Source organism: Brachycentrus maculatus, unplaced genomic scaffold (genome assembly GCF_059751285.1).
Source record: "Brachycentrus maculatus isolate JH-2025_06_01 unplaced genomic scaffold, ASM5975128v1 h1tg000400l, whole genome shotgun sequence".
Lineage (NCBI taxonomy): Eukaryota > Metazoa > Arthropoda > Insecta > Trichoptera > Brachycentridae > Brachycentrus > Brachycentrus maculatus.
In genome coordinates, this window is record NW_028281149.1 from 1 (window position 1) to 113,380 (window position 113,380).

General features: G+C 37.6%; 3 protein-coding genes across 9 annotated transcripts; 2 read left to right on the plus strand and 1 right to left on the minus strand.

Annotated features, from left to right (window-relative positions):
* Positions 1-1,770: 1,770 nt before the first annotated feature.
* LOC148302880 (protein unc-79 homolog) lies at positions 1,771-36,008 on the plus strand (the record flags this gene model as incomplete). Its single annotated transcript, XM_088270899.1, has 20 exons — positions 1,771-1,927; positions 2,268-2,450; positions 4,930-5,109; positions 6,082-6,260; positions 10,308-10,381; positions 10,459-10,638; positions 11,380-11,628; positions 12,189-12,285; positions 12,737-12,870; positions 15,148-15,342; positions 16,568-16,706; positions 17,727-17,881; positions 21,980-22,320; positions 24,868-25,096; positions 25,269-25,432; positions 26,350-26,525; positions 27,157-27,367; positions 33,153-33,377; positions 34,468-34,590; positions 35,432-36,008. Coding segments are annotated over 20 exons (3,613 nt in total), but the record flags the coding sequence as incomplete, so codon positions are not given.
* Positions 36,009-38,549: 2,541 nt separating this feature from the next.
* Positions 38,550-67,071, plus strand: LOC148302881 (tyrosyl-DNA phosphodiesterase 1-like). 4 transcript variants are annotated; one of them, XM_088270877.1, is made up of 19 exons: positions 38,550-39,077; positions 42,599-42,706; positions 44,451-44,714; positions 45,319-45,492; positions 46,248-46,316; positions 47,877-48,176; positions 49,136-49,237; positions 49,568-49,771; positions 51,503-51,634; positions 52,211-52,402; positions 53,671-54,009; positions 55,653-55,755; positions 58,840-58,962; positions 59,791-59,886; positions 64,364-64,534; positions 64,839-65,004; positions 65,269-65,468; positions 66,156-66,363; positions 66,634-67,071. In XM_088270877.1, the coding sequence occupies exons 2-19, from the start codon at positions 42,607-42,609 to the stop codon at positions 66,760-66,762; spliced, it is 3,072 nt and encodes a 1,023-aa protein (XP_088127003.1). In that variant the 5' UTR covers positions 38,550-39,077; positions 42,599-42,606; the 3' UTR covers positions 66,763-67,071. The 4 variants fall into 4 exon arrangements, with proteins under 4 accessions (XP_088127003.1, XP_088127004.1, XP_088127005.1 ...); XM_088270878.1 differs by lacking the exon at positions 51,503-51,634 and having other exon boundaries at positions 66,634-67,070; XM_088270879.1 differs by lacking the exon at positions 42,599-42,706 and having other exon boundaries at positions 66,634-67,070.
* An 18,484-nt stretch (positions 67,072-85,555) lies between these two features.
* LOC148302882 (uncharacterized) lies at positions 85,556-110,914 on the minus strand. 4 transcript variants are annotated; one of them, XM_088270873.1, is made up of 20 exons: positions 110,495-110,914; positions 108,782-108,877; positions 106,538-108,133; positions 104,824-104,889; positions 103,325-103,411; positions 101,541-101,744; positions 99,241-99,327; positions 98,051-98,281; positions 97,483-97,575; positions 96,423-96,686; positions 94,680-95,609; positions 94,086-94,256; positions 93,434-93,536; positions 93,023-93,139; positions 92,611-92,706; positions 91,420-91,590; positions 90,410-90,569; positions 88,037-88,218; positions 86,821-87,010; positions 85,556-86,050 (listed from the first exon to the last, which is right to left on the minus strand). In XM_088270873.1, exons 2-20 carry the CDS (start codon positions 108,870-108,872, stop codon positions 85,901-85,903), a joined length of 4,989 nt encoding a protein of 1,662 aa, XP_088126999.1. In that variant the 5' UTR covers positions 108,873-108,877; positions 110,495-110,914; the 3' UTR covers positions 85,556-85,900. The 4 variants fall into 4 exon arrangements, with proteins under 4 accessions (XP_088126999.1, XP_088126996.1, XP_088127000.1 ...); XM_088270870.1 differs by having other exon boundaries at positions 104,725-104,889; XM_088270874.1 differs by having other exon boundaries at positions 110,499-110,619.
* Between the last annotated feature and the right edge of the window lie 2,466 nt (positions 110,915-113,380).

The window sequence follows — 113,380 nt, forward strand, 5'->3', positions numbered from 1 at the left end:
TCCCTGCCATGTTAGTAGGGCCACGAGGGCGTTAGCTCCTCGCCCACCCGGAGATGATCGACTCATAAGGACAAAGTCTTCTTCTATAAAAATGTGTCCAGATTCACATAAGAAATAATTAATTAAATAATTAAGTCTCCAGGCTTTTCTGCCGGCTGCCAGCTCCCTTGCATCCTCCCAAGTCAGATCTGCGTCCCGAAGTTCTGACGAGAACTGCCGACGAACCTAGTGCCTTGCCCATGTACTCCGCATGCCTCCCGAGGCATGCGGAGTACATGGCCAAGCCAACTGAATCGCCTTTTCTTGACGACAGTTGTAACCAAGATTTGCTGGGTCCTACGCCTTATCTCTTCACCCCCACAAAGTCAAACCACCGCACGCCTAAAATTCTCCGCAGACACCTATTCTCGGCGCTCAGTACACGGCTGCTCTGGGCCCTTGTAAGATGCCATGTTTCACAGCCGTATAAGAGAACATGTAAGAAATACGTTGAGATAAAATGCAGTTACACCAAGAACCGCCGGTAAAACACTAACCTAAGACAGCGTCGGCATAGATTGTTACACATTCTATATAAAGAATTATACTATATAAAGAACCAACCTGCCGATGGTTATGCCTGTACGATGAGCTACCGCTATGTTGAACAATTTCACATTGGATATTCATTTGTTTTATGTGTCTGAAGGGGCATTCCGTAGCGGGATTCTTCTACATCTTTAACAAGAGTATTTTTGCTAATTTTCGATTTTTTGTTAATGTATACGCCTTAAATTTTAGTTTGTAATGTGTATGTTAATTATAAATAAATAAATTTGATTGAAAAAAAAATACTGGAATGTGGTCAGGTTAGGGGTCGAAATAATAGTTGAGTGTGTATGAGGAGATGCAAGAATGTGGAACAGTGTTTGCAATGACAGAGTGGTGTAGCGTTCTATTCTCTCTTCCTACCCCTGCAAGGAATCGGCATGATGGTCTGTTAGCTTATTAGTTTTTTTAGCCTTGCAGTCACATTTTATACTGATTCAATTTGATATTAAAAGCATCGATAACTTTGGTATGGTAATATAACACTCTCCTTATCATTCATCGTTCACTTTGTGTAATAACAAGTAAAAAATGAAAGTGATATTACACAAAGTGAACGATGAATGATAAGGAGAGTGTTGATTTTATTTTGTCTGGTACACCCATATATCTGTGGTGAAATGGAAGAGGGGGACAAGTCTGTAACACATATCATAGGACATTTCTCTTCTGTGTTACCACAGATATATAGCGTTACAAAAAACGACTCTGTCATGGTGGGTACTGACCAGAGCATTTTCATTTTCATTCGACTTCGGATGGAGCACTCGGAACACTGTGCTGACTATACGAATGCTCGCATCGTAACGTGTCACGTTACGAAAAAATGACTCTGGTCAGCCCCCACCTTCAAATAAACGAAGATGTTATATAAACTCTCTCTAATAAATAAAATATTTGGGTTTTCAAACTATTTGCAAGGTATAGAAATTGCGAATGAAAAAGATATAAAAAAGAGAGATGAAATATTTGAAAGCGATCAGGTTTGGAGTCGAAACAATCGGCGGGTATGTATGAGGAGATGCATGAACGTGGAAGAGGCGAAGAATGTTTGCAAAGACAGAGTGGCGTGGCGTTCTTTTCTCTCTGCCTACCCCTTTGGAGAAGCAGCGTGATGGTTAGTTCTTGTTAATTTTTCTTCAAGATTAGGTTCTTCTTAAGTCTAGTTTTCCTGTTCTGTAGGGCTCCGCACCTGCCCACCATGGACACGCACTGGGAGGAGAAGCCGCGCAAGTACCAGCACTGGAGCCTGGACCAGGAGAGCACGGAGTCGGAGCTCGTGGCCATCCCGGAGACCAGCGACAAGTCCGAGAGCACGGTGCACGGCAGCACGGCGCAGGTCTTAGATCCACATAATAACCCGCAATGCCTCTATTAGACTCTTGTCTGCAGATGGGATAATAAGGATCTTCAAACCCTTATACGCACCCCAATGGTGCATAGGGCACTGCATCATATAAATGCAGTGTTATCTTGATCGTTAACACGTGAAGGAAAGGTGATCAGCCCTCTGCTTCAGCCGGTTCCAGGGTGATATTGAACAAGTATTAGAGTGACCTCCCCTGGGAATGGAACCTCTAGAACGGTAGCCGAGCGTGCTGACTATTACACTATGGATGCGGACATCTACACGTCCTTGTGATCTCGGTACACCATCCTAACATCCGAGGGGATTGCAGGGCTCCTTCGACGAGACGACCCACTACGAGGACCCGGTGACCAAGGACAACACGCGGAGCAAGACCCTGACGCAGGCGGCCGCCATCCTGGACACCTCTCGCCCCGCCAAGGACAAGAAGCACTCCGACAAGTTCATGGGCATGAAGCCTCTGTGGTTTATGGCCAGTGATGATGACTCCTCGGTATGTAATTACTGTATGAACGTGAATCCTCCCTCATTATACTATTTTGAATGACTTTAAAGTTTTACAACATTTAAAGTGTGAATTGTAGGAGTTATTTTTCATATTATTTTTTGACATCTCAACATAGATGAAGAAGAATATGGAAATCTGGGCATTTATGTTTCGAAATTGAACCATGTACATATATAAATACAGTGGGTGGCCAAATTATTAGGGACACTTGTCCTTTTTTGTAATTTTCAAGGTTAGATGAATTTTGTGATCAAATAAATTCGTTCTAACTAATTTTTCTTTTGCATTTTTGTTGCTGGTATCATAATTATTGTTTTTAAGATGTGACAATGCTGTAAAATATCAAAAAAGTAAGGTTTTTGGGTGTTAATTAGTGAAAAATGGTATTTGTGTGAGTTCAGGTAATATTTTTTCAAACCATTTTTTTTGTAAGTACTAAAAAATTGTCTCCAGCCGAGGCTCAAGAATGGTTCCCTGGTGAAAAACCTTTGGGAGCTAACGAAACGGGAGTTTGCTAAAAAAGTCATCACCACCAACCTGTTACTCATAGAAACTCTTGGTTAAAAAAATTTATGAGGCGAATGTAGTTGGAAAAAGAAGCAGAGGAGTCCGAGAAAAACTTGGCACAATCAGGTATGTCAAATACTTGAAAGCGGCCGGGTCAGGAGTCGTAATAATCGTCGAGTATGTATAAGGAGATGCGTGAATGTAGAAGAGGTGAAGAATGTTTGCCAAAACAGAGTGGTGTGGTGTTCGAGTCCCTCTGCCTACCCCTGCGGAGAAGCGTGATGGTAAGAGTGATGGTTACTTAGTTAGTTAGAACCTCCAAGAATTTGAATAGTGTGGTTGTCAATCATGGGTAGAATTGGTGAATGTTACACGTGTGTAAAGTAGTCACTTAAACCAGCCTATGACGGTCGTCAGCCCCGTAAATGCCCAGACTTCCATATTCTTCTTCATCTTTGATGAGATGTCAAGAAATAATATGAAAATAACTCCTGTAATTGGAGATAATCCAGTATTTGGACACACTCAAAATGTTGTAAATATTTTTGTTGATGTTAATTATTAGATTACATATATACATTACGTACAATAGATACAATAACCATTTACAGTATAAAGGTTTTACAATAAATAGACTAAGTCCAAAGTTAAGGGATTCTTACACATTTAGTACAGTGCTTTCAAAGACACATTATGTGGGAAAAAAAGTATAGCCGCTCCACTCCACCATACTTTGCCTCCATAAATACTGGTAACAGTTGTTTCGCATTAGTTATTCAGATTTTTATTTTACTCTCAACAAAGATGAAGAAGTCTATCAATTCAATTTATTTATAAAAAAGTAACTAACTAACTCAGGCCGCTTCCCTGCAGGGGTAGGCAGAGAGAATAGAACGCCACACCACTCTGTCTTTGCAAGCATTCTTCGCCTCTTCCACGTTCATGCACCGCCTCATACATACCCGCCGATTATTACGACTCCTAACCTGACCACTTTCAAGTATTTGGAATACCTGATGGTGCCATGTTTTTCGCGGTCTTCCTCTGCTTCTTTTCCCAATTACATTCGCCTCAGAAATTTGTTTTACCGTTCTTTCCTCACTCATTCGTTCTACATGTCCAAAATATCTCAACACACCTTTCTTAATTTTATCGATAACGCTTATCTCAGCTTTGCATTCCTTCCTTATTTCACTATTCGAACATCTATCATACATCGTTTTGTCGCACATTCTTCTGAGAGATCGCATTTCGACTGTTTTTTTTATTTATTTATAGTTAATATACACATTACAAACTTAAATTTAAATAGTATACATTAACAAAAATAGAAAATAAGCAAGAACACTATTGCTAAAGGTGTAGAAGAATCCCGCTTTGGAAAACTCCTTCAGACACATGGAACAGATCAATATCCAATGAGATATTGTTCAACATAGCAGTAGCTCTTCTTACAGGCATAACCATCGGCAGGTTGGTCCTGTGTATAGGAATGTGAAACAATCTATGTTGACGACGTCTTAGGTAACTATCGGGAACATACAGACCAATGTTCCGGATAATTTCAGGATTATCGATCATACCGCGCAACAATGGATAAAAATGCGTAATCAAATACACATTCCTTCTAGTTTCTAAACTATTGTAGCCAAGCATACCCTGGAGAAACTCGGTCGGGTAAAGCCAAGGATAATAGCCGTACTCTCTCATGTAGAGAAACTTCTTTTGGACTTTCTCTACCATAAGAGAGTACTTAAGCTCTTGTGGCCCCCAAATCATGGAGCCACTCTCGAGTCTACTTCGCACCAAGGAGTTATAAAGAGTTCTCAGCACGCTGGTATTTTCATTACATATCAATATTGGAATAATGGAGGTCTGGACAGATTTCCAGACCCCGTGAATACAGGCCTGAGTAGGGCGGTAGAATGACCGACAGGTCTGGGTTGGCTGTTTGCAGAGCGACAGTCCCAAGTGGGGAGTGAAGGAGGGGGTGCGCATGATGGTCACCTCCAGCCTGATGTCGGCCACGGACCAGCAGCAGCTCAAGCACCTGGCCGCCGCGCAGCTGCAGGCGCAGGCGCCCCCCACGCCTCACACGCCTCACACGCCTCACAACCACACCAAGCTGCCCAACCAGGTACTCTTCGGGACAACTGTCAACCGTTTTAGTGCGTAATAATAATAATAATTACTCTTTATTCCAGCTTGACTAAGTGGTGGGTGCAATACTTCTTCTCCGTCTTATTCCTCATTGCTGAGGGTTGTGACCCTTGCAGAAGCAATGACTCTTCTCCAGTTATCCCTTGACTGCGCTGCACGTAGCGCTCAAACCACTGAGGTGCCTGCTGCTGCCTTAATTTGATCGGTCCATCGTGTGGGGGATCTTCCTCTCCCTCTCTTTCCCTCCAGGCTACCGATCACAACTAGTCGTTCCAGGCTATCCTCGTTGCCATGCGCAACGTGTCCAAAGAACTGGAGAATCCGTCGGGTACAGATATTGGCCAGAGTCAAGCCATCCAAGCGTAGTTCCTGGCGAATGGACTCATTGTCCATGTCCATGTTTCCATGGCTCCTGACAAGCTTCATCTTGGTGTTGTTACTCACAGCCCGGTCTTTCCAGATCTTGTCTAGCTTAGACATGGCACTTTTGGCGATGGCGATACAACGTCTAATCTCTCCTTCACATGATGCGCATGTGCAGTACTTAGTCAGCCATATATGTTTTACAACATTTTTTTTTATAAAATGAAATTAAAATTACAATAATAAAGAAATAAAAAAAGAAAAGAAACCGCAAAAGAAAAACAATTAAAAATTAAGTAATTTTTTTTTGGAGAGATGTAGTAGATGAAGATCAATCACATCGCTGGCAAACGCAGCACTGTGCTCCAAGTATGTCAATGCATAAGTATGTTAAAATTGCTGAAAACTTGCAAATATAGCCCTTATTATTAGGTGTGTGTACAAAATCAACAATATTTTTCTCAAATATTGACCGATTTTAGTATTTCTTTCTGGTATCGATCAGTATTTCTGTATTGATTAGCATTTCTTTCCGTTCATCACCCGACATAGGATAGCCCGTGTAACGGAGTTTTTCCTCAAACAGGTGGCCAAGTTGATACCGGGCAAGTCTCTGGAGTCGGAGACTGCCAAGGCGTCCGCAGCGAAGATGTCCCCCAAGTCGGCTCACTCCATCCAGGTCATCGGAGGAAGCGCTTCTGCTCAGACGCACTGCGCCCAGGTCACCATACGCCAGGGGGGCAACTCCAAGGAGTCCGCCAACAAGTGAGCTTGGGTTTATTATTTCTTGCGCCTGAATTGCGCCTAGACAGTTACTGAACCGGTTGACCATAGTGAAGTCTGTACTACGCCCGAAACTATTAGGTTAGGTAAGCGAAGTTGTCCAACTCCGTAGAGTAGCGGTTCCAGGTTGAGTAAAAATAAGTGTCAATTTCCTATTTAGGGTTGGTAGGGCAAAAAATTAAACACTTTCCCATCTCCGAATTCAACCGGCAGTTGAAGGAAAGAGCGGGAGAATTGTTTCTACTCCCTCCATCGCAGACAGTACATTTGATTATGTGAGATTTTCTTCAATTCAATTTCGCATAAACATTTTTTTATCCTGAAATAATAAAATGGTCAGTAAATGTAAAGAGAGCAATGCATAAAAACAACTGTTTCTAGAAACAGTTTTACCTCAATCTAGAACCAAACATGTTTCGCTAACTTCATTAGTAACACGCGAGAGCCTTATCCATATTTTTCGTTGTTGTTGTTGCTGGATTTAACTCACGAGGGCCATTATTTGTAAGATATGCCTCCATACAGAAGCACCTTATTACAAAGAAAAATATGAAAATCTAGGGATTCACACGGTTTACGATTTGCCTATGATAATTTTTTGCCCTGTGCAGCGTTCAAAGTCCATTACTGAACAATTTTATTGCCTCGATTCTTTTTCAACATAAAGTAGAAAGTATATATATATATATATATATATATATATATATATATATATATATATATATATATATATATATATATATATATATATATATATATATATATATATATATATATATATATATATATATATATATATATATATATATATATATATATATATATATATATATATATATATATATATATATATATATATATATATATATATATATATATATATATATATATATATATATATATATATATATATATATATATATATATATATATATATATATATATATATATATATATATATATATATATATATATATATATATATATATATATATATATATATATATATATATATATATATATATATATATATATATATATATATATATATATATATATATATATATATATATATATATATATATATATATATATATATATATATATATATATATATATATATATATATATATATATATATATATATATATATATATATATATATATATATATATATATATATATATATATATATATATATATATATATATATATATATATATATATATATATATATATATATATATATATATATATATATATATATATATATATATATATATATATATATATATATATATATATATATATATATATATATATATATATATATATATATATATATATATATATATATATATATATATATATATATATATATATATATATATATATATATATATATATATATATATATATATATATATATATATATATATATATATATATATATATATATATATATATATATATATATATATATATATATATATATATATATATATATATATATATATATATATATATATATATATATATATATATATATATATATATATATATATATATATATATATATATATATATATATATATATATATATATATATATATATATATATATATATATATATATATATATATATATATATATATATATATATATATATATATATATATATATATATATATATATATATATATATATATATATATATATATATATATATATATATATATATATATATATATATATATATATATATATATATATATATATATATATATATATATATATATATATATATATATATATATATATATATATATATATATATATATATATATATATATATATATATATATATATATATATATATATATATATATATATATATATATATATATATATATATATATATATATATATATATATATATATATATATATATATATATATATATATATATATATATATATATATATATATATATATATATATATATATATATATATATATATATATATATATATATATATATATATATATATATATATTTCCAAATTCATGTCATATATATATATATATATATATGACATGAATTTGGAAAGTTACTGCGGATAAAACACTTGTTTTATGCGCAGTATCTTTCTACAACTCTCTGTCGAGGAATCCGGATAATCGAGATGCATGCAATGCTGGTGGATTCCTTTTGCATGTTAGTTCTTATTTTATAGAATATCGATAGCCATACGAAAAGTAAAGTAAGTAATGATGAGATACCAATTAATATGTACATAGATTTATTTATTTGTTTTCTATTACATTTTACTATACATACAATGTTTTGTAGGCAGGCAGAACCCGCAGCGAGATGTTCATTTACACCAAACTATAAATATTACAAAATAAAACATAAAATAAAGTTAACACTTTCCTTATCATTCATTGTATACTTCGTAAACACCGGTGTCGGAATAATCCTTCAATCATCAGGTTAGATGTAGACTAAAGTGAAATTGTTACGGTCTGACATTTAAACAAAATTATATTTAGTATTTTCTAACCTTTCCCTCCCGGTGATATGTATATATTTACTACAACTCGACTTTTAAAATGAAAATATCGGTATAAGATATAATAGATACGGGTTCAAAATTTTTTTAATCCTCCGTAATATAATTATGTATTACATGAAAGTATTAAAATATAAAGTTATTATTTTATTTATTGTCTCGGCTTATTATTAACTTTGTGGTAGGACATGTTACAATGATTAAAGAAAACACTTGTTTTATACCACTTGAGTTTTATTATAGACTACATGTTTCAGAAGTTAAACTTCCATCATGTTATTATAATATAACAATAACATGTTATTATACAGACCTGAATGATGGAAGTTTAACTTCCGAAACATGTAGTCTTTAATAAAACTCAAGTGGTATAAAACAAGTGTTTTCTTTAATCATTATAAAGTTATTCATTTGCAGTGACGGAAATTAATAATTTGTGAAATAATCGGGGATAAAATCACCAATACACAAATGTTTTTAAATATTTGAGTGCTTTGTGTATACGCGCATGTCTTAGTGTGTTTACTGCGCCAGTAGTGCGCAGATCGTCTTACGCGGCGGTCGTGTCACTACGCTAGCTATTTCGGCTACTTGCGATGTATTTTTTTCTCGTTTTTAGATACTTACCAGAGCTATCATTCCAAAATTGTTACATTTAAACTTCAACTATGGTCCATAAAAGTAACATTTAGGAATATTATTTTTTAACATCCCATCAAAGATGAAGAAGAATATGGGAGTCTGGGCATTTACGGGGCTGACGACCGTCATAGGCTGGTTTAAGTGATCACTTTATACACATAACATTCACCAATTCTACCCATTGTTGACAACCACACTACTCAAATTCTTGGAAGTTCTATATATATGAACCAATTTAGAAACCTTGTTCTTGAATCACTAGAACTTCACTAGAGACATGTATTGGTGAGATGTAAAGAAGCTTTTTACTAAGCAGAAACTCTTTGTGAGGTCCGAATCCTGGATTATAATATTCACATTATAGGAATATTCACATTTTCATATGGTGTAGGAAACACATATTACCAGTGTTTGAACCGTAAGGGAAAGGTTAAAGGGGTATTGTACAATGTGAAGGATAAATGAAACACCGATATCCGGAGCATGTGTAAGACGGAGGGTATCGTGAGGTGGGGACGACAACCAAGGCGATACTGGAATGAACGTATTAAACAGAATGTCAGAAGACAGACTTCCACGTATCCCCCTTCAAGGAAACGAACCTTCGAAAAGATGGAACGACAGCTGGGAGTCAACATCCCGAGAGCGACATGCGGAGGCGCAAACAGATCCCTAGGATCTACCAAAAGAAAAACAAGAAGGATGTATGATAAGGAGAGAGTTATATTACCATAAAACACAAAGTTGACAATGCTTTTAATATACAAAATATAAAGTAAAGTTATTGTAAATTTGAATTTGTTACATGCAGCAAATCTAAAGTAGAGAAGACGGATAACTCGCGCGGATCTCCCAAAGCTCTCGGGAGACAGAAGCGCCTCACAGGTCTGTAGTTGTTGGATACGCTAGATTCCACTCACGCATGACGGTTCGGACTGATCCCCCACTCTGTTGGTGCGCAGATACGCCTCGCTGCCTGCCCGGCTACCAGTCCGCCTCGGCCAGCTGCTCCTCGCCGGACACGGCGCCCCCGTCCAACGGGGAGGGGCCCTGCAGCCCGCGCAGCCCCTGGGCCCCGCCGCGCCCCCTGCCGCCGCCCAACGTGGAGCGCCTGCTGCCCATCGGTTCCTCCACCAGGATGTGTGAGACAGGCTTCTTCCATGTCGTATTGGACTATTTTACAATATTGTAATGGTTTACCCATTGGATAAGACAAATTATTGAGCCATGTGACAAATCTGTCCGCCTCCGTGGTAAATGGTTAGCGTGTTTAGCTACCATGCTGGAGGTCCCGGGTTCGATTCCCAGGGGGGGTGAAAATAAATATTAGTGATTTTACACTGTAATATTTATTTAATTTTACCCTGGATTCGTACCTGAAGCGGAGGGCTGATCACCTTTCCTTCATGTGTTAACGATCAAGATAACGCCGCCTTTATAGTAGATGCAGTGCCCTATGCACCAATGGGTGCGGATGAGGGTATAAAAATAAAAAAAGTAGAGAGGTGTAATATGGTTAAGTTAATATCAGGATAGAAGAGTGTGGCGTTCCATCCGCTCTGCCTATCCCTGCAGGGAAACATCATGGTTTTTTATTATTATTTTTTCTATACATATTACATACATAAGTCATATCTTACAATGTAACACTGCTATATTTGTGTTTTTATTATTCACACAAATATATCAATTTCATACTATTTCTGTGAGCCTAAGCGGCTCATTATTAGAAAATAGATATCAAATTGTGGTAGAGTGGGTTCGAACCCAGAAACTGTGACTTAAGAGTAACACTAACCACGGGACCACAACCCGACATATTTTTTGCTAATTAAAAAGCTACCCATGTGATTTGCTAATGCGGGGCGTTGTGCGGTGTGCAGCGGCGTACGCATCGCCCGAGTCCCCGCTGTCCAAGATGGAGGTGCTCTCGTGCGGGTCCAGCGAGCCGCCCTCCAGCGACGGGGGCGAGGCCACGTCGCCTCAGCCCGCCGCGGGCCCCCCGGGCCGCTTCAGCATCCCCGCGCCCGAGCGCCTGCTGCACATCGGCCAGCACTGCGCGCCCACTGGGGGGCCCGCCTTCACGCAGCTCGTGGACCGCGTGAGGGAGGCGCTCTGCATGCCGCCACCTGGTAATGTCTCACTTCGTGTGCCCACTAGGTATTATCACACTTGGCAATGACCCACCAATTTGATATTATCCTACTTAAGAGCGATCCACCCACTTGGGATCATCACACTTGGCAGTGACCCACCAACTTGGCATTATCACGCATAGTAGTAGACCCACCCACTAAGTATTATCACACTTGACAGTGACCCACCAATTTGGCATTATCCTACTTAAGAGTGATCTACCCACTTGGGATTTTCACACTTGGCAGTGACCCACTAGCTTAGCATCACGCTTGGTAGTGGACCAACCCACTTGGTGATATTATATTTGATGATTTTTATTTGGTGATTTATATATTGATATTGCCAAGTGTGATATTACCCACCCAATGGGTAATATCACACTTGGCAATGACTCACACACTGGGCATTATCACACTTAGCAGTGACCCACTAACTTAGCATTGTCACACTTGGCAATGACCCACCCTCTGCGGAATATCACATGTGGCAGTGACCCGCATACTGGGCAATATCACTCACTGACCGACCCTCAGTTAATAAAAATGAATTTCAGATCCTGTTAGCAAGAAAGATCGCTCTCGTTCAGAATTGGGAGTCGCTGGTAAACAAGACACTCTGGCCAGGCAGTCTTCCGGTGAAGGCTCTTATAGGTAAAAATCCATGTTCAGCATTGATTAGGTGGAACACTCACTGTCTGTGTTTTTTTTCTTTTGAATGGAATTGCATTTATTATTTACCTTGCTTATTATGTACAAGCTTTATAGAACATCAAATGATTTTTAGTTTCTTCTAGCTAAAACAAAGATGTTTTATTTTAAGCTGTGTTGGGAGCAGGAGGGATAATCTACTGTGGGCAAATCGTGAAATTCTCAGCATTTGCTCATTGCTGGGGGGTAACAATATAAAACTCCTCCGGAGAAGCCGAATACAACAGACCTTCTGTTGCACTAAAAGAGGGGTCGGTATTTTGTGTCCTATTTTGGTTTATGGTTCCAATGTCAATGGTTTATGATACCACCTCTCGTGACAGTTCCTTATGAACTACCAGAGATCCGATGTCGTATAGGTCCTCATCCAGGCTCCTGTGTGTTGTGTGCGCAGGTCGAGGGGCTCCAGTCCGCGGAGGCTGACCAAGCAGGTGGCCCTGCTGGAGTCTCCGCCCACAGCGGGCCACCCCGACTCTGCCGACAGCGTGAAGACCCCCATCTCCGCCCCGCCACTCTCTGCGACCACGGGTAAGGATCTCTCGCTTCATCTTCTCTAGCCTTCTGTCCTCCACAGCTAGATATAGGCCTCTTCCGTATCTTTCCATTTTGTCGCTGCTTGCAGCCAGTTTCTACCCCCCACAGCGGCGATTTTTCTTCTTCTTTATTTTAAATTCTTTTGCATTTCACAATATATTACAATTACAAGTACCAAAAAATATAAAATGTTAATACAAAAAAAGATCCCACAAAGGTATGGCCTGTGTGTGGGTATACATTATATTTAGGTTATAATAAAGGGCACTGTCAAGAATACAATAGATATTATCAGAAATAAAATTAGATTAAAAGTACTAATATAAACTACAAATATTTGATTTTTACAGAAAACAAAAAATCAAAACGATGAAAATGAAAAAAGTTAGCAAATATGTTCTATATGAGTTATATTTATGTATGTTTAAAAGAAGAAGGTACTTAGATCTGTTTTTTTTTTTAATAAATAATTTAAGCAAAATTTAAAATCGAAACAAACTTAGGTAATTAATGTCTAACATATAGTCTTCGTCTAATGTTTAGCATGGAAGATGAAGGAGAGTATGGTCATGCCCAGACTTTATTTATACCATAAAATCTTATTTGATTGCATGTCGTAAATAATTTACTTTTTGTATAAGTATGGTAAGATGTACTGTCGGCACGGTGAGGGCACATCATCGTAATTTGTAATTATGTGTAGGATGAAAAATGAATCTTCTTCTTGCTGGCTATATCCCGACTTATCGTCTTTGTAGACCGCTGGGGTCAGCTCTCCTCATCCTCAGGTTGTAGGTCCTTCTGTCACGGGTAGCTTTACCTAGGGCAGTACCTAGGAAATCTAAGATATTGACCCTGTTAAAAAGAAACTCATAATTCTGAAAGGTATTAAAGAAAACCTAAAAACTAAGAGCAAAAGACACAGTCAAAAACAGAAAACTAACAGATCAAGACAGTATTCGGAATCAACCTCTGAATGTTCTTCGTCATCGGTGGAAAGTAGTCCCAAATACAAGATGGATGCCAACACATCTCGAAGATCTAATCGAGGTAACCTTTGACTTATACGTGTAATATATCGGTGTTGCTATGTTTTTATTTTTGTTGTCATGATTTGCGATGTTTTATTGTCGCCAGCATTCATCCTATCGATCCTCTAGTGCATGGGTCGGCAACCTTTTGTTGTAAAAGGGCCAAATATTTTTCATGGGGATCAGTGCGGGCCGCACTTGCAGTAGGTATACGTACAATATTTATGTACAAATATTTTAATTTTAAAAATAAAACGCTAAGTGTATATTTTAACGACATTTATTGTATTTAATAAAATCAATGAGATTCCCTTCGCTCCCTTTCTCGCTTCCTTTCACTCGATTGTGTATAATATCGTCCGTCATGTGCGTTGCGGCGAGAATCTCGCGGGCCGCACCAAGATGTCTCGCGGGCCGCATGCGGCCCGCGGGCCGCAGGTTGCCGACCCATGCTCTAGTGCATTGTTCCGCCGCGTGTGTGCCGCGGCACACCGGTGTACCGTGGTGATTAGTTGGTGTGCCGCGGAAAAAGTCTACTTTTGTGATAATAACACTATTGCTCTAAATTTTAATTGCCTGTGCTCAGTTGAGTAGGCTCACATTTGGCATTAAACATAAAATGTTAAATATGTTACCATAATATGGTAAATATGCGCCTCTGAAGTTTCTTAATTGGTAGGTGTACAGGAAATATTAGAAAATTGAAAAGAAAAAGTTTGCGGAACACTGGTATAGAGTATTCAACGTCCACTATTTTCGCGATAAAAATTCCCTCAAAAACTATTATTTGTGGAAACATTAAACTTTTGGTTTCCACAAATTGTGATTTTTAAGTGCATTTTTATCACCAAAATATTTCTATTTTTAAAAATTATGCTATTAATTTAATTTTTTACCGCCAAAATAGTTTCTACAAATAATCGTTTTGAATGCGTTGTTATCACGGAAATATAAAAAAATATAAAAGTCCATAAATTTGTAGTTCATTTTTTATCACCATAATACTTCATTTTTCCTTTTCTTGTAAGGCTATTGTTCTTCTAACCCTTATTCGCACCTAATGGTGCATAGGGCACTGCACCAGGGTTATCTTGATCTTGAAAGTTTGCGGAACACTGACCTAGGCCATGCCTTCGAATCGTGTTATCTTTCTGCAGGATCCATGAATTTTTTGGTCCTCCTCTAGTTTTGTGGTCTTTCGATGAAAAATGAATTAAATGTGAAATGTGGTTGATGGCAGGGCCGTACCGGGAGGACGGCAACATGTGGCAGCGCCACCGCAGCCGCGTGTCCGCGGGCGCGCCGAGCGGGGCGGCGTGGCAGGGGGCGCCGGGCGCGCGCCCGCTGGACGCGGCGGCGCAGAGGGCGTGCCACGCGCAGCCCGACATCCGCCAGTCCGCGCGCCGCATCGGCGACGACTGCTCCGTGGAGAGATGTCAGTATGCTTTACTCATCAACAGCGCCCAATATGGCAATATATTATAGATGTTACGATGGTGATTATAAGGAAATAATTTTCAATTATTTAGAATACTCAAACAGATCAGGAATCAGAATAATCGGCAGGTATGTATTTGTCCGCCTCAGTGGTGTAATGGTTAGTGTGCTTAGCAAACGTCCTTGAGGTCCCGGGTTCGATTCCCAGAGGGACTGAAAATAACTGTTTTTTACACTCTATTTACTTACTTTTAACTGGTCCCTGAAGCGCAGGAGTGGTGATCACTCCTGCGCATCAATGCTACAATGCATCAATATATGATATAGTGCCCTATGCACCATTGGGTGTGGACAAGGGTGAGTAGTATGCAGGACATATAAACTCAAAGAACTCACTAATTATTTAAATTCAATTATCATTTAAATATTCATTACAATAACACATTTTATGATTTTGACGGATTATATAAATGCGATCCCTCAGACTAATGTGTGGCAAAACGATGTTTGATAGATGTTTGAATGATGAAATAAGGAAAGAATGCAAGGCTAAGCTAAAGCATTATCGATAAAATTAAGAAAGGTGTGTTGAGATGGTTTGGACATGTGGAACATATGAGTGAGGAAAAAATGGTTAAAAAATTTATGAGTCGAATGTAGTTGGAAAAAGAAGCAGAAGAGTCCGAGAAAAACTTGGCACAATCAGGTATGTCAAATATATGAAAGCGGCCGGGTCAGGAGTTGTAATAATCGTCGGGTATTTATGAGGAGATGCATGAATGTGGAGATGCATGAATGTGGAGGAGGCGAAGAATGTTTGCAAAGACAGAGTGGTGTGGCGTTCGATTCTCTCTCCCTCCAGGGGAAGGTAACCATCACGCCGCTTCCCCGCCCCTGCGGGTGATGGTTAGTTATAAATACAGATTGTAATTACGTAAGCAAAAACACTGTTTCATCTAATTGGTTTTGAAAATATGTATATATATATATCTGTGAAAAAAAGTGGCGGAATGCCGTGCATCGCGTTACATGGAAAAAAAATCCCTGGTAGTATGATGTACGAGTATAAGGAGATGCAAGAGTGCGGATGTGGAAGAGGCAATTGTTTGCAAAGACATTCTATTATCTCTGCCGATCCCTCCGGAGAGCGCGATCAATTTAGGTCACGAGATCTGAAATACCGGAGCGATCTGCGGCGAGGTACAGTGGCGGTCCCGTTGCAGGCGCCGAGTGCGGCACGGTGATGGAGGAGTACAGCGACGAGGAGCTGGGGCTGTGCATCATCGTGCTGGCCACCTTCGTGCACCGGGAGCCGGCGGCCGCCGCGCCCCTGCTGCCCGAGATCCTCACCCAAGTGTCCAAGTGAGCGCACATTGAAAGCTGTCCCATCCCATTCCCAGATCCGATACAGAAGCATCCAGGCTTCCTGACAGACCTTCTCTTGCAAAGCAATTAGGAAAATGATCATGGGGTATTGAAAGCTGTCCCACCCCATTCCCAGATCCGATACAGAAGCATCCAGGCTTCCTGACAGACCTTCACTTGCGAAGCAATATTTTATTTTTGTTTTATCAACTACGTTTCGAAATTTATATAAAATGTGAAACAAAATTGTATTCTGATTTTACTGTGAATAAACATTTAAAAGCTTACAATATCCCTGTCATGTCACTGCCAATCTAAATAAATACAAGTTTGTAAATCCACCACCTAATTTTCTAGAAGTACCCCGGTGTGGGCAGTGAAAGGGATCAGTATTTAGTTAGATCAGTTAGTCAGCTAGATCCGATTCCTACCCGACGTTGGCCGCTACAAGATGCCTCCAAACCCCGGCCAGCACAGCAGACAGACACGGAACAGTGCAAAGACATTTACAGAAAATACTTAGTCATCGCATTTCCCACTCAACCATTATTCATTGACACTATTACGGATCCCTTTCACAAGTAACAATATATATATATATAATTTTTTACTTGACTCAAGCTTATCACAATCCTCGCAAATGATGGACAGAAAAAAAACAACCCTATCTCACAACCTGGCACAAAGTCATAACCACGACACAACACATGTGCAACAACAACACACCACAATGCAATACCTTACACAAAGATAACACCCTTATGATGCATTACTTTAGATCAAACATCATCATTTAGAAGTAACAAATACAAAGTCCGCTCAATCAATCTCACTGCTGAGAGCCGAGGAACAACGTGCCGCCAGACGCGGAACGGTACCGGATCTAGCTCTACAAGTTAGTAAGGCTATAATTCCTTTAGTGGAAATGGAATTGCAAACACAAGTAACGTCTTGTGTTTGCGTATGCATATCCCACACTGCACCGCCAGCACTAGTGACACGCAACTCTGGGTGCAGGATCGCCCAGCTGCCCATGTACCCGTGGCAGAGCGAGGCCAACGTGCACCTGCCCGGGGGCGCCGTGAGTGTGGCGCACCAGTTCCTGCGCTGCGTGCTGCATCAGCTCGCCCCCAACGCCGTCTTCGTGCAGATCTTCCAGACCCAAGCTCCAGGTGCGCCACCTGACCTAACCTGATGTCCTTCTAGCTCCAACTTAGCCCTAACCTAACCTAACCTTATATCCTTCTAGCCCTTACCTAACCTAATATCCTTCTAGCCCTAACCTAACTTACCTAACCTAACCTATTATCCTAACCTAACCTAACCTAACCTAACCTAATATCCTTCTAGCTCGAGTAAGGTTAGCAGAATAGCTAAAGATAATACCACCTTGATCAAAAAATTCACAGAATAATTCCGTGTGGCGCTCTCAGTCACCCGATTTGAGTTTTCTTTTTTTACTTAGGTTGCCACATCTGTCATTGACATTCTGTGAAATTTTCAGCTTGATAGCTTGACATTTGTAAAAGTGACGCCGTATTGAGTACATCTGCGATTGTGAGTGTTTTCGATTTTTCACAATTTAACAAATGGAATGGAATTTGCAACAACAAGTTTGTATTAAATTTTGCGTTAAAAACGGTTTCAGTGGTGCGACAACATTGGAAAATCCAGAAAAGTGTTTTGGCAAAAATTCTCTGAAGAAAACAGTCGTTTACCAGTGGCAGTTTTTATTATTCTTTATTTTACTTTTTCATTGAATACTCATTTCATTGAAACACGCTGGTTTTTCATCTAGTATTTCTAGCCCGTAACTCCATTATAATCTACTACTACCGCCGTTACTACGGTAAAATCATATTATTTTCTGACATCTCATCAAAGATGCACAAGAATATGGAAGTCTGGGCATTTACGGGGCTGACGACCGTCATAGGCTGGTTTAAGTGATCACTTTACACATGTGTAACATTCACCAATTCTACCCATTATTGACAACCACACTACTCAAATTCTTGGAAGTTCTGTATATATGAACCAATTTAGAAACCTTGTTCTTGAATCACTAGAACTTCACTAGAGACATCTTTTGGTGAGATGTAAAGAAGCTTTTTATTGAGCAGAAACTCTTATATTAGTATGTGAGATCCGAATCCTGGATTATAATCACACACATGAGAAACGCCAAAAAATACCATTTTCATTTTTATTATTTAAACTTGACCAGTTTTGTCCGCCTCCGTAGTGTAATGGTCAGCACGCTCGGCTACCGTTCTGGAGGTCCCGGGTTCGATTCCCAAGGGGGGTAAAAATAAATATAAGTGATTTTTTCACTGTAATATTTATTCAATATTACCATGGACTGGTACCTGAAGCGGAGGGCTGATCACCTTTCCTTCATAAGTAAAACGATCATGATAACACTGCGTTTATATGACACAGTGCCCTATGCACCATTGGGGTGCGGATAAGGGTTAAAAAAAAAAAAAAAAACTTGACCAGATACAACATTTTGAGTGTGTCCAAATACTTGTTCACAAAATCTGGATTATCTCCAATTACAGGAGTTGTTTTCATATTATTTTTTCAAATAATATATAAATATTAAAAAAATAACTCCTGTAATTGGAGATAATCCAGATTTTGTGAACAAGTATTTGGACACACTCAAAATACGGTAAAATCAGTTTGAGCTATTTATTAGCCGGGGTTCGTAGGTCGTAAGAATGCAATATTTTATAAATAAACTTTTCATAATTGGATAATTTAGGTGAGTAAGTATTGAATAATTGGCTTAATTTCTTTTCCCTCCCGATAATATGTATTTACTACTAATCCACTTTATAAATGAGGATATCAATATAAAATATAAAGGGTTCTGAATTTTGTATTCCTCCGTAGTATAATTGTCGGGTTGTTGTCCCGTGGTTAGTGTCGCGGATTCTCGAGTCAGAGTTTCTCGGTCAGAACCCACTCTACCACAATTTGATACCTATTTCTAATAATGAGCCCCTTAGGCTCACAGAAATAGTATGAAATTGAAGTATTTTCGTAAATAATAAAAACACAAATATCTCCCATTTTTAAAAAAAAAAAAAAATAATAAATTATTATGCTTAGTAAAAAGCTTCTTTACATCTCACCAATAGATGTCTCTAGTGAAGTTTTAGTGATTCATGAACAAGGTTTCTAAATTGGTTCATATATATAGAACTTCCAAGAATTTGAGTAGTGTGGTTGTCAATAATGGGTAGAATTGGTGAATGTTACACGTGTGTAAAGTGATCACTCAAACCAGCCTATGACGGTCGTAAGCCCCGTAAATGCCCAGACTTCCATATTCTTCTTCATCTTTGATAAGATGTCAAAAAATAATATGAAAATAACTCCTGTAATTGGAGATAATCCAGATTTTGTGAACAAGTATTTGGACACACTCAAAATGTTGTAAATAAATTATGTGTTACATAAAAGTATTGATATAAAGTTATTCGTTTGTAGTCACGGAAATAAATAATTTGTGGAAAAATTGGGGATAAAATCACCAATACACAAACATTTCCCAGTGTGTGCGTGAGTGCCATGCTTTGCGTACACGCGCACACGGTTCGATACTGTTTCTGCCACTCTCTTTTTGGTATAGGGTTATCCAATAAGAGATTTCATTTTGGTATTTTAAAAAAACTGGTATATTTTAAGATAAATTAATGAATATTTATTGCATTATTAAGAGAAAAGTATGCAAAAAAACAATGGAAAACGATATCAGCCAAATGGCCGCCACTGTACGGCTGCAGCACCATATCCTTTTCATGAAATTTTCCATGACCAATTCGCACATTTGCGGCTGTATGTCCTCGATAACTTCACGAATTCCATCTTTAAGGTCTTTAATCGATTGTAGAGCATTGGCATAGACCTTATCTTTCACGTGGCCCCAAGGAAATAAGTCTCAAGGTTTTAATCTCAAAATCTCGGGGGCCAACTGTGATCACCTCTTCGAGAAATAACACGGCCAGGAAATTTTGCATTTTGAAAATTGTTTCGTTGCTTGTGTGGCACGTGGCGCCGTCTTGTTGAAAACAAACGTCGTTCACATCAATATCTTCCGATTCCGGCCATAAAAAATCATTAATCATAGCTCGATAGCGCAATCCATTCACCGTAACAGTTGCACCAGCTTCATTTTCGAATAAGTAAGGTCCAATCACACCGCCAGCCCAAAAACCGCACCAAACGATTCTTCACATCACCAAGTTGTCACAACAGCTCAATTTTTTTTAACAAGTTTTACTATTGCTGGCCGAGAAGGCGCTTCACGATGACCAAAAAGCGCTTTAGTTTCGCGAACTGTGAAATTTTCACCATTTCTGTAGTGAATTTTTACAATTTCAATGCGTTGTTGAAGCGTGTATCGTTGCATTTTTATTAATCGCATAGTTTTTTTTGTCAAAAGATGACAGCTTCAATAGTGACAGCTGCCCAGATAGCGGGCTATTCAAAATGAAACCTCTTATTGGAAAACCCTATAGCATGGAGGTCGTCTTCCGCCACAGTCGTGTTGCTACACCAACCGTTGCAACTGCTTGCGATGTATTTTTATTCTCGTTTTTAATTCAATTCAATTTTATTTTGTAAAAATTAACATATCACAAACTAAAATTTGATGCGTATATATTAACACAAAAATTATGAAGTAAACAAGAACACTCTTGTTTAAGATGTAGAAGAATCCCGCTTCAGAATACACCCTCAGACACATGAAACAGATCAATATCCGGAGTGATATTATTCAGCATAGCGGTACCTCTTGCCACAGGTATAACTATCGGCAGGTTGGTCCTGAATATAGGAATGTGAAACAATCTATGCCGACGCTGTCTTAGGTAACTTTCGGGAACACACAGACTAATGCTCCGAATAATTTAAAGATTATCGATCATACCGCGCAATTGATAAAAATGCACATTCCTTCTAGTCTCTAAAATATTGTAGTCAAGCACACCCTGGAGACATTCGGTCTGGTAGAGCCAAGGATACCTGTACTCTCAGAAGCTTACCAGAGGTAACAGTACAAAATTGTTAGATTTCAACTTCAACTATGGTCAATAAAAACAACATTTAGGAATATTCTCATTTTTCAGTTTAATCTAATTTTCATATGGTGTACAAAATACATATCAGCGTTGCTTGCGGTAGTTTTAAGCACCATTTATTTGTAAAATGCGGTTGGAAAGTTGTCGGAAAGAAGGTGGGTGACGTGTTTGCAGAGAAGCAGAAGATGGTGTTCTTCAAGAGCATAGCGCAGGCGCTGATGGACTTCAACGAGCTGAACCCGACGGGGCCGCTGCAGCTGCTGACGGAGTTCCTGAACTCGCGCAAGACGCTGCCCACGGCGCAGCTGGGCGTGCTGGTGCACAACATGGCCTGCTACATGGACTGCCTGCCCCTGGAGGCGCTGGGGCCCGGCGCCGCCTCGGGCGCGCTGCTGCAGCAGCTGGACGCGCTCTTCCGGCGCCTGCTACTCGTACTGCCGCTGCTGGACGACGTGGCGCCGCTGCTGCGCATCATGGTCTCCATCCTCAAGGTGCCGGCCATCAGCCAGTTCAAGGTCAGACCCCTTCCGCACACGTTCGCATAGTACACAGAATACTTGTTGTATACTGTTATATACTGTTTTCAGTATGTCCAGCAAGACAAGAGAGTCTTAATGATTTCGAGCAACACCCTGCTGAATCGTCTCATTTGTCAAGTTCTAAGAACACAATAGCAAAGTAGTTATAAGCCGGCCAAAGAAAAGGCGGATCTAATGTAGAGCAAATAATAAAAAACTAGGCCTTAGAACACATTGTTGTTGAGGGGTTTTTTCATCAACGTCAACCCTAATTATACTCGGACAGTCTGCCGCTCGACCCTCAGTATACTAATCACAAGTAACCGCAACATCCAATTTTGACCTGTACAATGTTTTTTGGGATCTCGCGCGCAAAAGTAAGCAAATAGAACGCTTGTAAGCGTCTCCTGCATTCTACCTCTTCTTCTCCGTCTTATTCCTCATTGCTCGCCTTGCAGAAGCAATGACTCTTCTCCAGTTATCCCTTGACTGTGCTGCACATAGCGCTCCAACTACAGAGGTGCCTGCTGCTGCCTTAATTTGATCGGTCCATCGTGTGGGATCTTCCTCTCCCTCTCTTTCCCTCCAGGCTACCGATCACAACTAGTTGTTCCAGGCTATACTCGTTGCCGCGCACAACGTGACCAAAGAACTGGAGAATCCGTCGGGTACAGACATTGGCCAGAGTCAAGCCATCCAAGCGTAGTTCCTGGCGAATGGACTCATTGGTGCGTCTAGTTGTCCATGGAATTCGGAGCATGCGCCTCCAACACCACATTTCGAAGGCATCAATTTTTCTCCTTTCTGTTGCTTTTGTAGTCCATGTTTCAGCAGCATAGAGAAAAAATGGAGTGGACCAAGCTCCTGACAAGCTTCATCTTGGTGTTGTTACTCACACCCCGGTCTTTCCAGATTTTGTCTAGCTTAGACATGGCACTTTTGGCGATGGCGATACGACGTTTAACCAGCAGTGTGTAAAAGGCGCTTTTAAGCGTTTCCCGTAAACAATGTGTTCATTTCTTTAAACCTTTCCGGTCTGGAATAAAAAGGAAACAATCCGCGGGTTCCGAAGGGGGTACTGGCAATACCCCAAGTAAAATGCTATAAATACAGTTTTTTTACAAATTCGACTTATGTCAAAATGTTTATCATGCTATTGTAATTCTATTTTTTTCATTATAATTTGAATTTTCTGCAATAAACATAATAATTTTCAAAAAAAACATAGCTGCGAAGAAGTTCTCTGCGGAAATGACATTCAATTCCACCCGAAGTTCAAACATCACTGGCCACTAGTCGCGCTTCGGCCGGAAACGATGCGTGCGAGAGGGGGTGAGAAGAGAGAGAGAGAGAGAGAAGCATACTACACTGCGGGTTTTTAATTTGTCGTTATATTTTGGTGAAAAAAAAAGAATGTTAAAAAAATTCAGACAGAGAGAAACAATACAAAAATGACATTACGTTGTATGAACAGTTTGTACAGTGAAACTTGGGTTTGGGAATATTTGTCCATCTGTAGCCTGATTTGGAAGTGAACAAATTTTCTTCTTCATTTCTACTGTTGTCTTCCATATCTACGACTCCATGCTGTTAGAGTAAAAATCATCAAGTTCTTCGATTAAATAGTTATCTGCGTCGGAAGCATCATCTTTATTTTCTAACCCTTAATCACTTTCATCATCACTTAAAGATACATCAATGTCCGTATTGCTCAGAAGTTGCTCAATCACATCATCTGTCAGTTGTTTTCCACTCATTGTTAGGGTAAAGTAAATATTAAAATTATGACAATTTAATTACAGTGTAAAAAGGCAGATACATATTCATTAAATAAATGTAAAAATGCAATTGATTATAATTCTTATTAGAAACGAGAAAAAACACTCTGTATTTGTCAAATAACGCTTGCGTATCGGGAACACGATGCACACGCGTGCAAATTTGACGATGTACCACCGATGACTAATCTGTGGAGATAGATACAGCGCTAGTAAAGAAATTGATACCCCCTTCGGAACGGACAGTTAAAGAAGTAATAGTGTAAAATTGTGGAGTCGCCCATTGACCACCGAACAAAGTAGGTTAGTGAACGAATGCGGGAAAATGTCTGTCAATGGCAACCCAGTTGGCGCAAAGAAGAGGATAGCGCATGAATGTAGGATTGCGGCGTGAATATAAGAGGACGTATGGATGGAAAAATGAATGAAGTGTGTTGTGTGATGAATCAGCAGGTGAGGAGCATATGAGGAGCATACCCTGGAGAAACTCAGTCGGGCGGAGCCAAGGATAATAGCTGTACTCTCAGAAACCAGATCTAATATTACGGTCAACAGAGCTATGGCCTATAAAAGCAACATTAAGGAATATTCACAATTTTCCGTTGCACGCAGTAATTTTTAGTAAAATGCTTAGTAAGATGCATGAACATGGAAGAGGCGAAGAATGTTTGCACAAAGACAGAGTGGTGTGGCATTCTATTCTCTCTGCCAGCGGTGTGATGGTTAGTTTTTATAAAAAAATATCTAAATTTGTGTGTTTTTCCAGGGCTTGCTTGATCCATTCTCCAAGATAGTCAGTTACGCCATCCAGAAGCACGTGATGCAGTACAAATACTTGCTGGAGCTGAGCTTCCTGTGTAACCGCAGCTTCTCCAAGGAGAGAGACAAGCTCATGATGTGCCGCATGATCACCTACGAGCTGGTGCAAGCCCTCAAGTTCAAGACGACCATTCCTGACGAGAACTTTCTCATGCTCATCAGCTTTGTGCTCCAGGGTATAGTCATCCATCAATGCACTTCCAGATAGTCTTGAGAGTTTGGTAGTTAGATATAAAGTCACGCTTGACAGTTTGGTAGTTGGAGATAAAGTAACGCTTGACAGTTTGGTAGTTGGAGATAAAGTAACGCTTGACAGTTTGGTGTTGAAGATAAAGTATTTGTTTGAAGATGCGGGCGGCTCGTTGCCCCTCACGTCTGCCCTGGAGGACTGCCTGAAGGTGAACGGCCCCTACAACCGGGAGTACAGCACGGGAGCCTCGGACTGCATGCGCCAGTACATCGGGGACGTGCTGGACTTCCTGGCAGACTTCCACACTCTCACCAAGATCAAGGTGAGGATGCGCCGCAACCCACCAAACTCTAATTAACACACCTAGAACGGGAAAGGTATTTCTACCCGTCTGGTCGATTGATGCTTAAGACGAAGAAGACGGCAAGGATATTTTACCTTCTGCGCCGGCCTCATTTCAAAGTCCTGTCCATTGTTTTTTACATGAATATTATGTACCAATCTCTTTGTTAAGGTCTAAATTTCTTCTTCTTCTTCCTGGCTACATCCCGACCTATCGTCTTTGTAGACTGCTGGGGTCAGTTCTTCTCGTCCTTAGGTTGTAGGTCCTTCTGTCATGGAAACTGTCACCTAGGCCATGTCGTCGAACCATGTTTTCTCTTTGCAGCATTTATGAATTTTTTTGTTCTTCCTCTAGATATCTTTCGAGGAAGATCCATTTCTATTGCCTGGTTTACGACATGCTCGGGTTCCCTACGTCCTTTACGCCCATACCATCTCAATTGAACTCTTCATTTTATTTATTGTAACTGCAGACAGTTGGTAGAATTCCATATTGAATTTTTGGCTAATATGGGTGTTTGATAATGTCTTAATACGACGAAACGCATCACGTATTAACATATACATGAATAAATGTGGAATTCAAATTCAATAAACCTTGTTTAATTTTGGATATATTACCCAACTCTTTATTTTGTCTCAAAGGGACACTCCCGCTGACCATCTAAGCATTCGCATTTCGGCATTGTTTAGGTCTAAACTATATGTACACAATTATCGAATTCCTTCGCCAGCGGTCCGCAGGCCTAAAAAACAGCTGTCCGAAATGTGTTAACCAAAAAATTATCACGATGCCAGTGTTGGCAGTGCATCAGTATTGATAAAAAGGTCCGGAGAAATTGAGGTTGGAATTTAGGGTCCAGAGAGTTTGTTAGAGATGAAGTTTGGGGTTTGCAGAGCTACAGCAAGGGGTCCTCGGTGGGCCTGAACGAGGACACCCTGGGCGGGGTCCTGAAGAGCGGCATGGCGCAGTTTGTGGCACTGGAGATCACCCGCGGCAACAACCGGGACAACCGAGCCATCGCGCGCTACATGCCGTGGCTCTACAACGCGCCCTCCGCCCTGCAGCAGGGGTAAACCAAACTATATTCAATTAACATAAGACAAATACCCGGATGTGCTACAAGGCTTAACCATTTTAAATGTTCAGTACTATCTACCCTCTGATTGCAAACAGCTATATTGCTCACTCCTTTCAACAACGTCATATATCAAAAATCGTCAATTTTCAGTTGTGCATGTTTTCGGAATGCCCAAAAAATGTACTACATCCCAGCAAAAGCGGTATATTTTTAACTTAACATTTGCCCGCTACAGGGCAGAAAGTGTTGTTTTTGCATTTTGAAGAAAAGGTATTGTTTTTTTTTTTTTTAAATATCCAATACATTTTTCAAATGGAGAAAAAACCTTCAGGTTTTACCTAAAAAGATCTGTTGCACAGTAAAAAGTTTAATAAGTGGCTTGATATTAATTTTTAAACATTTCCTTATATTCTTAAACTTTAAAAACGATCTCCTGTAAAATCAAGTTTTTTGATATGTGACGTTGTTGAAAGGAGTGAGCGATATATGGTATAAAACTTTTGACCAATATCACTAGTCTGTTTTTGGTTGGTCGGAAGATATTGCTTTTTAGCAATAATCCCGCCAATGTACTCATTTCCTTTCTGTACATGAAGTTTAAATAAATAAATAAATTCCCCAGGCCCCGGGAGTTCACCGAGTGCGTATCCCACATCCGCATGCTGTCCTGGCTGCTGGTGGGCGCGCTGACGCACCACGCGCTGCACGGGGGCGCGGGGGCTGCTAGCGGGCCGGGGGCGCCGGGCGCCACGGGCGCACCGGGGGCGCAGGGGGCGCAGGGCGCGCAACCCGTGCCGCAGGAGGCCAGCTGCCACATCGCCGACCACATACAGGTGCGTGTCCGCACATACCACACAATCTTCTATTCACTTTATATTTTACCTCAAATTAAAGAGTTTTACCCTTAATTTATTTTAATGCTAGGGTTTTTTAATGTTTTAGTCAAAGTTTATCCACTTTAAAGGCATATTTAATTTTCAATTATGTCTTCAAATATTTTGTACTAATTCATCGTCCAAAAAGTTGAAATGCATTTAGCGCGTTAAACCATATCCGCTCCCTAGGTGGAGCATATGGAGTCCACCAACTGTCTCCAGGCTTTTCTGTCGGCTGCCAGCTCCCTCGCATCCCCCCAAGTCAGATCTGCGTCCCGAAGTTTGACGAGAACTGCCGACGAATTGTCAGCAGTGGTCGTCCTGGGCGGCACAAACCTGGTGCATTGTAAAATAGGCAAGCTTGCGGCTCTCGGGAGGCATGCGGAGTACATGGCCGAGCCGACTGAATCGCCTTTTCTTGACGACAGTTGTGACCAAGATTTGCTGCGTCCTACGCCTTATCTCTTCATTCCTCACAAAGTCAAAGCACCGCATGCCTAAAATTTTCCGCAGACACCTATTCTCAAAGCTAGTACACGGCATTTAAAAACCCTAAATCAAGAATCGAAATATTTCAACCTTTTTTTTTAAATGGTCCATTTTTAGTAGTACTTTCTGGCATTGGTGGATAACATATCGAACTACTTTAATAAAACAGCATTTTGTAGTAAACATATCGCTCACTCTTTTCAACAACGTCGTATATTAAAAAGGAAAATTTTTCAGGAGATTGTTTTTAACTCTTTCTCCGCGCTTGGCATCTAGAGGTGATTTGCCGAACAAGGCCCATACGCGGCTGGCACCTCTAGGTGACGCTGAGTTTTGGCCCTTATATCTTTACCATTTCATACAATTTTTGGTCGAAAATTGCTTGAACACAAGCTCTCAGCATATTTTAAGTGACATCTTACGAGATATCTCCTAAACATTTATAAATTAGTTTTAAAAAATCAGATCTCCGATGAACTGTGAGATTGCCCAATAGTTCAACTTTTGGCCGCTACGTGGCGCGCCAAAATTTCCGAGTTTTGAAGTGGATTATGCGTCAGTAAGGATATATGCATAATTTTTCTGTTACTGTATACTAAATCTCGGTTCGCGGTGTACGTTTTTTCGGGAATACTCAACTTTATTTGTTTTTATTTTCTCGGAGACTTTTGCTAAATATCTGTGAGGAGTGTTTTGTCGTTTTTGCATTAGCTTTTATTGCAAAATATTATAAATCGCATCACATAACTTTAAAAAATAATAGTATTTTTTTGTTTTTATTTGTAAAAAATCCGATTTAAGAAACTCGCAATACTGTGTAGTGTTTTTAAAAACGTAAATACAAATATAAATATATAATTATATTCCGATTGTGTTTTTTATAGTTTGAAAATTTAGTGCCTTGTGATTAATATTTTTTTAAAGTTTATATTATTAAAAATGGAGAGCCGTAACCTGTCACAAAAAGAAATAGAGGATATAATGATGTTGGATTCAGATTACGAAATGAGTAGTGATGATGAATGTGAAGCAGTGTGTGAAGCCAGAGTCTCCGAGTCGGAGTCGGAGACTGCAACTTGTCCCCGTGCAGGAACTTCAGCTGCTTCTGCTGAAGGAAGCCAACCAACCGGAAGACAAGAAAATGTAGAAATCATCCCGGCATCTTGGACATCTGGTGATTTTGTTCCAATAGTTTATGAATTTGATGATTTCACATCGGGGATAAATCCATCCACGGGCTTAACCGAAAATTCCTCCGAGTTGGACTACTTCTTACATTTTTTGAATTTGGTTTTAATTGCAAAAATTGCTAAATTTACGAACCAATATTACGATTACCTAATGAGAACGGAAGAGTTCAAAGAAAAATCCCGCATTCACAAATGGCGTAATACCGTTCCGGAGGAAATGTATATATTTTATGCAGTTTGTTTATTGATGACCAGGAACCGTCACCTTACGATTGAGGAGCATTGGAGCACGGATCCTTTACTGAAGAGTCCAATTTTTGGAAAAACGATGAGTAGAGATCGCTTTGAAATTATCCTGCAAATGCTACATTACTGTGACGTGGAGAATGTTACGTACGGTGACAGGTTACATAAAATAAGACTATTAATTGATCATTGTCGTGATTTATTTAAAAATACCATGAAGCCGTACCGCAATATATGTATAGACGAAAGCGTTATTGTTTTTAAGGGACGATTGCATTTTAAGCAATATATACCTTCAAAAAGACATAGATTCGGGATTAAAATGTTTGTGATGTGTGACGTAGCTTCAGGTTATATTTTAGATTTTATCATTTACTGCGGTGATGGTACAGATATAACAGACAGTGAATCGTTAGGTGTATCCGGGGCTGTTGTAACGACGCTCATGAAAGATTATTTTGAAAAGGGACACACTCTGTGGTGCGATAATTGGTACACGAGCCCTTCTTTGTTTCAATTTTTGCACGAAAAAAATACGAATGCTTGTGGAACGGTAAGGAGCAACCGAAAAAATATGCCGATATTTAAAAAAACAAAAAAAGGAGATTCGCAAGCTTTCCATAAAGGACCACTTCTAGCCATAAAATGGCACGATAGACGTGAAGTTCATATTTTAACTACTCTCCATTCTGACACGATGGCAGCAACAAGAAAGGTAAACAGGATAACCGGTGAACCCATTTGCAAACCATCAGCAGTTCTCGAATACAACAAGAATATGGGTTCTGTGGATAAAACTGATATGATGCTGAGTAGCCTTTCTTGTATGCGTAAGTCCACCAAGTGGTACAAGAAAGTTGGACTTCATGTAATCGATTTGTTTTTATTAAATGGATACACGTTATTTAAATCTGTCACTTCAAAAAATATTGGCTTGGCCGAATTCCAACTAAATGTTATCCGCCAAATTATTAATAAATATTCACAATTTACAAAAAGTATACCCTCAACTTCACGCGCGTCATATGATACGGAAAGCAGAGTGACATTCAAAAGTGAATTATTGAAACACATGCCCCGACCAATTCCATCTACAGAAAAAAAAATCACTCCATTTCGTAGATGTAAAATCTGCTCCGAGTTAGGGCAACGTAAAATGACTAGAGTTATGTGTTTCGAGTGTGATGTGTCCCTTTGTCACCTAACGTGCTTCTATACGCATCATGAAAGAATAAACTATTAGTTAATAATTGATGACTTTCCTAGTGCTTAGCTTATCTTAGTGTAATAAATCGTAAAATCATAAGTGGAGCTAGTGTTTCCGCGAGGCGAGTTTCTCAAGTGCGAGAAATACGATCGACGCAGTGGCCGACAGATTGATGACAGAAAATGGCGCCGGCTGAGAGGTATGTTTTTTAGTATGGAGGGTTATTATTTATTTATTTCTCAGAAAATAAACAGAATAAAGATGGTTTCATGATTTCAAAAAATACTTTGGGTGTCGGTTGACATATTTATTCAACGTCATAAATTTGAAAGACAGCGTACAATTAAAAAAAAATGTTTTCGTTTCCCTAAAAACAGTGCCGCGTATGAGTGTTGCTCGCATACATTGAAGACGCGGAGAAAAGGTTAAAGCTAAAAAATGTATTAACCGTTTCCGGTCTTATGTTGAATGCCATTCGACATGGACTTTATTCCGGTGAGTCCAACGTCGAATGTCATTCTACATATTTTTCTTCATCAGTTTAGTGTTAAAATACAAGCAAACATATTTTTTTCTCACTCGTATTTAGTGTAAAATGTAATAATAAGAGACAAGATTGTATACATTCAAAATAAAATTAAATTTTTAACACAAGTGTAGTTTTATTTTTAAAAAAATGGATGTATTGTTTAACCCTGTAATGCTGTAAATCTATTGTAGACCTGGTGGAATTTAAAAAAAATAATTATGGACCGGAAAGGGTTAAAAATAAATATCAAGCCACTTATTGAACTTTTTACCGTGCAACAGATCTTTTTAGGTAAAACCTGAATGTTTTTTCTCCATTTGAAAAATATTTAGTATCTTTAAAAAAATAATTAAGCACTACCTTTTTTTTTTTAAATGCAAAAACAACACTTTCTGCTCTGTAGCGGGTAAATATTAAGTTTAAAATATGCTGCTTTTGCTGGGATATAGTACATTTTCTGGGCATTACGAAAACATGGCAATTGAAAATTGTCAATTTTTGATATATGACGTTGTTGAAAGGAGAGAGCGATATGTAATAAATATATATTTAAAAATAAATGCAATTTGAGAAAAACTCAATTTTCATTCACAAGAATGTGTCAAGATCGTGTGAAATTGGCTCATTCTCAGAGTTTCACTATCAATGCCACATCCTCCTATTTAGGAATTTAATATATTTAAATAAAAAAAAATTTAATTTCGCTATCACTACTTTAAATATCACTAGGAAGAATCCGATATTGTAAAGGCGAAAATAATACATTATTATAAAAATGTATTTATATTTTTTGCTAAATATTAAAATAAGTTAAATTGATTTATTTGCAAATATAATTGATAAATCAGAACTTTATGGTGGGGACTGACCGGAGCATTTTGTCATAATGTAACGTCGTAACATCGCTCGCGGTGAGCATCAGCGAGCATCCGAAACTATGGAGCGCTCGGTTCGCTGTTCTGACTATACGAATGCTCGCATCGTAACGTGTTACGTTACGACCGAATGGTCGGTCAGTCCCCCTACCATTAGAAATAAGTAAGCTGTGACATTACCTCACAGCTCGACTGTTGAAATACACTAACGTCATCGTCATTTTATTGTCGGTCACGCTTTTGATGAAGTATATCCAGAGTATATGGATTCTCCGCACTCTAAATCGTTAACCTTTTTGAATGCCAGTATGTAGGAGTGTAGCTGTGCACAGCAGGCCATGAATTTTTTATCAAAATAAATAATTTTTAAATTATATTTTTTTAAATTAAAAACATTACACCTTGAAAGGATATTTCAATGACTTACCGAATTTATTCCATGTGCGATGTATTTGCTTCCCTTTACTTAGATAAACATATTTTAATTTTTCAGAAAATTTGGAAAAAATGTCAGGGTTGTCACAACTTGTCACATATGACACATATGTATTAAGATCGATTGTTTTTTTTAAACTGTAAACTAATTTTTTTTTTTTTTGTTGAAAAAATGGAGGTTCACCCTCCATTGTCAGCAGTCACAATAATTTACGTAAGTCAAAAACACAGAAAACACACAGAGCAGAGTTGAAACACGAAAAACACATTAAATAAATGTACAAACAACACAGAAAACACACAAACAAGTTAAAAATTGATAATTGTTCCGCACAAGTATCAAAAACTAACAAAAATCAATAAATCAAAATAAAATTATTGACGCGGGATAGATATCTGCAATATACGCGCGAAAATTGACAACCGTATTTTAGTGACTCTGCTGTCTGTCAAACGAAGCTAGTGGGTGGATCTCTGTAAAATCGATAATATCAGAAACCTGTAATTTCGTCTGTTTAGTCAAGTACTACAAAATCATCCCAATAGATGTCTCTGTGTGTTCCATATTTTAAATAAATGAAAAAACGGGACATATGTATGATACAGAGGCTCAAAGAATAGCGAGTAAACTCGCTATTTTTCTATGGCCGGCCTGCTGGGCACGGCCAAGAATGCGAGAAATCTCGCTCTTGGCATAGAAGCGGTTAAACGTTTGAACGCAGTCGTCTGGAGTGTGAGGTCACAAATATAGATACGGCGGTGTCTCTCACAGGTGATCATGGCGGGCTTCGCGGAGCAGTCCAAGGCCTCGGTGCTGCACATGTCTTCCCTGTTCCACGCCTTCATCCTGTGCCAGCTGTGGACCGTGTACCTGGAGCACGGCTGCGGCGCGCACGCGCCCTCCTCCGAGGCCTACCACCTCACCATGAGCATCCTGTTCGACTTCTGGGGCAAGGTCACCCCCTGCATCCTGCAGCTGGTCTCCCACTCCAAGGTGGTGAGTCTGCCCTCCGGCTCCACTAAGAACCTATACTATTGCACAGTGCACGGAGAGCATGGACCAATATAATGTATCGCATTATCTTTCCCCAGATACACTATGGTGGAGACTGACCAGAGTCATTTTGTGGTGCAAGCATTCGTATAGTCAGTACAGGGAGCTAAGCTCCTTCCGAGTACTCTTTCCGATGTTCGGATGCTCGCCGCGAATGTTACGTTACGACAAAATGCTCCGGTCAGTCCCCACTTTATACTGCTCAGAACATAGAGATGGGGCCGTTGACTACTTTCAAAAGCTGGTTTTAGATGACAGATCTCTACTTCTTCTTCGTGTTAGGTTAGGTTAGGTTAGGTTAGTCTGCTGACGACAGTCGGTGGACTTTTACGTAGTTTTCTCCCAGTAATGAGCAAATGCTGAGAAGTTCCTGATTGGCCCACACTAGATTATCCCTCCTGTTCCCAACACAGATTAAAAATAAAACATCTTTTAAAAAAAGTTAAAATAAACAATAATCCAATAAATGATCTATAAACCTCTTGTACATAATAAGCAAGGTAAAAAATTAATGCAACTCCAATCTAAAAAAACAAAATTGAACCATAGCATTGTCTTCTTCTTCTTGGAGTGCCTTGTTGGGTCCCTCCAACGTTGGCGATCACTATGGCTAAAGCTTCACGGTCCAGCGCCGTCCGGAACAACTCCCCCACTCCTCTCATCCCGGTCCAGGCGCGAATGTGAAGTCACGATGTTTGCTTCCTGCCAGGTCCTCACAGTCCTTCTATCTTGCGGAATTGATTTGATTTTTTGATTTCAACTTTTCTAGGTAGAAAAGAAGCAATGTAGGAAAGATCCGAGAGTGTGAGCGTGTCTAAATATTAGGAGTAAATGAGTGTAATTAAATTAAATAAATTCGAGCGTTTCCCAGTACAGAAAATTTGGAAAATAATCTCACATTTCTTTGTGAATGAATCTGCCGACTTGAATGATTAATTCGGTAGATATCCTCGAAATTATCCGAGCGTAGATTCCGCCTCTGTCGCGAGATGGCGAACGATTGGGTCTGTGTGCTGATGTCGGCTCTTTCCAGCTGGCCGAGACTGTCAACCTACACTTCCTGAGCCTACTGGAAGCCTTGCTGGAGTGTAACTCCATGGCCCTGAGCAAGCTGCTGCCCCTCTGGAGCCCGGTACTCTACTCTCACCACATCCAGGTGAGTCGCGTGATATATAAAAAAATAAAAAAGAGCTTTTTTTTCTCAATCTGTTTATATAATAATTACTCATCGTGGGATAATAATTACCCCTATAGTTCATAAATGTATGTAGGAAGCTGTCCCACCGCATGCTCAGATCTGATACAGAAGCATCTAGGCTTCCTGACAGATCTGCTCTTGCTAAGCAATTTTTTTTTTAACTAAGTTGCGAAATTTATTGAAAATGTGAAACAATACAAAATTGTATCCCGATTTTACTGTGAATTTACATTTAAAAGCTTTCAATATACCTGTCACTGCCAATCTAAATAAATACAAGATTTTAAGTCCATCACCAAATTTTCTAGAAGTACCCCAGTGTAGGCAGTGAAAGGGATTAGTGTTTAGTTCAATTAGTTAGATCCGATTCCGACTCGACGTTGGCCGGTACACAGACGCCCACAACCCCGGCCAGCACAGCAGACAGACACGGAACAGTGCAAAGACATTTACAGAAAATGGTCAGTCATCGCATTTCCACTCAACCATTATTCATCGACACTATTTCGGATCCCTTTCACAAGTAACGACACATATATATACGTATATACACACACACACATGTATTTTTTCTTGATACACGCCTATCACAATCCTAACAAATGATGGACATAAAAAAAAATTATAATAAAGAACAACCCTATCTCACAACCTGGCACAAAGTCCTAACCACGCCACTGAAAGACAATAAAAACATAACGCAGTACTTTGCACAAAGATAACTCCCTTACGATGCAGCACTTTAGATCAAATAAAATGTATGTAGAATAACGACGGGTAATGTGGGGGTGGTTTTCAGCTGCCGGGGCACCTCCAGATGCGCCTGCAGACCTGCCGCAACTTCCCGCCTGCGCCGCCGCCGGCCCCCTGCGCGCCGGGGGGTTCCGGGGGGCAGGGGGGCAGCGCGCCGGGCGCCGGGGGGCAGCTCGCCCTGCTGCTGCGCTGGCTGCAGCGGCTGCAGTTCAAGATGGCGCAGATCGAGCTGCAGAGCTCCAACGTGACGCAGTTCTACTTTGTGTAGCCGACACTACTATCTACTTGTATTTAGAGCAAATAAAATAGAGTCGTGTAGTGAATCCTCGTCTTTTATTACATGTCTATAGTGAATAAAAACATACACACTCACACGTGCACACATGCACACACATACGCCAAGTATAAAAGCTCAATAAAAATTGATGATGTATTGATAGCTGTTAATCCATTTTAGGAAACTTCCCGTTATTCCTATCGCACAGTGATTCGCCTAGAACAAGCCAGGTGGACAAAAGTCATTTCAAAGAATCGACTAATTGGTGATTCCATGACAATAACACCCCTGTAAATATTCCTGAGTGATGATATAAGCGGTCAAAATGAAGTTGTAAGGTAATTCCTTTTATGTAAACAATTTTTAATTGCAATCTTGCAGGGCTTTCACTAGCATCTGAAAAAAATTGATATTACGATGTTGTGATGAATTTCCGTTTAAAATTTGATTCAAATAAAAGACAATATGGGTTAAAGTTTTTTATTTATTTAAAAAAAAGAGAAATATTTGTGTTTTTATTATTTACACAAATATATCAATTTCATACTATTTCTGCGAGTGTATATATGTATATGTATATAACGTGGTAATATTCTTCTTTGTAATTAAAGTGGGTGTATAATAATAAAATAAACTATGTGTTGCTTTTTAATTAAAGAAACGACAATAAAAGTTTAATCTTAATAAATCTTTTTTAAATTACATATATTATATGACAGTTCACAATAGAATATTTTTCTATCTATCTGATTCTCTTGTTTATTCAGTGCGACGTCTGGCGACATCTGGTGGTAGATTTTCACAATCTGCTTTATGTAGGTACTTAATAAAATCTTTAGGTAGGTACCTAAGTATTTTATTTCATTTATATATATATATACATATATATATATATATATATATATATATATATATATATATATATATATATATATATATATATATATATATATATATATATATATATATATATATATATATATATATATATATATATATATGTGGCGTAGTTGGGTAGACGCTGTACTACGAAACTGGTGTTGTGGGTTTGATTCTCGCCAATTGCAAAATGAACTCAAGATTTTTTTTTTTTGAAATAAAGAGAAAATTTTGTGCTTTTATTATTTACAAAAATACTTAAATTTCATACTATTTCTACTACACTAACCACGGGACCACAACCCAACCCATATTCATGAAATATTTGTCTGGAAATATTAATTTTCAATTGGTCTGGGTGTTTGTAATGTATTTTTCACATAAACCTTCTCTTGCCTAACCTGCAGACAAGCTTCCAAAATAGAAGCTTTGCAGGTTATTCCTAAAAAAAAATAATCTTTGAGTGTATGAAGAATTATGAAAAGAAATGAACTTTGCTAATCATTTTTGGTCAACAATATTATATATTTAAGGAATTTTTAGATAAAGTGGAATTATTACATCAAATGACTCATTTACTTTTTATCTCTAAGGCCACAACTCTAGGTCTCCATTCAAACTAAGCTATAATCAAAAATGTCACGAATAAAAAATAAAGCAATTTTTTATTGCAAAGAATCTTTAATCGAAAAAAGAAAAAAAAAATATGTCTATCGTACTGGAGGTCCCGGGTTTGGTTCTCAGGGTGCTCAAAATAAATATAAGCGCTATTTTACTCTAATATTTATTTAATATTACCCTAGGCCAGGGGTAGCTCTTTAAGCAATTTGTGTAGCTCTGCAGCGGCCAATAAATCGCTAACATTAGTAAATTCTCAGAATGCAATCACTGCAACTATGCAGAACAAAAGAGGCAGTGACCGGGAACAATGGATTGCACACGTCCCATTACAATTTGTTTTGACTAACATGTCAACGGACTTTGATCATCAACCGAGACAAAGGAACAAAGAGTTCCCAAACGATATAAAAGGGGTACAGCCCTTGCCTCAAAATCTCATTCCTCCGCCGGGAGCGCGACTACGAAGTTCCACATCTCATTCCTCCGCCAGGAACGCGGCTACGACGATCGACATCTCATTTCTCCACCGGGAGCGCGACTACGAAGATCGACAACTCACTCCTACACTGGGAACGTAGCCAGTACCATCATACAGTCGACACCCATCTACCGACGTCGTCACGAGAACACCGCATCAAGACCTAGCTACGATCTCCAGTCCAGCACCCTCGTCAACATCACGAAGATACTCCGGTCAGCCCGACAGTCCATCTACGCCGCTACAACACCCCTACGACGCAGCCACGTCATCGCTACACTGCACCGCCTCGTGTAGCCTCTTTCGACCAATAAATACATATTCAATACGACCGTCTTCCTCCTCTTCACCACATCCCCAAAGCTCTTTATGAAATCTAAAATGATATTTTTAAAGAATTTATTATTATTATTATTTTTAATTATTCTGTGCGTGAAATATTCTGCGTGATTAATTAGAATTTCACTAGAGACATCTATTGGTGAGATAAAAGAAGCTTTTTATTGAGCAGAAATTCTTTCATTTGTATGTGAGGTCCGATTCCTATTCACTTAATGAATACTTGAAAAAAGCTAGAAAATATCATTTTTTTTACTTTAGCTTATTTTAATTTACTGTTACAGTTTACAATATTTTGAGTGTGTCCAAATATTTGTTTATAAATCTGGATTATCTCCAATTTATATTTATCCAAATAACTCCAAATTGGAGATTATCCAGATTTGTGTACACTAAAAAAATTCCATTACTTTTCTCAAATGGCAATTTCTGAGGCTTCAATTACTATGAATAAAATGTTTTTCTTCCATCGCTCTTGGTATTATTAGATTGTTAAAAAGCTCCTGTTTTTTTATGTCACCCCATATATGTATAATTATTTTTTATAATCTGTGGACATTGTTAAAAAAAAGTATTATAGCCGAGTTTGGAATTGAGTCCCACAATTATTTGATAAGCTTACCTTCCTGTCCTTCTCTATCGGATAGAAAAGTTAGTGAGATAAAAGGAGACGGAGCCAACTACTGCTGATAATATTAAATTTAAAATTTGAGTACTCTCACTTGGACGTTAAATGTACATGTGAGAGTGCTAAAAACCATTTTGGATGAAACATGAAACAAATGTTAGGATGAGTGGCCTCCCATGCTTGATTTTGCATTTTAGCAGGTTTTAAGATGTTAGCTGCTCAACAGCACAGCTCCTTCAATACTTGGTTTTATTTTTTTTATACATTTGATGATTTGAAGTTTCGGTGAAAGATAAGATAATAAACAATCATTCTCCGAACTGTTTTATTTCTTGAAATTGGTGTTTATCTCATCCTTTTATCTAATCAGTGCAAATTCTTAATCTGTCGTGGATTTCTTCAAATTGACGTGGTTATTTTTCATCTTTACTGCTGTGTGTTACATGTGAGTGGATTCCGGATAATTGCAGGTAAATGTTTTCACTTTTGTACGCTTTCGTTCTGTGCATCCGGTGGGAGAAGTCACGTCGCGTCACAAATTGAGCGGGCACCGTCTGCATAAAAAACGCACTTAAGAGTGTCAGAAATGAAGCCTCTAAGAAGCATATCAGGAAAGAGTCTTCGAGATAGAATAAAAAACGCCAGGATAAGGGAAATATGCGAGATGGAAAATGTCGTTAGATGGGGAAGGCAACGAAGGAGACAATAGTATGTGGGGAGAATGGAACCGTCCAGACTCCCCCACATCGCACTGTACGGCCAACCCTGTGGTAGACCACCAAAAAGATCTAATCGCAAGAGTCTAATCTTTCTTAAAAAAAAGCCATAAGGCCTACATCAAGATTCTTCTTGTGTCTTCTAGAAGACAATTTGGTTCCGGGTAGCTCCTTCTCGCATCACCAAAATAAGTGAAATTAGGGTAGGCAGAGAGAATAGAACGCCACACCACCTTGCATTAAACATAACAAGTATAAGTAGAAGTACTTGGATAACCAACATCTCGATATAATTATCTTCTCTGAATGCAGAATGAACTTATGTGTTACGTTTTAACATGAACAAAACGTTACGTTTCCATTATAAGTTATCAGGAATTCTAGATTTAATCTTAATTCTAATTTCAAATTGGTTCAACACGAGATTGGTCCCGTTTTGTCGCAACTTTAATTAAGATTTCGATAGAATACAGCGAACGGAACAGATTTGCATTTCGAGGATTTTTTTGTGCAATTTTGGAAATGTAACTTTTGGCGAGGACTTGCACAAGTGGATAATGAATGTGGACAGATCTGAAATAGATCGCATCATTCTGACAATGTAATTGTTAAATGGATTTTGTAAAAAAAATGTTCTAATTTGTTATTTTTATTTATGTACATGATGAAACAATTTCGATTGGCTATGCCACGATTTGCAAAATACAACAGCAAAAATTGACATAGCTCCTTATCTATGTACTTGCCTGATGGGGTGTATGTCTTTTTTGGGATGGTACCCGCTGCTGTTTCTTAGTTTTTATTCCTTTTCAGTTTTTGACATTGGATATATACTAGCCAGAAATACATAATACAGGTCAAATCTCGGTATTACGAACTTTACATTACCAAACAAAAAAATTTCACCGTAATACAAATTCGTTACACTGGATGTATAGGATATGACACATTTTAAATTTATTTTATCGCTATATTATACCTACTCTTATTAGAAAATAAAAAAAGATTATTACACTACACCCGATCAATACAATATAGGTACCTACATACTTCAGGACACAACAGAAATAAAACCATGATTTTCAAACTGTGAGACTTTATTGGAAAAAATAAATTTATTAGCAATGAAAGAAAAGTCAATTAAAAAGCAAGTTCAAACAGATTTTAATTTTTGAAAAAAAAAATCGGGAATTTTCTTTTGGACTTCTTAATGTTTTAAAACGAATTGTAACATCATTTTAAAGTTAAAAAAAACCGTTATCTTATGATCGGCTTTGCTACATTGAATTTTGGTTGAGTACATTTTATATGGAAGTTTTCCGGGGACGAATTGCAGATTCGTTATGCTGGAAATTTCGTTAATCCGTATTCGCTACAAAGATATTTGACCTGTACGCAAGTAACGTTATATGTACAATGTCACACCGCAAATGTAGTGTTGTGAAAGTATTGACACTGATGAATGAGTGCAGGTATGTATCGGATTTATATTGCAGAATTGCACCCAGTGATCTTATTTTAAATCAGAATTAGGTTCTCATCAAGGAGTCATTCAATAGCTAACCCAACATTACTTATCACATTTTAATTTAATTTCCTAATTGGAGATAATTCAGATTCGGAAACACTCAAAATGTTGTAAATAAATTAACTGGTCAAATTATTAGCTAAATATAAAAATGAAATGTATATATTCTAGCGTTTCTCGAGTATGTGAATATAATCCAGGATTCTGACCGCACGTACAAATGAAAGAGTTTCTGCTTAATAAAAAGCTTCTCTCATCTCATCATAGATGTTTCCAGTGAAATTCTTGTGAATTCAATTAGTTTGTTTGAAATTAATCAATATAATTAGGAGTTTCATGAATTTGAGTAGTGTGGTTGTCAATCATAGGTAGAATTGGTGAATTTACACGTGTAAAGTGATCACTTAAACCAGCCTAAATACCCAAACTTCCGTATTCTTCTTCTTCTATGTTGACTTTACTTATTTATTGCGTTTACTTATAGTTTGTATAAAAATGGCAAATGTCGGGCAAGTCCGAGAGATAAAAATCAGATGCCGAACTAAAATTGTCGATATAATGGATCGCGTTGCATAGTGGATCGCCACATGACCTGCCCATTGGGGCATGACCTGCCCATTGGCATGTGGCTAGGTAGGGAACTGAAGATGGGCCGATCACACAATTCCTGTGTGAGCGGCCCGAGAAGGAGAAGCGTGAACAAATAGAAGAGGAATGGAAGAGGCCCACATCCAGCAGTGGAGATGAGATGACAAGAGAAGAAGAAGAAGAAGTCGCTTGTGTTGTGGGAGGGAGTTCTTAATTTAATATAATATTGAATGGATCTGCTGAAATCTAATTGATTTATGAAATTTGTAGATCTTTTGATGCATGATCTATATCCCAATTTCTATCTGTGTCCAAGAGGGAATGTTGGATGGAATAGAGACGACATAAGCGAAGGAGCGTAAGATTTGACCGCTATATGGAAATTAAAATGGAGGAGGAATAGTTGATAGGAAAATGAGGAGAGCGTTAAAAATTACGAATAAATTACATAGATATGTTGAGTATGTATGGCGAATGTGAGCCGGAGAACAGAACGAGGACAGCCGAAAAAAGAACCCAAAATCTTGTGGTGTCAAAAGTCTGCGTAATCGGAGGGCATGTATGACTAGATGTATGGATGTGAAGTTTTTGTCCGCAATCTCAATTTGGAAATTAGTCTCTTTGGTTCGTACTTTTAATTGGCTGATACAATAAAACGGATGCGTAAGAGAAAGTTTCTAGAAACAACGATTGATAAAATGTACTGATAATAAATGATAAGTCAAATAACTCCTTATCGATGGATTCCGAGTATTGGCATTTATAGAATATGATAACAAGTATCATTATACTTTGTAAAACAAAGCCACAAATTCGCATACCAATTTAAGTTTAATTATAAGTGTAATATGTCATTACTAAAGTTTTAATGTTCCCTTATACTAAAAGTTGTCTCCATAGTGTAGTGGTTAGCACATTTAGCTACCATACTGGACGTTCCATTCTTAAGGGGGTCAAAATAAAAAAGTGTGTTTTTCCACTCTAATATATATTTATCTGGACTGATACCTGATGCGAGGACTGACCATCTTGCCTTCGTATAATTAATAAACGATCAAATTAACATTGCACCAATCTGATACAGTGTCCTACGCACCGTTAAATCACTCTGTAAAAGCCATTTGTAGACAACTTTGTGTACATTTTTGCTGTATTTCAGGTGAATAAATGAACGCGATGAGTTCAAAAAATAAGCCGGCCTGCGAATACGGTTCACTCTGCTATAGGTTGAACCAGGACCACTTGGAGCAATTCAGTCACCAACACTGTAAGATATCCATCATATATGCGGCGTTAGCTCGATGGTTCGCTGTACGGAGGGTGCGCAAGGCGGCGTGGAAAGGTTGGGAAACCGACCACATTCCCGGCTCCAGAGCCATCAGAAGCATCGAAGCTTCCTGACAGACCTCTCGTGCGAAGCGATCTTATTTTATGAACTAAGTTGCAAAAAATATTTGAAAACGTGAAACAAAATTGCATCCCAATTTTACTGTGAATTTACATTTAAAAGCTTCCAATGTCCCTGTCACTGTCAATCTTAACCCTTTCTGGTCCCCCAAAATTAAAAACAAAATCTAGGTAGACAGTTACATTCCACTACGGATCCCTTTCACAAGTTTAGTTCTAACGATGGAACTCACAAAGTCCTAACTACCACACAGAAAGACAACACAATGCAGTACCTTACATAAAGAACCGCAGAAGCACCTCCAACATCACCAAACGCGACTTAATGCTTCAACTACTAACTTTAACATTATGTCTGACTGAAATATATTTCCGCCTCCGTGGTGATTGCACCATTGGTTAGCGTGTTGAGCTACCGTGCTGGAGGTCCCGGGTTCAATTCCCAGGGGGGGGTCCCTTATTATCCTGGTCCCTGAAGCGCAGGAGTGATCACCTTGCCTTCATATAAGTAACAATCAAGATAATGCAGTGCCCTATGCACCATTGGGTGCGGATAAGGGTTAGAAGAAGTATATTTTAACTAGCGCAATGGCTAGAGCATTTGGCTACCGCTCTAGGGGTCCCAGCTTCGATTCCCACAGGGTTAAATTAAATATAAGTGATTTTTTTACACTAAAATTTATTTATTATCATCCTGGACTGGCACCTGAAGCGCAGGACTGGTCACCTTGCATTTGTGTAATCAACGACGAAATGCGATTCACTATTGGGAAAAAGAAGAAGAAATACATTTTATTATTTTCAGAAATATAAATTTACCAAAACAAAATATTCCGAGCCATATCCCATGATCTATTTATCCAACACTGCATAGGACACTACATCAGATTGATGCGATGTTTGGCTGATTGTTAATTTTATAAAAGGAAGTGGTTAATTCAGCATATTAAATTAATATATTAGTGGAAAATCAATGATATGTTTTTTACCCACTCTGGGAGTCGACCCCGTGGGACGTGTCTGAACGCTCTAACTAGTACTGCGGTGCTGGATCAACAAATAATTTATTCAAAAAATTTCGAGTGTGTCCTAACACTTGTTCACAAATCTGGGTTATCTCTGCTTAGGAGTTTTTTTTTAGATTCTCAAAATAGATGAAAAAAAAATGGAAGTCCGGGCATGACCATACTCTTCTTCATCTTCCATATTCTTCTTCATCTATGTTGAGATATCATAAAATGATATGAAATAAGGTGTCAACCGCATAAACATACAAGAGATGAAGAACGCTCCAGTGTTTGTTGGAGGTTCTAGTTAGAGATGTGCCTGACTCTGTTTCCGTCGCCCGATTGGGATGGTATTTGTTACTTTTTCTCGGTTTATATTTCTTTCCAGTTTATTTTATTTAAGTGGAATTATCAAATATGTTAGGAGCTAGAAATACGCAACACGCAACCATATTTACAAACTGATTGGCATGATTAACTCCAAGTGATTCAATCTAATAATTTAATCAAATTGTTTAAAAACAGTTGTTATTTAATTTGATAGCTCATGTCTTGTTCTAATGTAATTATTTGTTTGTATATATTATATTATTTTAGTAGAAGAATTCTTCAAAGAATTGTGCGATTCGGACGATTTTGAAGAGGAAATCCGAGATTTTGACCCCGTTCAAAAGAAACAACTCACAATACTGAAAGGTATAAAAAAAAACCTAAAAACTAAGGGCAAAAGACACAGTCAAAAACAGAAAACTAACAGATCAAGACAGTATTCGGAATCAACCTCTGAATGTTCTTCGTCAACGGTGGAAAGTAGTCCCAAATACAAGATGGATGCCAACACATCTCGAAGATCTAATCGAGGTAACCTTTGACTTATACGTGTAATATATCGGTGTTGCTATGTTTTTATTTTTGTTGTCATGATTTGCGATGTTTTATTGTCGCCAGCATTCATCCTATTGATCCTCTAGTGCATTATTCCGCCGCACGTGTGTCGTGGCACACTGGTGTACCTTGGTGATTAGTTAAAAAAGTCTAGTTTTGTGAAAATAACACAATTGCTCCAAATTTTGATTACCTGTGCTCAGTTAAGTAGGCTCACATTTCGCATTAAACATAATATGTTAAATATATATCCATAATATGGTAAAAATGCACCTCTGAAATTTCTTAATTTGTTGCGAGGGATGATCGATAATCCTGAAATTATTCGGAGCATTGGTCTGTATGTTCCCGATAGTTACCTAAGACAGCGTCGGCATAGATTGTTTCACATTCGTATACACAGGACCAACCAATACGCTTTAAATTTAATGTTTGTAATGTGTATGTTAATTATAAATAAATAAATTAAAATAGAAATTGAAATTGAACTCATATTTTGAAAATAATGGAGAAACATTGGAATCTGATGAGGCTGCTTTTTAATTGTAAAAGTAATCCACATGAAAATATGGAATTTTAGGTTTATCGAGCGAATCGGACGATGAATCCGTTCAATCTATGAAAAATTTGTCAGGACGTCGACACAAGCCATCTAAGACAGAAGCAGCAACTGATTCAAACTCCGATCCATCATCCCGAAGGAGTTGCAGAGGAGAGAGAGGCAAAGGGCAAATGTCCCAAATGGCAAATAACAGTAGGTTTCTCTATCCCAACAATACACGCCACATTTATTCCACTATGTAAAGATGAGAAGCCCCTACTCTCTACCAGGGTTGCTACTCTCAGCCACACAATTTCACACAACTGTCAGTTTATAATGGGTTACTTGTTTACTTTAAATACACATGCTTTTACAACATTTTCTTTACCCGAATGGCACATCCGTATCTTGTTTATTTCAAATGTCCAAAATTAGATGTTAGGTTTTTAAAAAAAGGTATGAACAGAGCTTGTTCCAGGCAAGACTTTGAAAGCACAGGGAATTGAAGCATGGAGTTGGTAAAAGAAGGACGAAAGTAGACTGAATGCAGACAAAATGCAATCTCTTAGACGAATGTGCGGCAAAACGATTTTTGATAGATGTTCTAATTGATTAATGAAATAAGGAAGGAATGCAAGGCTGAGATAAGCATTTTCTATAAAATTAAGATGGGTGTGTTGGCATGGTTTAAACATTTGGAACGAATGAATGAGGAAAGAACGGTAAAACAAATTTACGAGGCGAATGTAGTCGGAAAAAGAAGCAGAGGAGGACCGGGAAAACTTGAAAGCGGCCTAGTCGGGAGTCAGAATAATCGGCGGTCGGAGGAGATGCATGCACGTGAATGAAGAATGTTTGCAAATATAGAGTGGTGTGGCGTTCTATTCTCTCTGCCTACCCTGAGATGGTGATGTGTGGTACTGCATAAGTTGTTCAGATATAATGGTTTACTTAATATTTGGTTACAGTTTGTTCATACGGCGAGAACTGCTACAGCCTGAGCTCCAAGCATTTCAAAGAGCTGAAACATCCGCATTGTAAGCGTATTTTATTAGACTCCTCCACTTCATGACACCCCGCCACACCATCTTCGCCTCTTCCACATTCATACATCTTCTCATACATGCACGCTGATTATTCCTGACCACACCCAAGTACTTAAATTACTTCATCATGCTAAGTTTTCCTCCATCTTCCTCTGCTTCTCTATTACCAACCACATTCACCTAATAAATTTGTCTTACCATTAAAGAATGTGGTTTGGACATGTGGAATGAATGAGTGAGGAAAGCCTCACTCATTCATTCCACATGTCCAAACCATCTCAACACAGCTTTCTTAATTTTATTGATAATTTACATTTAAGAGAAATTTTCAGCCTTTTTTTGCTCATTAAATTCACCTGCCCAAACCGTCTCAACACAGCTTTCTTAATTTTATTGATAATTTACATTTAAGAGAAATTTCAGCCTTTTTTTGCTCATTAAATTCACCTGCCCAAACCGTCTCAAAACAGCTTTCTTAATTTTATTGATAATTTACATTTAAGAGAAATTTTCAGCCTTTTTTTGCTCATTAAATTCACCTGCCCAAACCGTCTCAAAACAGCTTTCTTAATTTTATTGATAATTTACATTTAAGAGAAATTTTCAGCCTTTTTTTGCTCATTAAATTCACCTTCCCAAACCGTCTCAAAACAGCTTTCTTAATTTTATTGATAATTTACATTTAAGAGAAATTTTCAGCCTTTTTTTGCTCATTAAATTCACCTGCCCAAACCGTCTCAACACAGCTAACTTAATTTTATTGATAATCCTCATATCAGCCTTGCATTCCTTTGTAATTTTACCATTCGAACATCTATCATACATCATTTTTCCGCACGCTCATCTGATGAACGCATTCCAACTGTATTTATTCTCCAATCATCCTTCCTTTGCAAACTCCACGCTTCTTTTCCATACATTAGTGTTGGAACCATCTCAACACATCTCAACATATTTTACGTGGCTTAAAAAAGACAACAATGAGTCAAACGGATTAAAAGTAAAACCTAATTGAGAGTATACCCTTACAGTTTTTAGGCAGTTTTTCCCGCCTCCGTAGTGTAATGGTCGGCACGCTCGGCTACCGTTCTCTCCGGGACCTCTCCCGGGTTCGATTCCCAGGGGGGGGTCAAATAAATATTGAAAAAAGTGATTTTTCACTCTAATATTTGTTCAATATTACCCAAAGTTATTACCCGAGATAACACTGCTTCTATATGATGCAGTGCCCTATGCACCATCAGATGTGGATAAGGCCTAGAAGATTTTATGTCAGCGTGTCATAAGATTCATTAGTAATAAAATACAAAATACATGTTCAAGTATGAATGAATAACTTATGGGGAGATTATGTTTGAACTTGGTTTGAGACAATGCTACACACAAAGAGAGTGTGTATTAATATTTAAAAAATTAATTTCATAATTTTTGTATAGTTTAAGCATTTTGAAAATGTCTATTTTTTCGGCAAGTCTTGAAATTGCATATAATGCAGTGAACATGTTAAACGGATAAAGTACAATGTCGCGGTGTGGCGGTTTTTGTTTTCAGTGGAAAAGATCTTATTGCGGAGTAAAGATGGCTCCTACAACATTCCCAGGGACTTGAAACGAGATAATGAGAATATCGAAGAACAATTGGAAATATTAAGGAAAATGTTTTCCCAGTCACGAGTAACGTCTTCCAGGCCGCAAAGAGCTCAGCGAGATAGCTCTCCATCAGACTCCGAGAGCCAACAGTCCTCTGACGAGGAGCCTCCTCCGCCGACAGGCAAGCCGTGGCCCAGCCAACCGCGCCAAGGCCTGGCGGGGCTCATCCAACAGCTCCGGCCCAGCAAGGACTCCGAGTCTCGTGAGCGCAGTCTTCTCTTTCACCTTCCCGCGTCTACTCTTTCACTCCTGCCATTCTAGCGCTATTGTGTGCCCGTAACAGTTTAGGCAAAACACAGACCATTGCCTCCGTCTCCTGCACTTGTATCCTATTGAATATGGTCCTAGACCCGAGGAACGGGAGACTGATCACCTTGAGTCTTAGACCCGAGGTGATCAGTCCTGAAGAAGCTATCTAGCCAAATTGACAATGTGAATGGATGCCTCCAAAGATGTTATTAAGTTATAAAACCATTCAAACAGTCTTTATGATAAAGTATTTATTGTAACTGCAGACAGTTGGTAGAATTCCATTTTAAATTTTTGGGTATAGGATTTTATTAAAACATTATCAAACACTGAAAAGTGTTTTGTAATGTCTTAACTTATTAAGAACTTATTAAGAACTTATTATTTCGTCTTAACGAAACGCCTCACAAATTATCATAGCAAATAAAAGTAGAATTCAATCCAATAACCTTATAAAATTGATGATAGATTCAATCGATATCTCAAAGACAAAGTCTGGGTATTTACAAAGCTTACGACCTTATCTGTGGCTGGTTTGAGCGATCATTTTACGGACTGTGTAACATGTTATTACTGCATCGCAATTACTTCAAATTGATTCTAAAAACCAACGTTTATGAATGTAGATGTGGATGCACTTATGGTGTTGTGTGTGGGCGTTATTCGGAGACCCCTTGAAATTATACACGGATTTGGAGATAAGAGTATGTTTTGCAAAATTATTCCACATTTATTAAGCAGAGGGTATTTATTTTGTATAATAAGGAAAAATTTATCATTAATTTTAAAACAGGAATCAAGATATGGTAGAATAAGGTTTTACTCGATCCGAGGGGTTGCCTTTTCAGATTTATATCATGTTGAATCCCAAATTCTGTATTGTTTTTCATATTTTAATATTTGTGATTTCAGAATTCAATAACAGCCAAAGTTCAGAAAAAAATATTTGCATGTACAATACAAGATGTTACCGGACCACTGTCCAACATTTGGAAGAATATTCACATCCTCATCGTAAGTTTGACATTATAGTAATTGTATCACAAGGTATATATACCTATGTATATAGGTATCATCGGAAAATAGTAACCTCCTCTCCCTTCAATTACAAATGTATTCCACTATTAATTTTCACATCAGTACATAGCAGTATAATTTTGACAGTAGCTAACCTAAAAAAAAAAAGATTTTTCTGAGTCAGAAAGTAAAACCTTAGCGAGATCAGAGGCACAAAGCGCAGAGAGCATAAAACATTCGAACCCTTTTAAACACAGCTTTTTTCCCCCTGCCGTTCATTTATGTAACATTCAGTGACAGTATTCAAATTAAAGATTTCTTTTTTAGTGGAAAAGATACTTGCGAGGTATTCAGGAAGGGGATCATTCCCGATTCCGCCGGATTCGTCCAATCCGGACATCATAGAGAAACAACTGAAAGCCTTGTTGGATGTGCAACATGGAAGCCCGAGCACCAGTCACAAGCAGACCCCGGGCAGAAGTGGACTGAATTATCGACAGAGTTTCAAAAAGAAAATTCCCATCCTAAAAGGTTTAAATTCCACAATTCCCAAGTATGTAACTCGACCGAATGGGACACTCGGCCCATCCGGTGGCATGTCATAATGATGCATAGGCACTGCTTTAAGAGATCCAACCTATATTGATCTGCTGCAGTGCCCTATGCATCCTGTCCTTGGTTTGCACCATTAGGTGCGAATGAAGGTCAGGAGAAGAAGAAATACAAAATACCTTATACGGAGATAAGTTTGTAATGGCAGATTGTAAAATGCGGTTCTCTTCATAATTTACATACAATGAATGAAACGTAAAAGTATGTATGATAAGAACAAATAAATTAAACATGTTGATGGCCGTGACTGACACCGGTGGCCGACACCGAGGTATTCTCATTGGGCCGTGTCAGCCACCGGTGCCTGACACGGCCCAATTGGAATACCTCGGTGACACGGCATACCTAGCTTTAGAGTGTCCTACCTGTCCGCCTGTATTAAACTACTATGAAACTTGGCCGACATGGCCCTATTTTATATTATTACCGTATGGCTGTAGGATATCTTCATGCTTCTAAAAGACTACTCATCAATGTTATAGGTAGGTTAGAATAAAACACATGCATGATGTTTATATTTAAACAGCTTTTATTGGCTTAAAATTTACACAATAGTGTTAGTAGTATACACTAATAAGTATGAAATAAACTGGAAAGGAAGTGTTGTGGTTGTGGTCCCGTGGTTAGTGTCGCGGACTCTTGAGTCAGAGTTTCTCGGTTCGAACCCACTCTACCACAATTTTATACCTATTTCGAATGATGAGCCGCTTAGACTCACAGAAAAAGTAAATTGAAATATTTGTTTAATAATAAAAATGCAAATACTTCTCTTTTGAATCAAAATAAAAAACCTTCGTCAAAAATTAATATCAATGTATTTTATTGAAATATTAAGTGACAATGATTAAAGAAAACACTTCGTTTTTTACCACTTGAGTTTTATTATAGACTACATGTTTCAGAAGTTAAACTGCCATCATTCAGGTCTGTATAATAACTATTATACAGTAGTTATTATACAGACCTGAATGATGGAAGTTTAACTTCTGAAACATGTAGTCTATAATAAAACTCAAGTGGTAAAAAACGAAGTGTTTTCTTTAATCATTGTAACATGTCTTACCACAGACTCTGTCGCGAAGTGTTAGGCCTGCAATGGGTCGTAGAGTCTTCATTTCGGATGTCCTAAGAAGGGTTTTTGTTCTCGCGGTGTCGGTTCTTGTTTCTGTGCCGTATGTCAAGATCGGTCTTACGCAGATCTTATAGATTCTCACCTTACTCTCTGTGAGCATGTATTTATTTCTCCATACATGTTTTTAAGCATCCAGCTGCAGCAGAGGCCTTGTTTGCTCGCTCTCTTACTTCATTGCACAGGTTATTGCTGCTGGACACTTGGACACCCAAATATGTACTTGAATTGCATAACTTGCTCTATGATTTCATTATTGACTGCAAGTTTGCATCGTATTAGATGTCTCCAAGTGACCATGCTCTTTGTTTTGTTTATAGAGATTTTCATGTTAAATCTTTGAGATAAAAGGTGGAATCTATAAAGCTGCCTCTGGTGATCATTTTCAGAATTGGCAATTAGAATAGCGTAATCTGCATAGCAAATTATGTCAATGTGTTTTTTATTCAGGCTAAAAGCTTTAAATAACAGGGATTTTAGAGTTACCATTTTTTTCAAGTAATTTATTTATTTGTTTTTAGATAAAAAACGATTTTCTAAAATAGATTTGCCGCTGTGTGAGTATGGCCGCTTATGTATGCGGAGGAATCCGGAACATTTTAAGCAATATTACCACCGTCCCGGTATTAAACCAACCTTCCAGTGTCGTTTCGGTACTTCCTGGTTTTTATACCCCGTTAAACCAATCCCCACCTCCTCCACTCTGATAGAGATCAGTACTTATTTATTGCATTTTCATCTGCTTATCACAAAATATTCACTTCTCAAAACTAGTCATTTTTACACTTAAAAAAAGTGGTCTTATACAAGTGGTTAAATTTTTGTATTTATTTTCATTTTTAATTATTTACTTTCCTACAACATTTTGAGTGAGACCAAATACTTGTCCACAGATATGGATTATCTCTAATTGCGGGAGTTATTTTTCATATTATTTTTGACATCTCAACATAGACGAAGAGGAATATGGAAGAATATGTTTCGAAATTGAACCATATATATTTAGAACTTCTAAGAATTTGAATAGTGTGGTTGTCAATCATGGGTAGAATTTTTTAATGTTACACGTGTGTAAATTGATCACTTAAACCAGCCTATGAAAATTGTAAGCCCCGTAAATGCTCAGACTTATTCTTTTTCATCTATGCTGAGATGTCGAAAAATGATGTGTATATTTTTCATTAAGAATTTTTGTTTTATTTTCACAATAATTATTGATTTGTTTTTAGATAAAAAGAAATCGTCTAATAAAATATATTTACCGCCGTGTGAGTATGGCCGCCAATGTATACGGAAGAACCCAGAACATTTCAAGGAATGTTACCATCCTCCCGGCATGAAACCAACCATCTCGTGTCCTGCCGACACTTCCTGCAAGAAGGCGAGCGCCGGCCATCTGTCTAAATATTCTCATCCGCACCGTAAGCAATCATTCTATTTCTCTAACTCCACTCCAGGGCGTCCATTATATACGGAACTCAATCATATGCTGAACATCACTCCACTCCACTCCACTCCAGGGCGTCCATTACATACGGAACTCAATCATATACTGAACATCACTCCACTCCACTCCAGGGCATAATAACATACAAATGGGAAGTCTGTAACATTACCTGACTTTACAGCATATACAGTAAGAGATGGTGATGGAAAAGTATGCTTATCAGAGATAGATGAATGATGATGGGATGTGATGTGGATGAAGAGACCAAAACAGTATAAAAATTAACAGATTTATTTGGAACTTCATGAATTTTCATTAATTTTTTAAACAAAAGATTTTCATTGTGAACTAATGAATTAGTCTGTTTTCCTTTTTCATGGGAACTTGGAATTAATTACTTGAAAATTCCAGACAACGAATGTTTCCAACTAAATTATCGGGGAGATAGGAGTGAGCAATGGTCACTCTGTAGTTGATAACAAATAGCTTATGTAAAATTGTAAGGAATGTAGGTATGTCGCTGCCGTAGTGGTAAGAACAACATCCTGCATTCGTGTTAATACCCACGTAGTCTTGCAAGCGTCATTCTAAAAAAGTCTCTCCTTTAACCTGTTAACCGGGCGGTCCGCTGTCCAATTACGCAACTTGTAACGGGCGCAAATACTGATTCACTCCGTGTCTTGAATTCATGTGGAGACATGTATGGATGACTAATACCTTTGTTGTTGGAAAAATATACGTCCCGCCCGTTCCAGGGCGCAACATATATTTCAAGGACGTATTCATATGTCCTACCGGTACCCGATATTGTTTACGTTTGACGTAAATACGTCGGGACGCATAAATATGCGTCCCGCCCGGTTAACAGGTTAAAGCAGTCTTTCACGTAGAGCTCTTAGTAAATTTAATATAGAATAAACTTAAGTCAAAGAACCAGCAATCTTTTACTGTTCATCTTCCACAACTCGAAGCTCACTCAGAGGATGGGATTCTAAAACATTAAAATCCTCATCGTCATACTTAAATCTTGAAAAATATCATCGCTTCTATAAGCAAAGCAAGAAAACTTGGCATGATCAAGTATTCCAAATGCTCCAAAGACTGGGAATAATCTCCTCATGGAGATGCAAGAATGAGGAAGAGGCAAAGATTGTTTGCAGAGACAGATGGGTGCAGTGATCTGTATAGTGTTCGAGTATCGAGTATCGGTATAGTGTTAGTAATCTGATGCGCTTCTTCCAGTGGAGGAGATTTTAATGGATTACAAAAAGACCGAAGTCTTGTCGATACCGTCTCATCTGAAGGATACCAAAACCGTGGAATGCCAACTAAATTTGATGATAGAAAATAAAATGTATCCGTTCGAGGACGATGCTGTGGCTGAAACTGACAGAAAAGTTGTGAATATGAATAAAAAATTCAAAAAGGAAAAAAATAGCGAAAAAGTAATGTTTGCTGTTTCCCCGTCATCTGGGAAAATGGAGGACAAACACCGCGCTGCCGCTCCCTACTACTTGTTCTACACGGCCATCGCCTCTGCTCCGCACACGCACACTCAATCCTTGTCCATCACATTCCAAGGTTTGTATATGTATATGTATGTATTGGTGTGTTTTTAATTAATCATTAATCGCCGTTCCCCATAGCTCTTTCAGTCTTGCTCATCATGTCTTTGCTTCTATTGTAGTTGTGATAATAGAAGGAAATAGTTGTTCAGCTTGTGCACTTTTGTGATCTCGTTCAGCTCCTCCTTCGATGCCATCTCTATCTCCTCAATCACCATCGTCCTTTCTCGGGGGCCTTTCCAGTTTCGGGAACAAGAAAAAAATCACACGGGGCCAGATCTAGGGAATACGGTGGCTGCGGCATTATAAATGTGTTGTTTTTTGTCACCAGCTACTGAGCTGTTTTGGGTTAAAATTGAGATATTTTGGTATGAATTTTGCGGCGACCCGTCTCATGCCCAACTCTTTGGTAAAAATGGAATGGCACCAGCCAATCGCAGGACCTAAGTCCTCGGCAACTTCTCTAACGGTGATTTGACGATTGGCCAACACACTGTGATACACTTCATCAATGTTTCGGTCTGAAGTTGACATGCTCGGGGGCGTCTGGCACGCTCTTTGTTCATCTTCTCACCTCTCTGAGAACATCTTGTAACACCGATAAACGTTGTTTCCATCCGAGGTAGCTTCATCATATGCTACAGTCAACATTCCTCTAGTCCAGGGTAATAATCTTAAATAATTATTTGTATTTAGCCAGCACGGTAGCCAAATGTGCTAACCATTGAACTAAGGTGCGGACAAGTTACTTCAAGGCGTCCGTAAACTCGGTACTGTAAAGGCAAAGGGGTATATATCTGTCTTAGACCAAATTTTACAGGAGAGCAAGAACAAACTTGTGAAATTAAATAACTCATTCGTTTTATGTATTTTAAAATGTACATATCTTAATAAAACTAAACAAGTATTGCAACTACAGCTAGATTCCTTCTGCCAGATTATGGAATACACTATTTTAGACATTTTGTGGAACAAACTTAAAAATTAAAAATTTGACAGATATACCCCTTTGCCTTTACACTACCGAACTGTATAATTATATAACTCGTTTATGCTAATTATTATTTCGATAATTAGAGACCAACTTTAAACTGGCATAATATGTAAAGAAATAATAATGTTAACACACGGATGACATTTAATGAATTAGTTTACAAAACAGTGAAACCTCTCATAACGAGCATAATTCGTTCCGAAATCTTCCTCGTAATCTTCTCTTAAGAAACACTCATTATGCAAAACATTTTTTTATTTTGACTGGGCAGAAGTCCCGGTTCACAAGTTAATATCGTGAAAAAGTGACTTGCCCTTTCTCTGTAACTCGTTATGCGAAATGTTGCTTGTTAAGGGAGCAAATTTTGCACATTTTTTTTGCGTGTTATGCGAATTACTCGTTATGAGAGGTTCCACCGTATTTTGTTGTGTTTGAAAATCATCCTTAAGCGTATTTTGGGAATTCACCTAAACGAGAACTTAATTAAATAATACAATCTTACTCATGTTTTGGGAATTCACCTAAATAAGAACTTAATTAAATAAAACATCCTTAAAATCGTGTTTTGGGAATTCACCTAAACGAGGACTTTATTAAATAAATACTTTATCCTGTGTTGGGAATTCACCTAAATGAGAACATTAAATATTTGACATCATTTTCAGATTTACTGGATTCTAGTTTTGGAAAACTCAAAAGATCCCTGCAAATCAACAACACCATAGATATTGACTGGCTGTTGGCTCAATACAACAAGGCGGGATACAAGTAATAATTATTCATATATTATTTACGACCATGTGTACCTAATTTATAATGTCCCTGAAGCAGAATACTGACATCAAGCCCTAGGCCAAAATATCAGTATCAATGACCCGTAGTCCTAAATTCACAATTTGTAAAAATTCTGACTCGTCAAAGTCCCACCCCATCAAAATTCTATCATATCTATGGACACAGAATATCCACATATGGAAATATCCTATCCAAATCTCAACTTGCCAAAATTCTGACATATCCGAATAGTCAAATATTCTAATCCCAACCTGTCAAAATTCTGACACATCAAAGTCCCACGCCAGCAAAATTCTATCATATCTATCATATCATAGATAGATGATGTGTCCATACGCAGAATATCTGAATAATTAAATATTTGATCCAAATTTGTCAAAATCATGACAACTATTAGAATCGTTACCACAACAATTACCCAGGTATAATTTCAGATATATCAGTTTATCACAAACTAACCTTCTAAACACGAGATAAATGATAAAATCCGATTTGAAATGAAAATTTAACTCATTTTAAAAATTAAGTTTTACTAGAAAATGGTTTTTACAAATTAAAACCGAAATAATGTCTCAGAATAGTAGGATAACATAATTTCTAGCACTAGAAGCGAAGACATTGTTGCGCTATATAAAAAGAGTACATTAAAAATTTGGTAACCACCACTGTTTCTTAAAATCTATTGTGACACGTGTTTGGATCCAACCTGCATCATTTACAAACACCGTATCATTTTCATAAAAAATGATCACAGTAGATTTTAAGAAATTGTGGTAGTTTCCCAATTATCGATCAATTAACGAAATTTACCCATTGCCACACAAAGCCAGCAATTCGCCAGCCAAGGTCAATTTGTCACTGACTCACAAAGCCGGCGATTCGCCGGTTTGCCTCTGAAGTGATTTTTTAAATATTAAAACCGAATGACAATAACTGTATTCATAAATAAGTTTATTCTGGATACTGATTTCATTATAAAATGTAATAATCACAATTGATTTCATATTTTTATTACAATATTTTAACATCCAATACCTCCAAAATGACCGAACGCACTCGTAAACAAACTCGTTGCGCTTGTAATATTTCATCAAATGAGGATGAAATAATATAGAGTGGCTCGATGGTTTGGGGACCACATGAGCTTAAGTACTCTCTTATGGTAGAGAAAGTCCAAACGAAGTTTCTGAGGTATCTCTACATGAGACAGTACGCCTATTATCCTTGGCTCTACCCAACCGAGTTTCTCCAGGGTATGCTTGGCTACAATAGTTAAGAGACTAGAAGGAATGTGTATTTGATTACGCATTTTTATCCATTGTTGCGCGGTATGATCGATAATCCTGAAATTATCCGGAGCATTGGTCTGTATGTTCCCGATAAGTTACCTTCTTAGGTATCTGGTCGGCATAGATTGTTTCACATTCCTATATACAGGACCAACCTGTCAATAGTTATGCCTGTTGGAAGAGCTACCGCTATGTTAAACATTGTCACATTGGATATTGATCTGTTCCATGTGTCCGAAGGAGTTTTCCCAAGCAGGATTAGTCTACACCTTTCAGTCTTCTTGCTTACTTTTAACATATACGCCTTGAATATTGTTTGTTATGTATATATTGATATTTTTTTGTTGTTGAATAAAATTGAATTGAATAAATAAATTCCACCAAATCCAGTCAAACAATACCCATCGAGATTATGCAATATGTGTTCCTTGAAGAAAAAGAGGAGTGAATTCTCAATGGGAAAGTGAGAAATTTTTGGTGGCTCTCCACGTACTTAAACTACCTGGCAATGAGCCGCCATAATGATCTAGCTTAAAAAAAATTGCTTTTCTGTTTTACTATTTTTATTTTGTGTGTAATTGAGTATTAACTCTAGATAACTAAACTATATTTGTAGATACTTAGTAACTAAATATTCGTCAGGCGGACTACGCAATTAAAAATTTGAAAATTATCGAAAGTATTTATTCAAAATAGTAACTGGTTACATGACACTTAAGTTTGGTTTACTAGAAATGAATGTAAGAGACATTTAACAGTAAATCAGTATTCCGTAAACAAAGCCTGGCGGGTGCGGGGTGCGGGGAAGTAAGTGCACTCGACTTGCACCCAGAAGGTCGTCATCGCGTGGACGAATGTTTAATTATCTAGGGGTAATCTTGATACAAATTGTAAAAATTTGTCAAAATTAAATAGTGTGTTGTATGAACAAATTATATCATCGTCATTAGTGGTGCAATGGGTTCAAAATGTGACTCTAAACCTTGTTTCCGTAACCAATTTATATTGACACTCTGCGCAAGAAAAAGATTCGTCAACGGAATGAGTTAACATGTCAGTATGTTAGTATAGGACAGATTTTTTAGCCTTCCGGGTTCGAAACCAGGGTGGGTGTCTCTTCCTCGGAATAGTCGCTACTGCGGAGTGGCGGCACCATAGCATGATCCACACACTCACACCTACATATGGTGCATGTTGTTCTTGTGTGAGTGTGTGAACGTGCAGTGTTATATTGACATTAACCAAGTTATTAGATTAATGTTTTGTACTGCATTTCATATAATAAAACAACAGTTATATAGTTTTTTCCACTTGACAAATGTGCAGTAGAAGGAGTTGTCAACCGACAGTTCCAGAATTTACATAAGTTATCAATTTCTATACTAAAATAATACAAAATCTCTCTTACCATAACATAAATGTAAATATTATTATGATACACTACTTAAATTCACTCAATTCAACTCATTAGTCAGAAAAATGAAATAAAATCGGGATTGAACTTTATTTCTTACTTCATTAAAAATTCTAACGAAGTAAGAAATAAGAAAGAAAGAAAGAATAAGAAGTAAAAAAGTAAAAAATTCTAATGAACTAGATAAATGTCTAGTCTCCTACCAGTCTGATGATATCGGTTACGACGAAACGCAGTCACTGGTCAAATGAAATAACAGTGGAAAAAATGAAATAGTTGTTGTTTTATTATATTTTGGATGGAGGATGGAGGATGGAGAGGAAGCGCACTCACTCACCCAATATCTATTTGTAGAAACACTCCATTAGTCATTCTCTACGGAGACGGTTCTCCGACCTTGGAGGGAATCGATGCAACCCACCAGCACATCGAAGCTGAGAAGGTCCAGATGAAAAGTGACTTTGGGCTTCATAACACGTAAGTTGATATTCAAACCATATCCGCTCCCCATATGAAGTCCACTAACTGTCTCCGAGCTTTTCTGTCGACCGCCAGCTTCCTTGCGTCCTCCGGAGTGAGCAGTGATCGTCCTGGGCGGCGCAAACCTGATGTCTTGTAAAAGAGGCAAGCTTGATGGCGGCTCTCGGGAGGCATGCGGAAGACATGGCCTTAGCCAACTGAATCGCCTTTTGTTGACGACGGCTGTGACCGAGATTTGCTATTATGTCCTACGCCTCATCTCTTCATTCCTTACAAAGTCAAACTACGACACGCCTAAAATATCCGCAGACACCTATTCTCAAAGCTAAGTACACGACTGCTCTGGGCCATTCTACAGTTGATGTTGACATTGTTTTTTAAACTGGTAACATTGTTTTTGCCTACTGAAAAATTTGGCAGTTGATTTGTAGTCAGTACATTTTGCCATTTCACCATGAATAGACTGAATGACCATTATGCGCGCCACAGGTTCGGTGAATGGGCCAAAAACAATATTCAGCTTGATCCTCTTTTTCAATGCAAAATTTTGTTCACCGATGAGGCACATTTTTGGTTAAATGCCTATGTCAATAAGCAGAATTGCCGAATTTGGAGTGTGTTTTACCACTCCAAATTCAAATATGTATATTAACAAATATATCTATTTAACAAATAATTGTGTACCTAGAATATACATATATATATATATATATATATATATATATATATATATATATATATATATATAGCTAAACATATATTTAACAAGTAATTGTGTTACAAAAATAATAAACTCAAGAATGTGTGGCATTATTTTCTTTTCAGCAAGATGTCAATTTTTGTTTACGACGATTCCTCAGTCAGAGTTGTCGTTTCAACGGCCAACTTGTATCAATATGAGTGGGAAAATCAAACACAAGGGTAACTTTTCAAAATTCCTATTTATTTATGTTTAATCTTTTTGTGCATGTATTCGTATTCAGACATTTTGTCAACCTTAAGCTGCCCAGTGGTCCTTTACCGGACCGCGGATTCGCGTCGTTCAATATCCACCGGTCCCATACAGGAGCGGTGATTGTGATGCATTTCACTGATTTAGGATAATAGTATTCAAAATATGAATATTAGCTTACCTAAATAGTGATTTGAGATACCGATCCATCATTTTATTTTTGGTTCCAATAAATATTTTAGTCATAATGTGTAATATTAGTATTTATGCCTGCATTACAAGGTTGACTCTTGGGAGATGTGTAATATTAGTGTTTATGCCTGCATTACAAGGTTGACTCTTGGGAGATGTGTAATATTAGTGTTTATGCCTGCATTACAAGGTTGACTCTCGGGAGATGTGTAATATTAGTGTTTATGCCTGCATTACAAGGTTGACTCTTGGGAGATGTGTAATATTAGTGTTTATGCCTGCATTACAAGGTTGACTCTCGGGAGATGTGTAATATTAGTGTTTATGCCTGCATTACAAGGTTGACTCTCGGGAGATGTGTAATATTAGTGTTTATGCCTGCATTACAAGGTTGACTCTTGGGAGATGTGTAATATTAGTGTTTATGCCTGCATTACAAGGTTGACTCTTGGGAGATGTGTAATATTAGTGTTTATGCCTGCATTACAAGGTTGACTCTCGGGAGATGTGTAATATTAGTGTTTATGCCTGCATTACAAGGTTGACTCTCGGGAGATGTGTAATATTAGTGTTTATGCCTGCATTACAAGGTTGACTCTCGAGAGATGTGTAATATTAGTGTTTATGCCTGCATTACAAGGTTGACTCTTGGGAGATGTGTAATATTAGTGTTTATGCCTGCATTACAAGGTTGACTCTCGGGAGATGTGTAATATTAGTGTTTATGCCTGCATTACAAGGTTGACTCTCGGGAGATGTGTAATATTAGTGTTTATGCCTGCATTACAAGGTTGACTCTCGGGAGATGTGTAATATTAGTGTTTATGCCTGCATTACAAGGTTGACTCTCGGGAGATGTGTAATATTAGTGTTTATGCCTGCATTACAAGGTTGACTCTCGGGAGATGTGTAATATTAGTGTTTATGCCTGCATTACAAGGTTGACTCTCGAGAGATGTGTAATATTAGTGTTTATGCCTGCATTACAAGGTTGACTCTTGGGAGATGTGTAATATTAGTGTTTATGCCTGCATTACAAGGTTGACTCTCGGGAAATGTGTAATATTAGTGTTTATGCCTGCATTACAAGGTTGACTCTCGGGAGATGTGTAATATTAGTGTTTATGCCTGCATTACAAGGTTGACTCTCGAGGGATGTGTAATATTAGTGTTTATGCCTGCATTACAAGGTTGACTCTTGGGAGATGTGTAATATTAGTGTTTATGCCTGCATTACAAGGTTGACTCTTGGGAGATGTGTAATATTAGTGTTTATGCCTGCATTACAAGGTTGACTCTCGGGAGATGTGTAATATTAGTGTTTATGCCTGCATTACAAGGTTGACTCTCGGGAGATGTGTAATATTAGTGTTTATGCCTGCATTACAAGGTTGACTCTTGGGAGATGTGTAATATTAGTGTTTATGCCTGCATTACAAGGTTGACTCTTGGGAGATGTGTAATATTAGTGTTTATGCCTGCATTACAAGGTTGACTCTCGGGAGATGTGTAATATTAGTGTTTATGCCTGCATTACAAGGTTGACTCTCGAGAGATGTGTAATATTAGTGTTTATGCCTGCATTACAAGGTTGACTCTTGGGAGATGTGTAATATTAGTGTTTATGCCTGCATTACAAGGTTGACTCTTGGGAGATGTGTAATATTAGTGTTTATGCCTGCATTACAAGGTTGACTCTCGGGAGATGTGTAATATTAGTGTTTATGCCTGCATTACAAGGTTGACTCTCGGGAGATGTGTAATATTAGTGTTTATGCCTGCATTACAAGGTTGACTCTCGAGAGATGTGTAATATTAGTGTTTATGCCTGCATTACAAGGTTGACTCTTGGGAGATGTGTAATATTAGTGTTTATGCCTGCATTACAAGGTTGACTCTCGGGAGATGTGTAATATTAGTGTTTATGCCTGCATTACAAGGTTGACTCTCGGGAGATGTGTAATATTAGTGTTTATGCCTGCATTACAAGGTTGACTCTCGAGAGATGTGTAATATTAGTGTTTATGCCTGCATTACAAGGTTGACTCTTGGGAGATGTGTAATATTAGTGTTTATGCCTGCATTACAAGGTTGACTCTCGGGAGATGTGTAATATTAGTGTTTATGCCTGCATTACAAGGTTGACTCTCGGGAGATGTGTAATATTAGTGTTTATGCCTGCATTACAAGGTTGACTCTCGAGAGATGTGTAATATTAGTGTTTATGCCTGCATTACAAGGTTGACTCTTGGGAGATGTGTAATATTAGTGTTTATGCCTGCATTACAAGGTTGACTCTCGGGAGATGTGTAATATTAGTGTTTATGCCTGCATTACAAGGTTGACTCTCGGGAGATGTGTAATATTAGTGTTTATGCCTGCATTACAAGGTTGACTCTCGAGAGATGTGTAATATTAGTGTTTATGCCTGCATTACAAGGTTGACTCTTGGGAGATGTGTAATATTAGTGTTTGCCTGCATTATAAGGTTGACTCTTGGGAGATGCGTAATATTAGTGTTTATACCTGCATTACACGGTTGACTTTTGGGAGATGCGTTGCGTTTTATTAGGCGGACCGTAATAAAACAAAGTTGCTTAAGTACGGTAAATTAAAAAAAATATTTTATTTTGAAAATGTTTTTTATTATACCTAAATAGGAAGACTAATTTTAGAGATATGATTATTTTTATAACAGCTACGTGTAGGTAGCAAGTCGCGCGAACATTTCACAAAAATGCTAGGCAGGGCGCTACCCTTATTGCTCGCGGCGCATGAGTGTCTAAAGGTTAAAATATTTTTTTTTTAAAAAGAAAAATATTTGTGTTTTTAGTATTTAAATAAATAAATAAATAAAATTATGCTATTTCTGTGAGCCTAAGCAGATCGTTATTGAAAAAATGTATCAAATTATGGTAGAGTGGGTTTGAACCCAGAAACTCGAGAGTCCGCGACACTAACCGCGAGATCACAACCCGACACACAATATTTGGCCATAAAAAGAGTTTAGGCCAATCCCCGCACCGTGCCCTCTGCATTGTACACCCGTCTGGTTGAAACTATCATTTATCTAGTAAACTATCGTCCCTTTGTGTAATCCACATGCTTAAAATGTGTTCCAGTTTCACAGGCTTAATTTACAGCACAAAAATGTGAAAAGAACTGCATAATTATTGTTTTATGATTTACTACTTTACGGTTTGCAGAAGATTATTGACATTTCGCTCACTCCTTTCAAGAACGTCATAAATCAAAAATCGTCAATTTTCAGTTGTGCACGTTTTCGGAATGCCCAGAAAATTTACTATATCCCAGCAAAGGCGGCATATTTTTAACTTAATATTTACCCGCTACAGGGCGGAAAGTGTTGTTTTTTCATTTTGAAGAAAATGTATTGTTTAATTATTTTTTTCAATAAACTAAATATTTTTCAAAAGGAGAAAAAAACTTCAGATTTTACCTGAAAAGATCTGTTGCACAGTAAAAAGTTCAGTAAGTGGCTTGATATATATTTTTAATACATTGTATTATATTTTTAAACTTAAAAAACGTTCTCCTGAAAAATCAAGTATTTTGATTTATGACGTTCTTCAAAGGAGTGAGCGATTTGTCCGATGAGCAGTCTGGTGTATGAGCGAATTTCTCGAAGAGATTCAAATCATATTAATTAGTGATTTTGTACTCTTAATTTGACTTTCCTAGTTATGCTTTAGCATGTATTTTAATTTGACTGTTTCTTATTCTTGAAACATCTTTTCCTTCATGTTTCTTAATCCATCTATTTTCTGGTTTGAAATGATTACAATGACTTCATACCGTAGTGTAATGGCGTTCGGGGCACCTTTTTTCATGGACATGATCAACTTACTTATTAAATTTTCAATATCAATTAGACACAACAATGTTTGTGTCTACGTTCATAATCATCTTCATTACAATCTTCATTTATATAATTGTTGAGAATGATCAAATATGGTATTGTAATGAATATATTGTAATCACATAATTTTTTTTAGTAGAAAACTTGACAACTTGAAGTGAGTTCCGGGATCTTTTTTGTCTTAAAAAAAGCCCCGGTGTTACATATATTATTTACCCTCACACAGGCTTTGCCTGTGTGGGATTTTAGTCAATGTATAAAATATGTATAAATTAATGAATATACCGTGAAATTATGACGAGCAATGAAGAAATATAAATAAATAAGTTTAAATTGATGTAAAACATTGTACAATACGTTGAAACCTTTTGCAGATTGTGGATAAGCCCCAAGTGCCCAAAAATGCGCAAGGGCTCTCCCCCAGAGTACGGGGACTCTCCCACCAAATTCAGGAAGTCTCTAATTGCCTACCTAAAGTCCTACGATAAACCCAGCATATCTTCATTCATAACCTATATCGAGCGGGCTGACTTCAGCGCTATCAAGTGAGTACCTACCCACATTTGATCACTTTTGTCACTGAACTGTAGACAAACATCTTTTGCTGGTATTACTGTCCCCGACACATTTTGAAAGCAAAGTATTTAAAATAATTAGAATCAGAGTATTTCTTGAACAAATCGTTGTTCTAGCTCCCTTAACTCGGGCACAGCTGATAGATCCGATCAACCTTGATTTAAAATATAAAGCCTCCACCTCCGTATAAATGAATCCAGAATGGAATTGGAGACTGTGCCCCGTGCATGCGCCCTGCCCTGTGGAGACCGATTGCCGTTTGACTTGTTTCAGTGTGTTTCTGGTGGCATCCGTACCGGAAGCCGACTCCGACTACGAATGGGGCCTGGAACGGCTGGGAAATTTGCTCTCCTCACATTGTCTCATCGAGAAAGACCCTCACGAGTGGGAGGTGGTAGCTCAGACATCTGCAATCGCCAATTATGGGAAAAAACCGGAGGTAATTGTATACTCGGCCTTTACAACCTTTTGCACTGATTTATTCCTTAACTTAACCGTTTCTAATTCCTCGCTGATACTCGTACTCAAATGAAATAATACCATTTTATTATCTCGTACGTTAAACATTGACGAGCGCCATACAGCGCATGAAATATGACAGCTCTATGGCTGTTTCATCAGCTGGCACTCCAGCACTATGGAGTGACGGATTGCATTATGTTTATCCAAGAAATGCTCATATTTGAACACGCTGCGATTGCAGTTCTGGTTGATGGACGAGTTCATGAGCCGAGTCAGCCGCGGGATGAAGAAATCCTCGGGTACGAACGATCCTCAGCTGAATATCATCTACCCGTCCTTCGACACCGTGAAGGCCTCCCACGATGGCCCGCACGGGGGCTACGCGCTGGATTACTTCAACACGCTGCATCTGCGCCAGACATGGATCAACGACTTCCTCTAGTACGTATCTCGGTCCCCCTTCTTAGAGCAGCGACGAGTGCGCTAAACGACACTGATTCCTAACAACGCTTAGTGTTAGTTAACAACCAATAGGTTGGATTGCGATCCACGATCCACGATCTGTGTAGTGTGAATTAGTAGTTGTTGGTTCAGTTGGTCAGCTAGATCCGATTCCAACCCGACGTTGGCCGGTACACGGACACCACCACAACCCCGACCGGCACAGCAGACACGGAACAGTGCCGAGGCATTTGCAGAAAATATTCAGTCATCGCATTTCCCACATTATTATTATTGATCAACATTCTATAAGGAATCCCTTTAATGGTTGCGATTTTTTTTTCTTGACGTAATAAGTTTTATCACTATCCTAACAAAAGATGGAAAAAAATAACCCTTGTTCACAACCTAACACAAAGCCCTAACCACGATACAGTAACACAATGGGGCGCATTAAATAACCCTTGTTCACAACCTAACACAAAGCCCTAACCACGATACAGAAACCAATGCGGCGCATTACATAAAGAAAACACCCTTATGATGAAACATAATCGTTATCACACGGAACCACGAACAGAAGAAGAAGAAAATACATCTGCGCAAGAGAATGGTTTCTTACCGGTATGGGACAATAAGGTTGGCGCTTAAATGGTTGGAAGATGAGAATTTTGATTTGTTTTAAAGTGATTGGAAAGACAGCAAGTACAACAGGCAGCGTGCGATGCCGCACATGAACAGCTACCTGCGCCTGTCTCCCGACCACACCGAGGCGGCCTTCTTCCTGCTGACCTCGGCCCCCCTGGCCCCGGAGTCCTGGGGAAATTTCAATGATGGAGACTTCACTATTGACTGCTACGAAGCGGGAGTGCTCTTCATACCCAAATTTGTTTATGTAAGTATTAATAATACTTTGAGCGCCCATTTTTGTTTTCACAAATGTTGGATTTTTCTGTCAACCCATGCCGCATCACAGTGAGATAAGAATATGGAAGTCTGGGCATGTACAGGGTTACGACCTCCTGTCATTGACTGATTTGAGTGATCGCTAAAGCGTAGTGAGTATAAATACTTTATTCATAATTCTACCCATGATACAACTGAATTTTTAAAATTTCATTACGTTGTGTTTACAAGTGATGAACATCCAACATTTTTTTTCCAGAAAAAATCTTACACCAGCAAGTTTTCCCTTGCACCAGATGACCGTAAAAGGCTGCCAGTGCCCTATGATCTAAATTTGTCTCCGTATAATAAAGAACAAACACCTTGGGTATGGGAATTATCTCATTGATCTTCCCATGTTTCTGCACCCAGTCACACTAGTGGGCAACCTCCCCGGGTGTGGGCATCGTCCGAGTAACTCTATCTTCCCATGTTTCTACACCCAGTCACTCTATACACTAGTGAGCAACCTCCCCGGGTGTGGGCATCATCCGAGTAACTCTATCTTCCCATGTTTCTACACCCAGTCACTCTATACACTAGTGAGCAACCTCCCCGGGTGTGGGCATCATCCGAGTAACTCTATCTTCCCATGTTTCTACACCCAGTCACACTAGTGGGCAACCTCCCCGGGTGTGGGCATCGTCCGAGTAACTCTATCTTCCCATGTTTCTACACCCAGTCACTCTATACACTAGTGAGCAACCTCCCCGGGTGTGGGCATCGTCCGAGTAACTCTATCTTCCCATGTTTCTACACCCAGTCACTCTATACACTAGTGAGCAACCTCCCCGGGTGTGGGCATCGTCCGAGTAACCCTGTCTTCCCATGTTTCTACACCCAGTCACTCTATACACTAGTGAGCAACCTCCCTGGGTGTGGGCATCGTCCGAGTAACTCTATCTTCCCATGTTTCTACACCCAGTCACTCTATACACTAGTGAGCAACCTCCCCGGGTGTGGGCATCGTCCGAGTAACTCTATCTTCCCATGTTTCTACACCCAGTCACTCTATACACTAGTGAGCAACCTCCCCGGGTGTGGGCATCGTCCGAGTAACTCTATCTTCCCATGTTTCTACACCCAGTCACTCTATACACTAGTGAGCAACCTCCCCGGGTGTGGGCATCGTCCGAGTAACTCTATCTTCCCATGTTTCTACACCCAGTCACTCTATACACTAGTGAGCAACCTCCCCGGGTGTGGGCATCATCCGAGTAACTCTATCTTCCCATGTTTCTACACCCAGTCACTCTATACACTAGTGAGCAACCTCCCCGGGTGTGGGCATCGTCCGAGTAACTCTATCTTCCCATGTTTCTACACCCAGTCACTCTATACACTAGTGAGCAACCTCCCCGGGTGTGGGCATCATCCGAGTAACTCTATCTTCCCATGTTTCTACACCCAGTCACTCTATACACTAGTGAGCAACCTCCCCGGGTGTGGGCATCGTCCGAGTAACCCTGTCTTCCCATGTTTCTACACCCAGTCACTCTATACACTAGTGAGCAACCTCCCTGGGTGTGGGCATCGTCCGAGTAACTCTATCTTCCCATGTTTCTACACCCAGTCACTCTATACACTAGTGAGCAACCTCCCCGGGTGTGGGCATCGTCCGAGTAACTCTATCTTCCCATGTTTCTACACCCAGTCACTCTATACACTAGTGAGCAACCTCCCCGGGTGTGGGCATCGTCCGAGTAACTCTATCTTCCCATGTTTCTACACCCAGTCACTCTATACACTAGTGAGCAACCTCCCCGGGTGTGGGCATCGTCCGAGTAACTCTATCTTCCCATGTTTCTACACCCAGTCACTCTATACACTAGTGAGCAACCTCCCCGGGTGTGGGCATCATCCGAGTAACTCTATCTTCCCATGTTTCTACACCCAGTCACTCTATATACTAGTGAGCAACCTCCCCGGGTGTGGGCATCGTCCGAGTAACCCTATCTTCCCATGTTTCTGCACCCAGTCACTCTATATACTAGTGAGCAACCTCCCCGGGTGTGGGCATCGTCCGAGTAACTCTATCTTCCCATGTTTCTACACCCAGTCACTCTATATACTAGTGAGCAACCTCCCCGGGTGTGGGCATCGTCCGAGTAACTCTATCTTCCCATGTTTCTGCACCCAGTCACTCTATATACTAGTGAGCAACCTCCCCGGGTGTGGGCATCGTCCGAGTAACCCTATCTTCCCATGTTTCTGCACCCAGTCACTCTATATACTAGTGAGCAACCTCCCCGGGTGTGGGCATCGTCCGAGTAACTCTATCTTCCCATGTTTCTACACCCAGTCACTCTATACACTAGTGAGCAACCTCCCCGGGTGTGGGCATCGTCCGAGTAACTCTATCTTCCCATGTTTCTACACCCAGTCACTCTATACACTAGTGAGCAACCTCCCCGGGTGTGGGCATCATCCGAGTAACTCTATCTTCCCATGTTTCTACACCCAGTCACTCTATACACTAGTGAGCAACCTCCCCGGGTGTGGGCATCGTCCGAGTAACTCTATCTTCCCATGTTTCTACACCCAGTCACTCTATACACTAGTGAGCAACCTCCCCGGGTGTGGGCATCGTCCGAGTAACTCTATCTTCCCATGTTTCTACACCCAGTCACTCTATACACTAGTGAGCAACCTCCCCGGGTGTGGGCATCATCCGAGTAACTCTATCTTCCCATGTTTCTACACCCAGTCACTCTATACACTAGTGAGCAACCTCCCCGGGTGTGGGCATCGTCCGAGTAACTCTATCTTCCCATGTTTCTACACCCAGTCACTCTATACACTAGTGAGCAACCTCCCCGGGTGTGGGCATCGTCCGAGTAACCCTGTCTTCCCATGTTTCTACACCCAGTCACTCTATACACTAGTGAGCAACCTCCCCGGGTGTGGGCATCGTCCGAGTAACTCTATCTTCCCATGTTTCTACACCCAGTCACTCTATATACTAGTGAGCAACCTCCCCGGGTGTGGGCATCGTCCGAGTAACCCTATCTTCCCATGTTTCTGCACCCAGTCACTACACACTAGTGAGCAATGGGCATAAGATATTTTTCGTAAAAACATTCGAAATTTTCAGGTTTGATGATTTATGTAAATGTTTTAATTTATGTTATATATGTAAAAGTAAAGATAATTTCTTGGTCTCTCTTGCTAACTTATCACAGAAGCCATAAGTGACAATTATTAAATGCATTGTTTTTATTTTGTATGTATTATTAGAGTAAGTCTTTTATTTATAAGCTTTTATCATTTTTTATATAAATTTGTAAAACGCTAACTGATCATATCAACTCCCCCTTAACTCTCTGCCTGATCCTACCCGCTTTGTCTTCCAATTAACAGTTAAACAAACAAACAGCGATGTCATTATTTGATCATGAACACTGCAACTTATGTACAAGCTAGTGCATAGTTCAGATAGTTCTGTTGACTTCCATCAAACAGCTGTATAAGACAAACAAGGTGGCTTGGTGGGTCTCTGCAAAAAAAAATTGCTCTAAATATGTTTAAATTGTGATTTAAATAAATGTGTATTAATAATAAAAAAAAGAGATACAAACCTTGACCAGTCTGTTTTTGATCGGTTGGAAGATATTGCTTCTTAGCAATAAAAATTATAATGTACATTTATTCTGTACTAGAAGTTTAATAAATAAATAAATATTATATTATTAAAAAGACATATCGTGGGTTTACTGGCAAAAAAACTGTAAAATTCCTTTTAGCCGGAATAAAAATACGCGCTATTAAACTGTTGAATTTAATTTTAAAACTATTAAAGTTGAATTCACTTTTAAAAGCACATCTTTATGACATTTCATAGTACTTAAGGTATTTTGCCAGTTTGTAGAACGTTGAAAACATTATAATAGGCGTCATTAAGTCAAAATTGTACATTTTCGGGTTTGCCAGTACACCCACAATATGTAAGTTTAGTTAAGAGAAAAACATGATTGAATGGAATTACTTAAACCCCATTCTATTCCAAGTCGCATATGCAAGCAGCGTGGAGGATTTGCAGCAAATAGTGTCAAGAATGAATGATGCACGTACGGAAAATGAGCTGGCAATGAATGAAAGCAAGTCAAAAGTCATGGTATTTGAAAGAGGGAAGGATTTAATTAAATTTTCAATTCAATTCAATTCAATTTTTTTATTTAAATTAATATATACATTACAAACTAAAAAAAAAATCATATACATTAAAAAAACATTAAAATAAAATATATGCAAGAACTATTCGGCTGTCCAAACTTAAAACACAGTAAGGTTATTACATTATTTTTGTAGTACGTTTTTTTTGCATTTTTGGACTAAGTAGAATCTACATAGTCCAAAAATGCAAAAAAACGTACTACAAAAAAAATGTCCCTTACTGTGTTTTGAGTTTGGACAGCAGTATTGCTAAAGGTGTATAAGAATCCCGCTTCGGAAAACTCCTTCAGACACATGGAACAGATCAATATCCAATGAGATATTGTTCAACATAGCGGTAGCTCTTTCTACAGGCATAACCATCGGCAGGTTGGTCCTGTGTATAGGAATGTGAAACAATCTATGTCAATATATGCCGTAATATTATAAATGGTGCTTTGAATAGAGTGATTGGAAAAAAAAGTGTCCTTGGAAGCTAAACTGGCGTTTCACAATGAAGTGCGGGTAAGTGCGGCACTGATGTATGGAAGCGAAACATGGAATTGGCCAAGGAAGGATGAAAGCTGTGTGAATGCCGTTCAAATGCGTACTCTCAGACGAATGGGTGTAAAATCGTCGTATGACAGAATCGAAAATGAAGATACTCGAAAGGAATATGTATAAGGCTGAACTAGGGACGATTGAAAAGATCTTATAAAAGGTGGTATGGACATGTGGAGCGAATAGATAATGAGAGAATGACCAAGATAGTTTATTTGGCAAATGCGAATGCAAGAACAGAACGAAGACAGACAAAATAACTTGGCACAACCAGATCAATCAGAACCTAAAATCTGGTGGTGTCAAAAGTCTACATAATCCGAGGGCATGTACGAGTAGTGATGATCTTCGCGTTCATACGTCTAGACGTATGGACGTGAAGGAAGCTAGGAGTGTGTGTCAGGACAGAAGGGCGTGGCGTTCCATCCTCTCTGCCCGCCCTGCAGAACAACGGCATGATGTTTGTAGCAATGGTAGTAGCAGTAGTATTATTCTATTTTATTAATTTATAAACATAATATGTTAGTAACTTTTTCTATTAATAAGGCAAACATGTATTATTCATTGATTTGGCTTTAACTTTGTGGGATAACACAATGATTTAAATTTTAAAATGAAACACTTTTATAACTCTGACGTAAACGTGACTGGTTTTGAGAACTTCCGATGTTCTCATTAACAGATGAAAATACAAGTAAAAAAACAAAGAATAATTTAGGTATTTAAAGAGGTGGGTGAGGTAATAATTGGAGGGGAAGTGAAAATTTTGAAGTACAAATTAAATTCTGCTAAAACATTAAATAATAATAAACTTTTCCAAAATTCCTCACCCTTGCTTTCTATATTCCCGTTAAACCAAACCCCCCACCAGCTAACCTGCCCTTCAGGTATTTCCCCAACCGCCTCTCTTGTCAAATTGTATTTTTACCAGTTGATGAGAACATCTGTATTTCTCGAAACTAGTCGTAATTACATCAATAAACTCAAAAAAGTAGTATTATATAAAAGTTTTTTTAAAAAAATATTTAAATCAAATGTGTACCTGTTAACCATTTTTCACTAAGAATTTTTATGATGATTTTAACAATAACAAATACATTTATAATCAAAATATTATGCTTCATTTACCTTTTTTTTTAAATATATGGTGTTAATTGAAAATTACTTTTTTTTTCTTTTCGTGAGGTGTCCGTGGTATTCAATCCTTTTTAATCCTTTTTGCACTCGAGATTTTTTTTGTATGACATATCAGTAATGTGAGTGTACTTTTTTGCAAATTTGCACAAAAATGGTTGATTTTAGAAAAAAAAAGCCTGGAAATGGGTATCATGCAAATTGACAATAAAACCAATCGATAAGTGTTTAAAATGTCTTATTTAAAAAAAAAAAGACAATTGGTTACTATTTTAAAATTTGATAGTTTTTCAATGTACGGTATCTAACAAAACAATGGCCCAAATGCATCCTAGGCTGCCCCCGACAAGTGTCACAAAACTCATAAGTCTTGTGTCTTTGCCAATTTTTGTCCCTCCGTGAGCAAACAGCACAGAGTATGTTTGTAGCTTGCCATCCATGCGGACCTCAGTTTAAGAAGTAAACGGCCTACTTGGAATCTGTCCAAAGTCCCCTGCCAACTGATCTACTGAAGTCTTCACAAACTTTAAGTGACTATTGAGTATTGGCTAGCAAGGACCTTGATCAACTGGCGGGACAGAATTGTAGGTACAATTCTGTCCCGCCAGTTGATCAAGGTCCTTGCTAGCCAATACTCAAATGTGTACTAACGCAGGTGCGTTAGTACACATCCCGGCCTTTTATTATTTAAACAACATAACGGTACATAGTGGCGACATTTAGTCGCCAACCGATTTACTGGGGAAATTACCATGTGCCAAATTCACCAAATATTGTCGCCATTCGAGTGCAAAGGGTTAATTCCTTATCCAGTTGTGGCAATTCAGTTCAATTCAGACACATCTTTCTACTACGTGACTTGTCACCCAGTCATGAGTAGGCACCAGAACGAACAACCAAATCCACAAGGTCGCACACACTGACCAACCCACCAGGGTGGTAGCCCTGCAAGCGGAACACAAGAAACCCAATAAAGCCATCACCAAATTTACCTCTCTCTCACCGATGGTCGCTCCAAACATTCTCCACCAAGAATCAGACTTCCAGAAACTGGCCTTTTAATAAATGCTAAAATTTAGATAAAACAAATTTAAATTCACAATATTAATAAAGAGCAGACACCGTACTCATCAAAAACGTTCTTAGAGTGTGAGAAATGAAGTCTCTATTTTTATTTTTATTATGCTTTTGCATATCTGACAACAGTCTACGAGACAAAATAAGAAAAACTAGGATGAGGGAAATATGTAAGACCAAAGATGACATTAGGTGGGGAAGGTAACGAAGGAGACAATGGTATGCATACCATTGTCTCCTCCGTTGCCTTCCCCACTTAGGTGGGTGTTGTTAGCAACATCTTCGATCTTGCATATTTCTCTTATCCTGGTTTTTCTAACATTTTATGTTAGTAAAATGGAATGCGCATGTTAGGAGAATAGAACCATCCAGACTCCCCCATATTGCATTGCCACAGGCCAACCCCAAGGTTTCCTTGACGGTTCCCGGGCAGACCACCAAAGAGATGGAACGACAGCTGGGAATCGACATTGCAGGAGGCTAAAAATCAAAAAAAATCTTAAAATCTTAAAATCCCTTGAAAATGAATATATATATATATATATATATATATATATATATATATATATATATATATATATATATATATATATATATATATATATATATATATATATATATATATATATATATATATATATATATATATATATATATATTGTATATATATATATATATATATATATATATATATATATATATATATATATATATATATATACATTTTTTTTTTTTTTTTATATCAGACACAGGATTATTCACACTACAGATAATTTATTAAGAGAAATATTAAGAGAAATTTAATTTTTTATTTTTACAAAAATACTTCAATTTTATAGTATTTCTGTGAGCCTAAGCGGCTCATTGTAAGAAATAGGCATCAAATTGTGGAATCTCTGAGATGAGAACACTCCGATCTATAACCGAAAACACGTTGCGAGGCCGTGTAAGAAACATCGATATCCGGAGCATGTGTGAGACGGAAGATATCGCGAGGTTGGAATGAGTATGTAAACGTCAGATGACAGACTTCCACGTATCGCCCTTCAAGGAAACCCCAAAGGATGTAGGATCCCCAGGCAGACCCCTGAAAAGGTGAAGAGATAGCTGCCACTCGATATCCCGAGATGAACAGGATCTATAGAAAGATGAAAATGAAGAAGAAGAAGAATGCATTATTTCCAGGTTAGTTATATTGACACGATACAGCACTGAAATGCCATCGGTTGGAAAAGAATGATTTGCAATTCCAATTTTATCTTTAATTTATTATGAATTTTTATTATCAGTTATCACGAGGAACTCATGAACGGCTGACGAATACTTACTTAAAATTGTGAAATTCTTTTAAGGTTATGTATTAATTGAAGGTATGTACTTTTATTTATATAATTTTATATCTCATACAGATTTGTCAGGCTATCAGTCCATGACCAGATCACTCCGTCGATAGTTGTCACTCACGAGACTTTGTTTTTCCATAACTAATCAAGTTTTTTTTTTAACTCCTTGCTTCAAGATTTATCAGTGAAAAGATGATTCAGTGAGTCACCAACAGTTCTTTCGTCTCGTCCTAGGAGAGGTGGATCGTGGAATCGATCCGGTCTTAGTGAACGGATCACCTAAGCAATACAGATCCGGTTCTGCTGGATAAATACATGAATCAGTGAGTCACCAACAGTTCTCCTTTCTCGTCCTTCTCGTTCATCGTTGAATTAATCCAGTCTTAGTGAAAGGATCACATAAGGAATACAGATCTGGGTAAAGTCTAGTAAAATTATCTACACCATATAGATAGAGTATTATCTATTCATTGTAATCTATATTCTGTAATACCTCGGATCACCTTAATCTCCAAGAATTGTTTGAAAAAGGAAACTTATTGACTGTTATATAAAAGAAAGATAATTGTTTTTATTTTTTTAAATGATAGATTAGTACATCATAAAGTATAGGCTCCACCACAAGTAGCTTTTCAGTTAAGAATTTTAATACACGTCACATATTTATGTGACTGGGTGCACGCGCCGATTTTCATTTTTAAATCAGTATGGAATAATCTCAATGTCCCTTTGGCATCACTCTGTACCACTCTGTATCACTCTATACTGGTGGAGAGGGAAAGTGTGTCATGCCACGGGCCACGCTGCCTTTCTCTCGGTGCGACTCACGCGTTTCGTTCTTCACTCGCTTTATGCTAACGTTTTTCTGTTACTATACACGCTCTCCTCGCAGTAGCTTTGGGAGGATGACGCACTCCATAGGCAGTCGCAGTGAAAAGCAGTGCTAAAGCAGGCCGGAAGCCCTGCACTGGCGTAGGTAGGGTTGCTTTCCACTGCCAGATTTTCACTCTTTGAGCACATCAATTTGCAATCTATTTGGGATGGCCCGGAATCAGGAATCAGTAACGACAATATCTAGTTTATAAGGTTTAGTAGCTAGATTACTTTATGGGTGAAAACAATCCTACATCAGTTTGTGCTTTCCTCGAAGTGGAAGAATGCAAGGCTCTCCTGCTTTAGTGCTCCCAAAATGTTATTGCTTTCGTATTACTCGAGCACTTGCCTATTCCAGAATTGTGCTAAACTATCACAAGTAAAAAAACCTTGTATCTTCTCTTGTTTATACCTATCCATCATAAAAACTATTTGTTAAAAGACAAGAGGAATGTTTGGTGATTCATTTTATATATGTCCCAAATGTTGGGAACTTGCTTGAAGATAGAGTGTCAATGGCTATTTTAGGGTAATAAATGAAATTTTAACTAATTTCAGGTTAATTATCTTCAATACGTTAATTAAGTTCATAAATGATAAATACTAAAGCGGGTTCTTCTAGGCCTGAATGCAAAAGGATAAACGAGAATGCCATCATGGACTCCTCAACAGACAGCCACAGTTCTGAAACGAGTTCTTCTAAGCCCGCAAGAAAAGGAACCAACTCCAACAAGAATAAAACTAAGAAAAGGAACTCCTCAACAGACAGCCACAGTTCTGAAGCGAGTACTTCTAAACGCGCAAGAAAAGGAACCAACTCCAACAATATTAAAACTAAGAAAAGGGACTCCTCAACAGACAGCCACAGTTCTGAATTGATTTCTTCTAAGCCCGCAAGAAAGGGAATTTACTCCAACAATATTAAAACCAAGAAAAGTGACTCCTCAACAAACAGCCACAGTTCTGAAGCGAGTTCTTCTAAGCCCGCAAGAAAAGGAACCAACTCTAACAAGCATAAAACTAAGAAAAGGGACTCCTCAACAGACAGCCACAGTTCTGAAGCGAGTACTTCTAAGCCCGCAAGAAAAGGAACCAACTCCAACAAGATTAAAACTAAGAAATGGGATTCCTCAACAGACAGCCACAGTTCTGAAGCGAGTTCTTCTAAGCCCGCAAGAAAAAGAAACAACTCTAACAAGATTAAAACTAAGAAAAGGGACTCCTCAACAGACAGCCACAGTTCTGAATTGATTTCTTCTAAGCCCGCAAGAAAAGGAATTTACTCCAACAATATTCAAACCAAGAAAAGGGACTCCTCAACAAACAGCCACAGTTCTGAAGGGAGTTCTTCTAAGCCCGCAAGAAAAGGAACCAACTCTGACAAGATTAAAACTAAGAAATGGAACTCCTCAACAGACAGCCACAGTTCTGAAGCGAGTTCTTCTAAGCCCGCAAGAAAAGGAACCAACTCCAACAAGATTAAAACTAAGAAAAGGGACTCCTCAACAGACAGCCACAGTTCTGAAACGAGTTCTTCTAAGCCCGCAAGAAAAGGAATCAACTCCAACAAGAATAAAACTAAGAAAAGGGACTCTTCAACAGATAGCCACAGTTCTGAATTGAGTTCTTCTAAGCCCGCAAGAAAAGGAATTTACTCCAACAATATTAAAACCAAGAAAAGGGACTCGTCAACAGACAGCCACAGTTCTGAAGCGAGTTCTTCTAAGCCCGCAAGAAAAGGAACCAACTCCAACAAGATTAAAACTAAGAAAAGGGACTCCTCAACAGACAGCCACAGTTCTGAAACGAGTTCTTCTAAGCCCGCAAGAAAAGGAACCAACTCCAACAAGAATAAAACTAAGAAAAGGGACTCCTCAACAGACAGCCACAGTTCTGAATTAAGGTCTTCTAAGCCCGCAAGAAAAGGAATTTACTCCAACAATATAAAAACTAAGAAAAGGGACTCCTCAACAGACAGCCACAGTTCTGAAGCGAGTTCTTCTAAGCCCGCAAGAAAAGGAGCCAGCTGCAACTATATAAAAGCTAAGGAAAGGGATCTCTCAACAGAAAGCGACTGGATCAAATCCGACAATATGAACACAAAAAAAAGAGACCCATCATCTGGTAGCAATAGTTCTGAAGCAAATTCTTCTGCAACAAAAGGCCAAAATGAAATTCCCAAGAAGGAGAAAACTGAAATACCGGAGTTATCAACAGTGGGAGAGAGCTCTATAGTAACTTCTGGTCCTGCTAGAAATTGGAGAGATGGAAATATTAATGGTAAGTTGTGTATTTATATTATGGGTTAAGTCCAGACCGCATCTTTTTCTCAGAAATCGAAGTTGAACAAAAGGTGGAAATAAAAATTCTACCGAATAAAAACACTGAATTTTTTGAAGATGGTTTCGTTTATCAGCATGAAACAAAAAATGTATCGAGTATTTAAGGGGTTTCAATCAGTGTGAAACAATTATGCTGTTGTATTTGATTGTATTCGCCTGTTTATAAATAAATATTGGATGGCAAAATCACTAATGTTCATTTTCGCTTCCCCCCCTGGGAATCGAACCCGGGACCTCCAGTACGGTAGCTAAATACGCTGACCATTACACTATGGAGGTGGACAAGGTAAATATAAAACAAAAACAGGCCTATGAATTACGGTATGTTTTGTAGCGGGGAAGAGAGGGAGAGGAAGGTCCCCACAAGATAGACCTATGGAGTTAAGACTAGTTAAGTTAGACAATCAATGTTAGTGTGTTTGTGTATACGTATGTGCGTCGTGTTTTATTTATCTCATTAAATACATTGGTCTCTTGCAGAGAATACAGGACCCACTGTTAGTTACGAAAATAGTACGCCTTATTTAGAACGTCAACCACACCCTGAAAATCAAGGTTAGTGTGTGTGTGTATACGTACGTGCATCGTGTTTATATATACATATATATATATATATATATATATATATATATATATATATATATATATATATATATATATATATATATATCAATATAAAATTATGCTTAGATGTGACACCGGGTGCATTTTATTGAAAAGCTCTACCAATGAGCTGGAATGGATATTTTAATGTAGCAGTAAACAATATAAAATTATGCTTAGATGTGACACCGGGTGCATTTTATTGAAAAGCTCTACCAATGAGCTGGAATGGATATTTTAATGTAGCAGTAAACAATATAAAATTATGCTTAGATGTGACACCGGGTGCATTCTATTGAAAAGCTCTACCAATGAGCTGGAATGGATATTTTAATGTAGCAGTAAACAATATAAAATTATGCTTAGATGTGACACCGGGTGCATTCTATTGAAAAGCTCTACCAATGAGCTGGAATGGATATTTTAATGTAGCAGTAAACAATATAAAATTATGCTTAGATGTGACACCGGGTGCATTCTATTGAAAAGCTCTACCAATGAGCTGGAATGGATATTTTAATGTAGCAGTAAACAATATAAAATTATGCTTAGATGTGACACCGGGTGCATTCTATTGAAAAGCTCTACCAATGAGCTGGAATGGATATTTTAATGTAGCAGTAAACAATATAAAATTATGCTTAGATGTGACACCGGGTGCATTCTATTGAAAAGCTCTACCAATGAGCTGGAATGGATATTTTAATGTAGCAGTAAACAATATAAAATTATGCTTAGATGTGACACCGGGTGCATTCTATTGAAAAGCTCTACTAATGAGCTGGAATGGATATTTTAATGTAGCAGTAAACAATATAAAATTATGCTTAGATGTGACACCGGGTGCATTTTATTGAAAAGCTCTACCAATGAGCTGGAATGGATATTTTAATGTAGCAGTAAACAATATAAAATTATGCTTAGATGTGACACCGGGTGCATTTTATTGAAAAGCTCTACCAATGAGCTGGAATGGATATTTTAATGTAGCAGTAAACAATATAAAATTATGCTTAGATGTGACACCGGGTGCATTCTATTGAAAAGCTCTACCAATGAGCTGGAATGGATATTTTAATGTAGCAGTAAACAATATAAAATTATGCTTAGATGTGACACCGGGTGCATTCTATTGAAAAGCTCTACCAATGAGCTGGAATGGATATTTTAATGTAGCAGTAAACAATATAAAATTATGCTTAGATGTGACACCGGGTGCATTCTATTGAAAAGCTCTACCAATGAGCTGGAATGGATATTTTAATGTAGCAGTAAACAATATAAAATTATGCTTAGATGTGACACCGGGTGCATTTTATTGAAAAGCTCTACCAATGAGCTGGAATGGATATTTTAATGTAGCAGTAAACAATATAAAATTATGCTTAGATGTGACACCGGGTGCATTTTATTGAAAAGCTCTACCAATGAGCTGGAATGGATATTTTAATGTAGCAGTAAACAATATAAAATTATGCTTAGATGTGACACCGGGTGCATTCTATTGAAAAGCTCTACCAATGAGCTGGAATGGATATTTTAATGTAGCAGTAAACAATATAAAATTATGCTTAGATGTGACACCGGGTGCATTCTATTGAAAAGCTCTACCAATGAGCTGGAATGGATATTTTAATGTAGCAGTAAACAATATAAAATTATGCTTAGATGTGACACCGGGTGCATTCTATTGAAAAGCTCTACCAATGAGCTGGAATGGATATTTTAATGTAGCAGTAAACAATATAAAATTATGCTTAGATGTGACACCGGGTGCATTCTATTGAAAAGCTCTACCAATGAGCTGGAATGGATATTTTAATGTAGCAGTAAACAATATAAAATTATGCTTAGATGTGACACCGGGTGCATTTTATTGAAAAGCTCTACCAATGAGCTGGAATGGATATTTTAATGTAGCAGTAAACAATATAAAATTATGCTTAGATGTGACACCGGGTGCATTCTATTGAAAAGCTCTACCAATGAGCTGGAATGGATATTTTAATGTAGCAGTAAATTAGCAGTAGACTTCACTATGCGCATCCTAATGCTCCTATTTTTTGGTCCTCATGGTCTCCAACTAATACAAAAATATATTTTTTAATGTATTACGGTTTATAAATAAAAGCTAGATTTTTTTAAAGACAAACTCTTCTTTTTCTTTTGCTAGTTCTACACATACTAGTAAACAATGCTTGCTGCAAGGGTAGGCAGAGAGGACGATACGCCACAATCCGCCATATACTCATAGTTTCCTAAACATTCCCAATTTGAATACATCTTTCACATTATTTTTTGATGTCTCAACAAAGATGAAGAAGAATATGGATGTCTGGAAATTTACAAAGATAAGCTCTGTAAATGCCTAGACTCCCATATTCTTCTTCATCTATGTTGAACAAGTATTTGGACACACTCAAAATGTTGTAAATAAATTATCTGGTCAAATTATAAGCTTAATAATAAAAATGAAAATGGTATTTTCTGGCGTTTCTCATGTGTGTGATTATAATCCAGGACTCGGACCTCACATACTAATATAAGAGTTTCTGCTTAGTTAAAAGCTTCTTTACATCTCACCAATAGATGTCTCTAGTGAAGTTCTAGTGATTTAAGAACAAGGTTTCTAAATTGGTTCATATATATTATATGGAACTTCCAAGAATTTGAGTAGTGTGGTTGTCAATAATGGGTAGAATTGGTGAATGTTACACGTGTGTAAAGTGATCACTTAAACCAGCCTATGACGGTCGTCAGCCCTGTAAATGCCCAGACTTCCATATTCTTCTTCATCTTTGATGAGATGTCAAAAAATAATGTGAAAAATAACTCCTAATTGGAGATAATCCAGATTTGTGAAGAAGTACTTGGACACACTCAAAATGTTGAAAACATCTCGTCATACGTGCCCCCCAGTTTGATATATCTACCTTATCAAGCTCTGTTTCTGAACAAGCATCTCATTTCTAGCAAGGTATGTGCACACATGCTACTAAGTAGCACTTACTGAAATATAGCATGCTCATGAGCTCAAACATAGAACGTGAGAGAGTACGGCTATTATCCTTGGCTCTACCCGATGGAGTTTCTCCAGGGTAAAGCATACTTGATACATTGAAGCCAAGCAGGCTTCAAAGGTTTAGAGACTAGAAGGAATATGCATTTTTATCGATTGTTGCGCGGTATCGATCGATAATCCTGAAATTATCCGGAGCATTGGTCCATATATTCCCGATAGTTACCTAAGACAGCGTCGGCATAGATTGTTTCACATTCCTATATTCAGGACCAACCTCCCAATGGTTGTGCCTGTAGGAACAGCTACCGCTATGCCGAACAATATCACCCCGGATATTGATCTGTTCCATATGTCAGCGAGGGTATTCTAAAGTAGGATTCTTCTACATCTTTTTTTTTTTTTTAATTATTATTTGTATTTATATCACAATTTTTACATATTTAGAACATTTAAAAATTTTTTTTTTGCTAAGACCCTGGTGGCTTGGTAGCCACCTTGTGTGTCTTGTCGGCGGAATTTTTTTTAATGCATTTTTTATTGTTTTTAACGATTTAACCTAATATACACACAAAAAAGGAGAGAAAAAATTAAGAATATAAAACATTTTACAATTTTCATAAAATTAACTCTTGATCATTTACCTATTCATTTATTTTGCCTTTGTTCCATATTTTATTTTGACCTCTAACATCCGTCGGCAACAAATTAAGAATGTCCGGAACGACATATCGCAGTGTTGGACTGCCATATTTATTGTTAATTCTTGGGACTATCAAACCTTCGTTGTGTGTATCAAAACAAGAGTATTCTTCATATAATTTTTTGACATCTCATCAAAGATGACGAAGAATATGGAAGTCTGGGCATTTACGGGGCTGACGACCGTCATAGGCTGGTTTAAGTGATCACTTTACACACGTGTAACATTCACCAATTCTACCCATTATTGACAACCACACTACTCAAATTCTTGGAAGTTTTATATAAATGAACCAATTTAGAAACCTTGTTCTTGAATCACTAGAACTTCACTAGAGACATCTATTGGTGAGATGTAAAGAAGCTTTTTAGTAAGCAGAAACTCTTATATCAGTATGTGAGATCCGAATCCTGGATTATAATCACACACATGAGAAACGCCAGAAAATACCATTTTCATTTTTATTATTAAGCTTATAATTTGACCAGATGTTGTAAATAAATTATCTGGTCAAATTATAAGCTTAATAATAAAAATGAATATGGTATTTTATGGCGTTTCTCATGTGTGTGATTAAAATCCAGGATTCGGATCTCACATACTGATATAAGAGTTTCTGCTTAGTAAAAAGCTTCTTTACATCTCACCAATAGATGTCTCTAGTGAAGTTCTAGTGATTCAAGAACAAGGTTTCTAAATTGGTTCATATATAACTTCCAAGAATTTGAGTAGTGTGGTTGTCAATAATGGGTAGAATTGGTGAATGTTACACGTGTGTAAAGTGATCACTTAAACCAGCCTATGACGGTCGTCAGCCCCGTATATGCCCAGACTTCCATATTCTTCTTCATCTTTGATGAGATGTCAAAAAAAAATGAAAATAACTCCTGTAATTGGAGATAATCCAGATTTTGTGAACAAGTATTTGGACACACTCAAAATGTTGTAAAGAGTATTCTTGCTTACTTTTTAATGTAAATATTTTTAATGCATTTTATTATTGAATAAATTGAACTGAATCGAATGTGTATTACCTTTACAAAGATTTATAAAAATATGGAGGGCCAATTACGTTTGGAATTGTAAGTAAACCTTCAATTTATGATTTTAGACCTTTGTTGAATTCTCCCTTTCCGCACCCCAATGGTGCATAGGGCACTGCTTCATATAAAGGCAGTGTTATCTCGATCGATTACACATGAAGGAAAGGTGATCAGCCCTCCACTTCAGGTACCAGTCCAGTGTAATATTGAATATATATTAGAATGAAAAAATCACTTATATTTATTAAACCCCCCTGGGAATCGAACCCGGGACCTCCAGAACGGTAGGCGAGCATGCTGACCTACGGAGGTGGACAAAATAAAAATTAAAATAATAATATAATAAAACCCTTATCCGCACCCCAATGGTGCATAGGGCACTGCGTCATATAAACGCAGTGTTTTCTTGATGGTTTACACATAAAGGAAAGGTGATCAGCCCTCCGCTTCAGGTACACCCAGTCCAGGGTAATATTGAATAAATATGACACTGAAAAAATCACTTATATTTATTTTACCCCCCTTGGGAATCGAACCCGGGACCTCCAGAACGGTAGCCGAGCGTGCTGACCATTACACTACGGAGGCGGACAATTTAATAAAAATTAAATAAATAAAAATAAGAAATAGCTCCCTCTTCATCATTCAACGTCCCAAAGACCCAACTCTAAAATTTTGAATTAGCTTCACATACGGCGTTTGAAAAAGATACGGAATGCATCGAAACATGTGTGTTACAACGTGGAACAATAGATTTTAAAAAAATTGTGGAATTTACTAGATAAAACTTAAATTGAAAATGGATATATTTTATACCACAAAGTCCTTGTCGAATCAATTAATGAAATCATTTTATTTGTATTAAGAATATCTTAATTCTTTGTTGAGACTTCTAAAATATATTTACACAACAATTCCTCGGATTTTTTAAATCCAGTTAAATACAAGATTTAAACGTTTCTCACATTTTCAATTACATTTTTAATTTCAAAACATATTACATACAAAAGTCATATAATAAATAATAAAACCCTTATCCGCACCCCAATGGTGCATAGGGCACTGCTTCATATGAACACAGTGTTATCTTGATCGTTTTTACACATGAAGGAAAGGTGATCAGCCCTCCGCTTCAGGTACCAGTCCATGGTAGTATTGAATAAATATTACAGTGAAAAAATCACTTATATTTATTTGACCCCCCTGGGAATCGAACCCGGGGCCTCCAGAACGGTAGCCGAGCGTGCTGACCATTACGCTACAGAGGCGGACAAAAAGCTTCGTAAAAAGTCATATATACATATAATATTCCCGATGAGTAATTTATATTTCTCATTTTGGGAAATGTTGGCCACCCATGCTCTAAGGAGCATGGGTGGCCAACATTTTCAGTAGCCGGGCCAGATTTTAGAAATGAGTTATCCTACTCGGCCGTAAAACAAAAAAGTAAACAAGATATTTATAAAACTAACTAACTAACTAACCATCACGCCGCTTCTCCGCAGGGGTAGGCAGAGAGAATAGAACGCCACACCACTCTGTCTTTGCAAACATTCTTCGCCTCTTCCACGTTCATGCATCTCCTCATACATACCCGCTGATTGTTACGACTCCTAACCTGACCACTTTCAAGTATTTGGCATACCTGATCGTGCCATGATTTTCTCGGTCTTCCTCTGCTCTTTTTTCCACTTGCATTCGCCTCAAAAATTTGTTTTACCGTTCTTTCCTCACTCATTCGTTCTACATGTCCAAACCATCTCAACACACCTTTCTTAATTTTATCGATAATGCTTATCTCGGCTTTGCATTCCTTATTTCACTATTCGCACATCTATCATACATCGTTTTGTCGCACATTCTTCTGAGAGATGGCATTTCGACTGCATTCAGTTTACTTTCATCCTTCTTTTGCCAACTCCATGTTTCACTTCCATACATTGGAGTTGGAACCATATAAATAGCACCAAGCACCAAGGCACAAGCGGCTTACGTCTCTAGTATTAGTGATTAAATAATAATATGTAATACATACTAATATGTTATACAATAAAAGAATAAAGAATAAGCATACCTGCCTGATTAAATACGAATATGTAATACAATAAAAGAATAAAGAATAAGCATACCCTGCCTACCTCAGAACAGGTATCTCCAAATACCTAGTGAGGATAGAGAAAAAAAAAAAAAAAAAAAAAAAAAATACTCCTTTCTTAGTATTATAGATTATGCTTATCTTCATTTATTTTGTGTTTTTATTTTTTCTTTTATTGCATTAAATAACAAAATAAATTCAGTTATAAATTATTTTATTTATAGACTCCCTATGTAAGATTATATAAATGTACATATTATATCAATTATATTGCTGAATGTAAAAAAAAAACAATCCTCTTAAAACTATTATCCCAAATAGGTAAATAGTACCGTATTTTACAGACTAAACCCCTTATCTACAACCAACGGTGCATAGGGCACTGCAAATATTATCATATTTAAGTAAATAAAAGTAGAATTTAATACAATGACCTTTTTAATTTTGGTTATATAACCCAAAAGTTTAAAATGGGATTCTGCCAACTAACTGTCTGCAGTTACAATAAATAAGTTTAAGTAAATTTCAGGCCAGTACTAATATCAAAGCCGAGTCGATAAAGGAATGTGTGCCGTGCTGGGAATGTCCGGTCCGAGAGTCTCCGTCCCGGAGTAAGGGGTTGGCGGAAGATCATACGGGACAGGGAATCTGTCGGGGTCCTCTGGCTTCAGGGAAAAGTACCTTCGGTTCACCTGGAATAGCACATCTTCATTAATCTACATACACAATAGGCGGAGCTCCTACCACTGTAGGGGGCAGATAGAGGGTTATCTTCACTTCCGGTTTATTAGAGAATTAAAATGCCTTAGCGACAGACGCTCCATCTCTGTAAATGTCGGTAAATTAAAGTAAGTGTGGATACGTTAGACCAGGGCTTTATTTTAAATATTAAAGGTCCTGGACTCACTTCGTGTCAAGCTTTTTGCTAAAAAAAAACACATTTTCAAATATCATTTAAATATTCATTACAATACCATATTTTATCTTTTGATGAATTACATAAATTCTAGTATTAATTGATTTTGAATATTTTTTTTAAATATCCCTAGTAAAAGGTGCCGGAATGCCCTGGGAAAAAACACCTGCTTTAGATCTTCAAAAAATTTTTTATTAATTTTTCAACATACACGAAGAAGAATGTGGAAGTCTGGACTTATGGTAATGATTACATATTCTACCCGCGAGACAGCCATGATTGACGACCACAGTGAATTATTTCTGATTTTATTAATTATAGAAATATTTCAATTTCATACTATTTCTGTGAGCCTGAGCGGCTCATTATTAGTAATAGGTATCGAATTGTGGTAGAGTGGGTTCGAACCGAGAAACTCTGACTTAAGAGTCCGCCACACTAACCGCAGGACTACAACCCGACACAAACACTTATCTGCAAACATAGAGCGTTCCGGAACGACCCGCTGATGGCTAGAAATTTAAAGACGGAGACTCGAGTACTTGCCACAAATGTGGGTATGAAGAGTACTCCCGCTTCGAAGGAGTCGATGGTGGCGGCTCCCCAGGACTCCGGAGCCAGGGGGGCCGAGGTCAGCAGGAAGAAGGCCGCCTCCGTGCAGTCGGGGGACAGGCGCAGGTAGCTGTTCATGTGCGGCATCGCACGCTGCCTGCCGAACGCAGCGGCGTTCCATTCGCTGTAATCGTAAAATATGGAATAATCAAAAACACATTAAAAGAATGACAGCCGCGCTCGGATTCTGCAAGGAATTTGATACAAAAAAATAAAAATTTAGGAAATGACCAATTTTTCATCTTCTCATGCTTTTGTTAGTCCAAGAAATGCCATACGAGTATAATAAAACGACAATTTTATGGTTTATTCTATAAGGGTCTCATCATTACCGACACCATCAGACCGGTGATCTGCCCATGACGTCTGATCCAGCCCGATGATGTCTTTAATGACTTAACTGGTCAAATCAAATAAAAGCGGAAAAAACTCTATAGTTTGTAATATTATACAAAATGTAGTTCCACCAAGAAAAATCAGTAAAATACTTAAAACTAACTCGTATTAAGTTTGACGGTCGGCTGTTATTTTTTTATTTTATAAACATAAATTGTATACATTAAATTGTATTCAAATTAAAGGACAATTTTAAACATACTTTTAAAAAAAAAACTGCAGAGACCCAAGCCACCTTGTGTGTCTTGTCGGTGGAGTTCTTTTAACATACATTTTTCATTGTTTTTAACCCTTTTTTCCTAATATACACACAAAAAAGAGAGAAAAAATTAAGAATATAAAACATTTTACAAATTTTCATAGAATTAACTCTTGATCATACTCATTCCTTTATTTTGCCTCTGTTCCATATTTTATTTTGACCTTTAACGTCCGCCGGCAACAAATTAAAAATGTTCGGAACGACATATCGCAGTGTTGGACTCCCATATTTATTGTTAATTCTTGGGACTATCAAACCTTCAATGTGTCATTAAATTACAATTTGTAATATTTGGATGTAAAAAATGAGAAATTGAAGACCGGTGACATTACAAGGATGGTCTTATTAAAAATGCATTGTTGGCGTTATCTAGAACAAGCCTGAGAATATGTAAAACTTTTCACAAGTTATAATAACCCGCTGACAAATTGCTTCAATCCCACTCTATCGGGACTCTACGTACTCCGAGGAATGAATGAAAACTGATCTTACTGGAGATATTTCCTGAGCCAGGCGTGTCTTCTGTCCAAGGTGTATACGGAAGGCTGACAGCCTTTAGCGACGGGACCATCGTGTGATTTACTCCGGGATTGGAAGGAAGGATAGATAATCCGTACATTTTGACGCAATACTTGACTAGTACACATTTTCTTTAGTAACTCTTCCAGCCATACCTGAAACGCATTTTACAAATGTGATATTACCGTATTCAAACTGCATTTAAAAAAATACCAAGCAAGTCCTCAACCCCTACATTTTACCCACATCCAATGGACAATTTTCAGACAGGAGGAATATCAAATTAAACATACTCGGAATATCAAATTAAACATACGAGCTTAATATAATATAAAGAATTATATTAAGCTCGTTTTGTGTTTATAACAGCCGATATAATCAATATTTTCATACATCATTTTCTTTTGGAAAATTCGCCTTTGTAAAAACGTTGTTTTCGTATGTTGGTAATGAATAACGTCACAGAAACGATGAACTTATTTTAATATTGGTAGCATTGCTAAATTATTGGCGGCTCTATTTGTTGATGTCTATGGTCCACCCTCCCACCCCTCCTTCCGTTCATATGAGTATAACACAATTGGTAGTGTAGTGGTAAACAAACGATCCACACTACTACTATTATAGCTCTATAGAGACATTTTGGGATATGTCGCATAACACTCCTAATGGCGTATAGCGGTGTCGGTTTTTCGTTATATTCAAATATCTAAAGTTTAAACCTTAATATCTCCCTTAGTTCTCTACAGATTTCGATACTGATAGTCTTGTGATTTTTCATATTAATTTATTAGCCAATAATAGCGCATCATGAAATTGATCCATCGTCCGCTTGACATTTAACATTACCCCAAACTCAGTGGCGTGCACAGAGAATTAATTAGGGGTAGGCAGTAGAGGTGGGTAGTAAGGTAAGCTAGGTACTACTTAGTAAGGTAGGGTAGGTACTGGTTGCATTGCGAGTAAGTAGGGATAGGCACTGCTTTTCTGCCTATATGGAATACACGCCCCTGCCCAAACTTTAAGAAGTTCCGATTTAGTTCAAACGTGTCATTGTTTGGTGTGGCTTTAACCCTTCCTTCCCGGTGTTGTGTACCTTGTACATATTGCTTCTAATAACCATAATATCTCTATAAATATAATAAATACAAAATTTTAGGTATTCCTCCATCACATATTTACACATTGATTTAAAAAATAATATTAATAATAATCAGAATTTATCGGGTACATCGGAGGTATTTTTTGAATATTGGAATCAAATTCGCTTATAAATAGCGCGTGAAGAGTGTGCGGGAACCGCAACACTATATTCGCATCTTTCTCTTGCACACTTGAACTGTGCATGCGTGAGGATCAGCTCAAAGCTCAATGTTCTCTTGCTAGCGGTCATAAGCTTTTGGGCTTCCGACAAAAGTGGACTTATCCTTGTTCCGTGAATGTTGCCAGATAGTTTTTTAATGTTTTCAGCAAATAAATATAAATTATTATAATTTTTGACTTTAGCAGTTTTCGTCAATGCAAATTGATCTTCAAGAAGTTCAGGTTCACTCTTTGGTGTGGCACGAGTCACAGTGACGCGTGGCCGGGGACAACTAGTTTTTGATAAAATCCACCGTAAACACACATTTTCACTTGAAAATATGGATTTAGATAATAAGTAAGCCGGATATTTAGATAAAAAGCAACATTTTTAGTATGTCCAAATACTTGTTCACAAATCTAGATTACCTTCAATTATGGGAGTTATTTTTCATTTTTTTTTTTTGACATCTCAACAAAGATGAAGATGAATATGGAAATCTGGGCATTTACGGAGCCTACACCGTCATGGGCTGGTTTATTTGATCACTAGATACTACACTACTACATAATTGACAGCCACAATGCGGTTGTCAATCATGGGTAGAATTAGTGAATGTTACACACATATAAAGTGATCACTTTAACTAGCCTAGGTTGTTAGCCCCGTAAATGCCCAGACTTCAATATTCTTTTTCATCTTTGATGAGAGGTCAAAAAATAATTAAGGGAAATGTTAAAAAGGTAAAGTCATCAAATCCCCCAGTTGTTCCTGTATAGCGTGGCCGTGTGAGTCTGCAGAGGAGCGAGCGGGAGTAGCAGTTCAGAACAATAATATTCGGGTTATGGTCCCGTGGCTAGTGTCGCGGACTCTTAAATCAGAGTATCTCGGCTCAAACCCACTCTACCACAATTTGACACCTATTTCTAATAATGAGTTGCTCAGGCTCACAGAAATAGTATAAAATTGAAATATTTGTGAAAATAATAAAAACACAAATATTTCTCTTTTATTAGAGATTATTTTATAGTTGTGAAGAATACCTGAGGATAGTCACCCACTTTTCCGATTCTAGATGGTTGTATAATTAAATCCCATTCGCTAGGAACTTGGGGTAGGCAGTTCACTTTTAGTATATAACCCAAGTTATTGATACCGCTGTTTTCTTTACATTTGCCGGGACTTGATGATATCAAAAATACACTGAAACAAAAATAAGTAAATTGTTGGGTAATATATCCAAAATTAAACAAGGTTTATTGGATTGAATTCTACATTTATTTATGTACCATATATGTTAATATGTGACGAGTTTCGTCTTATTAAGATATTATCAAACACTCATGCCGAGTCGAAACGCGTCACGTATTAACATATACATAAATAAATGTAGAATTCAATCCAATAAACCTTGTTTAATTTTGGATATATTACCCAACAATTCAATATGGAATTCTACCAACTGTCTGCACTTACAATAAATAAAAATAAGTAGCTATAGAAATGTGCGCATTTTAGTTTTGTCGCGTTCACCATCCTACCGAGGCCACCCTTCCCTGAACGCATCATCCTCTCTCCTATCTGTGACAAGCCCGGTATAATCCATCTCATTAGCCCAGAGAGCCACGTATAGTCTGTTCAGGGCTCGCTGAACTCACGGATGGATGCTGCTGTTGGTATAGGATCCGAGTCCTACAGGAATGTGGCCTTTCCTGCGCATGCGCTTTAACTGTTGTAAAAATATTTTGCAGGCCTCGAGATGGGTTTTAAAAAAAAATGCATTCACATTGCAAAAGTTACTCTTTTAACACTGTTCATAAAGTTCAAAATAGCTAACCAACTATAAAGAATGATAATATTGTGGGTGTACTGGCAAAAACGTTAACTCAAATACAGTATATGATGTGTTTTTTGTCACTTGGTATATTGATTAATTCTGCCATTGAGATTTAATATGTACATACTTTACTTTGAGGCAAAATTGTGAAAAAAAACTATTCCTCAATGACGGATCAAAAAAGCGTGATTATTTTCCTTTATATGTAGTACTTACTTTATTGAGGAAAAATCAGTCTGGGATACAATCTTCATATACAGATTGAGGGCAGAAGTTTGGTAGGACATTAAAAATTCCAACAGCGTCCGCTTGAAGTTAGTACGCGACTCGCCACTATTGGACAAGGCGCTTGAGCGTAACTTCGGACAGCGCGGGCTGATCCATAATCTGAAAACCACCAGGACAAAATTTAAAATCACAATATTATAGAGCGGACACCGTAATCTCCAAAAACGCGCTTAGAGTGTCAGAAGAAGCATATCTGGCAAGAGTCTACGGGATAGAATAAGGAATGCCAGGATAAGGGAAAAATGCGAGATGGAAGATGTCGTTAGGTGGGGAAGGCAACGAAGGAGACAATGGTATGGAGAATGGAACCATCCAGACTCCCCCATATTGCACTGTACGGCCTACCCCAAGGTAGACGACTCCCAGGCAGACCACCAAAGAGATGGATCAACAGCTGGGAATCGACATCGCAAGAGGCTAATCCCTCTAAAAATCAGGCCTCAAGGCCTACAAAAAGAAATTGTCATATATATTAGGAGCTAAAGATATGCAATATGCAACCGAATTTGTGCACTGATTAGCTTAAGATGTAAACTGATTAGCTTAATCAAATCCAAAAATTATTTACCGTAGCGTAATAACTTAATTAAAGATGTTTCATTTGATTTGCACGTCAAACATATCGTGTAGATAACTTTAACTTTAACTCAGAATTTTTATCAACCACTTGAACAATGACTTTTTATTAACAATGACTTAAGTATTTTGTTCTGTTTTCCTGAGTTCTGTTCTCCCAGTCCTCGCGGTAAGTTGGCTGTTGAAATGACGACGCTCACCGAGCCATCGTCATATGCCGGTCTTATATGCGCACTAATAATGTGGACAAGATGAAGAAATGAATACAATTACCCCTGAGTTCTGTTCTCCCAGTCCTCGCGGTACAAGTTGGCTGTTGAAATGACGACTCTCACCGAGCCATCGTCATATGCCGGTCTTATATGCGCACTAATAATGTGGACAAGATGAAGAAATGAATACAATTACCCCTGAGTTCTGTTCTCCCAGTCCTCGCGGTACAAGTTGGCTGTTGAAATGACGACTCTCACCGAGCCATCGTCATATGCCGGTCTTATATGCGCACTAATAATGTGGACAAGATGAAGAAATGAATACAATTACCCCTGAGTTCTGTTCTCCCAGTCCTCGCGGTACAAGTTGGCTGTTGAAATGACGACTCTCACCGAGTCATCGTTGTACACGAGAATGGCCATTTTCCTGCCAACAGAGCAATCATTTGACATCATAGTACAAAATTAAAAAACATATCTTAGTCCATAAAACTTGATGTCGTTAGGGGGGGAAGGCAATGAAGGAATCAATGGTATGCGAGGAGAATGGAACCATCCAGACTCCCCCACATTGCACTGTTTGGCCAACCCCAAGGTAGACGGCTCCCAGGCAGACCACCAAAGAGATGGATCCCTAATCCCTGCTATAAACAGGCCACAAGGCCTATACCAAACAGAAAAAGAAGAAGAAGACTTAATACTTCAGAAAATTTGAAAATTGGGTAATTTCTGTATTCACTTACGTGTTCTGTATTCCACGGGACTCGGGAAATTGAACTGCTTCGGTATTTGGTTTTCTTTTATGTGAAGACTGCGGCGCATCAATTTTGTTGGCACAGATTACTGTCAGTGATGTATTTCTGTAACAATGTGGTCGTATTAATCAGCGAATGGTTCACTTCAGACTTCATCGTCACAGGTCGAGTCGAGTCCAGACAATGGTTTAGCATAAAGTTTACTACGAGCTACTATTTCAGCTATTTCTAGGTGTGTTTTCTTCACAAAACACTGGCACAGGGAGATGCCGTGTATGATGGCTTGACAACTCGAGAGTGGCTTCACTGTGAAGGGTGGCTGCAGACGAATCGCTGAGATGATCGAACCTTCAGCGTCAACCGGCGCGATGAGAAGAAAAGGATGAGTTATTTACTTACTCGAGTCCAGCGGCTAGGTAGTTATCCGAGAGCCATCCCAAGTCAACCGTATTATTGATTTGAAGTGAGGATTTAAGTTGTCCCAGACTCGGGTCTAAGAGATCTGAAATGGATTAACTTTGTTTTCATAAAAATATTTCAAAACTGTGTAAAGTTCCATGTAAAAACCACCAAATAGATTATGCCAATAAGGCACAATGTTAACCTTATTCACAAACTCTGTTAAAGACCTCCCACTACTACAAATCTTATCTATACCCCTTAGGTACCTACCCACTGTGACGTTGTTTAAATTTTGGATATTTGCGCACCTTTATCCACATTAAGAGTGTAATTTATATTTTATGAATGCAAATACCCATGCTATTGCATTTTTCATTTCCCTATAGCGCATATGGATCTCAATGTAAGGCAAAGGCCTCGGTATTTTAAATGTCAAAAATGAAAGGTGAGGTTTAGTTTGAAATAATGTTCGAGTATGTTTGATTTCGACAAAGTCGGTCATACTGGCTATGCCCGTGTTTAGATATTTGGCAAGATGGGCAGACGGTTTGTTTCAACAAGCTCGCTCAACTCGGAGTAGCTAACACCGTATCTTGAGTGAATGAATAGGCAACATGTGGTGGGGCTTTGTATGATGCGGTGCGAGTACCTTGGAATTTGACGGACAGCGGGTGAGAGTCTGTCTCCGGCGCAGCGGGGACAGCGTTGAAGAACATGTAGTAAGGAGCGGCGTTCCTATGTCTGTCAGCCATGGGCAACTTCACAATCTCAAAGCTGTCCGATTGTGATTCCTTATTGACAGACAGCCGCTCGCTTTTTCCTAAATTAATTAAAAATAAAAATAAAACATTTTATGAAGATAAGGGTGTTTCTATCTCACCAATTATTATATTCACTAAATTCAATATCTAAATTATCCATCAAGATTCACAATGAAAAAATAAGAGAGAATCACTCAAATAATAATACTACTTTTAAAATTAATATTTTTATCCATGTAAAAATTTAAAACTCAATATAAATTATGGTTTATGAATAATCGTGTATAACTGGTAGCTGGCAGCCCTATCTGGAGACACGGTTTAGCAAGTTCAACTATAATTCTCATCAAATCATTGAAAATAATAGCTTAGTTTGTCCATAAATGGGTACGTCAGCTGCTTGTTTCAGACAATTTGACAACTTGCCAGACTATTTAGACCTATATATATGGTTCATTATCATAATCATTATGGTTCCATACCGGGAAAAATTCCAGAAGAAATGAGATTTTCCGGTGTTTTTCCAATGTGAGGAGTGGTATTCATCCAGCTCATTGAGTGAGGGACGGTCGACAAACCTTCCCTGCTATTTTGTGGAGCATTTCTCCGAGGCATTGGCTTTGGGGCATTTTGCAGATTTTGTTGATCATCTTGTTTTTCCGCTTCTATTTCTGTTGAATGCCTTACAATGGATGTATTCGGTGCAATATCTTCTACATATCTTTCACTAGATGCATTTCGTGGCATGTCTAACGAATATCTTGATGCATTTGGTGGTGTGTCAGCTGAATATCTTCCACTAGATGCATTTAGTGGCATGTCTGCTGAATATCTCGATACGTTTGGTGGCATACCTGTCGAGTATCTTTCACTTGATGCATTTGGTGGCATGCCTGTCGAGTATCTTCCACTTGATGCATTTGGTGGCATGCCTGCCGAATATATTTCACTTGATGCATTTGGTGGCATGCCTGTCAAATATCTTTCACTTGATGCATTTGGTGGCATGCCTGTCGAATATCTTTCACTTGATGCATTTGGTGGCATGCCTGCCGAATATCTTTCACTTGATGCATTTGGTGGCATGCCTGTCGAGTATATTTCACTTGATGAATTTGGTGGCATGTCTGAAGAATATCCTCGACTAGATGCATTTGGTCGTAAGTCTGCTGAATACCTTCCACTATATACATTTGGTGGATTGTCTGACGAACGGTCTCTACTAGACGCTCCCTGTTTTGTGTCATTTAAATATGTTACACTCGATCCATTTGACAAAGTGTACGTTACATATTGTTGACTCAATTCTTTAGTCTTATAGCCCGTAGACAACAATCCCATGGAGTGTACTGGTTCATTTTCTTGATTTGATTTTTGCTTTTGCTCAGGCTCTGGTTTCCAAATATCCAAACCTGGAACAGATTATGTATTATTTGGTCATTGAACTACACTGCTACGGAACCACAGTTTGATCATTTGGCAATTGTGTGCATAGTGTTGAAAAATTCAATTTTTGACTTAATAAAAAACAGTAAAAAAACTAGATGAAATTAATTCTGTTGCCATTACCATTTTTTTTAGCATACGCCTGACATTTCAGAGAGTAAAATATTACTTTTTTTATCCAAAATTGACCAGAAATTATTTTATTTTATTTAACAAATTATTTAAAAAACCAAAGAAAAAACTTATCCAACAAAAGCATTACTTTCAAAGTCCCCAATCTTTACAAATCTGCTCAAATAGCAATTCTTCAACTGTTAAAAAGTGATAAATCTAAAACAAAATACATCCTGTAGATTCCAAAATTATTTTAGAATAACAAAATTCCAAGCAATTCTAACAAAATAATAAATGTTTAGGGATCAAATATTTTATTGCTCGTGAGAAATTGAAAAACAAAACGATAGAAACAGAAAGAGTTTTCGCCTAATAATGCTTTTCCTATCCCAACATAGATGGCGGAAGTGAACTGACATGAACTGTGTCACGAGTTTGATCAATTTATCTAGGGGTTGAGTAGTGTGGTTGTCAATCATGGGTAGAATTGGTGAATGTTACGCGTGTGACGGTGGTAAGCCCTGTAGATGGCCAGACTTCTATATTCTTTCTTCTTCATCTAGGTTGAGATGTCAAAAATGTATATTGAATGAACTTGGTCAAGTCCTTTGTGGATTCTCGGACACTAGTAATAAGGGAAGAGAGTATTGTGATGAGATGGCTACCTCCTTGAGTGGGTCGGGCTGGTCCAGGTGGCATTGGAGAGTCAGATTGGTCACTTTCTTCCGTCATCTGGATTCCCACGTCAGCAGCGGAATACCCTTGTCCAGAAGATTCATCTTTCTTTTGTCTATTTAAAGCGCCTTTATTCATGGGAGATATATTATGATGAATCAACACTTTAATCTGCATTTTAATAAGTTTTTCATCCAAATATAACGGTATTTCAAATTTTTTACCATTGATATAATCCAACAATATGTTCTCCACTGAAAAAAAACATAAATCAAAGTTAGTTTAACCCTTTGACTACCAAAATCTGATATATCGGCTTTCGGTACTCTAGCTAGAAATACCGGATATAAATAACCTTTTGTTATTACTGTGGAAGGCATTATCATGGTACTATAACCTTTTGTTATTACCGTGGAAGGCATCATCATGTTATTGTAATGGTTTATTATCATGAAAGACTTGTTAGCATAACATTTTATTATTGTCATGGAAGCCATTATCATGTCATTATAAAGTTTTATTATTCACAGATTTAACATAATGTCTTTTGAACATAAAGATAAAAAAGATAATTCAGGAAAAAACTATGGCCCACTAAGATCATCCATAGTAATACTATCCGTCCCATGGAGGATCAAGTGAGGTTCCAAAGTACTTAATTCCGCATCTGGGCATCCGGTTTAGGCTATAATTAAATAAAGTGTAATTCTGGTCAGCCAATACCTGTTACTGTTGGAGTACTGAGTAAAGCAAATGCAGAGAGAATTTTTCACAAAAATGTCACATAATGAAAGGTGAAAAGTATGCCATCCTACAACTGGTCATAAAGGGAAGATTGAGGGTCGCCGAGGGGTTGGAAGAAGGCAGCTTTCCTGGCTTGGGAACATTCCAGAGTGGACCGGGATGAGAGGTGTGGAGGAGCTGTTCCCTGCTGCCCGGGACAGATAAGGTTTCTCCCAAACGATCATCATCGTTGGGGGAACCCGGCAGGACACACGAAGAAGAGAGAGAGAAATACCTGTTACAATGCGCCTAGTAAAAGTAACTTACAATGTGGATGGGAAAACTGAACAAAGTGGTCTGGATTCTTTCTCACACACTTGTCTCCGTATTTGCACAACGGCTTTCCATACTGACCGCCTCCTGTAAAGTAACAATGCGCTGTTTCATTTGCGGTTTACAAACATAATGTTATATGAACCACGCTAAGGCTGCTATCCAGCAGGCCGCTCTTCCCACGGAAGCGCAAGAGGACGATAAAATGTAAGATGCGACGTGGAATATTAGAGGATGTTTGGATGGAAAATGAATGTACTGCGTGATGTAATCTCGTCTCGCTTTTTACCAAAAGTAAGCAAATAGAATCCTTAAAAGAGTCTCCAGCTCTCTACCAACAGTGTGTTAATGACGCTTTTAGGCGTTTCCCGCAAACAATGTGTTCATATCACCCTGAACTGGCACCTTGCCCTCTCGATGTAACATAATGCCTTATTGTACACCATTAGTGCACTATATCCGGCACCGTGTGGTGGCTGTACAAAATATGTGCTGATGAAGCAATGATAAAGAATTAAAGGTTATGAAAATAAATAAAAATAGAATGTAATTTTGGGCATACTTTGTGACCCGCTCGATCCGGCATTCCTTTCATCCTCTTCTGTCGCCTTTCTGTCTTTCCGGGATAGCTGCGTCTTCATCTTGAGGGAAGATGACTCTTTTTTGATCAAGTCGGGGTCAATATTATTGTCCAATATGATGTATAACTGGGCATTAATTTGATGAAAATCTTTAAGTTTTTTTGGAATCTTGAACGGACCTTTTCCCGAATATGTCGCTAAAATCTTGTTCACTGTAAAACAAAAATGATTCATATTTTTAGTTTCATATTCACACATCTCTAGGATTAGGAGCCGGTTAGTAGAGTTCCTCCGTGACCTGGAACATTACAAGCAGCTAAAAGTTGACACGCTCCCATTTCGGAAATGGCACACGCTAAAAATTGAAGCCTAGAAAGTTGGGATGTAGCAAAATCCCAATAAATTAACTGGTCAAATTATAAGCTAAAATAATAAAAATGAAAATGATATTTCCTGGAGTGTATGTGATTATAATCCAGGATTCGAAGCTCACATACTAACAAAAGAGTTTCTTCTCAATTTCTTTTCCTTTCTTTTCTTTTCATCAACCCAATAGGATCTCTAGTGAAATTCTAGCGATTTAAGAACAATGTTTCAAAATTGGATTAAGTATGTATAAATAGAACTTCCAAGAATAATAATAGTGTGGTTGTCAATAATGGATAGAATTGGTGAATGTTACACGTGTCTAAAGTGATCACTTAAACCAGCCTATGACGGTCGTAAGCCCCGTAAATGCCAAGACTTCCATATCTTCATCTATTTTGTGATGTCAAAAATAATACAGCAAAATCCCGTTTATTCAAAACTCAAATCAGACATCTCAACATAGATGAAGAAAAATATTGAAGTCTGGGTATTTACAGGGCTTGTGACCTGTCATAGGCTGGTTAAGTGATCACTTAAGCCCCGCAGCCCAGATAAATAACCAGACTTCCATCTTCTGCATGTTGAGATATAAATATTTGAAAAATTAGAGAAATATATGTTTTCACATCTTTCACCTTCCCAAGCCTCAGGTAGGACAACCTGCAGACGATCCTCTAAGCATAGAGGTTTTCCGGGCTGTTCTATTGATGGTTTGGGCCGGGTGGCCCAAACCATCTGTAGAAGGGTTCATGACAGAGGGTTCTGTAATAGTGTAAATAAAAACAATACGAGGTAAGCTTACAGTGAGGGTGAGAATATCTCTGGAAGTGTTTGACCTTAACACTGGTGCAAGACTCCCCTTTCTTGCACTCGCAACGTTCTGTGTCGCCTGCAACATACAACAATCAACCTCTACATTATATCTTCACTCACTGCACCAGCCAACAAATAAAAACAAACTAAATGAACTATCAAACATTGACTGATTCACTACAATATGAAACGTGGAATTCTGTGTTTTTACATAATGATCCTAACCTCTCTCTTAACATTCTTTTACGAAATATTGAATAAACACATTGGAGAACAGTGGCCAACTAATACCAATACCAAAAAGTAAACACAAAAATATTAAACCATGGATAACCCGTGAACTAATATTTTGTATTCAACAAAGAAATAAGCTATCAAAATGTATACCCACAGGTCATCGGCTGTCCAAACTCAAAACACAGTAAGGGACATTTTTTTTGTAGTACGTTTTTTTGGCATTTTGGACTAAGTAGATTCTACTAAGTGCAAAAATGCAAAAAAAACGTCCTACAAAAAATTGTCCCTTACTGTGTTTTAAGTTTGGACAGCCGTCATGCCTTTGAGGGATTTTATTTTGTACTATAATAATAAAGTATTTGTATTTCTTTATTAATGTTTTTTTAAGTAGTATTGTATTCTTCTTCTTCTTTCCATGTTCGCTCCCTAGGTGGAGCATATGGCCAACACGAGACGCATCTAAGTCACTCTGTCACGCGCCATCTCCTTGGCTTCGTCCCAGGCATCTCGAAGTTCCGCCGAGTATAGTCGGTGAAAGGGCGCCGGAATCCTCGGGGTTGGAAGAAGAGACACGAGGGGTTGATGCACTCAGGTGGCATTCTAAGGACATGTCCCAACCATGTCCACCTTCTCCTCTTCAGGACTTCCAGTATGAGGGGCTGTTGGGTTCTTCTCCTTACATCTTCATTCCTGACCAAGTCATGCCATTTTATACCCAGTATTCGCCTCAGGCACCTATGTTCAAAACTTGCTAGTTTGTATATTATAGTGATATAACTATCTTTGTGTTTCGTAGTAAAATTACAGTTACATTTGTAGTTTTTTCTATTTTTTTTTTCTTTAGTTAGCTTATATTACGTTTAATACAAACTATTATTTACACATAATTTACATCATGGCACGATCAGGTATGCCAAATACTTGAAAGTGGTCAGGTTAGGAGTCGTAACAATCGGCGGGTATGTATGAGGAGATGCATGAACGTGGAAGAGGCGAAGAATGTTTGCAAGGACAGAGTGGTGTGGCACTCTATTCTCTCGGACGTGACGGTTAGTTAGTTAGTTAGTTAATTTACATCATTTATTTTAAAATTCTTTCAGACTCTTTTCATTCCTCATACATTCAGGCATCTCATCATACATTTTCAAACCCTCATACATTGTATGCGACTGGGCGTTTTTCAAAAATGTGAGTCTTATTTTATCCTTATTTCTAGTATGTACTATGTTGATGAAAATTTTTGTTTAAAACTATCTTATCCTTAAAATATTTGGGTAATTTATTGTTAAAAAAATTATTTATAAAGATAAGCATATTATATATTAGTATAGTATTAATAAAAAATAAATATTTTTAAAGAGTAATACATATTTGTGTTTTTATTATTTACACAAATATTTCAGTTTCTTTTTCTGTGAGCCTAAGCGGCTCATTGTTAGAAATAGGTATCACATTGTAGTAGAGCGGATTCGAACCGAGATACCGAACCGAAACTAACCACGGGACCACCACCCGACACATGAATAGTTATAACTATGTATATGTTTTAGTAGTACATAATATTATATTAACCATGGATATGTTTTAGTAGTATGTAATACTATAGGTCTTTAATCATAAATATGTTTTAGCAGTGATATCATCGTGCTATAAACGTGGATAGGTTTCAGTAATAATATTATATGTTTTAGCAGTAATATCATATTGCTATAACCATATATTGTGCGCCTCCGTAGTGTAACGCTCAGCATGCTCGGCTACCGTTCTGGAGGTCCCGGGTTCGATTCCCAAGGGGGGTAAAATAAATATAAGTGATTTTTTCACTGTAATATTTATTCAATACTACCATGGACTGGTACCTGAAGCGGAGGGCTGATCACCTTTCCTTCATGTGTAAAAACGATCAAGATAACACTGCATTTATATGACACAGTGCCCTATGCACCATTGGGGTGCGAATAAGGGTTTTAATTAAAAATGAAATAACCATGGATATGTTTTGTTAGTAACAGTTCACGCTTTGTATCTTGCTTGATTCGGTTTGTCTCTCACCTAGCTCGGTTGCCTCCAAACCTCTCTCGGTTGACTGCATTTCGGAGAAGGATGATTCCATTTCGATTGACTTGTTACTTTCTGTAATTTGAATACTATTGTCCAATATGATGAGCAGCTGTTTTTCAATCTCCGGCCTAGTTTGCAGTTTGGGTGGAATGTCGAATGACCCCAGTCCTGGATATTTGCTTAGAATTTTGTTCACTGTAAAACATAAATATATCTTTTATTTCGAATATTTAAAGCACTTACATTGTGGATCATAATAAAATATTATTTGGAGAAATAAAATAACTTTGTTTTTTTATCCACTCACTTTTTTTTTAAACCAACTAGTTTCGGCAACAACCTGTTGCCCTCTCCAGGGTTTGTTTTAAAACAAATTATTGAACAAACCCTGAAGAGAGCAACAGATCGTTGTCGAAACTAGTTGGTTTAAAATAAAAAAAGTGAGTGGATCAAAAAACAAAGTTATTTTATTTCTCCAAATAATACAAATATATCTCTATTCATATTTTTAACAAGCGGACACCGTAGTCACAAAAAACGCGCTTATTGTGTCAGAAATGAAGACTGTAAGAAGCATATCTAAAGCATATCTAAGAAGCATATACGACGTTGTTGAAAGGAGTGAGCGATATATCAACAAACTTTTAAAGTCTAAAAATATAATAAAATGTATTAAAAATAAATATCAAGCCGCTTATTGAACTTTTTGCTGTGCAACAGATCTTTTAAGGTAAAACCTGAATGTTTTTTCTCCATTTGAAAAATATTTAGTATCTTTAAAAAATAATTAAACAATCCCTTTTTTTTCAAAATGCAAAAAAAAACACTTTCTGCCCTGTAGCGGGTAAATATTAAGTGTAAAATATGCTGCTTTTGCTGGGATATAGTACATTTTCTGGGCATTCCGAAAACATGCACAACTGAAAATTGTCGATTTTTGATTTATGACGTTGTTGAAAGGTGTGAGCGATGTGTCCTACCCGTATCCGATATATTTAACGCTTGACATATTTATACATCCCGCCCGGTTAACAGGTTAATGATTTTATGGATATCGGGATCAGATTTTAGAGCTTTATTGTGTATTACTCTAAGTTCCTTTGACTGAATGTGTTATATGTTTGATGTATTTCTAAATTGTTTTATGTTTTCGCATAGTGTGTTATTATTGGTTATCCTTTCCCTTCCGGTGCTAAAATAAAAACGCGGGTCCCGGTTTATTTTCGGTTTTTAAATCGGAAAAATATGGAAAATATGGCTAATCCCCTTGATTAATTATAAACGAAGTAAAAAATCACAATAACTTTAGTTTGATTTATTTGCTGAAAACATCTGGCAACGCTCACGGAACAAGCATAGGTCCACTCTTGTCGGATGCCCAAAAGCTACTGCCGCTAGCCAGAGAACATTGAGCTATGAGCTCCTCACACTTGCACAGTGCAAGTATGCAAGAGTGAGATGCGGATATAGGGTCGCGGTTCCCGCACACTAAATACCTCCAATGTACCCGATAAATTCTGATTATTATTAATATTTTTTTAATCAATGCGTAAATATGTTACGGAAGAATACCTGAAATGTTAGTCTCGTATTTATAACATTTAAAGAGATATTGATGGTTATTAGAAGCCATGTGTACAAGGTAACACAACATCGGGAAGGGAGGGTTATTTGTGCAACGTTCAGCTGGAGGTCCTTGTAATAAATTATTTATAAATGCATAAAAGAGTAAAGTAAATAACAGATGATAATAGTATAATACAAAGTAAACTTACAGTGAGGGTGAGAATATTCCTCGAAGTGCTTCACATCAGTACTGGTACAAGATTCTCCTTTCTTGCACTCACTCGGTTCACTCTCATCTGCAACATACATAATAGTGCCATATTATTGTCTTGTTTTTACTTCGTTGAGTTCTAACATTAGGAAGAAGAGTCTGTTTTTCCATGTAAAAAAGGTCTGTCTAAAGATTTAATGTGATTTTTGTAAATTAGAGAACCAAATTGTTTTCTTAACACGTTGATTGCCTACCTGAAAAGGTGGATTTCAGGAGATTTCCAAATTATATTTTTCTTAAACTTACGTATATTCGTTTAACTGTGCTTATATAACTTTGTAAAGTGTGTCTTTAGTTTTAATATTACCTAAGTAGGTTACATAATGTAAATATTTATCACACGGTGACGCGTGATGGCCATCAAGTTAAAGATTAAATGTCTGCGGGGATTGCATGTTAAAGCATCATCTGTCCGAGAACATTGCATGTTTTTTTTTTTTTTTTTTTTTTTTTTTTCCCTCTCACATTTTTTTGCACCCTGTTTATATATGCAAGGTCATGTTACGGGTACGGGATTCTTGCACTTTTGCTTTGGTGCTTTCGGGTATGCATTATCTGGGAGAGAAAAAGAGGTTAGAGCAGCGTTCAGCCGCTTCACTCCGCTGCATTGAGCTCCGTAAGTATCCTCCTTCATTGTAGTTTTTCATCTCCACAGCTAAACTTTCCAGGTTGTCCAAGTATAATTTGGAGACGACTCCGCTTTTTAGCATCTCCTGCGGGTTCAGGGAGTCGATGTTGCGAGCATCACACTCCATTTGGAGAATCCACCTGTTTCGCTCAAACATTGGGCAAGATCTCAGTACGTGTTCCACAGACTGAGCAGTGGTGCCATCACACGGGCAGCATGGATCAGGACGAAGGCCGAAATGGTTTAAATAGACTCTAAAGGCTCCATGTCCTGTCAGCATTTGCAACATTGCATGTTAAAACACCATCTGACAGTGAGATTGCGTGTAAAAGCATCATCTGTCCACGAGGATTGCGTGTTGAAGCATCATCTGTCTGTAGATTTTGCATCCCTTAACCAGCACCCTAATTTGGTGTGATACATAAATCTGCTAATTGGTCTGGAATGCACAGCTTTTTAAGAAACTCTGAAGCCACATTATGCATCGATGTATACATAAGTAGAGAAGAAAAAAAAAATTGTGAGAAGCAATATGTTTTTTTTTAATCAACATTTTAAGTCATGTTAATGGTTAGTTCTCATATTTAAAGCATTTACTTTGGGGTTAGTCATTTTTACTTGTTTATTTTTTTACAAATATGTTAGTAATATTAGTATTTAATTAATTAATAGCTGTTTTGTATTTAATGAAAAATATTCAAATGCATTACGATTATTAGATTTCCGAAAAAAACTGCGAAACCACTGAAAATAGGTGGCGGATGGGCCGCGGTGCTCCGACGCATTGGACAATGTAGTGCCAGAAATACCTTGATTGGTGTCGTCGGGCGTTTCCTCTCTAGGCAGTCTGCCTAGTCCACATCTGGCATTCTCACCTGCAAGCACCGCATCACACTAAATGTATAATAATACAATACCGTACATAGAGAGGAGACGTTCCTCGGAACAATTGTCGCCTCTTCCACACTCACGTATCTTAGTATTTAACCATTGTTTACGGTAAATACTGAAAAACGTCTTTGACATACTGTTGGTGGAGAGCGAGAGATGCTTTCAAGTGTTCTATTCGCTTAATTTTGATAGAATAATTAAAGAAAACACTTTGTTTTTTACCACTTGAGTTTTATTATAGACTACATGTTTCAGAAGTTAAACTTCCATCATTCAGGTCTGTATAATAACTAAAATATAAAATATAAAATTTTTCTATAAATAAGGAGAGGGGAAAGTAAGGGGAAGGGGTTATTCAAGTAACGGAGTTTGAAAACAAAGGAAAAATTGAAAGCAATGGCGAAGAATTTTGAAACAATATATTATTTAATAAATTATTATTAGAATTCAGGTTTTTTTGTATTTCTAAATTTTCAAGATAATTCATAATTTGGCCTTTATATGGAACAAGGTGTAATAATTTTAATTTATGAGAGTGAAATGAGTGATTAGTATCTATTATATTTTATATTTTAGTTATTATACAGACCTGAATGATGGAAGTTTAACTTCTGAAACATGTAGTCTATAATAAAACTCAAGTGGTAAAAAACAAAGTGTTTTCTTTAATTATTGTAACATGTCTTACCAAAAAGTTAATGCCGAAACAATAAATAAAATAATTTTGATAGAGCGTGAGAGACGGCAAAAAACATTATACAGATTGGAATTGAGTTTGCGGTTACTTGTGATTAGTGTACGACCGTATAGGTATACCAATTAGGGTCAAGGTTGATCAAAACACCGGCCTACAACAATGTGCTAACATACTTGATCATGCCAAGTTTTCCTCGGTCTTCTTCTGTTCCTATTTCTAAATTACATTCGCCGGATAAATTTGTTTTACTGAAGAAACTGAAATTAAGAAAGAATTCTTCACCCATTTATTTTACATGTCCAAACCTTTCTTAGTTTGAATCTCAGCTTTGCATTCTTGTGCAAAACTTGTGTCGGGTTGTGGTCCCGTGGTTAGTGTCGCGGACTCTCGAGTCAGAGTTTCTCGGTTCGAACCCACTCTACCAAAAGTTGATACCGACAAAATAAAATAGTTAAATAATGAACCGCAAAGGCTCACAGAAATAGTATGAAATTGAAGTATTTGTGTACCTAAGTAATAAAAACACAAAATTTTATCTTTTAGTAAGAAGACAAATTTGAAATTATTATGTTCCATGTCCTTTTGTCCGCCTCCGTAGTGTAATGGTCAGCACGCTTGGCTACAACGGTAAAGAACGCTGGAGGTCCCGGGTTCGATTCCCAAGGGGGGTAAAATAAATATAAGTGATTTTTTCGCTTTAATATTTATTCAATATTACCATGGACTGGTACCTGAAGCGGAGGGCTGATCACCTTTCCTTCATGTGTAAAAACGATCAAGATAACACTGCGTTTATATGACACAGTGCCCTATGCACCATTCGGGTGCGGATAAGGGTTTTATTATTATTATATGTTCCATTACTTTGTCTCATAGATTTATCGATTCAATATATATTTTTTTAAATTAAGTGATAATAAATAAAAAGTAAGTACCTGTCAGATTTTCATCTCCTCTGCTTCTTTCAGAATGCGGAGAAATCATATCAAAACTGCCATGAGCCTTCTTAGAACGTTCGTCACCCCTAGTGCTTGAAGACTCTAGAGACCTTGCTTCAGAGCTGTCGCTCTCTGTTGACGGATCCTGTATTTTAGGTTTGTCTTTCTTGGAATATCTATCACTCCTTTTACTTGAAGGCTCAGGAGACCTTGTTTCAGAACTGCCACTCTCTGTTGATGGATCCCGTTTTTTAGTTTTGTTTTTCTTAGAATGTCCATCGCTCCTTTTGTTTAAAGGTTCAGGAGACCTTGTTTCAGAACTGTCACTCTCTGTTGATGGATCCCGTTTTTTAGTTTTGTTTTTCTTAGAATGTCCATCGTCTCTTTTGTTTAAAGGTTCAGGAGAACTTGCTTCAGAACTGTCGCTCTCTGTTGATGGATCCCGTTTTTTAGTTTTGTTATTCTTAGAATGTCCATCGCCCCTTTTGTTTGAAGGCTTCTGAGAACTTGCTTCAGAACTGTCGCTCTCTGTTGATGGATCCCGTTTTTTAGTTTTGTTATTCTTAGAATGTCCATCGCCCCTTTTGTTTGAAGGCTTCTGAGAACTTGCTTTAGAATTGTCGCTCTCTGGGACACATATTTTAGTTTTGTCTTTCTTAGAATGTCCATCGTCTCTTTTGTTTAAAGGTTCAGGAGAACTTGCTTCAGAACTGTCGCTCTCTGTTGATGGATTCCGTTTTTTAGTTTTGTCATTCTTAGAATGTCCATCGCCCCTTTTGTTTGAAGGCTTCTGAGAACTTGCTTTAGAATTGTCGCTCTCTGGGACACATATTTTAGTTTTGTCTTTCTTAGAATGTCCATCGTCTCTTTTGTTTAAAGGTTCAGGAGAACTTGCTTCAGAACTGTCGCTCTCTGTTGATGGATTCCGTTTTTTAGTTTTGTTATTCTTAGAATGTCCATCGCCCCTTTTGTTTGAAGGTTCAGGAGAACTTCCTTCAGAACTGTCGCTCTCTGTTGATGGATCCCGTTTTTTAGTTTTGTCTTTCTTAGAATGTCCATCACCCTCTTTGCTTGTAAACTTTACTACAGAGCCATCATTCTCTTTTGATGGATTTGGATTTTTAGTTTTCTCATCATTAGAATTTCTTTCACCCCTTTTGCTTGTAGCCTTTACATCAGGTTTATTGTTCTCTATTGATGGATCCTGATTTTTAGTTTTCTCATTCTTGGAACGTCCATCACCCCTTTTGCTCGTGGCCTTTACTTCGGACTCGTAGTTTTCTATTGATGAACCCCGATTTTTAGAACGTCCATTACTCTTTTTGCTTGTTGACTCGGGAGAACTTGCTTCAGAACTGTCATTTTGTCTCGATACATCCCGTTTCTTGGTTTTCTCCTTCTTAGAACATTCATCGCTCTTTTTGGTGTTAGACTTTACTTGAGAACTGCAACTCTCTATTGATGGATCCTGCTTCTTAAGTTTTTCTCCATTGAATATGATACGCAATTGATCTTCGATGAAATGATTGCTTTTTAAACTTCTCGGAATGTCAAATGGACCATACCCTTTATAGTTTTTCAAAATGGATTGCACTGTAATAATAATTCAACAATTTAAATAATATAAATCAGATTTTCTTTTAAGATTTGGAATATTCATCAGACAGATATTTTTTTTCACTAGATTTATCAGCATCGTAATACATTATCAATTTTTCAATAACCGCATTACATTAATCAAAAGATAAATTTAATTGATATATCCAATAATATCAATGAAAAGATTCATTTTTTTAAACTCCTTTATATGTAGAGTATACTAAGTCTTTTAACCCTTACTGGTCCAATGTGGAATCTCATTCCACATTGATTTTTTGCTTGTAGGTCCCATGTCGGATGTTATTTGATATTTTTTTCATCATCAGTATTATTCAATTAAATTCCGAGCTTACATTTTTGTCACTCGTATCTATTACAACAGTATGTGGAGCAGAGGACAAAAGATTTTGTCAAATTGAAATGTAACTGTCTACCTAGATTTTTTTTTTAATTTTGGGGGACCGGAAAGAGTTAAAAGCATAATTAATGTGAACTATTTTACTTTAATTTAAATTAATAATAAAATAAGAATACTATTGCCGACTGCTGTATGCTGGTATGTATATAAACATCTCCGTAAGGGAGTCAAATTAGCAATAAGTACAGAAAATACAAAATTCTGAAATAAAATAAAATTCTTACGGTGCGGATGGAACATTTCAAGAAAATGTTCATAATTTGTTCTGTAACATTTGTCTCCATATTGGCAAAGAAGTTTTGCTTCTTTTGACATTTTTTCTGCAAAAAAAACATTGGATCAGAAATATATTGGCACAGTGTGCAAAAGAAAAACTGATATTTTTGATATATGTATTATCTATACCATATATCAAATATCTTAATTTCTAATCTTATCTCTTAATTTCTCGAGAAAAGGCATTTTATCTTAAGATAAGAACTATGATTCATTCTAACCAGCAATTGGTATTGCCGTAACCGACATGGTCAGACTGGTGAAGGTTTATTTTTTGACACTCTCTTTACTCTCTGTTTAAGGATATCTCCCACTTTTCATTATTTATTTTCTCAGGCACTGAATTTTCAACAGATGATACATCGAGATATGTATTTCAGGTGCCTTTAACTGAGACAAAGCATCCATTGTTATAATAGAAAGAGAAGATGGATGTAGTACTCTAGGGCAGTGTTCTGCAAACTTTTTCTATTCTACCAAATTAAGAAATTTCAGAGGTGCATATTTACCATATTATGGTTATTATGTTCAATGCGAAATGTAAGCCTAAATTAACTAAGCACAGGCAATCCAAATTTGGAAGAATTGTGTTATTTTCACATAACTAGACCTTTGTCTGCGGCACTCCAACTAATCACCACGGTACACCAGTGTGCCGCGGCACACACGCGGCGGAGCAATATTCTAGGGTTCACAATTTGGCAGAGGCTGGCTTAAGGACACTTAATACACTATGTAGCGTTCACCATTCTGCCCATATTATATTAATTTTGGTAATTTATATATAAAGGAAGTTGTAAAAATGCTTTTGTGCACTGGTTGACATTTTGATCTTCTCCTTTGTATAAAAAGAATAGATGCTTCATCTCAGTTATATTTGATGCACTCACACACACACGCACACACACACACACACACACACATATATATATATATATATATATATATATATATATATATATATATATATATATATATATATATATATATATATATATATATATATATATTTATATTTATTTATATATTATTATATATAACGTTGTTCTCGTTCTTAGTGTAAGTTTTGAAGAGTGTAGTTCGATATATCGGGTTATTTTTTGCATTTCCAGTTATAATGGAAGTGACAAATAAGCATATTTGGCATGTTATGCTTTATGAGTTCAAAAAAAGTAACATTGCAACAAAAACTGTGATGAATATCAATGGAGCATAAAGTAGTTGGACAATAAGCATGAGCCAATGTCAACGGCGCTTCCAGAAATTTCGAGCCGGGAACTACAACCTAAAAGACGAGCCTCGTCCTGGAAGATCTTTTGAGCTCGATGATGTCCCGCAGAATCTAGTGGAACCAAATCCCACTTTAACTGTTGAAAACTGGACAAGCTTGGATTTGGCCACTTAACTTTTGATGTAACATTTGTCTCAAAATAAAGTTCTTCATCTACATTGAGGTATATTGAAATATCAATATGAACTTTCTGAAATGCTCATTACGCCCCACCCATTTCAATTACACGAGAATATTATTTCGCGTGTTTAAGATACTCTCTTCAAACTAATATTTTTGAATTTACTTAGTTTTTTCTTTAAATATTACGCTTGAAATAATTTGGAAAAGGCACAAATAGGAAGCAATAATAAATTTTGAACAGACATACCAACTTTTTGGGTTTTCTCAGCTTCGTGGTCGATAAATGTCGAGTTCAAGTCGAAAAAATGACAAATAATATTGCGGCGTACATATTATCACTGTTATTAATAGAGGATTTATCAGGCAGCTGATAATGATAGTGATAAGCCTGTGCCTGAGTGTCGAATTAACTCTACTATGGAAATACAGTATGTCATTTACAATTGAAATTTTACCAAATAAATACTGGTGCACTAATTTAACTACTTTTTTATCACTTTATTCACATTTTCTAGCACAAATTCTTTTTAGAGTCATCTAAAAACTGTTAAAATATTTTAAAAACGTGACATTTACTTCTTTCAAATGACATCAGACAATAATATGACGAATAGAGTAGCAACATCAGGAAATCAGTGAGCTCGGCTGTCCAAATTTAAAACACAGTAAGGGACATTTTATAGTAGTTTTTTTTTTCTATTTTTGGACTAAGTAGAGTCTACTTAGTCCATAAATGCAAAAAAAACCTACTACAAAAAAATGTCCCTTACTGTGTTTGAAATTTGGACAGCCGAGCTATAGAATTAGACAATAATCATATGTTTATAAGAGGTATTACACAAAGTACACAATGGATGATAAGGAGAGTGTGTTATTACCATATCACAAACTTATCAATGCTTTTAATTTACAAAATAAACCAACCATACATAACCTACGAAGTTAATATTAAGTTTTTTGCCCAACTTTATTTGAGATTTCTTTGTTTCAGTGTTTGATAAATTCAACTATGTATATAAATTAGTTAGTCTTTAAATTCAACCATGGAGAGGAAGCGTCTCATGAAAATGGACGTTCAAATTCAAAATGCATTTTGTGCACTTCGTGATTATTTTTTTGTCAGCATTATTTTTCGATAACAAGCGTAATTGCCGCATTTGCGCAAGTGAGAATCCACAAGTAATTGTTGAAAAGCCGATGCATCCACAAAGAGTGACTGTTTGGTGCGTTTTATGGGCTGGCGGCGTCATCGGGCCATACTTCTTCGAAAATAAGGTCGGCCAAGTAGTAACAGTAGTAGACATTACTATTTATCATTACAATCCTAACTGTCCATCAATCCTCCTCCCTTAGTTTTTCCCTCTACCTCCTTCCTTGAACTCCCTGTTTAATTTATGTCTTTTATATGTTAATTTGTAATTTATGTTTTTTTTAATGTTCAAGTACTATATACCCTCTCACTGCATATATGGTATCAAACGTTTTGTTCAATATCACTAGTCTGTTTTTGGTTGGTTGGAAGATATTTGCTTTTTAGCAATAAGCCCGCCAATGTACTTATTAATTTTCTGTACATGAAGTTTAAATAAATAAATAAAATAGTAGTCGTACTCTTCCGAAATAGATCGACTTTGTTTATTTATTTTTTTAAATATGTATATTTGATAGGTATGAGAATAGGTCGTAAAGTATATTTCATACCGCTAGGTGATTAGGGGTCCCTATCCAGAAAAAAATCCTTTCAGTATTTTGTTTATGGTTTTATTTATTGTTTAATGCTAATTTTCACCTTCGTACCCCACCCTCCCACTTTTAAATCACGATTTTAGTAATCTTAGTAATTTTTCAAACCGAACAAATTATTTATTTGATTGAATGACAGATGGCGCTACGTCCGCCTCGTCAAACTTTCATTCCCACACCGCAAGTCATTCAAGAAAAGCGTCCCATTATTTTGACATTTCTTTTGGCATTTGCTATGTATCACGACGCAGTGCGTGCAAAATTTAGATTGTTGATTAGATTTAATTGTATTAAAATGGAAACTTCATAAAATATTCGCAAACCAGTTATTTCAAAATGCAGTTTTTGTACATTAAAATAATAAAACACTGGTATAATTTTTCGCCTCGGTATTGTAATGGTCAGCACGCTCGTCTACCGTACTGGAGGTCCCGGGTTTGATTCCCAGGGGGGATCAAATAAATTAAAGTGATTTTTTTCACATTTATATTTAATCAATATTACCTTGGACTGGTACCGGAAGCGGAGGGCTGATCACCTTTCCTTCATGTGTTGACGATCAAGATAACACTGTGTTTATATGGTGCGTAAAAGGGTTTGAATGAAAACAATAATTTTAATATTGTATTTAAAACACACGGAAACATAAAATAAATTTTGAATTCAATACCTGCTAAAATATGAAGGGTGGATATTAATTATGCATACTCCACATATTAATGGATATTAATTGTATAAACTCTACATTTTGAAATGCAGGTAAAAGAAATAATAAAAACATAGATGGTGATTTGGCCGGAATTTGGATATCTGACACATTATATTTTCTATATTGTAATCAAGCTGGATCACGAATCAGGTGAAGCTTCGGCACCTTTTGGGCGTTTGTGCACTACACGAAATTTTACCGTCCGGTACTTCAGTTAGCGTTTTAAAACGATGATTGCCTTGGATTGGCTTGTGCTTCTGTCCATCTTTCTTCGGATCGGTGCGTGAACATGTTGCGCGTAAATTCGATCACGCTAAAATGTCGTAGTCGCTTTTATTTTTCGAAACCGGACTGCCGGACGGTGAAATTCTGGGTACTGCACAAGCCCCCTTTGGGATTGTATCAATGAAATAGTAGTCAGTGCCAGGATCAAGAAAAAAGCGCGATTGGTAATGAAATTGAATATAGTTAGAAAATTAGTTCCGACCCTTAACATTGAATATAATTAGAAAATTAGTCCCGACCCTAAACTTTGATGGTCAGTCCATGCGAAGCAATATCCAAATTTGATGAAGTTTGCAAGAATATACCTTTTAGCTCCATGCAGTAGCGTTTATAGTACGAGGTTGTTTTTTAAGCCAGCCGTATCTGCGAAAACAAGCGCAATAGCCTTTTGCCCAC

Coding starts and splice junctions, on each gene's coding strand:
- LOC148302881 (XM_088270877.1), top strand. CDS start 42,607: ATGAACGCGATGAGTTCAAAAAATAAGCCGGCCTGCGAATACGGTTCA. Junction 42,707..44,450: donor GCAATTCAGTCACCAACACT/GTAAGATATCCA, acceptor ATATTATTTTAG/TAGAAGAATTCTTCAAAGAA. Junction 59,887..64,363: donor TGGGAAAATCAAACACAAGG/GTAACTTTTCAA, acceptor AACCTTTTGCAG/ATTGTGGATAAGCCCCAAGT.
- LOC148302882 (XM_088270870.1), bottom strand. CDS start 108,872: ATGTCAAAAGAAGCAAAACTTCTTTGCCAATATGGAGACAAATGTTAC. Junction 108,134..108,781: donor TGAAATGTTCCATCCGCACC/GTAAGAATTTTA, acceptor TTATTATTACAG/TGCAATCCATTTTGAAAAAC. Junction 86,051..86,820: donor TCTTCATACCCACATTTGTG/GCAAGTACTCGA, acceptor GTGCTATTCCAG/GTGAACCGAAGGTACTTTTC.